Source organism: Bactrocera oleae, chromosome 2 (assembly GCF_042242935.1).
Source record: "Bactrocera oleae isolate idBacOlea1 chromosome 2, idBacOlea1, whole genome shotgun sequence".
In the NCBI taxonomy this organism is placed as follows: Eukaryota; Metazoa; Arthropoda; class Insecta; order Diptera; family Tephritidae; genus Bactrocera; species Bactrocera oleae.
Window position 1 is genome coordinate 20,212,304 of NC_091536.1, and position 121,896 is coordinate 20,334,199.

At 33.0% G+C, this 121,896-nt stretch overlaps 3 protein-coding genes across 11 annotated transcripts; 1 reads left to right on the forward strand and 2 right to left on the reverse strand.

Moving 5' to 3' along the window:
- Window positions 1-34,188: 34,188 nt before the first annotated feature.
- Window positions 34,189-50,951, reverse strand: Irk2 (Inwardly rectifying potassium channel 2). 4 transcript variants are annotated; one of them, XM_014234616.3, is made up of 5 exons: window positions 50,516-50,951; window positions 45,581-45,934; window positions 36,671-36,945; window positions 35,820-36,602; window positions 34,189-34,569 (listed from the first exon to the last, which is right to left on the reverse strand). In XM_014234616.3, exons 2-5 carry the CDS (start codon window positions 45,856-45,858, stop codon window positions 34,322-34,324), a joined length of 1,584 nt encoding a protein of 527 aa, XP_014090091.3. In that variant the 5' UTR covers window positions 45,859-45,934; window positions 50,516-50,951; the 3' UTR covers window positions 34,189-34,321. The 4 variants fall into 4 exon arrangements, with proteins under 4 accessions (XP_014090091.3, XP_014090092.3, XP_014090093.2 ...); XM_014234618.3 differs by lacking the exon at window positions 34,189-34,569 and adding an exon at window positions 34,804-35,069 and having other exon boundaries at window positions 50,516-50,948; XM_014234617.3 differs by lacking the exons at window positions 45,581-45,934; window positions 50,516-50,951 and adding an exon at window positions 43,496-43,842.
- Window positions 47,346-49,986, forward strand: LOC118683709 (uncharacterized). The gene has a single exon (XM_036377589.2). The coding sequence runs from the start codon at window positions 47,534-47,536 to the stop codon at window positions 49,367-49,369; it is 1,836 nt and encodes a 611-aa protein (XP_036233482.2). The 5' UTR covers window positions 47,346-47,533; the 3' UTR covers window positions 49,370-49,986.
- A 5,119-nt stretch (window positions 50,952-56,070) lies between the features above and the next one.
- Window positions 56,071-120,854, reverse strand: Irk1 (Inwardly rectifying potassium channel 1). 6 transcript variants are annotated; one of them, XM_014234573.3, is made up of 7 exons: window positions 120,566-120,854; window positions 109,565-110,131; window positions 60,576-60,690; window positions 59,097-59,627; window positions 58,835-59,024; window positions 58,532-58,768; window positions 56,071-58,419 (listed from the first exon to the last, which is right to left on the reverse strand). In XM_014234573.3, the coding sequence occupies exons 2-7, from the start codon at window positions 109,912-109,914 to the stop codon at window positions 57,920-57,922; spliced, it is 1,923 nt and encodes a 640-aa protein (XP_014090048.2). In that variant the 5' UTR covers window positions 109,915-110,131; window positions 120,566-120,854; the 3' UTR covers window positions 56,071-57,919. The 6 variants fall into 6 exon arrangements, with proteins under 6 accessions (XP_014090048.2, XP_014090049.2, XP_069967001.1 ...); XM_014234574.3 differs by lacking the exon at window positions 120,566-120,854 and adding an exon at window positions 111,188-111,526; XM_070110900.1 differs by lacking the exons at window positions 109,565-110,131; window positions 120,566-120,854 and adding exons at window positions 73,146-74,450; window positions 76,387-76,632.
- Window positions 120,855-121,896: the final 1,042 nt, after the last annotated feature.

Here is a 121,896-nt window from a genome sequence, read left to right on the forward strand (position 1 = left end):
ACCACTTTTCGATTACATAATGAATATATATGTATTTCAAGGTCTAATAGGCCTACCTTTTTGGACAAGGAACAGCATTAAATCAGTACAAAAGCTCATATACATTACAATTTCGTTTTCGGGAGTCGTCATCGGTACAGCCTATACAACGCATCTGCAAAGTTTCAGTGTAGAAGCACCCATTGCTGTGAGCACCAGAACTATTGACGATATACTAGAACGTGGTATCAAAATAGCTGTGAGTAAAGAAAATTTACCCTGGGTAATGAACATAACAGATATAAGTCGGAATATTGACGAGATTACTTTGTTCGATAACTTTACGGAATTTCTAATAAAGCGTGATAGCTTAGACACACACTACACATTTAGCGTCACCGATATGTGGACCGTCTACAATGAACAGCAGAAGTATTTCTCTCGTCCGCTTTTTCGCCTGTCCGATATTTGTTTTGGAAAACATTTGCCAATGGTATTGCCTTTTCCTGCGAACTCAGTGTATCGTCACAATTTAAATTCGTTTTTAGAGAGATTGCATGAAATTGGTCTGAAAGACTATTGGTTGCGTCATAGCTTTCAGGAGTTGGTGGAGATGAATTACACATCACTGAAAGACCGCAACCCTATGCATGGCTTTAAGCCGTTGAGAATATATGACTTAAGTTTAATACTTGCCGAAATTGGCGTTTTGTTTAGCATAAGTATTATGTGCTTCATTTTTGAAATAAGCTGGTCAAAAATTAGAAAGCTATGCAAATTGATATAAATATTATGCGAATTGTAATAAATATAAAGATATATCTAAGAGAGTGGCAATTACAAGTATATTATTAACAAGTAAGGAGGAATGATTTCGGGCATAACCGAACATTTGATAATCTTGGAACTTGCCAAGATCAAACCCAGGGAAGTACCTTCAGGAGCATAAGGTTTGTTAAAACAACGAAAATCAATATATATATTATATGGTAGTTTCGGTAATTTGTGAAACAATTTCACATATATTCGGCATTTAACTATAGTATATCCAATATTATACTTCCAGTAAATTCTTCTAAGGTATCTTACTTATTTGCCGATATTATGTAAAGTCAGCCGGTAGCAATCTTTCCATTATGTACATGCACTCTAAAGTAATTACTATATTGTTATCAGAAAAGGATTATCTTCGAATTTCTATAATATATCTCACAGACTGACTAAAATTTTCGATAAAAAAGTTCGCTCTAGGAACAGGGGTCCACATATTATGTATCTGGGGGCTTGAATAGTTTTTGTCCGATTTGAACAATTTTTGATAGTTTCATCCCGATATATTCATTGGTGCTTGATTTACCTACTGGAAAATGAAAGAATCAGATGGAATTGAAAAGTGTATTATATGGGAAGTAAGTTGTAGTCCGATTTCGCCCATTTTCGCACTGAAACATAGGAATTCCAAGATAATATTACGTCGATATCGGTCGACCCAATTTTGACCCCGGCTTTCATAAACTTCTCTTGTATCATCCTTGCTATAAAATTTAATGTCTTTAGCGTTTATATTCATTGAATTATTGCGTTTTTAGTAGATTTTCACAGAAACGTTATATGGATTTGTCTTGAGCGAATTTGGTTGTTTTACGTTAAGTGGTTTAGGCAAAGACACGCTATTTTTAGCCCACAGATGCCTCTTGTAACTGTAATCCCTTACACGAAATTACAGTTTTACATCTTAATTAAATGCTAAATGGAGTTTTGTGGACGTGGCAGTAGTCCGGTTATGCCCATCTTCACCTTTTCTTACTTTTTCGCCAAGGAATACATGTACCAAGTTTCATTAGGATATCTCAAGTTACAGCTTGCGCAGACAGACATCCGGAATTCAAATCGTCACTTCATCCCGATCATTTATATATATAAAGCTCCATATCTGTCTCGATTAGTTTTAGGTGAAACAAACAACCGTTAAGTGAACAGAACTGTTATGCTCTGTAACAACATTTTGCAAGATTATAAAAGGAACATTTTTGACACTTTTTGCTCTCCTTTTTCCGTTAGAGTCACTGAACTTGTGAAACAGATGCTATGCAGACTAAAATAGTGCTGAAATTAAAGTCAGGTTTTAGGGTTACATTTTCCGCTGCAATAATAATTTTTGTATTAGTTTAAGTCTCAAACAGACCACGGGCTTACAGTCAGCGAAAACTTTCTAGTTCACTAAAAGGTGGGCTAATGATAAAAAATGAGAATATCAGAAGTATTCAGTTAACTTTCCATCCATTCATGAAGAGTAGTATGCCTTAGTTTAAATAGACAGGGTTTCGACGAAAACAGAAACATATGAAAGTTCTACTAAAACTATTTGATCTGTATTTAATGAATGTTGCAGTCTCCACGATTCTATTTAATATAAATATTTCACGACAGGATGAGTCTTTACTTCTTGGCTAGAACCAAATATAGCTAGGCTTTATTTGGAAGACAATCAACTATTTCATATCACCCTGCTATCTTCAATGGTATGAACCTATTTGTTCTGACAAAATATCTCTAAGCTCAGAGTGTTTTTAGAAGCATAAGGTTTAAAATAAAATTTTTTAGGTCTGAACTGCTCGTTCAAAGTCATGTTGAAAATTTTAGGTATACGAGTTTCCAAACCAACTGAATTCAAAATTACTCCAAAAACTACTAAAAAAAACTATCTGGAAGACATTTGGACACAATAATTATATTTCCAATACAAACGAAGGCAACAGTAATATGACAAGAGACCTAAAGGGTAATAAAAGGAAGCATAACAATTATATAATTTAAATAATAGCAGCAGTTAAATAATTAACTGTGCTAGATTGTCGTAAGCAAATAGAGACGTTTTTCTCGTCAGAACAGTTAGAACCATTTCCAAAGTCGAACACATAGTCGTATAATATCTCCATATCTTTCAACTTGTGCAATGCAGCTTCTGTACAACCTCACAGCATTGCTTAGCCTTATTGAGCTTTCAACTATAGAACAACGTTTCACCGAAGTTATCAAGGATATCTGTACCGTTATAGCCATCGAACAGCGACTTTACACATTCATTCATGCCAATGCAAAGGCTACACATGAAGCGACTAACGGCCACGCCTATCCAGATGTGACATTTGCTCTGCACACACTCGACACACCAAATTCAACAGCTGTCATCAGTATTGATCGCCTCGCGCCTATTAAGAATTATACGGAGCTCTTTCATCACAGTTTACTTAGTGTAGTGCAACTCTGTCAAGAGAAGCAAGCCGATAGGCAAATACTTCACGAGCTGTGGCAGCGCCTAGAGGGGAACCGAAACACTCGCCTCATGCTGATCTTCGATGACACAGCAAGTGAAGCTTATATAACGGTGATGCTGAAATACTGTGTCGACCAAAACGCTATAAACGTAATTGGTTTGCAAACAGACATGACGGTGAACGAGCACAGTTACTGGACGTTGCAAATATTTCCCAAACAGCGGCCTGTTCGACGCATGTTGTCAATACACTACCGCGAATTGTTTCCCCGCCATATGGAAAATATGCACGGACACCCTTTCCGTATTATAGGGAATGCCTGGTATCCGCTTATTTATAACTTCACCACCAAGCACGAACCTTCAATTCTCAGTGGATTTGGGGGCAGAGCTTTGCGAGAGTATGCTCGGCATCATAACGCGACGATTTCGGTGACGATAGTGTTTGGGAAAAGCGAATTTTGGTTTCTAGAATCGCACGATCTACTGGCTAATAAAAGTGCAGATATTGGCTTACTATCACCGATACAAATCCGAGATCCGCGCTTAAGTTACTCGACTGTGGTGCATTTCAGAGACTGGTGTTTGATGCTACCAGTGGAGAAACCACTGCCGCGTTACACTTTTTACTACAAAATATTGGATTTAAATGTGATTATAGTGTTTTGTGTCAGCACCATTTTGATCTCCTACATCTTGACTGTTATATCTAATTGGAATGGCTGGCAGGAAAATCAGCTTTGCTTTAAAGCTCTTTTCAAACTTTCAGTTCTACAAAGATTACTAGGTGCTTCATTTCAAGCCCAACGACGTATGTCAATTCAGCACAAATTTATCAGCATCATCATTTCGTTGGCCGGTATAATTATCAGCAACAGTTATTTGACTTATCTGCAAACTTACACTGTAACCGCACCCGTAGATGCGTATATGAATACCGTAGATGATGTTGTGAAGAATGGCATACACATTGCGCTTAGTACGATCAGCCTCCACTGGATCAAAAGAGAGAAGCGCCTTCCAGAAATTCTTCGAAATTATACATTTTTCAAAAATGTCACCGACTTGCTAGTATTACGCAACTCATTCGACAGGCGGTACGCATATTCGGTCAACGAAATGTGGTATATCTATAACGAACAGCAAAAATATTTCACCAAACCCATTTTTCGAATTTCGAATCTTTGCTTAGGGAAAAACGCTCCAATGGCATTCATCTTACAGGCGAACTCAATCTATCAACCAACTATAAATGAGTTCATGGTTAGACTGGTTGAGGCCGGGTTAATCAGTTTTTGGTTGCGTCACAGTTTTGTAGAATTAGTTGCAATGGGCGAAATTAAATTGGATGATCTCAATAAGCAGGAGTGGTTTGTACCACTCAAATTAGCGGACATGTATGTTGTGCATTGTTTTATGAGTGTATTAATTGCCTCAAGTATTTTGTGTTTTTTATTGGAGATTTTTTGGATGAGAATTCGAAAGCTTTGGCAAATGTGGTTCGTACTCGTACTTAAAAGAAACTAAAAAGTTACAATTCCGAGTTCGCCGTCCATAAAGTGTTGAATTTTTTTGTAATCAGCTCACCTGTAGACTGAATAAAGTAATATACCGAGAATTTGTATCGGCTATTTGAGAACATTCCATTTAGGAGCCCTTTCGATAATTACCCTTAAACATATGGGATGTTTAGTATCCCTATATTAAATGTGAGCTTAAATGTTACTATAAGAACTAAATATATTAAAACTAAAACTGAAAATGTAAATATAATTTCATTTTGTATTTGCTCTTGCTCTTTTGCTCTCTCTCTGTCACACTTGTTGATATTGAGTCAATCTTTTAAGTGCTTGGCAACATTCGTTTTTGCACCTACCAACCGTGATATCAGAAGAGATACGCATATTAGCATTAAGCATTTCGAGGAGCTAGTAGCAGCTTTTGTTAGTAGATTTAAACTTATTTTTATGTAAGCTCGGTAAGGAAGCAAAATTAGCTTTTTAAGTTACTAACGATAAATCGTAAACAAATTTCAGCTAAACAAATAATGATTAGCTTTAAGCTCTCTAGTTCATGGTATATTATTTATACAATAAATTTGTCAGCATGCTTTTTAAGGGGTTACATGGGCAAAAATGCAGTATTTTGAATAATTTTTTTTTCATATAAAAAATTAAATATATTTTATTCAAACTTTTTATTGTTACGAAAATACATATTTGATAAAGATTTTGTTAAATTTTCAAAGGAAAATATTCAAAACTCGGTCATTACGAGGTAATTTCCGACAGTCCCTCGGAAAAAACTTCTGACAGGATCATCAAAAGTAAAAAGAAAAAAACTCGTATTTGAACTAAGGCCATTGACAAGGTATTGCAAAGACGCAAGATATAGAAAAAAAAATTATAAAACAGAAAACTTGACTAAGATCAGCTGAGTAGTTCGCGAAAATAATTGACAACCGACTTTGAAAACACAGTTTTGAGAAAAACGCGTTTAAAATTTTAAGTGATTATATACCTGACCTCTAGCGCCCAATTTTTGAAAGCTGTATCTCCAAAACTGTTACTCGGCTCAACTTGAGAATTTCGGACAATTTTCTAGAGATGTTACAGAATTAAATCAGACAATAATTTTTTTTTTATTTTTTGAAGCCGTTAAACCCATGTAACACCTTAAGGGACAACGCTATTTCAAATTTCCGAGTGTATTACGGTATTGTAACTATTTTTCATAAAGTTCAATTTCGCTTAAAAGCGTTATACTTTTCTAGCAACAAATGGACAAATGAGGAAAGGTGGTCTACTAAACAATGCCAGCTGTTATTAAATTAACAAAAGTAATTTTTGTATACTAACCAAAAAATTGACTAGTTAAATTAATTTATTGTTTACCAAACACATTATATATATATTTTATTCTAACTAATATCTGCATACCGCACCTGCATCCAGTTCAACCACAATTTTCCACACTGACCAAAAATCGCTAGTCGTTCTTATCTTATTCCACTTAACTCTATTCTTACACATACCGAAGCACATTTTAAAACTGAAAAGTAATTGAACTTTTCATAATTCTCAGGCAAGTCTATATACTTGTATTAAACTGGCTGGCCGAATATTTGTACGGTAAGTGCTGACACACCTTGTGCGCGTTTGTGGTTCAAGCCTTTTGTTTTCACACATTTTACACACTGCGGTCTCACCTAATCACCGCAAAGGTGAGGGTGTTTTGTATACTGATTTATTTTCACAAGTAAACTATTTATATTTGAGTTTAAGTGAGGTCAACACATGAGTATCTCGCTTGTACTACGTGCACATGTTAAAGGGCTAAGTGTTGTAATCGATATTGAGATGTGGCAAGCGGGAGTACATGTACGATTGTGTATTGCAAAGTTGCAAATGTAAAACTATATATATTTATTATATGCGTATATATATTTACGGGCTATGGAATATGACAAATATATATAATATAGTATGTGTCTACTGAAACATTTTGCTTTTCTCAAAACTACCAAAGAAAGTTGTGTGAAGCGTATTTTAAAATGAGTTTTAGCAAACAAAAAAGTCACTTTCAAGTAATTTAGAATGCTTAAGCGAATTAGTCGAAAGCTATTGCTGCATGTAGCACTTACCGCTGAGCGTAGCATGGTCTCTAAACTAACACCACAAATTCATATTCACGTGCAACATATTGTCAGATCGATTTCAATAACACTATGCACTAGCACAACAATCTCGAAACAGGCTTGGTTTATGTGCACGCTCCTTCCTCACCAGCGGCCACACCCACGTGTTATACAATTGTCACTCTCAAGGTGTTAAGTTGTTGGCTTCTAACAACGGTTAAAAGTATTTTGAATCATTTGCGTTCTTGTTCGATCACATATATGTTTATTGTACGTAGTCTTTCGCTTTGTTGTTGTAATTGTTATCTGAAAATTGCAACTCGCCGAATTATTTCTAGCGATTTCAGTGCAATATATTTACAATGAAATTGATTTATTGTTGTCTCGTCGTGCTGCCGACGCTGACAATTTGCACCGCGCAGCATGTGGCACGTGTGTGTATGTGGTATGCACATGTATGTACGTGTCCACTGAGCTATAGTTTTTAATTAATTGGCGCAAAGACAAAAACTCACCGTATTCGCATTGATATTTGTTTGATTTCTGACTGTCTAACGGCGACAGTGCGTTGTCCGTTGACCTCCCTGTTGCACAGTCACAACATAGCTTTGTAAATATATCAAATGTATATACTTATACATATGTACATTTGTTATTTGTTTACAGCCATTTTTTTTTGTGTTTCTTTTTTTCTTTTTTGTGCGTGTCTGTTAACCGTCTATAATTTTTTGGGTCAACACTGTTGTCCGTCAATCAACATTTCTTGCATCTCACCATTAATTGTTGTATTTTTCAATATGCGCGTTATTTCACCGTTTTTACAACTATTTTCACAGTTTTCTTATATCAAAAATTTTTTTGTTTGATTTTTTTTTCTTTTTCGATTTGCATTCGTAACTTTGACTGCATTGAACTGTCATTTGGTGCTCCAAATCAACAGCTGTACAACAAATACGTTTTCCATAAAAGTTGTCCTTCGCCGAAACCCTTTTAAAGTGTTTCTACAAACTTATCGATTGTTTTCGATTTACTGCATTTTTTATTTAGTTAAAAAGTATACAACGAAATATTTTAATGACTTTGTCTGCACATGTGAGCAAAAAAATGAATATGACAAAAACTTATCGAAAAAAATATTCAGAAAAATACATTTTTTACATTTTTAACAAATTGTAAATCGAAACGGCATATAAAAAGTTTTACATGAAAAAAGAAAGCACAATTTTTAACTACACTCATAAATATCGATTATTTTAAGTTTAATACAATACTAAAAAACGAAAGCTACTATATACATATACAAGTACATATACTTGTCCATATGCAATAACTGCGAACTTAAAGAATGATGTTTGTCTGAAGTCGATTAATGTACAAACTATTGACACATTTTTCGGAAGAATACAAAAATTTTCGATAATTAATATAAAAATTTAAAAAATAAATTCGATCATTTCTTAGCACAAAATTATTACAAAAAGTTATAAGTGTACCATAAACTCAGAGTATTTAGTTATCGATAAAAGTAAAATAATCGATTAGATTCTTAGTTTTAATTTCAATAGTAAAACAAGTAAAAACGTTAATTTCGGTTGCAGCTAAGCTATGTAGTATACCATTCACAAGTGAAAAGACTCCATGACCAAGAACTTGATTTTGGTCGGTCAGTTTGTATAGCATTTATATATTACAGTGGCCCGATATAGGCGGTTTTGACAAATGAGCAACTTTTGGGATATAAAAGGACGTGTAGAAAATGTCAGAGCTATATCTCAAAAACTGAGGGACTCGACCTTCTTTGTGTAACAAACTTCGTGGCAAACGTAATATACCCTGTTCAGGGTATAATTATTAAATAAAGACTATTTTAATATCTAAAACTCGAACACTTGAGTTTTAAATTATATTATTAAAACTATTTCCGTGCGACTATAATGAATAGGAAATAATTTTATAATATTAGAAAAATGTTCAGGGTATAGTTATTAAATTATATATAGAAAATTTATTCAATTTTTGGAGTACTTTATATAGAAATACTTATACACTATTTATATAGAAATATAATTCGACATCTAGATGAGAAAACACAAGATTGAGGTTGATATTATCTAAGCATAGTCCCTTTGCTACTCCTTGTTGGCAGTACACTAGAAGGGTATCTTAAAAGATGTCTGAGAAGTCTACTACTATGAGAAATTTTGCAATATTATATATGTGTAGCATGACTAAAAAAATCGCCTGTCATTATGGTAAAAACTTTTTATAACAATTTAAATTAATTGATCATTGGCCATATTTCAAGTGACATAACTATATTAATGTAATATTGTGCTGAAACTATGTACCACTAAAGACACGAGTAGAAAAAATATTAATGTAAATGCCTCTGTGTGACTGACAAATTTGCCGCTGACAGAGCTTTCATTTTGATGGATTGCCATTTTTCTGACACAAGCGCACAATTGGCGGTCAAAAGGGCAGGGCAAACAAATGACAAATGTGTCATGTTAAATATTTTTATTTCCATTTTTAGCGCTGGCATTTGGGTTAGCAATGTAGGCTGTAGGGCGAACACAACAAGCGCAACGAAACCGACAACCGAACGCCTGCGATACATGGATGTTAGCATAATTCGCTTTCAGCACACGTAAACTTTAACAAAATGAGAATAAATAGCAAATCCGTTTGGTGCTGTCATTGCGGAACTGCCGGTTGGACTTAAAAAATAGCATTGCCACTAAAAAGAGTGCAACCAAATCGACTTTGGTGGCGGCGGCGGCAAAAAAAAAAAAAAAAATATAATGCCAGCATTGGCGGCGCATCATATCGCATTGGCAACAATTTGTATGTGTGGTACGTGCGCATGCGCATGCACATTGTCGCGTGGGAGTCAGAAGCGGCACGATTTGTGTCGCTTAACTATTTTTAAATGAAGAAATAAAATAGCGACGAACTTCACTAAGCAGCTGCCATGCGAAAAAGAAATGCCTTGGCGGCAACAACTTGGTCGCGGTACTTGTGTTACGGCAACTTTTGTTGTAGTAGTTGCTATCTCGCCACAAACACACACACACACACACAAACGCCAACTAATGCTGCATGTCGCGCTTCTTGCCACAAAAAAATTGGAGCACACGCGCACCCGCCAGCGGCACTTTATGGGTGGCCGCATGCCGTTCGCCTTGTCAAATGTGACCGCTTGTGTGCAAACGAACCCCAAACACAGCGCAAGCAACAACCGCAGAAAGAAAGAAAAATCAAAGGAAAACAAAGCTACACTGGCCACATGTATATATATATAAATGTGGAACATTAGGAAAGCGAAAAAATGTTGCACGTCCGCTGCATGTTGTAAGCCGGCGCACGCAGACGCGACCTTGCCATACAATGCATGCCACACGAGATCTGCGGTCGATGCCACGCCGGCACATTTAATTGATTGACAGCCATCAAGCAGACAAGCAGCAATAGTGCGCTATTAAAGGCCATAAAATAGGAGGAAAAAAGTGAAAAATCTGAAAAAGTGGTTAAAATGTAAATCAGCGCAAGCGACAAAAGCGGCGCACAACGGAAGTCGTCGATGTGGCAGCGGCAAAAATAGAAAACGCCAAATGGCAGAAAAAACATCGCACGAGTTGCGCGCACGCGGCATGCAACCACCCACGCATGCGCATTCAACACGCCACACCACACCACACCAGCCGGCAAACAAATCAAGCGCTCTCAACATGCAGCACAGACAAACCGACAAAATGCATGCCACAAGCCAACAACGCAGATCTGCCAGTTAAAAATACATATACACAAAGCGAAAAGTATTTGGAAAACTAAGCAAAGTCGAAAACATATTAACTGCAAAATAAAACGAAGTAGGTAATGCTAAATATGCATGAAATCACGCGATTTTCGAAAATACTCTTTTATTTATTTTTTTTTTTTTGTCTATATGGAAGCGTGCTTGAATGACAGAAGCGCTGATCTCCAGCGGCGCTTTTAAAACTAGTGAGTACATATGGTAATATTTAAGAGCAGTATTGTAGTTGAGCGCTTAGTGATGCTTATGACAGTAACATAATAGTAACGGCATCCACAAGCAATTGCAATAAATCACTCATTTACTTGCACAACTATAATATGATATATGAGTAGGTAAAAGCTGCTTGACTTCAATGAAGTCTAGCTGAAGGTCTTAATTGGTACAAACATGAAGCTAAGGGATTTTTAAAGTAACTAAGTGGCGTGTATATGAATTTTAGTAGTGATAACAGAAATAATTGAAATAATAAATCTAATAAGCCAGCTGAGAGACCAAGATCTTGAGTTTGATCTTTGTTTATCGAGAGGGGACTTTTCTTTTCAATTGACTACTTAGTCACTACTACTTAGACTACTTAGCAGCATAGAGGGAGCTGCTTTTCATACTGGCGGCTTTAAAATCGACGAAAAGGTGTCGATCATCTTTTTTTAACACGACTTTTCTAAGATTTGGCGCATGGTGAATATCTAGTCAAAAAGAGAAGCCATATAAACACGACGTTTAATAGGACCTTATATGTCATGTTAAAGAGGCATATCCCACGGTAATTGGCGCAGATTGTGGGGTCCGAGCAGGGCACACTTAAGTTGCAATCCTCTAGCATGCTTTCATCCGATCATAACCTGCAAAAAAGCTGATGCATGCACCATGTCAATTATTCGCCGCCGTATTTGAATAGCACGGCCGGCAATCCATCGAGCCCTCCCCCTTTGTTGTTCTTCAGACAGGTAATAGCTATTCGAATATCTTCATAGTCTTCATGGTCGGGCAATGGAACATCTATTTCATCGTCATCGATTGTGGAGTCAGTTTCCCAATCTCCCGATGTTACACTTTCACTGCCGTTCAGCAGGCTGGAGAAATGTTCCATAAATTCAGTATACTCTGGGCATCAGGCACTAGATCTCCTCTTTGGGTCTTACAAGAGTATACCGCGGTCTTGAAACCTTCCGTTAGTTACCGCATCTTTTGGAGAACTTTCAAGTATTACCCATGTCGGCCAGCTTCTCAAACTCTTTGTATTTAAGCATTTCAGTCCCTTTAGCTGCACATGCGTCTCAGCACCCATTCAACTATCGGTATCTATCCCACCCCGCTCGTGTTGTGTTTGATCGCAACATTGCGATTTAGGCAGTCCACTTTCTCTTCACTGTGTGCTAAATAATATTTTAGCTCACTTAGGTTAACATTATAAATATACATACAGCACCTTTATAAGTAGTTCACCTGCTCCTATCCGAGCGAATTCATAGAGTCTTCAGAAATTTTACACAGAAGACTTTATTGTACTCTAACTCGCCCCTAGTTGTTGAGATATTTATGTGAGCTATTATTATGATGCTAGGCATATATTTTGCTGTCATATAAACTCATCGATCAAAATCAAGTTTTTGTGTGAAAAACTTTTATGTTTGACAAGATATCTTCACCAAAATTGGCATAGATGATTTGGCGAGGCAACAGCACAATCTTTGCAAAATTGTTCAGATCTGACCACTATAGGCTTAAGTTGACATACAAATGGAATCAAAATTAAAATAAAAATCTTTTTATACCCTTTTAAGCTATGAAAAATATGTATACAAAGGGTACTATATCTTTAGTATAGCCGAAATAAGAGTTTTTCTTGTTTTTCTTAACATCATAGTATGTAATCTTTCTTGAACAGTGTAATTAAAATGTACAATATTAATTTGAAACTTAAAACATAATTCTGAAATTAACTAATTATACAAACCTTATAATATGCAACATAAACAAATACATAAAGTAAATTCTTATTTATATGTAGCAAAACATTGTCAGAAAGGAAATGTTTGACAAGCAAAAACACGACAAGGAATTTTGGGCATTGCCTCTATCAAATTAAGATATTAATCATGGCAACGCCTACTTATTAACTAGTTTTTTCGACGCATACAAATGAGCTTATTAAGGAAACACGTATATTCTTATGATACATAAATATGGTATATATATATATATATATATATACAAATATATGTATCAATTTAAAACTTAAAATTATTTTTTGAGTCGGCAATAATCAATTTAATTGGACGCTGTCGGTGCAGTTTAATCGGAAGGAGCGAGTACCGAGGCAGATTTTTTTATTACAATGGATGTTTTTGTTGTTGTTGCCAGTGTTGCACTTGAACCTTGTGCTGCTGTCAAATTATACACCTCTGACGCTGAACGGGCACATAAAATACGAATCGCTCGTGTGTAAATACAAGGACATTGTGTTAATGCCACAACAACTGCACCGCGCACGGTCATTAAATGTAAATTGCTGCGAGTGCAGTGAGTTATAAGCTGAATATACAATAGTTGTTGCTATTGCTCTGATTTCAGTCGTAAATTTTGTTTGGGAAGCGCTTTTATAGCAGGTTCAGCAGCATATACTAAGTAAGATAATTATCAGCGATATATTTTGAATAACGAAATGAGCAGCTTTTTCAATGTTTGTACGCCAATCCGAACGCTCATTTGTCTATTAGGAGCGTCAATATTTAGATCACATGTTCCTTGGTACCCGAACCCACATTTTGTACAACGCTTAGTAAACCAGCACATCGATTAAATAAAAAAATTAGCCCCAAACACTCTTTGCTGTCGCAGCATTACAACAAAATTGTTTTCGCCTACCTAAAAGACAATTTACTCATTAATTTTGCTTGAAGTTTGCGCTCACAACGAATTAACGTCACTTTATCAGAGCCTATACAAAAGACTGAAGCAACAAACCTCGTCAACGAACGCAGCATCGAAGTTGGTAGGAGAATTACTTAATAATTTACATCAAAATTTATTAATTTTAATATGATTTATAAAAATTTATGAGCGGCTGTGAGGCATTAAAAATAACAACAACAACAAGTATATGTAAATTTAGTTATCATTATGTTACTGTGCGTGTGTGTGTGAACATGTGCGCTTGCATGTATTTATATTTCAGCACTACCGTTGACATTATAGCCCAAAGGCAAACAAACAGGCCTGCAAGTAGGCTGCAGCAGCAACATCAACCTGCAACATAACCAAAATTAAGGCAAAGAACAGGCACTTCGGTTGTTTGCCAAAAATCGACGAATTTTCAGTGGACTGTTGTTGCTGACGCAAGTTTTACTCCGAAATAATGGCTGCAGGCTAAGAATGTACGCACGTTAGGCATGTAAACGTTAAGCAGTGTAAGTATTAGCATATTTTAATATAAGCAAGGCGGCCAAAATTGGTGGGCACAGTGGTTACAGCTGATAAATCTGAGTAGGATTTAGGAAAAAAATTTAAAATAAATCAAAAAACAAAAAAAAAATGTTTTTAACTAGTTGTTATCGTTGTTGTTTTTAGAATAATCTGCACTTTCCATTGGTATTACAATAAAGCACAAAGACGCATGAGCTTCGAAATTAACTAATAAATACTATGTAATATGAGTATATATTTTTTAAGGACATATTTAAGCAAACCTGCCCACTGTACGCCTTCAAATTAGTACTGGAAAGCAAAAAAAGGCACACAGTTGTGACGCAGCAATTTTACACTTTTATAAGCAACTTAAATCAATTGAGTTGATAAAAATTACAACTACATCAATATAGCAACAACAAAAAATTTACAGCAAAAACTGAATTACAACGAAAGTAAAACTTCACCGCCGCGGCACTAAAGATGAAAACAACATGGAAAAATATCAATAAGTTGGTAAGCAAGCGCGCAAAGTTAAGCAGGAGCAGCGCACGGCAATACAAGAGGAGTCTAAAACGTTGAATAAGGCAGTGCAGTGTCCCAGCGCGTAAGCATATAATTTATGACCAACATAATTGCCATATGCACCTTAATAGCAACGCACAAACCAGCGCTACAGTTCAACTTCCGCACACAAGCATACATACCATAAATATGTAAATATCTATATGATTCACTTAATATGCATGTTGTTGTTATTGGTACATTTCGTTAAGCTGGTTGCTGTGCGCGCAAAATCTGGCATATATAAGTGCGAATGAGTGTGCTGGAGTTGAAATTCGAGAGAGTATATATGTTGTGGCATGAAATTTGTGCCCTCAGCAGGCATGCAGCAAATTTACGCAAAAATGCGTTGTGCGACATTGTAAGCGCTTCTCGTGCAGCGTTGCGTAAAACCAAAGGCATAATTAATCAATTTTCTACTCAACAGCCGAGACAGAAGCGGTAACGCGAAATATATTGGCGAACAAATCAGGCGGCAACAGCTTAAAATGCCAACAACAGCAGCTACAACAACATGCAAGTGAAAATTTAGTCATAAAAAGACAAGCACACAAAGACATGCAACATATGTTGCAATTTGCATGTAAATATGTTTAACTTGTAAGCTAAAGAAATTTACTTGCGCTTGCATATTTGTTGGTGTGTTCAAAGCTTGTCATAGTGCTTCCAGAGTTATGTATCAATGCATCACCTAGCAGTGAAATTCAAATGAAAATTTGTAAGAAATTAAGTTTTAGATAGAGATCTGTATTTATGTCGAGCCAACAACTATTAAATACAAAAAAAAATGTTTATTCACATAAAAAAAAATTTTTTTTTGAGAACCATTTTATTTATTAAACAAACGTGCATAAAAACGTATATTTATAGAATTGAATGTACTTTAATAAACAGTGATTCATTTTGAAAAATGCTGGAGTCACTAAATCCCGTTCTCCAGGAGGACCTTCACCAGGTTTCTGGTGGTGAAGAAGATTTTTCGGCTAAAAATTATCTCAACTCTAAAAACCAAAACCTTTTATTATTATAATAGATGAATACAGGTAATGTTCGAATAAAAAGGTGCTTTTTTGTCAGATAATTTACTCGTCAAAGTTGCTTAAAAATCGAAATTTTAACAAAAATTGTATTTCTTCGCTTATTACCTTAAAAATATATCTAAGAGGCTTGTGGGAATTTTCCCAGCCGACCCTGAAAACCGCGGTTGCAAAAAACGCGTTTAAAGTTTGGAAGCCGATTACACTAAATTAAAAAAATCCAAAAAATGCTCATATAAATTCTCCCAAACTATCAACCGAATCATTTTCAAATTTTCAAAGAATATTTTTAAATATGTATATGTACATTGGTTATATATGCAAACAAAAGTTAAGTGAAATGTCCTACTATTTTATGATATTATATTGTTCGCTGAACTCAATACCTTTCTATTCCATAAGGAGTTTTGTTACCTTTTTAAATGATATCGAGCGGCTCCAAAGCTTTCAAACATGTATTTGCTAGTCATGCAAAACATACTCGAATGGCAAAATTAAATGGGTTTAAGCTGAAACGAAGAATTGATTTGTATTAGGAGTAACACTCTCATGTTTTTTCGTATAATATTTTTGTATGCTTAATTTTTTAGTTAAAATACTCTACACAACAGCCGGCAGTGTCGGTGACTGACACTGTGCATTTTCCCAGGCGGATACTTCACCACGTGGCCTATCACAAATTTTACACGCGGTACACACATACAACGCAGCATACATTTTATTCATACAGAAGGTTCAAGCACATTATTTAAATATTAATCAGACTGCAACACGCTGCAACTTTTGTTGACTTGTTGTTGCTGCATCGGCAGTCAGCCTTCGTCCGAAACAGCGTGTCTATTATGCGCACATAACTTAGCTGTAAATTATTAATTTTGTTGTTTTTTGTCACTACTGCTATCACTTTTATTGTTGCACTCAGTAACTTTCGGCTGTGGTGTCCTTTACACATAAATCACCGCTTCTTGCATTAAGTTATTGGACCCTGAGTGGCGTTTCCTGCGCATGCGGCTTTACGCGTACGTAAGTTTTTATTGGCTTTTTAACGATTTTTTGATGTCAACAACGCTTGATTAGGAATAATAAATGAGGTGGTACTTTAAGGCTTGAAGTTTTGACTGTATTTTGACAACTTTTTCATAAATTTATATTTAATATTATATAAGTTGCTCATTTCAAAAACATACAGCTATAGTAACATTTTACCGTAAATAAATTTAAATTTCAATATAATTCGAAAATATTTAAAGTGAAATTTTTTTGTAGTTATGTAGCAATCCAATATGCCACTTTTCTGTGAATATATTATATATGTAAATTGTTATCCAAAATAAAGATTGTTTTTTAGCACAATTGCATTTCAATCGAAATTCCGCTGCTTTGAATATAATTTTCTCCCAAATTATTTTACTTAATTTCAGTGAATTTTTTTCGCCGTGAAATCTTGAATTTTTGACATTTTTGTTGCACCTTCGTGGGCGAAAAGTTGAAATGATTTTTGACAGTTTTTAATGGGAAACGAGTATTAAAGTGTTACACCTGACAGCTCAGCCTCGGCCATCAGGTGTGTAGCGTGATAGGCAATGGAACTGTCAGTGTGGCATGTTGCTGTGGCACGCCTCAATTACGCCCGAAACGGATTTAATTTAACACACACACGCATGCACGTACGCACAACTTGTTGCTGCTGTTTGTACGTCTTTTATTGCGGCAAAAAAGCAATTAAATTGCTATAAAAACTGGACTTGTACGTACATGCCGTTATAAACGAACTGTAATGAAGAATGAATATTCTCAAGTAGTCGCATTTCAAAATTAGTGAGAGCTGAATTTGAAGTAATGCCTTATGCTTACTTTATAGCAAAAATGAATATCTAATCGAATAAATTCCAAAAAAAATTTGACAAAAAATATTTCAAATTAACTCGAGCTCTGTCATGCTATAAGAGGACTGTGACTGCGAATTTCTTGAAAAAAGTATCCATTATGATTTTCTTTAAAACTCTACAGTTTTTTTTAACTCTACAGTTATTAAATCACTATTTCTGCTATTTATTGGTTTTCAAGTTTAAAAAGTATGTATAAGCTGGATGACGACCATTGTCAAAATAGTTAGATCCACGCTTCGGAATTTCATCCAATTATGCACTTTGATCAAAAGGTGCTTTATATATAGCAACAAAAGCAACAACTTGCAGCGTCTAAAACCAAATCGACTTTTCAAAAGTTCCTAAAGTCAGAAGTAACATCAATTTCTTGGCTGTATCAAGCCTTAACTATAAAATACTGCTAATAAATTAGTCTTTACTGGGCACGAAACCGCTTGTGTAATAAGCTGAATGCAACAGAATGCACCAACTTACTTCTTCATGAATACTAAGTATAAGTAACCACAAACATACGCCTAAGACGCCAAGCTTCTTTCTTTTATATCAACAATGAGCTTGCGAAAATCACAACCTTCATATTAATACTTGGCAAATTTTGGGTAATTTCCATTGCATTGCGTCCAATAAATTTCCCTACGCATGCGGAATTAAGTTATCAACGGTAAAAATATGCAACATAAAATTTAGCGATTAATGCAATCAGGAGAAAGTAATTAAAATTAATGCACTCCGAAAATGAGGCACTCAAAACGCATGACAAACGACTGTGTTGATAGTAAAAGCAGCAACAAAAACGATGCTATTGCAGCAACACGCATGCGCGACTGCTGCCTCTTAGCTGTGTGCCAGTTGCTGATAGCGTAATCGCTTGGCCGCGAAATAAACGCAATCAATCATGCGAAAATCAGCGACGCCACATAATGTGGCAACGCCTCAGTAACTTAAAAAATAAATAAAAAGCAACAAAAACAACAGCAAAAAGGCAACAATATTAAGCCAAGAGCACTGCAAAGGTGCGCAGTTTTTCAAAATTTTGGAAAGAGCAGCAAGAAAGATGCGTGCGAAATCGGCTGCAAAAAAGTAAAGAAGCGAAATTATTCCCTCCAAGTTACAATCAACACTTTGGCATTGGCGGTGATGAGCCGCCTTGCAGGCCTGGCATAATGGACGCTGCACTCTTGCTTGTTTTAGTTGACGTGAGCGCCAATGGCGACAACGCAAACTGACCGTTATTAACTATGTTGTAAGCAAAGTGCGTGATGGCTTTTGCCTATATGTATATGCGTGTGCTGGTGTTAGTGTAATTTGTCACAGTTGGCGGAATTTCGCATTTCTTAAAAATATGTTGTGCGCTTTTTGGTGCTAAGCAAAGTGCAGGCAGTTATAAATTTATGTTACTTTGTGCAATGAAATTGATATTTATAGTTGTTTTTTCCAGACTAATTCTTTCATAGCAGTGAATTTATCGAAAGAAATCCAAAAATAAAATGAAATTTGGATTTACAGGAACTGTATTCAGAACATGGTAATGCGTTTATAAATACGCTAAAGCCCAAAAAACACTTAAAACTTATAAATCCTTACAATATGAAACACTTGCAAAAATGGGAGGAAATTTTAAATTTTTGTTGATTTCTCAAAAGCCGACATTCTAAAATAGGTTAAATTATGCTTTTCCAGAGAGTCAATATCTCAGTGTTCCATTGCACGTTGGTGATTTCGAAGTTTAAATTGCATGAGTTGCACAAAAATATACTTGTAGAAAACCACAACTCAACTAAGAATATCTTAAGAGTATTTCTAGTCGATTGAATCCTACCGTCAGCGCTGTGTGAGCTTTGTAAAGTAATATGAGAGAGATGAGAAGACATGAAATAAAATGATATGGTATGTGATGAGAAGAGAATCAGTTAAATATGTTTCCACACCGTTGTGGACAAAGGCTATTAATTGGTAGCTAAAGATCTACTGCCGCAGGATGTATTTATGTTTATCCTGGTACAGGAATTGTTTAACAAAACCGAACGAAAGTTGAGCTTGGATAGTTTAGAGCTACCTAAAAACACGATTATGGCATTGATGGTTGTTACGATCATTTTTAATAATACTTTTGTAGAGTGTGATATTCTAAGAAAGCAAACAAAATGCTGAATCGTAGAGGTTTAATCAGTGGAAAATAATGTATAATGATAGAGAATATATTTATTTATATAGTATGTTGAAATTTCAAGTTTTTGTGTTACAAGCTCATCTGTCAAATGTGAGCTCCAGAATAAGAAGAATAATTAAAATCGATATTCTGGCTTTAGGCAATAAGTCGGAAAAAAATAACCCAAAATATTAAATTAATATTGTAAGATAGCTAACATATCTTTAAGCCCTCACTTTCGTTAAAATATTTATGAAACTTCATTAACCCTAGATATAGATAAAGCATAAGGAATATGCTCTAGGCGTCTTTCTTAACATAAGCGTAGCATTTCATTATGCATCCAATGGTACAGTCGTTAATAGTCTGAAAGCAAGAAAAATAATGCAGAATAGAACGAAGTCAGTTTGCTTAGATTTGCACGAACAGGAACTCCTCAGGAGGGCGTAGTGTTGCCGCTCCTGTGGTCAATTGTAGCAAATGAGCTTTTGGGAAATTTTAAGAAAGAGCACCCAAACTGATAGCCAATGCAGACGTCATAGCAATACTAGTGACGCGGAAGTTTCCAGACATAGTTAGTAGCGCAATGTATAGCGATCTAAAAGTCATACTCCAATAGGCATTACCGGCTCATCTAGAGGTAAACGGTGGTATGACGGATATAGTACTCTTTACAAGGAGGTATAAGAGGCCGTCATGGAAACTCCCAAGGCTCAACGGGATAAAGTTAACTACAATACTTAGAATTACCTAGCAAGCACCTGGAAGTACCGGACGCGAAAACTCAATATGGAAGAGATGGTCAATAAGGCCAGTGGGGCTATCTACGCATGTAAGAAGATGCTAGGGACAACATCGCATTGGTGTTACACGGCGGTAGTCAAGCCAATCTTAGTTTATGGTGCTTTGGTGTGATGGACCGCTTCTAGCAAAATATCATACAGGAAACCGTTGGAACGAATACAGCGGCTCTTTGCTCTCTACATACAGGAGCACTATTATTATTATTCAACCTGCCACCAATTGACATTGCAGTGAAAAACAGGGCAGCGAAATCAGCTGCTCTCTCCGGGAGCTCCTCTCAAAAAAGACGTTTTACGGTGACCACGATACCTCTGAACTGAATCATCATAAATTAAAAAACAAAACAGATTTCGTTAAAGTAATGTTAAATCTAGTAATTATTCGAAGGAATAAACAAACTAAAATTATTTGACCAAATGGCGGTTTCTCAAAAAAAAAATCATTTTTTCACCGAAGTTTCGGCCTTAAATGGTTTATAAAATTATATATTAATTACTAAAAAATATATTTAAAAAGCTCGTGTTAAAATTTGAGACTAATCGGCTTAGTCGTTTTCGAGTAAAGTTTGTCACCGACTTTGAAAACACCATTCTGAGAAAAACGCGTTTAAAGTTTGGAAATATTCACCGGAACGATATGAAATTTTCTGTGCGTATTCTTAAATATATGTACATTAAGAAAATAATATAATAAAAAATCGATTTTCTTTAAATCTAACTGTATGTAACCCCATAAGAGAGATGCTGCAACGCCTCCTATTTTTACTACAGGAGTAAGCTAATTGCACACAAAAGTAAAAACAGGACGTTACAATCGGGTAGAACTTGATGAGCTTACACATATTTGTCTAAAAACAAGTAACTAACGGGAATATATACTAATTGGCTACCTTAGCGCTACAAAGTATTTGCAAAGTACATACATAGTTAAACACAATTTTATTGAAATTATTCACGCTTGCAATATGAGTTCCTTCAGCGTATTTGTATTACAATAAAAAATACAACAACAAAAACACTGACTTATCAAACAACTTGTCAAGTGAAATAAAATTTTCCATTAACACATCGTAAAACCTCTTTTTGCACTCATCATAATAAAAAACAGCGTTATTACAATGCGCAAAGCCATCAGAAAAATATGTAAAAGCCTTAAACACATAAAAACATGTGCCGAAATTAAGAAATGAAAATGAAACAGTAGTAAGCCACAGAACAACAGCAGTTACAAAAACACAAACAAACAACGGCTACAGAATATATGAATAAAGACGGTTACAAGCAACAAACAAGCATAAGAAGGAGCATATCATAAGAGGCAACTAAAAATCAACAAACAAAACTTTTATAACCTCAAAAAACAGATATTGTCAAAAGTGAAACTGGTAATTAAGTACTGCGAACGCCACACGCAACTTGACACACAACCAGCGTGCTGCCTCAGTACACTGTATGGTATTTGTATGCGTTTATATGTGCCCTTAGTAGGTTTTTTGTATTGTTGTTGCTTGCCAGCACCCGCTAGCGAGTATCAAGTATCCTGTAGCAGCCGCAAATGATCACAGCAATAACAACAAATCGTAAATCTTCAGGCTGTCATTATTTGCCTTTAATATATCCAGTTTCAGTTGCAGCATTCGCCGCATAACAGCAAAAAGTTGCCGAAAACACACAAAAACAAACAAGAGACGGCCAACGAAAGACTTAGGCAACGAACTCGCTTGCTGCCATTGTCATTGCCACTGCCAGGTCTGAGTGCGTCAATTCTGACAACAGCGAGGTGCTTACAACTCCCTCTTACTCTCTTATTGGTCACTGTCTCTGCCGGGCAAAAGTTAATTTCGGCCAATTTCAAGTGAAGTGCATGAAAAAAGCGGACAGCTCCTTGAATGCTTCACTTTTTTGATGCAAGTTGTTGTTGTTAGTTATTTATTTTTATTTTTTCATCTTTTTGCAGCAACCACTTATTAGCGCTAAGAATTTTGCTTTTTGGCCGCCGCTAACAGGTGTTGCAAGTGCTGCGAAGTGATGCCACTGTATTGCGAATTGTCCGTTCGGCTGACTTACTGACCGAACAGACCGCCTATTGTTGCCGCCGCTTATTTTGGTGGCCTTTGTTTATTTATGGCAAATATCTCCTGTGATTCGCAGAAAAATGTACAACAACAGCAACAATAACAACGCGCTGTGCAGCACAAAAAGAATTTCTGCGGGCAAACTGGCATTTCTCAAGCAAGTTGCTCTTGTTGTAGTGCAAGTGTGAGAGTTAAAACATTTAAATGAATTGCAAAAGGTATAATTTTTTTTCTTGCATATCCGATTTATTTTTCATACAACTTAAGCTGTTCTCTTTGTGTCACATATTATATAATGGCAACAAATTTTTTATACTCATGAACTTTTGCAGTATTTCTCATCTTAACTAGGGCTACTATTACAAAATACATGTCCTAGACAACCTCTTTTTATACCCTCAACAGGAAATATTAAGTTTGCCACGAAATTTGTAACACCCAGAAAAAAAAGGTCAGAGACCCTATAAAATAGATACATAATTGATCAGCATGATGAGTTGAGTTGATTTAGCCATGTACGCCTGCCTGTCCATCCGTCTGTATATACGCGAACTAGTCCCACAGTTTTTAAGCTATCGATCTGAAGTTTTGCACCTGTCCTTTTATCACTAAGAAGCTGCTCCGATATCGGACCACTATAGCATATAGCTGCCATACAAACTGAACAAACGAAATTAAGTGCTTGTATGGAAGACTTTTTTATTTGACGAAGTATCTTCACGAAATTGGATCGCAATTAAGTTATTGTAAGGAACCTTTGTATCTGTGAAGGGTATTTCAGTTTCGGTGCAACCGAAGTTAACGTTTTTTCTTGTTAAATTTATGCCCGGCCATAAAAAGCCTCAAAACTAAGGTATATAGCTTTGCAGTTTCTAGCGCATAATCATGAATCGAGCACAAATAATATATACACACATAGAAAAATACACAGTTTGATACTAAGTTATAATTCGGTAAGTTAACTAAATAATAAATAATATTTCATAATATAGAACTCTGTAGATCCATAACTTGCTTCTTCACAACTGCACCAATCTGCATAATAAAACGAACAGCTTTCCGAACTTCATTTCTTTTAAGTGCCTATAAAGTTCCCGTTTTCTGATAATTGTCTTAGCCGAAAGGAAAACTAGCACGGTTTCATTCAGACCGCATCAAGTTAGCCATATTTCTTTTCCTCGTCCGCGGCTTATCTGCGACTTTTCGATCAGCGCGTCAACATAATTTGTCATTTAGGCTGGTCGCAATGGCTGAAATACACAAACACACATATACACATACATCTACCTATAGCCAAAGGCAACACTAAACTGTTAAGCACGAAGATTGTGCCGCCACGCTGTAGTGACGATGGCGTCATAGCGATGGTGTGGCGGTGATTATTCTCGTGGCGCTGCGGCGCGATAAAATTGATAAAAATTTACTTTTAATTTGATTTGGACAGAGTGTCCGATTTTGTATGTGCCTGTGTTGGTGATGAGAAATCTACATGCACAACGCGCGCCGTTGGCATAAATGGTATTTACTAGCGCCTTGTGCTCAATCAAATGATACTTATCAGCGCGCTGCGATAGTGCAACCAGAGAAAAATGGTGCAAACGCATTGCAAGCTAGCAAAAAAAAATTCGACACTTTTTTTAGTAGAAAATTAATGGTTAATATATGAATTATTTTCTTGTTTTTAGTTTATTTTTATTTTTTATTTTTTTGTACGAATTATTTTTTGTAGGAAGACAAGCGCTTAATTTGCTTGTACATATTTATTTGAAAACTGTTTTTGACAATTTTTTTTGGTACTCAAATTAATCTTTATAAAATATTTTTGTTCACTATGCGCATGTCATTTTTAAACTACCTCGCATAATCCTGACTACTCTGCCATCAGCCAAAGATATTAATCTACATCGGAACGCTGCAGCAATTGCAACTAACTTGAACAAAACAAAAAACAAGAGTAATATCATTGATTATGCAATCGCTACTGAATACTTACAATATAGACAATCAACAGATATCAATGTTAAAATATAAATACATATATCCACAATTTGTCATCTCAAACGTATTTCGAAACCTATGGCTTGTTAACGTAACAACGATCAATAAGTTATCCAGACACTTAAAATTTTGTTTGCAGACTTTATTAAGTGTAATTGAAATTCATTATTTACTGCTGTCTATGCATAGGTAATGTTAGGTAAGCTAAATAGGCTGACTAACGCTTGTTGTGATGCCCAGAACTACTAGGTAGGTATCAAAAGGACCTTCGCATATGAACAAAACGTCTGGAACCTGGCACAAATTTATTGAGGCGGTTAACAGTTCAATGAACTTTTCACGTTGCACTCTAGACCAGAAGTCTTTCGCAACAAGTAAAGTGCTGGTTGCTGACCAACTCTTGCTGAACTCGCTCAAAGCCTATTGATCCAGCGCCTTAAGCACGAAGACAAAGGACCTCTGCTCGTCCCCATACTAATGGAATTTAGGTATGGGTACCTTTTCTTGCAAGCTCATCGGTTTTACAATTTCCGGAGATTTAGCTGTGGCCCGACACTCAGGCAAGTTTAATATGAAAGTAGGTTGATGCTACTGCTAGTGAGTTCATACATTCCTTGACTAGCTTTGAGCTCACTATCAAGGCCTGTATAGCAGCTCTGCTATCGGAATGGATGCATACCTCCCTAAAAGAAGCGACACTTAGGAGAAGTACATTGATGGCTGCCGCTTATGAAAAGCCAAAGCACAACTTTTGGTGGGAGACCTCACCGTTTTCCAAAAGCTGCTTTACAGCAATATAAAGCAAACAATGCCTTCCTTACCCTCTCCTCAACATTGAACTTCAATGATAGCTTTCTACCAATGATGAGGCTCAAGTACTTCATCTTTTCGATAGGATGAAGTCAAGAGCCACGCAATAAGGAAAGGGGTGCCTCCGGGATTTTAAACCTCCTGCTAAATAAAACTAATTCAGTTTTATTCGGATTATCAGCTAAGCTAACTCTCTCCGTCCAGCTAGCTACCACATTGAGGTACCCTTGTGTTAACTCATAGACGATAACCATTAATTTTCTTTTAACTAAGAGAGCAACATCATCTGCATAGGCCCGACAGCCTCGTCACTCGAGTTCTTTCAATATGTCATTTACCACTAAGATCCAGTATCTATAGATAGTAAGGCTATACATATTAATGAGATATACCTGAGTTTTTTTGGGCAACTTTACAAATAAAATTCAAGAAATCGGCTATTCGAACGAAAATGTTATTTTTTTGTTAAATAGTGTAATCCAAACCATAATTTTTTAATTATATTTAGTTAGTTATTTAAAAAATAATGCAGCCTTTACGTATTCTGAAATTATGTACTATTAACTAAACCGACTTGTTTTCAATAAAGCGCCAAAATGTAGGCAACGATTGTGATTACAAGTATATTTTCTCTTTTAGAAGTAAGTTTTTGTTATGCGGAAAAATCGTCAAATAAAAAAATTTTCCTGAAAACCAATTTCAACTTTAAATAATCATAAAATTGGTAAAAGCAGAAAAATGTTTTCGATAAATGTTACAGAATTTCATTCCATATTTTTTGCGCGTTATTTCATACAAAAAAGTATCTTTGCATTTATCACTTTCAAAGTTTTCTAAAATACAGTATGTATAAAAAACGCGCATGCATGATTTGATTATAGGCGTCATAATAGCAGCAATTAAACGAATTTCAGACTATAACTCACCATTCGCCTACTAGCAGACTAAGCCCTGCAGGAATTTGGAGCAAATAGCTAAATTAGCGTACATAAACAAAACTCGTACGTTAAATAAACAAACTAAAAGCAGTCTGTTGTACAAATATTTGTTTTCAGCAGCCGCTTTTCTATATAAACGCAAAAAAGTGGTATGAATTCATAACATTTTCCAATTGGGCGTATAACTATATGCCCACATAACTGTGCAAATTTTGCAAACACACGCGTAAATGCCAATTTTATTGATGATATTTGTGCGAATTTATGATATGCAACGTTTATCTGCGGCATTAATGTGCCACTGTCTTTGTGTGTTACTTGGCACTTGGCAGGACTCGGATTTATTAGATATGCTGCCGCGCGCAGTTTTGCTAAGCTTACATATATTTCAGTAGTACTCGTATTTGTTGTATTTGTAGTAGTTAAGGTTTATGAGTGTTTGGTCTTGTCGACATAAAATATTTACAGTGAGTTGAACACGATTTCCAAATGCTGGTCGTAAAATTCATTAGAGCAACCATTTAATGCGCGTAGAGTCGGCATACAAATTGGCATTTCGACTTCGCGTTGCAAGCATTCCAAATGCAAATGCAAATGTGATTAAAATTTGGTTTAGCAGATTGCTATCGCACATCAAGATTATGCGCCGATTTTTCATGTTACTCCATTTTTCGCACAGCGACAATTTTTCACAACCAAACACTTTTGACGGCGTCTTTTCGTAGTTTTCTTTTACGATCGACTAAATGCATGTTGAGTAATTAGCGAATTTATTTAATATTTTTTCATTTAATAACAATTTTGTGGTAGCCGCACTTTTGGTCAATTAGTTTTGCTCAAATTTAAATGGTTATCAAGGCACTAATTGAACATAAGCTGTCAATAAATTTAACAATTTGAAATTTGCAAAAATAAAAAAATATTTAATTTAGTGCTAAGCACGGAAAAATATATAAATGTTTAAGTTTTTTTAGCAAAACTTGAAAAAAATTTTGGTGCACTTCAAATGTTAATATTTCTACAATAAATAGGATGTTAACGTGAAACGAACTTTTAAAAATGTAGATGTCGTTCTGAAGCTCCTTCATTTCGTTACGTACGTAAATCTATTATTATTTCCATTCATTTTCAAATGTAATTTTTAAGATTAAGCTATGATCATAAACACATGTTGATTCAAGCTCGAGCTTATAAAATGGTGCCCTTCCACGCGTATAGATGTTAAATATTTTTACTTTACCACAATTTTAAATTCATATGATTCTTTCACTTTCCAGCACACAAATCAGGAAGCAATGAATATAAAGGAATGGAACTTTGTACAAATAGTGCCTTTGAAGTGTACCATCTCGTAACCAAAACTAGCCCAAATCAAACCAAAACTATTCAAACCCCTAGGTACCGAATATGTGAACCCCAGTTCCTATTGCGAACTTTTTATCGAAAATATCGGTTTAGCTCTGAGATATATTATAGAAACTCGGAGAGAATCCTTTCCCGATAATAGTATGCAAGTATGCCGAAAATTGAATAAATCGGATCAATAGACAAATTTTCGAGTTTTAAGCTGACTTTTTACCGCAAATATTGGTCAATATGTAAGTTATCAAATTGAATAAAAAATTTTGTTTCTCTAATAATATTGTATCTTTGTGCTTAAAATGTATAAAATTGGGTGAAAACTTGCCCTAGCCCTCACATAACTAATATTAAAATTTTCAGACATCTAGTCGACTTTACTCCTTAAAAGTTGGTAATTGTATGTGAGGTACCTTAATGTATGTAAATTAATAAGATACAAATTTGATTGTAATCCATACACAATATCGTCGAATAATGAATGTTGAATTCTTTCGCAACATTTAATATAGCCCTTCCTTACTTTAAGCTTTAAATCGCATATATTCGAAAAATTTAACATTACTATTGAAGCAATAAAAAGTGGTTTATAATTTAATAGTACTGTTTCAGCCACTGTTATCGTAGGCATACCGCCCACATAAAATATTATAAAGATCAGCTATGTTAAATGTAAGCTCTGTTAAACTATTAAATTATGTTAATGTTTTCAAAGATCGCGTATGTTAACGTTATCTGCTAGTATTAAATATACATTTTTGGTTCAGTTAACATAATAAACTACAGAACGTGTTAATGTCTACTAACATTCTTTGCTCCTTACTCGAGGGTTACACAAATTTTTAAAAATTATTTAAAGCAAATAAAATGCAATTTATTTTCTCTAAATTAATTGAACAGTTTATAGCTAATATTTAAAATTACATAAATATGTATGTCTGACTGCAACATTTTCAAACTTAATCATGCACACGCGCAGCAAACACCTGTCTTATAGCCGTAAACCGTTTACTGTTCATTTAATTGCTGGTACATACACTCAAACACCAACCCGCACCCACGAAAATAAAAATTATTAAATACAATGTACTAACCAGCGAAATTGAGTAATATATACAAAACAATTAAAAGTGTAAAAAACATTTATATGAGCATAATAGTAACTATTGCTAGACACATACGAGTATACACATATATATATACAAGTACATATTTGGGCTCCAAAATCATGCCGGCAATCAGCCAATCAAGCAGACAAATGGGCGGCAATCAACTCGAATTACCAACCCATGCAGGGTATGCCGCGGAGTGTCACACACACACCCACCAAGCGTTCAAATGGTCGAAGCATAAAATCTTTTATTATTTGGCATTAAAAATTAAAGTTTCTTGCTTAAGTCTTTTGTTGCGGCAGCGATTAATTACAATGTGTAGCAAGTGTCCGTTACAATGCAATATAATATTTAATATCAACGTCTATTTTTTTAAGTAATACTTATATTTTTTGTTGTTTTTACCTAGCAGCTATTTTAGTGTGTAATATGAGCTGATTGTAAAATGTATGTATGCTGTTTTTGTTTTATGAAAAAAGCGATATATTTTAGCGTTTTTAGTGATTTAGCAGTTTTCTAGGCAAAACGTAGAGAGTTTTGTGTATTTTGAAAACCTTAGTGATAACAAAGAAATAGAGAGGCTTTACACCGAAAAGAACTGTAGTAGATCGTACTGTGTATTATTTCAAATATTTTAGTAGCACAGTAGAGTAGCAATCGATGTACATCTAACCAAGTATAACCAACTAAACTAATTTGCACATACCTCTATCTGATAAACACGACTTTAAATATCTGCGTTAGGTGCTTGGTCATCGCTGATCCATTTACTATCGCTTTGGATAACTTTTTAAACTGTTTCAATAATAAGAGTTTCAAGCTGAATTATATTCGAGCCTTTGACTTAAATATGCTAATTGTTTCTTTTTATAAAAAAATATGTTCTCTAAAGTCCGAATTCCGCAAAGGACATATTTTGGATACTCATAAATATTCGCGAAGTTAAAGCTGCTTATTTGATTGCCAAAAATATTGTCACAGAAACAAAAGTAAAAATGTTACGTATTACTTCTTAAAAACGACAAGGTTGCCATACTTAAATTTCTTTCTGTTTTTAAACAGAGTTTTATAGATTTGACTATATATAACAGAGGTTCAATCTATCAGATGCATTCTCTCATCAAGACTATGGACATATGCAAAACTATTGTTTAAGTTTTTTCTAAAATAGTCTCTTGCCCAGCTGATCATGTTTAAACTCTTAAATATCAGCTGAGTGGCGCGATTAATGACTCCACAATTTTACACTAACTCTTAGAGAGTTAAATTATGCTCCAAAAAGTTATAACACCTTAGTGCCAGCAAAACTGTTCAGTATAAAAATATACAATTGACAATCAAATTTAATATACTGTATACCTGTACAACAACAAGTGCAGTCAACAACTTTACAATAATATTTCATGCGGCAGTAAAATACAGATTTGCGTACGAGCTAACTCCGCTGCCTGAAATGACTAATTTAGTTTTACATATACAATACAATATGCTAAACTATAAATTTGGTTAAAAAATAATAATAAGATCAATGCAAAGTTGCCACACATGCACTTTGACGCAACAATAGATCACTTAAAAATCGAACAATAAACGTTGCAAGAATGGTGTCGTAGAAATATTAGCTGCAAACTCACAGCATGACCATGCAGTTACACAGCACAGTTAGAATAATAAGCGCCGACAATAACAATAAACAATAAAAAAGTAAAATACCCTAACAACTCACGCCAAAAGCACCGCAAAAGCGTTCAAGCGGCAGCGCATAATGCTTGCATGTGGCATAAGTGCCCACTTGTGGCAAGGCGGTGGCCACAGCAGTTGCAGTAAACGTCATCACCCACCCACCAATTTTTAATGCACACACACATGCATACAAATAACCTTACATAAATTTTTGCTTCAGTTTTTTACATTTCTACCACAACACAGATGTCTTTTTTCTACTATTTTTCGCAAAGCAAAATCAGTATGCGAAAATCATGGCAGAAATTAATAGCTGAAATTTAAGCCACTTTAACAACAACAATAGTTTGTGTAAAAATAATAACTCAAAAATTTAGTAGGCAGCCTTAACTAGTAATCAAACAAATGTTTATATGTATGTGCACACATATTTATGCAAAGCACATACATACATACATGTGTAGCAGAAACAACAAATAAAATAACAGTGAATGAAGTAAAAATCGTGCTTGCCACAAATCGGCGCAAAACGCCTTATTTTGTTTTTTTTTCTTTCAGCAACTGCATACAACCCACGAACTTGATTTCTGCCACAATTTTGATTCCGAGTTTATTGAATTTTTACATTTTTTATTTTTAAGTATTAAACATGTGGTCGCGGAAGGTGTGCAACAAAGTACTTCAACTTCCAAATAAGCATGAAATAGTAAATACAGTTATAAAACATATTTCTGCGCTGAGTAATTAAACAAAAACGAGTAATATGGTAGCATTGAAATCAAGTTTGCATGGTGCCGCAAAACAGAATAATATTTCAATATTCATAACACATTTGTACGAAACAGTTACATGCCAATATATAAGTAAATATATACATGCATCTAATTTTTAACATATTTCTTCAATTTGCTTGAATTTTTTTCCAGTTCTTTTTTCAAGTAAACTTCTAAATAGTGAAGGCGTTGAATAATGATCGCTAAAGACCGATCGCTGACTGGAGCAATGTAGTGATGACAAATGCTTGAACAAAATTTCATTGAATATTATACGCTGATTTAAAAACCGTGCTATATACGCAGCCTTGCGCAGGCTCAGTTCAAACCCACGATCGAGAGCTGGAAACAGAAGCTGTGTTAATTTTGTAAACAAATGAATTATTTTATGCAGCTAAGCGCTGGTACTCACCTCTTCCACCACACTTTTTCATCACTTTTTCATAGTTTTTTCAGTCACACTTTCAAACATTTTGCCTATGGCCAATTCCATTCTGATGAACTGCGCGTTAATAAAATAAATATTTTTAACAACCAATTAAGCTAATGTAAACCAAATAGCCGACAACAAAAACAAAAAGAAATTGCAGTCAAATGAATTGAGTGGCCAAAAATTTACAACGACAGTGTTGCTTTGCGGCTACCACATATTTATTTAGTTTGCCACATGATTTATGCTTAATGACTTTATATTGTTGTAATTTAGCTTTACGCGTATGCGCAGGCACAGCGAGCCAAGCCACATACAATATATGACTATGTGTGTTTGTAATATGTACACTGCTTTTGACAATGGCTGACAGTGGCAGTTGCTTGTCGATATTCAGTTACAACGATCAACAGAGGCCTATATATGTGGTTGCAAAGACGCACTTTCACGCTCACATGCACCCTGCAAACTAGGTACTCAAATATGAGTGAGTTGTTGAGGTGGGTGTAACAGCGCTCGAACCGCGGGACAGCAGTGGGTGAAGGACAACACAAATAGCGAAATGTTAAAACAATTTACATTGAAAATACTTCGAATTACAATATCTATTGCACGAAGTGATTTCTTGCTTACATTTGGTTATCGTTTTTTACGAATATTCGGCAGTTACAACATATTATCATACATATATGGTTTATGGGGGTTTGGTTGCTATGAATGTTGTAAGAACATTCTATGCAATCCGATTAAGAGGTTGGGCCAGGATTTTCAAAAAGTTGTTTTGTGTTTTTATGGTTTAAAATACCCTATAGAGTCCTAACAAAATAGTTTAAAAATTCCGAGTAACTTCGTCAACCGTTTAAAAAATATACTAAAAACCTCAATCAATAAATAAGGAAGGACTACGTACAGTTGTAACCGAACATTTTATACTCTCGCAACTCGCACGGCTCAAAGCCGGGGAAATACCTTTTAATGTTAGCGAAATTTTATATTGATCTATTGTAAGTATTGCCCTGATTTCATCCATTTTACGCAAGAGAATAATACACTGTTCTTAGAAAAAGATTATCTCTTCATTTAATCAATATTCCTTACATATTGGCCGATTGATGCGATATAAAGTCAACTGGAAGTTCGAAAATATTTATATAAGGCATATGGGGGCTAAAGGAAGTACTGTCCCGAGTTTAACCATTTTTGGCGCAAAGACATGCTGTCCTCAAAAAAATAATCGCCCCGAATTTTAACGCTCGGCCTCACAGATTGCCCAATATTTACCGTAAACAATCAGCTAAGTATGTGCACTGAGGTCCACATATTTGCTGTCTGGATCCTTGAAAAGTTATATTCCGATTTCAACAATTTTGGGCGTGAGATGAAATAGCTTGAGAGCCCTATTTGTGCAAAGTTTTATTCTGTTGACTTCATTCATGTTGGATTTTTATACAGTAAAGTGAAAGAATCAGATGGAATTTGAAAATTTATTACACAAACACCAAATTTAGTTAGAATTGGTTAAATAGTTCCAGAAATATAGGATTTCACCTAAAAGTGGGCGGTGTCACGCCCTTTCTCCTCTCTCTAAAGCCCTTCCGTAGCATCTTGGTTGTGAAATTTAATGGTTGTGGCGCATTTATTCAGTGAGTTATCGCACATTTAGTAGTGTTCAGCAAAACCGTTATATGGGGAGTGGGCATGGTTATTATCTGATTTTACTGTTTGTAGAATTATTTTTTTTAACCCCATAATTTGTACTAAATTTTTTTTAATTTCATATTTGGGATTACAAAATACATAGCATAATTTAATTCAATTGTTAATTCTGTTATTTTTAAGGCATTATTTGCAACTCTAATTGACGTTTATAAACTCGAGTTTATTTGTTGTTTTAGTGCCTATTCATCTTTGCACAAAAAATACACTTTTAAAAAAGTTTAATTCTATATTGCAATAAGATTAGGATTGCAAAATATGTCTAAACTCAGAGTTTATTTAATATGTGTTCATTAATATAAGAGTTTAAACTCAAGTTTAAAGTGGCCGATTAAACCAAATTAGAAACAGTTATGGCATGAGCGATTTATCAAAATTGTTTTCAAATCTTATTGATACACTTCGTGTAAGTTCTTCAAATTCTATGACTTAATTGAAAAGAGGGTTTATAGGATTTGGACAAAGCAAATTATATATATTTTCATTTGCTTCTGGATTACCTTTAATTTATGCAATGTAAAACAGGACCAATTTATTTTACATTACCAGAGATGAAAATTTTTTTCACGTATTATTCGTCCGTAGAGAAGAAAATGTTCCTATTCAACAGAAAACAAACAGTATTAGTTCATATTTTCACCAACATCTGTTGTTACAAAATTTTCTTTCATATAACAATAATTTTTCGAAACCCCCTCCGACCCCCCTTTCCGAAATCCCAGATTTGCCACTGCTTTAATATAAATATTTTATTAAATTGTGCATCGTTTGATAATTAAAATATATGCTCACTACTTGATTAAAGAGTTGTGTTTACATAAAATGTTTGTAGTTATTTATATCACTGGAGTATTTCGCATACACTCAGCACCTTCGCTCGTCCGCCGAACCAATGGAAGAGAAGCCAGAACTGCGGTCGCTCACTGGTGACGCGGGCAATGACGTTGGTGCAACGCCTGATTTATTGTAGATATTTCTTGTTGTCGGCTTCGCCCTTCTTCTTGGCAACGTGAAGGATAAGTGCTTGACGAGCGTCGTATCGCCAGATAATGCGCTCAAACGATTGGAATGCGGCTCATAAGAAGCGCAACGAAGCAGTGGATTGCGTTGTACTGAAAAGTAGATCGGTTTAGTGAAAAATAGAAGCAAAGAAAATACAATAAAATGTTTAAAGTTATTTTTAATAATAATCTGCAATTAAGACTTCAATAACTTACAGCACTTGGACAACACAACGGCAGGAGTTTGATTAATGTAATGATGTAGTTGGCCGCTAATTACATGTATGAACATTGATATGTAAGGAAGTATGTGGTAGTAATTAGTAAAAGTAAACAAATTAACCGTTAACATTAAGGAACAATTTTATTCGAAGTAACTTTTCATAATACATATAGATGATAGAACTATGCAAATTTTTACTAAAATACATTGATAGCTAGACAACAACAATAAGTGCCTTTGCTTAGGCTGGTGCGTTTTGTAGGTATTCTGATGATGTTGTGAAGTGCATACATTTATAAAAGTTGATAAATATTTGTTTAGGATTTTTGGCATGTTTCTCAATTGTCGGAGTGGTTGATGGACAATTGACGCGCGGTGAATGTGGTTTCTGTATGAAAAGGTGGAGATAAATTAATATAATTAATGTTTGTAGTAAATGTAGGATTATAAATTTAATATGTCTGTGCACCTATGTGTTTATAAATACAATCTAATATAATAATAAATATTACTAAAAATATAACATACAAGTTTTCTCTACACCAAATCATATGCTCTTCCAGAACCAGGTTTTTTGGCATCCACGCAAGAAAAAATGGTTTTTGTATCCTTTTTCACTACTTTCTTCACTAATTATATTTAACGCGCTCCAACCAGAGCTACACTGTCTACACAACTCACAATTTTCTTTGTTCTATCTCTCTCTCTCTCTTTGTCTATCTCTCTCCCTCTCTTTGTCTATCTCTCTCCCTCTCTCTCTCCCTCTCATTCTCTCCTTCATTCTAGTGCGGTTTGTAGTGAATCTCTATATATTAGTCCAGCAAGCGCTATTATCAGCTCCTATGCAACCTTTTACATGGATGTCAATGAACGATTAACTCAATGAGTTCAGTCTCAAAGAAAACAATGTTTTTGTTAAAACCTTGAAACCGTAGTCAAATAATGCTCCCAGAAAATAGTAAGGAAAACAAAGAATGCCGAAATGAGCGTTAGAATGCCAAAGAATGTACCTGTGTTGTTTCCTGAGATTCTGCAAGCACTGCTCACTCACTCTCAACACTAAATTACTTCATTAATCAGTAACCGCTATTTCTAACTAAATATGTATACTCTGCTTAATTGTTTCATCGCAACTCACCTGGCGTTCTAAAGCCATCTTGAATCTTATAAATCTCATTCAACTCTCGTGCACTGCATAACGGCGTATCCACTTGTGTTGTCTCATTGAAACGCCCATAATCGATCTCATAAGCCTGTCGTTCTTTATTATATAAAACCACGGGATCAAATCGATGACCCCACAATATCTCAGTGTTAACATAGCTCGAACGAGCCTGTGTTGATTGGCCCGTCGATTCGACCGTGCCCTCCAAAACTACAACCAATTCGAACTTATCCTGCAGAATGTCGGTGGCAGACATATTATAAAACGGTGAGTTCTCATCAATTTTATGTTCGATAACCATTGGCCATATGAAAAACAATTCCGAGCCACATTCATCGGCGCTTATTTCCAATTCGGTGAAATGCTGAGTCATAACTTCACCCTCTTTAGTAGTGCGCGTGCGTATTAGCTGAGCGCGCACGCCGGCACCAATGATATGTGACTTACGCATATCACCGACACGGAACATCAGCGAGAGACCACCATCACGTTGACAAATGACGGCATATTTGGAGAAGAGCAGGGTTTGGGCGCGCTGCTTGGCACGTGTCATCTTGGCGAACACGATGCCGCCCATAAATGCCGAGGTCATTACACCAAATATCGATTGGAAACACATCATGAATATAGCTTCCGGACATTCCTCGGAGGTGGTACGTACACCATAGCCGATAGTATGTTGTGTCTCAATTGAGAAGAGGAAACACGAGGTGAAGCCGTGTATGGCGGAAACGCAAGGCGTCCAACCAGATTCCTCTAGGGAGGCAACAAAAAAGTATTTATTTAAAAAATAACCACTATTCTTGTTTAGCAAACTTGTGTACCTTGATGTTCTGGCAAATGCAACTCCTCCAAGTCGCCGTGTGTATACATAATGAGCCACCAGAGCAATGCAAAGAAGAGCCAGGAAAGTATGAACGAAAGTGCGAATACCAGTAGCGTCCAGCGCCATTGTGAGTCCACAAGCGTTGTATAGAGATCCTGCATGAAGCGCAAACGGCGACGCATCAGATTCTTTTGCATAACATTACAATCGCCATTCTTGAAGACTGCGCGACGGCGCACTTTACGCATGCTGCCCGGACGGAAATTACGCGATCTAAAATCAGGAAGAACAAAACCAGTATGAAAAATTGTATATTAACAATTTTCTTTTTTAACTATTAACTTTTAATTTTGTATAATTGTTAATATTATAACTAACATACTCTGTGGATGTCCTCCTGCCTAAAATCATCCAAGAGCGTTGAGCTTTAGAACTTGGTTCTTAGGAAAAACAGTGTTCTTATGTGTGTGCTTGGGTAAATTTTTTTATATCCACCAAAATAAACAAAAAATACAGAGTTGAAGCTCGGTTAACCAAACTCTGATTTTGTCGAGAGTTTCAAAAAGTTAATAACAGAAATGCCAATAAGCTCGTGTTTGCGTGTCAATGGTAACTAAGAGGATAAAGTTCATTTAATCACTATCCGACCACAGTATCACTATCGTCTCTACTCTACAGTAGAAAATTAAAATGTATTATGAGATTAAATAAAATCTGACCTATACTTTATATTTAACTGAAGTTTTCTGGCCAAGTCGTGAGAAATTAATCAGTACAGCCTATAACACTAACACTTAAATCTATGACTGATCGAGGGTCGCCCTTAGTAACATTATTTTTTATTCTAGACCTATATTTTTCATACATAAACTTGAGTCTCTATTTTCATTGTAATCGATAATTTACTTTAAGAAAAAAAAACATGTCCAAAAACAAATAGCCGCTGAAATATATTAATTACATAAAGTTTATAAAGCATTTGTGTTGCCCTGTGTGCATTACACAACCGCCTATAAGTATATTATGAAGACCATAAGCGTTTACAGCAGCAGAGATACCCAATAGGTACTTACCAGAGAACGTAAAAATAAATGTACTTACTATACCCTGAACTGGGTATATAAAATTTGCCACGAAGTTTGTAACACCTAGAAAGTAACATCGGAGACCCTATTAAATACAATATATATATAAAAGCTCAGTATAACGAGCTGAGTCAATTTGAATCTGTCTGTGCGTCTGTGTGTCTATCCATCGCAGGTTTTGATATATTATAGCATACAAGTATATATCGATCAAAATCAAGTTCTTATATAGAAAACTTTTTTAATTAACAAGATATTTTCACGAAATTTGACAGAGATTATTATTCAAAGCAACGCTAAAAGCTCCAAAAATGGTGGTACTATAGTATATGCTGCTATCTTTTTATACATTTTCATGCTAAACGAAATGAACATATGTTTTAATAATATTTAGCTTGTAAAATGGAGGCGCCAGTCGCTACGAGCTGCAATTTAGGGTCTTATTGTATATCACTTGTCTATTCCAGAGTATATTTTAGCCGTGTATTTTCACAGATTATTCTCATCTGCAAAAATACATGCGCAAATACATGTATGTACATCTTGAAAGGTGAGTGCTTATAAAAAAAGCAGCTGCAACAGAATTTAGTGCTAACAAATATTGTCATAGATCAACTACAATCATAATACGTACAATCACTTTGCCCACGTGCGAACATGCATTCACACACACACCTTCTAAGATTGCAGTAATCATCAAACCAGTGAAAACATATTACATATGCAATCATATTAATTAGCTAATATTTCTTAGTGTAGAAGATTTTCTTTATAATACTTACAACACACAACAAACTTGACAGCCTTAAATTATTTGAACTGTAATATTATAATTTATTGCTATAAATACACTATAAAATATAACGGTCTTGTGTTTGGATTTTTTTGAATTGTATAAAAATACATTTTTCTATTTCTTAATAGAATAAATGATACGAATTTATTTACAAAATATATTATTACTATTTTGCATAGTTGCAGTGGATCCGAGAAAAATTACGCATACGCCCTGACAATCACTTTTAACTTTTAATAAAAATAATCCTACTGAAAATGGTATAAGATTACGAATTTCATTGAAATATTTTACAAATTATAAGGAATTAGAAAAAAAAAACTTAAAATAATGTGTACAATAAAATGCAAATATATATATAAATAAATAAAAAATGCCTTATGATAATATACATAATTGAATAATACTATAATATTAACAGCTGGAGGCATATAGCTACATGAAATCACCACACAAATTTTCTTTCAGTGTATCAACAAAACATTGTAGGCCGAATAAAATTTCGCTAATTATCACTATAACAGCGTCTATAACTTACTTCCACCCAACTTGGCTGGGCTAAATTTGCATATGATACTTATATGAGAAATATATGCAAGTATTATCTATCAAATTAGTAGCTTAGTATTGTTGTTGTGCTTACTGAGAAATATGCGAAGTGTCTGATGATGCAACCGCAACGTAATGGAATGTTTTTTCTTACACAATTGCTTATAGAGACGCATATTTATAAATGCAAATCAATATAAGTATGTATGTAAGGCATTTAAAAGGGCTCAGCTGTCAATGAGGTATATTTACATACATATATACTAATACATAATAAGTGGCAACGCATATACAAAACAGTTGCGATTTAGAATCTATCTTTGAATTTTCCCCATAAGACGAAGATGTTGTGTTATTTACGGTAAATGGAAATCAAATGTTATCAAATTGATTGAATTGGCGATGTAACTGAATATTGGCAGAAAAAGCGGAAATAAACAATTGATTACTCAAATGCAATTTACGCTTAGATAAGCACTTTCACTCTACAGTTCTGGAGCACAGAAAAACAGAGTGTTGTAGCAATTGTCTCTTGCTTGTTTGCTAAAAATATTGATTGTCACCCTGTATTTGTAATTATTTACTTGATAGAACAGATACAACTGTTTTAAACTGGAAGCAGAGCTGCAAGTAATACGGCAATTGTCATTTTTGTTGTTGTAATAATTTTCTGTTGAATGTAGCAAGATTATAATTAACACTAAAATATTTATAAATTATTTTATAATTATCTAACACAACCGTCTCATATGATGATCGGAAAATCGAAGAAGAAGAAGAAGAATTGAGAAAATCCGGTTCTCAAAGCAAAAATTTTGAAATTTAATTAAGGGAAAAATATGCTAACCACTATATCGGTTAACAATGGGTACCAAAATTTGCGTGGGCGTGGCGGATCTTAGCATTTTGCTGTTAAATATTTCAAAAATAAACCAAATTTTTAGTTTCAAGAACTGTCTCGTTGATACTAATAGGTTACCTCAACACTATTATACAATCATTTCGCTGGACTTGGCAAAATAACTGGTATTATAGATACATGAAATAAAGCCAGAAAACGTTATAAAACCGTATTAGCGGTCAGCGCTACTCAGAATACCTATAACCAAGTCACTCATATGAATGTCTACAAGTATTTATGTATATATAATATATATTCCACCATACGAACCACCTCGTATTGTATTGACTTATTTAAACTAAACTTATAGTTCCACTTCAAATTAAATTATTTATAACTGAGACAAAATATTCACGCGACCAATTAATATCATCGCTCTTGTTGAGCCGACTTTACTTTTTTTCAGTCAGCGGCTCATTCGCCCCAGTTATGTTTGATTTTAATTGTTACTACTGCTCTATTTCTATGAGTTGCGGCTTCCATTAATTAAAATTTTTAAAACTAAGCAAATAATAATCATATCAGCTTGAAGCTTGGGTCCCACACACACACACACACACGTATAATTTTTCTGAATATATTTATTATTCGCCGACAGTTATTTAATGGCGATATGTAGATATATATTTACAAACACAACTGCATGAGATGCCATGAGCTAAACGAGAAAGCAGAAAAAAACTATTGAGGGCAGTTCAAAGAGTTTAGAATTGTTTTGATTCACAATTAAGCGCTTAAGCTAATTTATGTTGACAGCATTGGCAGCTGATTATTTGTTTAGGTGTCAATTAGTGGCGAACTTAGACCGGTATGTAAGCGCAATGATGATAGATTTGTATGTTAAAGAATTGTTTAATCATAAAATATTTAACGAGGCTCGTATATTAGAAATAAAATGCATATATTTTTGATATAATTTTTAACATTCTAATAGAAAGACACCAAAGAAAAAATATTATATAACTGTTAAAAATAAGTTATTGACTTCTATATTGTGCATGATACCAGGGTTAGTGATTTTGTAGATGTGCTGAATATTTTTATAATCTTATAGTGAATTTAAATAGCAGAGTTGGTGTAAAAGTTGAGGGCAGCATAGAAGAATGCTGTAGGGGTGACCCCACCTTAATATGCCTTCAGCAAGCAATATTAAATGTAGGCATTTCGCATATAAAACAAAGCATAAGCCTCAAGTCCATAGTGATGCTCAAAGCACTAAAAATCCAAACTGCACGGAAGACTTGCATGTACTGAGATATGTGTTGAGAAATTTGTATGCAAATACCGCAGACACTATCGGGCAACTAGCGCTGATTGCAGCTAAACTAAAACTATGTAAACTGTCAAACGCTTCCGTGAAATTAGCAATTATTTGATAACGACCACAATGCCAACATGTATGTATGTATGCTTTGCTTGTAATTGTCACTTTGTGCTGAGCCTGTGGCCTGCGGTCATAACCACAGCTTTAGTTATTGGATCTGCAGCATATAATTATGCGTACTTGTCACTTTTAGCTGAACTTGCGGTTGCTACGGTTGCTATTCTTGTCGACGTGAATTGCACTAAAACAACAACAAGACACAGTATTCAACATGCCATGAAACTGCCACTAATCGCTGCGTTCAATTGGCAAGCAGACAATAGTAGGAGTAGTGCGCGGTGGGAAGCGCAAACAAATAAAGTGTGTATGTTAAGTCTGCATACATACACATACAAATATATGAGCCCGTTTGACAGCGGCAATTGTTGCTTGCATCCCTCTGCAGTCTGAAGTCGACTAATAGGCAATGTCGGTTTATCGTGGGTGGAGAATTCAGTGCAATAGATTGTTCGCAACAACAGCTGCACAATACAACTACATGTATATGTGTGTAAACAGATATTAGCAAAGCTGGTAATTATGGTATATAATTCGCACGAGATCAAGTTGAAGGTCAAATGCTTTGATGATTACTGCTAGGTTATAAGGTTTAAATTATGACTCAAACAAGAAAGTTAAAGATAAATTTTTAAATTTAAATGCCTATAGCCGATTGACATCATTTTAGTAAAACCTTAACTAATATTAAATTTTACAGATTACTAGCATGCAGATGAGTTGCTGGTAAAGTCAAACTGCTCCTCTACCTAAAGTGCATCCACTCCAAACCTTTTTATGTCACCATCTCTGCATTTATTACTCTTACGTTGATAAAAAAAAAAACTTGTTGTTTAATTAATTACTTCATCGTAAGTGGCTGTGTGTGAGTTGTTGTGCATGTAGATCAAGTTCAAGTCATCTGTAGATAAGACTTGAGATAACTCATTCTATATCACTCAGCAAGATAACGCATTACAACAATTCACTTATACATTTGCAACAGCAACCTTTTGTATGTGGTACACAGCTGCGAATGGCAATTAGTTCTACGAATATAATTTTGCTTTTGTTCTTAGTATTCCATGTTGAGCTGGTTGAGCGCAACACTGCACATGCATTTTTAAATCTTATGAAAATTGAAAGTTTAAATGGTGACGAAATAGTTATTTATTTATTTAATAGTTATTAGCCACATAAAAAAAGCACCTCGATGCTTAGAGTCTGTACAGGTTTTTTGAAAATAATAAAAAGTAAAAACCTTAACTTCGATTGCACCGAAGCTATAATACCCTTCACAAATACAAAAGATTTCTTACAAGAACTTGATTCCATTCGGTCAGTTTGTATGGCAGCTATATGCTATAGTAGTCTGATCTAAACAATTTGTTCAGAGATTGCATTACTGTTTTTGGTAATAATTTATGCCAAATTTCGTGACGATATCTCGTCAAATGAAAAAGTTTTCCATGCAAGTACATGATTCCCGTTGTTCAGTTTGTATGGTAGTTATACGCTATAGTGGTCCGATCTAAACAATTTCTTCGGCTATTGCATTACTGCCTTCGGTAATAATTCGTGCAAAATTTCGTGAAGATATTTTGTCAAATGAAAAAGTTTTCCATGCAAGCGCTTAATTCATATGGTCCGATATCGACGACTCCGACTAATGATCAGCTTCTTAGCGCGAAAAGAACGTGTGCAAAATTTTAGATCGTCATCTCGAAAACTAAATCAGACAGACATATGGACATGGTTAAATTCACTCAGCTCGTCATGCTGATCATTTATGTACCTGTATGTACATTTTATAAAGTCTCTCGATTTTTCCCAAATTCCCAAAGTTCCTAAATAAGGATCCAAATACCCACATCCAACGTCGCAGTGCTTCGAGGCGAACAAAACCGGAGTACCGACTCGGTCCCAAACCAAACCAGTCGAATAACAAAGGAAAGTTATTGATAAAGTTACTCCTTGACTAGTCTTGAGCGCACAGTCAGCGAGCTCAAGACCTGGCTAGCTTTAATACCAAAGCAAAAAACACTAATTTGGACTAACATTTCACTACATCAAAGAAATTAAGTAGGTACTTTTTAAAAGTGTTAAAAAAAACATACTGTCTCCCTACATACCCTCGCGCCAGTGAGGCACTCGATCCTTTCAATGCCTCATAGTAGACGCCGGCTTGTGACGGTGTGGCAGATATACCGCGCATATACTGACGTTTCCATTGAAAGGACAATGGATTTGGTTCCTCTTTCTCGGCAACCGCCTCCTCAGCGCCATTTAGCATCGTCACATCACTACGTGGATTTTGCATTTTCGCCTATATTCTAACACAAAACTATACCTGAAGGACAAATGAATAACTTCAAAAAATTGTGAAACACACTTGCAGCGCTTTCAAATAAAGCGCGACTTCACTATCGGCACATATGTATGTATTAAGTAATTATTACAGCAATTCAGTCGCGCACGCGTACCACCGGCCAAAGCGATCACGATCACTCTACTGACTTTCAGCACGCAAAGCGCTCAAAATGAAGCATAGAAAAGATGAAAACCCATATTGTAATAACGTTTTAGTGCGTCAGGCAGATGTACTTGCTAAAAGCCCATTTAACCGTGTTTTTCTTCGATTTATGCATATTTGCTCAATTTATTATTTCGTTGCTAAAACGAATGAAAGGCGAATTTTAATCGGTTATTTATTGGTGTGCTGTTCATGGCAAGCTTTTAGCGGCAGTAACAAATGTACGCGTATTTTTCAGGCAAACTGTTGCAGTGTTGACTAAAACGTTTAGTGCTTTGCTTTGATTTTCACGCTTCAGTGTAACGTGTGCGAAGGCGTATTGTTGGGGGTGTGTATATAAGCTTATAGTGGCTTGAAATTTTAGCACACGAGTTCATATGTCTGTTGGTCTAAGATATATGTACACACATGTTCGCCATATGTTATTATTTCTTTGAGATTGCATTGTCTTTTAGCAATATTACTTCTACACGATTGAAATATCAATCTAAAGCTTTGCACCCGTCATTTGCTCACCAATAAGCTGCTCATTTATTAGAACGGCCGATATCGGACCACTATAGCATATATTCTTATATGAAAAACTTGTACATTTGCGGAGATATCTTTACGAAACTCAACTATTGCCTAAGACAATGATTCAATCACCGAAGAAATTATACACATCGAGGCACTATAGCATATAGCTACCTTACAAACTGACCGGTTAAAGTTCTTGTAAGGAATCTTGGGTATTTGTGAAGGGTATTATAGCTTCGATGCAACATTTTTTCTAGTTTTTCATTTCTTTAATTGAGAGGTTCAGTTGGGCCAAACCCACTATAAACTCTTAATTAAATATTGAGATATTAATTTTTTTTTTTAATTATCTGCAGGTAAGTCAGGTTTCAGTATTAAGGTACCTCAGATTTTTTAAATCCAAATAAATTTTAGAAACCAATGAGCTCAACTGAATGTATTGAGTTGACTCCGTTAGTTTGTATTGACCATGCAAACCTTTGTCTTATCACTTTGGTTTTATTGACCTGACATAAAACGCACTTAATCGATTATATTCAAATGTTCGGTACTTAAATTAATGCACAAACTCGAGTTCATTGGCAATTTCGAAGTTTAACAGTAAAGCTTGAACACAATTTGCAGATTTATAGAGATAGTAAATAAAGATGTTTTATAAATTTCAGTTTGACACAGTTGAAAAATTTGAATTTTAATTGCTTTTACAGTTAAGCATTGTTTACTGTTAAACATGAAAAATATCCAGTTAAATTTAAGGCAACTTATAGCACACAAAGAGAACACTTGATACTTGTTTCAAACACACAAAATATTACTTTCGAGTTTGTAGCACAAGTTGATCACTCTATTTGAGCAAGAAGAAGTGTTTTGAATACATATAGGCTAACAAACTAGTAATTATCTTTGAACTGAATAATATTAGAAGAATCTTTTTAATAAATTAATTCTATTTACTTCCTTTAACAACTATAAAACAACATTTGCAAATATTTAACGACAAATATAATTAATTTTTTTAATTATTTTTTGGGCGATAAAGTTTGAATGGACACTTTTATTATTCCTATGCCTTATAACAATCAAGAAAAAGCACACATGCAACAAATCATACGGCCATTGATGTTTCTTCACTTTAATTAATAAAACCAAGAGAGTTATTGCTCACCTGGTACTCGCTTGTCGTTGGAAAACGCCACCGCCAGTTTTCGCATAGCCATAAAAACTCGCTGGACGATTTGGTACGATTGTAATCGGAAATGACCCTGGATTACTGATTACGCTGTTCAGTGAATCCGGTTCCGGTTCTATAGTGACTTGACGTTGAATGCGCGGCGGTGGCGATGATCTCTGCAAAGGTGTTGTAACTGTGGAATAAACCGAACCAGCAGAAGATACTTTTTCACTCAGTGGCGGTTGTAAGCTGTTCATTAAGTTGATGCGCATTTTCAATGGAAATCTGATAAATGCAAAGTGGCAAATTTATAACTGTTACTAATGCAGAAATGGCACTTAAGAAAAGCTGGAAAGGAGAAGAAAATTAGTTTCGTTAAAAACCGGTTATTTCCAAAGCATTAGTATGACTATTATAGATTAAACTCTGGAAAAATTTCTAGCAATAATTTATCGATTATAAAAGTTATGCTATGTTTTACGGTAAATAATAGTTATTAATAGTAGACTAATCACATGCTAGTAAATGAAAAAAATTATTTTTGCTTATTAACTGACATGTAAGTGCAAAATTTTCGCTAACTGTTTTGCTACGGTAGTTTCACGTTTGCATAGTCTACTGCAGCTGTCATATAGATATAACGTTTTATATGTGTCGGTGTTTGTACATATGTGTTAAATCGCATTCAAGTGCACAAATATTTAGACAGTTTGCAATTGTTTTTACAAAAAGCAACAACAACAACAAGTGTAAAAGTAAACAAAAACCAGCGAATGTAATGAAATTAGTAGCTTCTTCTGCCGCCCACTTTCTGTCGCGTTATACTGCCATCGAAGTGTGAAAGACGTCAAAATTGGCATAAATCACGAATATTACATAAATATTCATTTATATTTATTGCGAACGTGTTGGTAGCTATTTTATTTGTACGCATTTTGTTGTTGTTGTGTACGAATCTTTAGTTTTGCTTTTAATTGATACGCTTGTTAATTATAAAAATACACAAATATTGATGTCAGCGCAAAATTATATACATTATCTACTAAACACATCTATATGCAAGTAACTGCTGTGCGGAAAATCTAATCTCTTTGACAGTAAACAAACCGTTATTACAATTTATAACTGTCAAATTAACGGTCTATAAACAAATGCATTCTTAGAAAATAACGCTATGGTGCAGAATTTTCCCCTGGAAACACCACTTAAGTCCAATTTAAGCGAAGCAGAATATACACATCAGTTGTTGTACGAACCTTCCGTTGACCTTTCAATAACCAGGGTCTGGATCAGAGAAAACAGAGTTAAAAAAAAATTCTTAGCTGAGTGATCTGTTATCATTAATTTTTGTAACCTTTCAGCAACTGAGGCGTTGTGGTAATTAGTGAATGATATGTATTGTAAAGACACTCCAACGCGATCATTTTTTGGTAGTTATACACAACTTTGCCACCTTTTGCATAGACCAAGCAAAACTAAATATTTCGAAAAAAAGTTATCTTCAATTAACTTGGTAACCTTATGCGAATTTTTATATAAATGGAACAAAATGACGATGCAATGAACACCTTTATCAAACATTTATATGATTAGTGTGATTTAAATAAATAAAAATATGTTATCCCTATAAATAAATATATTATCCATAATAATTCCGGCAATTATAATCAATTACACCATTACACAAAGCTGTTAGAAGCAGCTCAATAGCAGTATACTTTGTAAACTTAGTTGACAGACAATTGTAGCAGGCAATTAAACCGAAGGCGAAATTTACATTATCTTAAATCAGTACACAACTTAACTAATAACGGTACATTAATCCTTGTGACAACAAAAGTTTGTATATAAACCAAACGATGGCATTCGAATTTCCAGTCCACGCGATACACTAAGTAAAGAAAGTAGGGAAGTCGTAAGTGCCAGTATATCCTAATATCAAGTAATATGCAGAGCTTCAGCAATCTCACAGCGATACTTAATTTAATTGGTATTACGACAGTGGGACAAGAATTCATGCAAATACTGACAGATATTGTGATTACCTCTTCGAAGGAGCGGCGTGTGAATACAATTATATACACTAGCCATGAAGAGGACAATATTACTGCTCTAGATTCTATGAAGATACTACGCACATTGAGTCAAAACACGCAAGGTACGGTGGCATTTCTTAATATTGGCACGACATCACCCGTCGAACGTTATATTAACAAATTCAATGCGGAACTGCTGTGCATCGCAAAACTCCAGCACAATCACAAGTTGGACGAAAGTCTCTTGCGGAAGCTCTGGCAACGGCTTTGGCGCATTAGACAAACTCGGCTTATTCTACTACTTGACGACTTAGCAAGCACGCGTTATGTAAGTAAAATACTAAGGCTGTGTTTGGAAAATCAAGCTTTAAATGTCATTGCGTTGCAACCGCACAAAGTTGTGGTAGAAGGTAGCTACTGGACGGTACGCATATATCCCACGCAAAAGGCAGTTAAAAGCAGCTTTACACCACCACATTACCGAGCAATGTTTCCAAAACATTTGTCGAATATGTATGGGCATCCATTGCGCATTTTTACGAAAGCTTGGTATCCGCAAATTTATACGTACACGCCTAAAAAAGGTAACGCCACGCTTGGTGGTTTCTTAGGGCGAGCTTTGGCCGAATATGCAAATTTTCACAATGCAACAATTGAGCATCCCATGACCATGGATCGTACATATTTAACTTATATGGAATTGTGTAATTTCTTCAAGAACAAAACAATTGACATGGGCTCACTACAACCGATCGAGTTCAGTGAACGTAATATCAGCTATTCGGTTGTGTTTCAAAGTATCGATTGGTGTCTGATGGTGCCACTGGAGCAACCACTACCGAAATCGTCATTCTACTACAGTATCATTCAAAGTAACGTTATAATTCTATTCAGCTGCAGCTATATGCTGATCTGCTGTTTTTGGAACTGCATAGCGCGTTGGCAAGCTCAGCAATCGCTGAAAGTGGTCGAGCACTTCATTAATATTCCACTGTTGCCCGGTTTATTGGGTATGGCATTTCATATTGACAAACGCATTTCAAACATACATAAGCTGCTGTGTTTTACCATCTCGCTGGCGGGTGTAATAGTCGGTACAGCATACGGCACTTACCTGCAGAGCTTTATTGTGAATGCACCGATCGGTACTAAGGTCCAAACAATTACCGAATTATTGCGCCGAGGCATTCAAGTGGCTGTTGGCAGTGAAGAGCTTGAGTTAATTAGTAATAATATGGAATATCGCAAATATCTAAAAAACTTTACCGTTTTTGATAACTTCACTGAGCTCTTATTACTACGTGACACTCTGGATACCGGATATGCTTTTCCGGTGTCCGATATGTGGGCCATCTACAATGAGCTACAAAAATACTTTTCTCGCCCGCTGTTTCGCTTATCCAACATTTGTTTTAGCCGAAACCAGCCAATGGTTATTCCATTGCAGGAGAACTCTATACATCGTCAACCGTTGAATGAATTTCTGGCACGCCTACATGAAGCCGGTTTAATAGATCACTGGCAGCGTCACAGTTTCTTGGAATTATTAGAAATGAACTGGTTAACTTTGGATGCTAAGGGCAGCCATTATGATTTCAAGCCCATGAAAATGGAGGATTTACATGAAATACTCGCAGCCATGTCTGTTTTATTCTGTTTGAGCCTCTTTTGTTTTGTGTTTGAGTTTTTGAAGTCACAATTTTCAAATTTTATACTTCGGTACGGCGCAAAATGCTCAAAAAATTAAAAACGAGAAAATAAATTGTTGTTTAAAGATTTTCATATCTGAAATTCAACGGTTTTATTTTGGTAGGTAGCAAAGTAGTGGAAAGTTTTAGTACAGGCTCCGCGGAGTTGTTTCCACGAGCAAGTACTGCTCGGCAAAGATGAGTACTTGAACTATTGACCTTTGGAATTCACGTCAACAATTGGTATAACAAGAGTTGTACGGATCGCGGTAAAGGATAATTTAGATGACCACCGTTCTCGTTTGAGCTCTAACCCGGTTCCCCGTTGTAGTAATGTGGCTTAACTATTGCTACGAAACATCACTACGAATGCTGTATAAAGGACGTTAGAGCGATTCATCTCATTACAACTTGCTTGGTTACAAAGGCATCATATTAATTATGGAGGTGTTTTAGCAAATGAATCATCCTTATCTGACAAATCCAAATGTTTTGTGGATTTTACAAAATTTGCAGCAGAAGACCAATTAATACCGACCATTGAGAGACAACTCGCTTTCGAAAAAGTAATATAGGCATAAAACTGTAGTAGGGCCTAATTTCTAGAGAGCTGCTTTCAAGTTAATACAACGTTTAAATTGATTTTCCATGAATTGGTTGAAATGACTTTGTTTGGAGTTTGAGGAATATGTAAAAATCCAAAGAGCTTACTTTACATTTCAATTTACGCTAATAGCTAGAATGCGCTATAAAATTGAGACATTAAAACACTTTCGCAACATTTTCAATCATTTTGTGGCGATAATTTCATTGAAGTACATATGAGGAAACAGTATATTTTTCGTTTATCCTGTATAATTCTATTCGTTTATTACAAGCTTTCCATTACATTTTCTCTATAAGATGCAAAGTTAAGGAAACCGTCAAATACTTCTACAATGACAACGCAACAACATTTTTGTAGATTTTGTATAATTTGCTGATAGCATTTCAAATTGTTACCTTCTTCTTATAAATTAGAATCTTGATGTGAAAATTTTGTATACATTTCATAAATTTATCGAATTTGCGAGTTTATGAGAATGGCTTGTCTTTTGCATAGGTTATTTGAAAAGAACTCTTTATTATTAAACTACCATGATATTCACCAATACCTTTAAGGCAGCTGAATTATTATTGAGAAAACACTAAGTACTTATACTTACATTAATAATTTGCAATCACCATAAGCTGCGAGTATTAAGTAAATGAGAAATAAAACACTTTTTTAATCGATAGCCGCAGATACTTGAAAAATTAGTACAAGCACTTCAAAAACGCATTTAAGTTAATGCCACAACGATTGGCTGACATTGAAAACATTGCACTTCAAAGCACACGAAGCATTATTTCCGAAAGTACAAAGCAATTTTAAATTAATTACAGATTTCGATCATTTTTTGGTATTATCAGCACTTGTTAGCCTTTAAAACTGCACCAGAGTATCCTTCTTGTATGAAAGCTGCTAATGAACAACAGTGAACTTTTACAAGTGAGCTTTATACACTTTAACGGTAATTTTGCTTGCAAAGCGGTTGTCCAAGCGGCTCGTTCACTGCCACACAATAAACTGGACAAACTCACACGAGTGTCTGAGCGAGTGGCCGAGTGACTGTGTCGAATTGTTGAGAATATCATCATTAACAGCAATAACAAAAACAATAACAATTGTAGCAGTACGAGTAAATAGTTGTAAACGGCAGCAACAGTGACAAACACTTGACAGTCGCAAAATTTCAAATAAACGTTTTGTGTAGACATGTCAGTTACACATGAGTATTTGTAGGCAGAGCGCAAAAACACACACCCACACATCTACAAATGTTTGTTGTTGTTGTTAGACAGATAGTTGAGGATGTAAGAAGAACAAATGCCTAGCTTCTGAGCGCGGGAAAAGTGTGCATCGAGACGATAAAAGTAAATCTGCTCGACAAATGCATATGCATATGTATAAATGTACGCGTGTGTCACCTGAGTGCCCTGTAGGCATTTAGCTTAATCATCGAGAGGCAATTTGTGACCATTGATAAATATTCTCACACACTTCATATAAGTAATGAAGATTCAGTATTTTGAAATAAATCATCAATTGTAAATAGTTTTACAATTATATAATACGTTAACAAGCATCGAAAAATTTTCAGGGTATTTTTTTTCACAATTGTTGCGACCTATCTCGACATTTGTGTTTTGAGTTTGAGCGAGATTTTAATATTTAAACCTAGTTTAATTTCGTTACCATGGAAAAGTGAATGTTTTGCGAGCAAATAATATCTGGCTTGAAATTGTATTTTTTTTATAAACGAATAATTTGGTTATCAATATTTGAATATACTATAGTTTTATACATTTATGCATATTTAACCCCCCCCCCCCTCTTTTTTTTGGGGAAAGTAGAAAGATGTCTAAATTATTTTAATTACAACGCGCCAATAAACAAATTTTTCTCGTTGGTTTGCTTTTGTTTTATGTTATAATATTTATATTTCTTATAACTTATTGCATGGCAGCTATTTGCTTAATAAATTCAACCGCAGTCGACAATCGCATCAAAGCTTTAGCTTTCTGTAAATAATACTTCTATATATACATACACACATATCATTTCAATGCAGCCACAAATATTTTATAAGCGCTGCTTGTCGAAGCGAAGACCATAAATCTACCGCGCATAGGGCTACTATACCTATACAAGTATATTGTTGTTTTTGTTGTAATATTCAAATTACACAAAAATAAATCGCTCGAGCAAACAAGTAGGAAGCTATAATTCTAATCAGAAAAGTTTCATTGTGCCCAATATAATCGACATACATACTACATAGTAATATCATTAGAAAAGAAATTTTAAATGTTTGGACATAATATTTGGTTTCCGTTCTGTACTCTAAAATTTCAACACTCATTATCGTAAGCATACAGTCAATAGCAATAAATATGTATGCGATTTCCTTTCGTGCACCACCTGAGATCTATCTCGTCATTGAAGAAGGGCTCCTACCGACCTAAGTACTTACATACATTTATACTATATGTGCACATTATAGCAACACCAACTAATTGTGTGGACAGCATAATCAAAAATTTCGCTTAAATGACAACAACAACACGCTGAGCGCCTATTGTACTTTCTAGCTGTCATAATTGAATAAAAAGTTAATCAGTGTCACAGCATTAACCGCAGGGGATGCTAAAAACTGTGTGGCACTTTTCATACAATAGAAATGCGACTGGGTGCTAATATGATTTTATGATGGCAACAACAAAATCCAGGCATTTGTACATAGGGGTATGAGCTCTATCGTACGAATACGGAAGCCGACATGTCACTGGCACGAACTCTACACTAAAATGATTACACGATATGGATAACATATGAATGATAGAAATATTTTTATTCAGTTGTTGGGGTGTGCGATAAGTTTTGAAATTTTTTATAAGAAGAACAAAAAAACATACTTTATACTTCCTGGATTTTAATTTAATTGGTATAAAAACACCCATCAAGTGTTTGACTTAAGCTACAATAACAGTTTTCCATTAAATAATTAATTGCTCTGGCATACTAACTATTGTATAGTTAAATCTAAAGTCTATATGACTATATTAGTTAGATATTGCTAATTGTAAGAATGTCATTAAATCAAATTCTGCAAATTTATTATTTAAATAAAGAAATATGTCTAGATTTTCACATCCAGTTTTTAATTAAATAATTATATTTACAGAATTAGTTGTCCATAACGCGCTCCTTGACAATACTTTTTGCCCGGCTCAACAAATATTATTTAGGTGCATTTAAACACATTAGCTGAAAAGCGCAAAAAACTAAAGCAGCGCTATAAGAATCTTTTTCGGAATTAAGATAATTAATTCGCAAAATTCAGTTACGCTGTTATACCCGTTATAGTTAAGAATTGTATCGATTTTAGCGCAACTGACGACCTTTGGAGAGATTATTATTATTTAAGGTTACATAATATTTTTTAAGCAGTTAATATTTTTGTTTATATGGTTGCTATTGTTAGCGCCATACTTATTGCACATTTATTTTTAATCTAACTAGAGTATTCATTATTAATTAGCGATGGCTTGGGATGAAAAACAAGTCACAAAGTACGTTAAAGATTATATTTATACATGAATATGTATTAAGCAAGCACATGTGTAGAGTTTTTGATACGAAATTATTTGCGAAATAAATTAACAAAATTGTGTATTTTTCACCAGTGTAAACATTTTCAGTAAACTAAGGCAAATAACGAAATCGTGATAAACACTATCGACAAGTTTAAGTAATCAAAATCGATGAAAACTGTAAATAAATATTACTTAAAACAAGTCCTTAAGTAACCAAGAATAAAAAATATTTATAAAAGCAGTGTTCGTTATTTTCCAATCGAAAAAAACTAATATTCCAATATACGTGAAAAACCATTTGTTCAAAAATATGAATGACTACTACGGTTTAACGCCAATAAACTAGGAAAGATATAAATGCTTGCTGTTATGCTATTATCGGAAGAGCAAAATTGTACAAATTATCAAACCTAGAAATAATATCTGAACTAACGTAAACATGCGTTAATTATAAATTATCAATCTGTATCGCTTCATAAAGGCACGAAGAGCTGAAGTCTAAGCTTCCACAATAATATTCTGGATTCAATAATGCAAGCACATAACTCAGCAAAAACCACTTTTCTCATGGCCAAACCTCGTCAATAAAGCGACAACAAATCCGTGTCTATTACCAGCGCACTGAAAAGAGAAAGCTCTTAGCTCTTAACACATCGGCTGAAAATGAACGGGCCTCACACATAGATGGCGCTAGTTTTATTGAATTAACCTCATTTTCAGGTAGTACTAACCTTCAAAAGACAGCTGGTCAAATTACATGATTTTGTTATTTTAAAAACTTTTGTTGTTTTAAAAACTTTTGTTATTTTAAAAACAATGCATGATAAACAATTTCGTTTTTTAAATTTACACTACTTCTTGATGGAAAAAAATAACGTCCAAGCAAAGCAGGTGTTATGAGGATTCAGCATCATCAGAAACCACAATAAAACGTTGGTTTGCTGACTTCAAACGTGGGCGTAGAGACACCAATGATGCAAAACCACCACGCCCCAGAAAACATCAAAAAAATCCACAAAATCGTTCTGAACAATCGAAAAATGAAGTTGCGTGATATAGCTAACAACGTAAGAATTTCAAAAGAACGTGTTGGCTTTATGTTGTATGAACATTTGTCCATGAGAAAGATCTGCTCAAAGTGGGTGCCGCGCTTGCTGACTGTTGACCAACAACACGAACCTGTAAACGTAATAAACCGGAATTTCCACTCGAGTGAAGAGGTCATCACTGAAACTGAGGCCAATTTTGAGGCAAAAGACCAATTGTATTACAAAAGTGGTATTGAAATGTTAGAGCGGCGCTGAAATGATTGGTTTGCTCTTGATGAAGATTATTTGATGAATAAAGCCAATTTTGAACATAACCATGTTTTCTTTGTTCGGCCCAGTTATTTACAGTCCATGTGTTATTACTTTAATGCACCTTCTTTTCATATATGGTAATTTTTAAATTCCAAAGCGAGGTGGCATTCTTACTTTGTATTTATTATTGAAGTAATCACCACTTGCGCCTAAAAGCGCATAACAAATTTTCTGCTACCGTCGACATCAAAAGCAGTAATCGAAAGCCGGTTAAAAGTAGCGCCTAAAATCGTGTAATTTTTTATATTATTAAATACTAACATAGCGAACTGATCGTATAATTGATTCACCGCCACTGTTACAACTGATGTTGCAAAATAACTGTTTATAAAGCGTATAAATAAGTATATAATATTATGTATGAATATATATGTATGTAATATTATAATATAATCAGAAGTTAAATAAATATTCAGAGAGAATTGTTGTGGTTACTTCGTCATGAGCATTTTGAAGTAAATAAAATATCTTCTACACTGAGAACAATACTTGTTCGTTCGTTATATTTGAATGCTGCTGTCTTATTGAAAATTTTAAAAATGAACGCTCGCAACAGCGTTATAATGTTGAATAGAAGGAGGCTTCCTTCATTAAAAATAAAATTAAAATGGGATAACCGGTTGAAAACCAAACTAATTGTTTACGCTTAAGTATTATACCAGTTGTTCTATGATTCAACGACATCTATATTGATCTATATTGCTCTTAAGGAACTTAATTTAATGGCTTCGGCGACTATAAATTTATGTTCGCTGCTGGAGACCACACATAGTTTATTTTTAATAAAAACACAACAATAATTTTTTTTTTCACACAATGTACGTTTTGCTTTTGCTCAAACGTTTTTTATTCAACTTTTCCAAATTGTTTGCAATATGTATCAGCTTTTTTGTTTATTTTTTTGTCTTTGCATACATAAATACATATATAATTTATTATGTGTAAAAGTAATACTTCCGTTTTTTGGCCTTTACTTCAGAAACTTGCTGTAACTGTATAAGTATAGCATGGTCTGTGTAGTAGAATTTTATATAATTTAAAAAAACATATGTATGTATAATTCATAATAGACTTTCGAAAATCTTAGCATATATAATATACACACATCTAAAACTTGTTTGGCAATATGCAATAATTATTTATCCTCAAATACGTTCTTTAAAATTTATGGACAGATTCTAATAGTTATAGTTATTTAATATCTTGCTTTAAAATCAGTGTTTCTGCGTTTTTCTTTCGCTCAAAATTTTTTGTTTATTTGGTAAATCTTGTACATTTATATAAACAGCCAACTTTTATTATCATATCAACATTGTCCAATATACTTTTCAATTAAATATACATGCATATGTACATACATTTGGGAAATATATTTCTTGGACATTTAATTTAAAACAGTGTTTTTAAATAAATCTTTATTTAACACCAGCAATTCCAATAAGCGTTAAAACTGTGTGTCAACAATAGCTGTTTTTCTGTGTACGCATATTTTCGTAGCCGCCTGTAATTGTCTCCATAAACTGTTAAATTCGTTTCGTGATTCTACTGCTCACATTTATTGAGTGTTCATTTTTTCCAATGTAATACATTTGGTTAAAATATTTGATTTTGTTTTTATTTTAATTCTTGCTGCTCATAGTACGTTCACTTTTCGCTACAAACGCGTGTTTAAGCAGAGAATGTATATGAATAATTCATTTACATTCTCTGGTTTAGGACTTTATGTTCATGAAAGCATGTCAAAAGTGCAACAGTAACAGGAGTTTGCAATGATGTACTGTCAAAGAAGCAACATTGTTTGTATTTTCATAAACTCTAACTAAACCTAACAACACAGTGTCTGATAAACTCGAGTTTGTCTCGTAAAGTGAACGTAATTTACTTGCATTCTTGAACATTTGTTTTTTTTCAATTTTCAATTACAGCTGGAGTTGTTTGTATTTTTGTGAATTTTTGAATTAACATATATTCGTTTTTTAAAAGCTCAATTTCAGCCATAGTTGTAAACCAACTTTCCTACTTTTAATATTTAAAAAATTTCTAATTTTCTGCTCTTAGTTATTAAACTTAATTACTAAAATAAATTTAAAATTGCTCTGTAGGCTTAAAGTAGTTTGGGAATAATTTAAAAATAATTTGCAGGAATAGTCTAAAAAAACGCTCACTAGCAGCTTGGAGGATACTAAATAATTATTTATTGCAAAGCATTGATTTTTTACGAGCAATTTTATTTTTGCATTTACTTTTGTTTATGCATGTGTAAATAATTATTTTTAACTGTTTGTGTGTGTTTATAAAGTATGTCTTTAAAAGTTTAAAAATAAAACTTTCAAACATTTGTTGTTTTACTAATAAAACCTATGCATAAACATATCCCGATAATAAATCGAAATAAAATTATAATTATGATAATAGTAAATTCGCGCGTGCAACAACAAAACATATTAATATAACACTGTAAACAAGAATTAATGGTAAATGGACAAAATGACGCATAAACAATTGATTAATTGACGACTTTTTTCGATTAAATAACGGCTTCTCGTATATCACGTCGACCTATTGGCAAACGGGTGAGTCATAAACCAGCGCAAATTTTGCTTTCCTACATTTCAAACCAACTCCTAATTGACATTGAAAGCACTTATATTCATTTGAAACCATAATTAGGCAACTAAAGAGTTATCGCTTATGAAACGATTACACAAATAGCGCTGATATTGGCATTGCTCACATCACTGCAATTTTCTCTCAACTAATATTAACTTATTTTTTTTCTAAATCTACCGCTAATTGCGCTTATGACTTTCCACTACAATTAAAGCTGTATATATGGAAGAAACTATTTTAATTAAATATTAATCAATAACGTTGTAATTTAATTTTAGGCGAAAAAAAATTAAATTATTTGCAATAAAAGCGGCTTGCGCGGCAGACAAATGAATACGATCAGTCAATTCTTTACAAAAAAAAAATTCCTTGCTTTTATACACACACCATTACACCAACAATCATTCCATCACCGATATACGCGTGGTATGTCCATGTGTCATTTTGTCGCCGCCATTATCAACAAATCGAATCGACCGATAACTGATCTTGTTTGATCGATAATCGTCGACCACTTGATGGTGTCTTCTTGATGTTGCCGCCATTACTTCTATCTTGATTGTTATTGTTGTTATTATTATATGTAGTACTCGCCGTTGCTGGTGAGAGTGTATTTGGCGTGGTGGTGGGATTAATGGTGAGATTATTGGTGCTGCTGCTGCTGCTGCTGCCGGAATTGGTTTTCTCATTAATACTATGTAGATTTGTGGAGAGTGCCAACGAGGGTATTTGTATCGCGGAGCCGCCAACTGTAAACGAGGGTGGCACATAGTGATAGTTACCGTTTGTGCTACCGCCACCACAATTCAACGGTTGCATTTCCTCGGCAAGCACCCCATTGGGGATGGAATTGTTGCGTGTTTGCAGACGTGAGTCCAACGACTCGTCGCTGTTTGGATCTAAACGATCCACTGATATGGTGGATGGTATGTGCATAAGACCGGCGGAAAAGGCGCGTTCTGCAAATGTATGTAAAATAAAGAATTAGTTTCGTAAGTGAACTTCAAACACTTTAACTACAAACTGGCATTGCTTGCAAAATAATTTTTGAATTTGCGTTTTTCCACTCACCTAAGCCCAACTTGGAATTTTTAGCATATTCGGCCTTCACATCATCCAGTTGTTTGGCGCTACAAAGTGGTGTATCTACATCATAAGTGTTATTGAATAGGGTGTAGTCCACTTCGTATTCGCCCGTTTCTTTACGAAACGACACCACATTCACAAAACGATGACCCCAGAGTATCTCCGAAGGCAGGTAACTGCTGCGCGCCTGTGTTGTCATGCCAGTGGACTCTATGACGCCCTCTATAACGAATATATTTTATACGATTAAATAGAACTACATAATTTTAAATTGTTAAGCATGCTCACCTAACATACAAACAACCTCAAAGCGTTCCTTTAACATGTCCGACGCGGAAAGCATGTACAACGGACTGTTACGATCGATTTTGTGCACAATCGTTGTGGGCCAAATAAACATTAGCCGGTCTTCGCCACCATCTGCGCCGACTGTCAGCTCTTGCTGATAGAACGGTAATATTTCGCCCTCTTTAGTAATCTGAAAAATACAATTCAAGAAATTTTAATTTGTATACAGTTATTGTAACAGTTTACAAAAGCGAATGCCAACCTTCTTTCTAATGATCTGCGCCCGCACGTGCGCCTCAATAATATGACTCTTTCGCATATCACCCACCCGGAACATCAGACATGGCACCCCATCCCGATGACAAATCACAGCATTTCGCGAGAAGAGCAACGTTTGTGCGCGCTTCTTGGGACGCGACAATTTCGCAAACACAATACCAACCATAAATGCTTGTATGAAAACACCCAAAATACATTGCAGACACATTATGAATATCGCCTCTGGGCACTCCTCCGTCACGAAGCGATTTCCATAGCCTATTGTCGTTTGCGTTTCCACCGAATAGAGAAATGCCGAAACAAAGCTACGCACCTCCGTCACACACATGCGATGCGTTACATTTACATTGCGTTCGGGAAAGAAATCACGATTGTAAATATATTCGAAATCGCCATGCGCATAAGCGATCACCCACCAAACGAACGCAAATAACGCCCACGAGATGAGAAAACTGAGCGCAAATACGAGCATGGTCCAACGCCATTGAGCATCGACCAGGGTGGTGAAGATATCCTGAAAGGAGAGAATATATTGTTTTGTCAAGTGAATTATTAATTGATATACATACATATATAAGTTTGTATATTAAAATGTAGTTATCTAGTTTTATTATTAAAAAATAAAAATAATTTACTAGCTCAGAAACTCAACTTTTTTTCGTAAACTAAATTAACAAAATTTTAAATTTTATAAGTTATTATTACTTGTTATTTACTTTATTATTTTGACTACTAAATTGATATCTATTTATACCTGATGTCATAAAAGAATGCTAGCACCACACTTTGGCCAGACCTATAACCTATATCCATATCCTTAAATCGAGAGTATTTCTCAGCAAGCCTTTAAGATGCCAAAATGATTTTAACAACATGGAACAGCATGTCATCAGTCCCGCGTTTAAAAGGAAACATTAACGGACCACTAAGTATACCGAACTTATCTCTAATGAAGTTCTTATAGCGAATGTTATTTGAATTCTTTTATAGACCTTGAAACCCTTTTCTAACGCGAATAGAATTTTGATAACCTGAGCGGTTTGCGTTTAATTATATAAAACCAAGCTCTTTCCTACAAGATATACAAGGATATCTGCGAACTTGAAACATTTTTAAAATTTAAGTAGTTTTCATTAAATTAGTTTTTCACCATTTTTAAATACAATAAATATCAGTACAGAGTAAAATAATTTAAATGTTCTACTAATATTCCAATTGCCAATATGGCATTTTTGCCAAAAATTGTGTTTTTTTTTTTGAAATTTTTAAAGTTTAGTTCCCAGATTAGAGAACAGAAATGAGTCTGGCATATTTTGGAATTAAATAAATATAAATTACTGAAGTGCATATAAGTAATGAGTAGTTTTTAATAATTTAACTGGGAGTTATATTCAATTTTTGTTGTTGTTTTTTATATAAATTTTTTTCATTCTTCTTTTATGGGATTTTTCCCAGCACTCACCTGCAGATACCTGCGTCGCCGTTTCGCCACATTGCCTTGTACCACATTACACTCGCCATGCTTGAAGATAACACGTTTCCGCACACGCCGTGAACTGAAACGTGTCTGTCGATACCTGCAATGACAGATAAGCAGAGACACAAAAAGTTAAAATCCAAGTTATTTAATGCGTAAGTTAGGAAAAATGCACATAAATCAATGCTTAAGTGTGCACTTAAGTACAACAACAGTACAAGTATAGCAAGGGTATTAGTCGCCAAAAAGCCACCGTAGGCAAGCAGGATTAGTTTAAAAAGGCATCTTTGGTTTGGTTTTTGTTTAACTATCTATGGCAAAGGAAATTTTAAATGAGTTAAAAACAAAAAATTGTAAACAGACGTGTCGGCTTTTGCTTTCAATAACGGCAAATTAGTCGAAAAATATGAATTAAAAAATAAAATGTTTTTCAAATAGAAATACAATAGAAAGAAAACGAGTATTTCTGGGAGATGTAATCTACATTCATTAAAAGCAAAGAAGTTTGCATGGAAACTGCTGATGTCTCACATATGAAGTTTGTGATTAATTTCCTTAATGAATTGGCACTCAAAAGTAATGTTACCGTTAAGCTAGCTTGCATTGAATGCTCATTATTTGCTCTAATTTTAATTTGTATTTTGCATATGCACTTAGGGTACATATACATATATTTATTTAATTCTATAATATACTGGCTGCGATATAAATATTTACACATTTGGCGCCTTTCATACGTTATGCAAGCACTATTTAATCAATAAATATTAATTAGAAAATAAATAAGCAAGCATAACTTGATTACTATTAAGACGAAGGTACATAAATACTTAAAAATTCAAGAGATTATACAAGTAAATAAAATTTTCATAGAGAAAAAAAAACTACATAGATTGCTTTGTAAGCAAAGAGAATATACTGAAGGGTTATCATTTACATACATATATGTATGTACACATATTTTGTGTAGAATGTGGCAATATGAGATATATTCAATCAGTTGCTGTCTTTTGAAATGTAGTGATATTTCGGAATAAATTATTTTATAAACTTTAGAACTTTGAACTGCAAAAATACAGTAAAGAAATATATTTATACTCTAAACAGAAGCTACTCATTTGCGGAAAGACCGATATCAGACTATTGCATATGAAAATGTGTGAAAATGGACTACAAACATGTCTACTTCCCATATAACACATTTTCAAATGCCATATAATTATTTTACTTTACAGTATGTAATCATCAATAAAGTTATCTCAAGTAGTAAATTTAAGGTGTGCCATCTCAAGACTAAAAATTCTCAAAATCAGACCATAGCTTTTCAAGCCACCCTATATGTGTTTAATGACTTTCCAGCTGAAATTGAAGCCGATGTAGTGATTCTCAATTTTTCAGCTAACTTTAAACCGTAAAATGAAAATATTTACATACGCATTATTAAACATAATTAATACAAGTTAAACCAATCAATTTACCACAACAAACTTTGTATCGGCAGACAAATGATTAGCACAATACACAGCAGTAGAAGCAACATTTATGCAAGGAAATTACAAGATTTGCTGGACAAAACCGCAAGTATTTTACATCAAATCAATTTTTTACATTTTTATGCGGCAAAGTGTCTTTAAATTAAGAAAAGCGATAAGTCATCTTTATTTTATTTTCAATATGCTTTTATTTGGGTTATTTTCTTCTTTTCTTTTTTTTATATAGTATTTCCTTCTTTTCATTCACAACTTTTCCACTAAAATTTTTAATTTTTCGTAATTTCAATTGTGTTACTGTTTATTTTTTTGCTTTGTTTTATGAACTATAGAATTTTGTTAAATTTCAATTTTTAATTCATACTCATATTATTTTTATTTATAAATATTTTTCACGTTCACTTCTCACAGTTTGGACCTTTTCCATTCCTTCAAAGTCACACTTCTTTCGATTTCCAAGCTCAAGCTGAGATATATGAACTTTGTTTAGAATAAGCTAACAAAAGAGGATGCGAAAAAAGCATTATGCACAATACAAAGCGCGGTCAAGGACAGTAGAACGTGGACTGTAGAAAATATATTCTAGATTGGATATTATTTTTTTATTTCACAGTAAAAATACGTTTTCATTACTTTTTAATGATATTTTATTTTCTAAATCACTTATTTAGCAAGTAAGAGTAAAAATTTCTAATATTTTCTACAACGGAAACAAAATTTTAATTTTCGTTATTTCACTTAAAATGATTTGTAACGTCAGTCTTTACAAATTTCTTTGTCCGTATGCCTCAAATAGAACTTATTCCAATGAATAAGAATTTTGTGAACGCCGCTGTCAACAACTACAACAACATCTTTGGTTAGCAATTTAACAACTAAACACTTCCAAGTGCGGTTCCATAACTTTTAATGCACACAGTGTAGAGCGAAGAAGACTAACGGGGCATTTCCACAGATAATAATTGTTGCCGTACAATTGTCAAATTTAACGCTAATGTCGTTTTCAATATTTTTGTTGGCAAAATTTAAATTTTCGAAAGTTCGACGGGCAGACATATTCAAGAGAACCGTTTAAAAATTAGATGATTATGAAGCGAACAGAAAAACTAGAAAATGTATTTATTATATATATTTTTTGAAATATTTAGGACTTCAACAATTTTATCGGAACAGCCATATATGTGTTCGATAGCTGAACTAAAATGTTTCAATCCTCTATATTTTGTTGAAATTTGTTTTTTAGTTTTCTTTTTAAATTCCACTTTGCTAAATTGCATGCACATCAGCCACACATCAGTCACTTATCAGGGCAATTGTTTGAATAACTTATGGTTAAGCAATATTAGCAATAAAAATATTTAGACAGCACTCATTGCCTGTCGAAATACCCGTTTATATAAATCAAAATAATAATAACAACCACAGCCACGATAGCAACAGAGCTCGACTTATACCCGGGTTGTGTTTGTGTTTTGAGCCGTTCCGTCTTCACCTTCTATGATTTTCAATATGTCATGTGTGTAAATAGTGATAACAAATGTATTATTGTTAATATTATTGTTGTAACATTGTGGTTTGTGCTGTTTCATTACTTTGAAAAATACGACTGATTCCCTGAGACGTGCATTCACTCATTAGTATGAATGCTTATTATCTGCAACTCCTCTGTTGGGCGACTCGAGTAGGTCAATTTGTTGTATTACTTTTCTTTTCATTTTCTCTAGTTCTTGTACGTTTCATTTACGCGGTACACACAAATATTTTTCACAGGCTAAGTTTTATCCTTATTCAACATTTCTGAAATATATCTGTTATATTTACATATTCACATACTACATACAAAGCATAACATAGATGATAAAATTCAAATTCGAAATGAAAATAAATCGAAAACCAAATTACAATACATAGCAGTGGACTGCTACAAAGCAAAGCGTATGGTCACCCCTTCCCTACAAACTATGAGAGGCGGCAACAAAAGTCTTCCTGTGTGAACCGGCAGTTAGCCAATTATTTACTCCGCTCATGGCTCACATTTTATGTTTTAACGCTTATCAGCAGCGTCCAGCTGCTTAGGCTGAGTATTTGTAATCTTGCTACATGCTATGCTATCTCTTAAGCTGTTAAGCCTACAAACTTTAAAAATAGTAGGATTTAGTTAAATAAGCTATATGTATGCTCATGTTAATTATTACTAGTACTTCTGGAATATTTGGGCTACACAGTTGCTTTTGCTTTGTTCTTCTCTGAAGGATTCAACATGTTTCATACGTAACCCTGAGGTAAATTTATAACCACGTAATTAAAATGAACATTGCATTATCGTTTTAACATTTATGGTAAATTGTTTTTTTAAAACCAACCAGCCGTGCTATATAACATTTTTCAAATTTAACGGTAAAGCGACGCATTTGCAAATCCACCACCTCTTATGACCTAACCAGAAAAAAAGTAAACTTCGGTTGCACGGAAGCTACAATTTAATTGACTGATATATGATATACTTGTAATGATCTGATCTGAACGATTTCTTTGGAGAATACATTGTTGCTTTAAACAATAACTAGTGCCAAATTTCGGGAAGATACCTCGCCAAATGAAAGAGTTTCCATGCAAGCACATTATTCCGAACGTTCAGGTTGTATGGCAGCTATATGCTATAGTGGTCCAATATCGGCCGTTCCGACAAATGTACAGCTTCTTAGTGATAAAAGGAAATTTCAGATCGATATCTCAAAAACTGAGAGACTAGTTTGTATTATACATTATACAAACAGACGGACGGGCATGGCTAAATCAACTCAGCTCATTATGCTGATCATTTTTTATATATAAATTTGATAGGTCTCCGACGTTTCCTTCTGGGTGTTACAAACTTCGTGGCAAACTTAAAATACCCTGTTCAGGGTATAAAAAGTTGAGTAAAATTTTCATGCCTTAAATCAAAGGCTTAAGATATACAGGTATGCATGTTGATATATGGGCTTATTATAAGCATATATATCGGCAGGGATATGCAGTCATTACAAAAAAATAGAAAACTGTGCGTCATTTAAAGATAAAAATGCTAGTTTAGCAAACTAAATCTCACAGTCGAGCACTAGATCTATTACTACACAGCTGTAAATATGAAGTTTTTATTGCTTGAGACATAAAATTAGAGTCGCAGTTCTGCGAAAAAATATAAATAGATAAATAAATAGTACCATGTTATAGGTTTTTTTTTATATTTTTATTATTATAATTTTTTTGCTCGACTTTGCCTTTTCGCCAGAAAAACCTAAGCCAATAGCAAACAAATAAATAAAAATATTGTTAAATTTAATAAGAAAGAACAGCGTGACAATAACAAAGACAAGTTTTGCTTGTTAGTTTTTTTTTCTACCAAAGCTTTGTTCGTTTATATATGAATTATAGCTTTTGTCTGCCGGCAAATTAGTTTATTAGCACGTAGCAGTGTGAAAGGTATTATAAGCACGCCACATATATCTACACTTTCATTCAAACAAAAGTACGAGTACATATCGACTACCAAGTTATTTGTTGCTAAATGCTACCCGGTGAATTAGTGGAACGTGACTCACACATGCTTCGTCATTAACGAGACCATCGCTTGTTTACATTTTATTGTGGCATTTTTTTTTTCTGCCGGTTCATTTTTTACTCAGCAAATACTTGGTGTCATTTCGAATGCTCCTAATTCGGTGCTAACAACACGTTTGTTGCTAATTTTGGTAACGGCGGTGCTTAAAAATAGCATCAAATACATGTGGACTAATTTGGCTATGACTGTAGATGCGAAGTTAAGTAGTACCAGAGAGTAACCATATGTATTTGTTGTTTATAAACAAAGTAAGGGGTTTATTTCAAATAAAAAAAATACAAGTTTAAAATTAAATTTTTTTCATAATAACAAAATATAATAATAATTATATATTAGCAATATTATTTTGAAATAAGTAAGTATCCGTTAAATATAACTAATTGAACCGTTCCAGTTGCTCCGCTGGAATTGCTGCATTTAGTAAGCATACTCGTACTTATTCATATATGATCAAATGAATGATACGAATGAAAGAAAAAAAATACTTTTTACATAAATAATCGGTATAATAGACTGTTCTTCCAGTGCCTTAAACTCGAGTTTATGGTTTTTTGGGTTTAATTATAATTTTATAGATATATTTTATAGAACATTCCTTTTGCGCTTTAAACTCGAGTAAGCATTAAGAAAGCATGTTTCCAATTTGACATTTTGTCAGTTTTTGATAATAAATTCTCACTTTAGTCAGATAAGCATTCATACTCCCAAATTTAGAAGCAAAACAACTTCATACACACCACACAATTGGGTTTAGGTCTCAGACAAATATGTTAAAGTCCATTATTGTAAGCAGGGTTAAATGTTAAACACCGAAATGAAAATTAAACTAGATTTTTTACTGCAACGGGATTTTATGTACCTTCAACTTCTCAAATAAGGAAAAATCAAACAAATAAGTAAGTATCAGTATAAAAAATTTAAAATATCTTTATACTTGTATACAATCTTATTCATAACATTCTAACAAACCTCGAAAATCATCGAAAATCGAAAACTTTATGACTTACGCCGTGATAAAAGCGAAGAATTACAAAAACGCTAAAAATAAATAATTACTAATTAATAATGAAAATACATTCATACACAGCTTTCTATAAACACCTTAAATTTACCGCTAAGCCTATCTACTCACTGATAAGACGTAGCGACGTTTTCTACATGTTTACAAAACACTGAAGGCTTTACGATCTTTATGATTCACAAAGCTAATAAAACGATAAATAAAGCTAAATACAACAACAATAAATGTATTAATTAGAGCAACGGCAACTGAATTATGCTAATTAGTTTAAAAAATGATAATATATCAGACTAACGTCGCAAGGTAGCGCGGTCGGTAACTAAGAAACTGCTGAGAACATAGAGATTGAAAGAAAACAAAAAAAAATATGAATAAATAAATAATACAGTACATTTTTCCAAAAAATTAAAATAAAAAAAATGCTGTAGTTGAGGTTCTAGGCTAATTTCACTAATTAAAAACGTTTTGAGGTGTTTGTGTTGAAATAATACATCTGCGATCTTCATTGCATAATACTAAAACATATGGAAGACAGGTAAATTTTGAGCACATGTCCATTTACATAATTTTGTATATTTAATATTTAAAAGTTTTTGAAATTTCACCAACAAGGCAAAAAAATCATCACCTCATCAGCGAACGACAGATATCAAACAAAATGACATATCTATTACTATTTTATATAGCACACTACTGCATATACATACAGTAGTACATAAATTAGTTGATACCTATTTATTAGTATGAACTTTTGTAAGCTTTAGAAATCAGTTCAAAGCTATGAGGTAAAAAAAGAATTATGCGCATTTAGGGTGAAACACGCCAACAAAACGTGCTGCTACCGAATCATACCCGACTGCTGAACCGCCTGCTATGATAGCTAGGCAAAGAAAAAGAAGAGCAAAATACACCAAAACGCTATTTATAAATTAAACAGACAAGAAATATTATTGTACAAGTATAATAAGTATGTGTAACAAAACAAAAATATGTTATTATAAATGCTGACAGACAACCAAAGCATACGGAAAAGACATGCCCACAGCTGTGTTATGTACATGAAAGGGAGAAAAAGGTTAAAACAATAAAAAAATTTAACCCTGTATACCCAAAGGGTTGTTGTACCGTATTTAATATGTTGGTAAATTCATACATACATACAGTCATACAAGGTCAGAGAGGTAGCGTATCCTTGAAACAATATAAAATGTTATTGCCTTCTTTAGAGAATTTATTAAATGTACTATATATGATTTTCAAGAGTTAAATTTTAAACTTAAATACATTTTGTTTAAATTTGTGTATTGTTTAGCTAGTTCTTGCGTTTAGTAACGAGTTTTATGAGAAGTTAAGCCTAAATGTAGGCAACGACTTTTTGATAACCTTCAAATACAAAATGTTGACTAGAATTGGGCGCATAACTACCTTAATTAAGTCCATTACTAAACTTAAATGTATCAATCAAAAGTATTCACTTTCAAGCGTACTTCTACTTGAAAAAAAATGTGTAAAACAGATATTAACCAATGAGAATGAAAAAGTTTTAGCGTTGACTTGCATCAGACTCACTTTGTATAACAAATATGCTCTATAACTAGTGCTAAACTATTAATATTGACAATATAACTCTCTCTATTCTCTATTATGTAAGTGTATTGACTTTTCTCACTTTATTAAGTTGCAAACAAAATAAACAAAAAACCGGTAATTAATTATTGCTAACAAAGTGGATTAAAATAAATCCATATAAACGGTTAGTAGGCAAAATTGGTATGGAATGTAATGAATGTTGAATGTAAATAGAGTTGTATAATTATATGTACATGTTTGTTAGCTTGTACTGGAAAATATACGCGCACTTCATCTCCAATACATATTTGGTGTGGCTTAAACGGCGATGTTGGTAACTCACTAATATATTTATACCCTGAACAGGGTATATAAAGTTTGCCATGAAGTTTGTAACACCCAGAAGGAAACATCGGAGACCCTATTAAATATGTATATGACTGACCAGCATGACGAGCTGAGTTGATTTAGCCATGTCCGTCTGTCTGTATATATACGATCTAGTCCCTCAGTTCTAAAGATATCGATCTGAAAGTTTTCACACGTGTTTTTCTTTCGAAGAAGCTGCACATTTGTCGCAACCGCCGACCTTACGGACCACTACAGCATATATCTGCCGTGCAAACGCAAAGATCAAAATTATTTTATATCTTCACGAAATTTTGCACGGATTATTGTATAAGTCAACGCTATAATCTCCGAATAATCGAATCACTATAGCATATACGTAGCTGCCAAGTAAAACTAAACGATCAAAATCAAGTTCTTGTATGGAATGTTTTGTATATGTGAAGGGTTTTATAGCTTCTGTGCCGCCGAAGTTAACTTTTTTTTCTGTTTTTTATTTCTATTTACAATTTGCCAATAGTTAAAGCGAATAATAAAATTCCTTACTGAAGTAATTGTTTACAAATAAATTACATGTAAGTAATGGCCTATAGTAGTCCTTTATTTTGGTATCGATTACATGCATAAATCAGTCAATTTTGCTGCAATATCTTCCAATTACCAATGAAATTAACAATATATTATTAAAACTTTTTTTTTAATTTTATATTTTTTATCCGACAGAAAAAAATGTATCTTATTTTAATGAAAAAGATTTATGTAATATTAAAAAAATATGTATTTAAACCTGTTATAAATACTCGACTCGATATGCATTATGTGAATGATCTTATAACCAATTTGATTGACTTTGTGGCTGCAATCTCGCATGCTATATATTTGGATATTTATTGCTACATACATATACATATGTATATGAATTGAAATAAATGTTTATGCAGCGCTTTTTAACATATGTGATGGAAATAAGCCGTTTTATTTACGAATATATAAATACCGGTCATTTAAGAGTATGTGTGCTGCATACATACATACTTATTATGCACTAATACCGCAGAGTATTTACAGAAACTTTTAGAAATACATTTGTTACCGTTGTTGTCAACCCAGTTGACGTTCAAATACATTGAAGCTAATCTGTGTATGCGAGTGTGCATTAATAGGTGATACATAGCTAAATGCACTTATATATATGTACATACAAGTATGTACAATGTAGAATCTAGGCCTGCATCCGCGTATATGTTGGCTATTTGCAGCCGTTGACGTCAATCGCTCTCAGTTTTAGCTATGATATCGTAAATATATACACGCGCGCTACTAAATATACATACATAGAATATTATATATATAATGTTTTTAAGTCTGCTAAATTCGTTATTTGCAACTGGTAAATTAGTGATTAATGCACGTCATAGATCTTTTGCTAGCGTCAATGTGGCACGTCATCACTGAATAAGCCCAGATTTAGAAATACATACGAATGTTCGATGCGACATTTCTCTGCGGTTGAGCTTAATGCTGGAGTTTTTATAAATGCCAATACTATATATCAATACAAAATATATTAATACAACACATAACTTATACAAGTATATCTTATAAATTTATTTTATAGCCTTCTTGATTCATACCACTAGTTCGTTCGACTCGCCGCTTTCGAAATTTTTATCACCGCTAAAGGATCACGGTGTGAAAAAAAACTGTTTTAATTATAAAGTGGTATCTGTTCAATTAAGCCTGAAACAAATGAACACCTGAAAGTATTTATCACTCTTAATACACGTTGTATCATAAACAATTAACAAGTGACTATTTTCAAACCATCTTAAATAACTTTACAAATTTTCTTAAAACAATCGAATGGAATATTCTAACCTGTTCACTTTATATAAGTTTTTAATATATAAGTGCATGTATTAATAAAGAATAATAACATCGTTTATTTTTTCATGTCCCATTATCTATTGTATAAGCATTTTCCTCTTTTATAAAAACATTATATTCAATTTTTTTTTTATTCATTAAATCGCATTTGATTAGCGTCATAAATTTGAATGTCATTTAATCATATATTCGTGAGTAATTCATGATAATTATTTAATTCAAAGCGCACAATCATTCATAAATGCAAATAGTTGTTGTAATAAAGGCAAACTTAAATTATAATTTCTGGTAAAAATTGGAAAAAAAAAATCAAATACACAGCACATCATTTACATATGTATGTGTTGGTTACAGTTAATCAACAATTAAAATAATTAGATGCGCCTTACAAAACACTGTACTTCCACACAGTACAATTAACAACTATTTGCCGCATGTGTAATTAAATATGACGACTTCATCGAAAAGCAGTTTTCAGCAACTGTCGTCAAGTGACACTTACTGGTCTTTTAGTGAGAATTTCAAAACAATAGAATATTTTATACATTCTATATAACTGTATGTGAGAAGTAATGCTCTTAATAAAATTTAATGTTATATTTTCGTCATATTTGCCTATATACAAGTAGTACATAAGCCATATAATATTTAAATATTTTGCTATCTTTCACAATCTGCCGAGAAAACTGACGGTAGGCAAAAAAAAATATTTTTTTCCACGCATTCATTTAGCGCAACGCAGGAAAGAAAAGCAGGTATGTATTTATACTGCTCATACGCATATATGGTACATATACATATGTACTTGTATGTATGTACACATAGCATATGCGAGCATATAAAAATCTGTGCCAAAGCTGGGCAAACTTTTGATTATAGTTGTACAGCTTAATGACTTAATGACAATACAGCTAATTGGAAAAATGCTCAAAAATAAAAATTCAATTATAAAATTAGAGATAGGAGTATAAACGAGCTTTAAAAGATAGCAGACAATTTGTAAATACAAGCGGCTGACATTTATAACACCCAGAAGCAAATGTTAGAGACCTTATAAAGTATATGATCTATTTACACGTCTGTACGCTATACGAGTATATGCGAACTTATGCGTCAGTCTTTGAGATATATATCCGAAATTTTACAATTACAGTACTAGAAGCTTTTTTAAGGATAATTGTCAGCTCTGCAAATTCCAATTCAGCTTTATTGTTAACAAAATGCCGCCACATGAATATCCAATTATTGGGATTCGAAAGGACTTACAACGGAATTTTGCAGGGCGCTGCAACACTTTTAAATTGGTTCAATCAATAAAATTGTTAAGATTAATCAATATGGACCATCAAATTATAGAGATATAAGAAGGCTTATATGTTTATGTACATGTATGTTGGCTTGTACTAGAAAATACCCATATGCGTACTTCATCTCCAATGTATATTTGGAATGGCTGAGTCCGTCTATATATATACGATCTAGTCTCTCAGTTTTAGAGACATCGTTCTGAAATTTCGCACCTGTCTTTTTCTTGCCAATAAGCCGTTATCGGATCACTATAGCATACAGCTGTCATACAAACTGAATAATCGAAATCAAGTGCTTGTATGGAAAACTATTTTATTTGACGAGATATCTTCACGAAATTTGGCATGGAATATGCCAAATATGCTTAATCAAGACAATAATGTAATCTTCGAAGAGATTTTTTAGATCGGAACCTTTTGTATTTGTGAAGGGTATTATAATTTCAGTGCAATCGAAGTTAACATTTTTTCTTGTTTTTAATTTTTTTTTTAATTCGCTCTTTTGATTTTCATTATATTTTACTCTTAATCGTTATATATTTTCATTAATATTTGTTTCCACTTTCTTTGTTTGCATTTTATTAAAACGTTCGCTGCAAGGCTAAAGGCGTATGACTTAGCTCAGCTGTTTTAAAGCGATCAGAAAATAAAAATTTGATAAATAAATATACACATGAATGCTATATAAATATTTATATAATTTCAAAGTCGCTATATACTGAGCATATTATGAATAATTATATATGTATGCACGAAAAAACAACAGAGTTTCTTTAACTTTCAGAAAAGCAAAAATATTTTTAATAAACGGATTTTTTAAAATAGATTAATTATGACACGAATGATCATGATTAAATGGTGCAAAAAAAATGTAAACGTAGTATTAGACGTATATAAAACTAGCTGCGGGCGTGAAAAGTCAAGGCTGAAGAACGAAAAGTCCCCCTTTCAACACAAAACTACATTCAGCTCATTCTAATAAACGACAATGCGTAACCAATAGCAACATTTTACATACATAAATTTTATTTAAATTTCATATACGTATACGCACGAAAAAATGTTTTATCAAATTGTGTTGAACATATGTACGTATGTACATATATAAACGTGCCAAGTGCTTACGCATGATCGACGAAAACCGCAGTTGGTATGCAGAATTGCGAACGCATTAAATTTGAGTATATCAGGCACATACAAGCTAATATAGCTATAATTAAATATTATAACTAATTGCTCATTTTTAAGCGCATAAAATATTTAATTGAAAACAAAAATTGTATCAATTACATAATAGATGTGTAAATGTGTGTGTGTGTATGTATGTACCTTAGTAGCTCCGCACGCCAGCCAGGCTCACTGGAATGCGTCGGCCGAAACATCAGCATTGAGAGGCGACTCAGATTGCGTTTAATCTCCGGCATTTTGTATGCAAATGTTGTGCCGAAGAAACACATAAAAATATTTATCTTATGTGTATATAATTAGTTGTGTATATATGTATAGATGCAGAAACGCTTTTTGGTTTTTGATCAAAGAAATGCACTGAAACGCATGCACAAATACCCACGCGTACGTTATTGCGGACGCTTTGGAATACTGACTATTTCTCGTTGTTGGCATATACTCCTTTCGTACACGTTCCGCTCGCCTTTGGGTTAATAATGCTGTTTTCTTTGCTATTGCTGCCAAATGCGCGGTTTAGCTGTTTCTAGGTGAATGTAGCTATTGACGTGAATGTTATGTATACAAAGTGTACACTTATGTATAAATATAACACATATATGTGTATATATATAGTAGCTTATATAATCGTTGCTCGCACCACCAAATTCACTTATATTCATATATCATATATATTTTGTATATACCACACATGTTTGCTTGCATTATGATTTTTTGTTTTGCATATTTGCTACTTTGCACTATGACGTTGTTGATATAATTTTTGTTTTTGTAATTATTTGAATTTCAAAAAAAATTGTTTCCAAAACTATTTTATTATTTTTTCATAATTTTCATTTAAATTTTGCGTTTGCATGGATTATGTTATTTATTTCAAATACGCACACACGTATATACACAAGTAGACATGCGATTTATATATACACAATTTGTTGTTGTTTATACACTGCAACACGCCTGCCTTCCATCGTTCAAAGCATTACATTGGTCGCCTGTGAAGGCCAAATCATTGCCACAACTGTTATGTTGATACGTGTTGTTATTGTTGGAATTCACTTTGCAGCCGCAGCTTATGCTCCAGCTCGTGTTTATGTTGTCGTTGTTATTTTTTTGAACAACAATGTTGCACTGACATTTGTTATTGTAGTTGTTGCTGCTGTTGATTTTATGGAATTTGTTGCTATTTTCACAATTGATTTCACTTATTTGTTTGCCTCTGTTATTGTTGTTCGTCTTATGCAACTTTTCGACAGCAACAAGCTTTGGCACACGGTGTTTTATGTAAATAGCATTGTTGTTATGTTTATAGCCTTTGGTTGTTGTAGCGCACATTTTCAGGCCAAACATTTTACCATCATTGCACTAACTAATTGTGATTGTCAGTTTGTTTTTGTATTGACGCATTGACTGTATATTTTTTTTGTTGCAATTTTCGCTTTAAAATTTACACTACAAGATTTAAGAGAGATCTGTTAGAAACATATATTTTACTTCGATGTACGCGATGCTATCTAAAACTTATCGATTTTTTTCATACATATTATGGTTTAATAAATATTATGGTAGAATGAACAAAAATATTAATATCTTTTTTTTTTATTATTTATTAAAGGTCAAAACGAGCGATTTAATCAGCATGTAATTATTTTAGTTTGTTTTATTTCGTTTTTTTTTTGTATTTCATTTTTACGTTTTACTCAATACACCCTTAACAGGCTTGTAACTCCCAGTAGGAAACGTCGGAGATCTTATAAAATGTATATATGAATGATCAGCGAGACGAGCTGAGTGCATTTAGCCATGTCCGTCTATCCGTCTGTATAAACACGAGCAAGTCTCTCGGTTTTTTAGTTATCGATCTGAAATTTTACACCCGTCCTTTTCACACCATAAAGCTGCTCATTACTCACAATAGAAACTGATGGATCAAAATTCATTTATCCACTACATTCCTGTTATTTTATTTTATTTTATTTTATTTTAATTAATTTTATTTTATTTATTTTCGTTTTACTTGTTAACTTTTCAATTTTCCACTACATTCCTTTTATTTTATTACAATTTCTTTTATTTTATTTCAATTTAATTTAATTTATTTTGTTTTATTTCATTTTATTTCTTTTTATTATTGTTGTTTTTAAGTTACTTTTATTTATTTTCTTTTCTTTGTTTACTTTTCATTTTTCCACTACTTTCCTTTTATCTTGTTGTATTTTATTATATTTTGTTTTATTTTATTTAATTTTACTATATTTTATTTTAATTATTTAATTTAATTTTTTTTTACTTTACTTTATTTTGTTTAATTTTATATAAAAAACTTTTTATAATATCTTTATCAATTGTTTTTAGCAGTTATTATGGAACTAGTTCTCCCCTACATCTTTTTGTTATTTTTACATTTTCACAATTTTGCGATAATATATATTATAATTGTTTAAAATTTTATATGAACTCATTCCGCTAATTTATTTTCTATCTTTTAATTTTTATTTACTCTTTATTTTCTATTTTATTATTTAATTTTTTTTTGGAACTTTTTATAATAATTTTTGTTTTATTTTTGTTTGGTTTTGTTTTTGTTAGCGCATTCCGTAAACAAATTGCCACAAATATCGGCACAAAAACGCATACTGTATTAACTATTCTTTGCATCATGTTTTCACCTTACTTGCAGTCGGTTATCAATCCCAAGCAAATGTTGCGGCATTTACTCAAATGTTGCTGACATCAATCGCGACAATATGCATAATTTGCTGCTACGCAAACATACAAAAAACCATCCACACCTACACGTATGCGCCGATGCACGCACATGTGCATAAGTATGGGTGCGGGTGGAGACGAATTTTCATATTCAATGGCGTGCGCCATTCACTTGGCTACTTTCTGCGTAATTTGCCACAACATCCCAACTATACACGCTGTCACTAACCGATTGCATATGAGTGAGGGGAAAAAAAACCAGTGCAAAAATTAAATAGGAAAAACGTCAAAACAAACAAATTGAAATTGTTTATTGACCGCAATGCTACAAACGAATGCTAATTTTTGTGTTGTTGTTGTGATATCTGGCATTTGCATATACTAGTAGTATTGTATGTACCATATGTGAGAGTTTTGTGAGACTACGAAACGTAAAGCGCGTACTACAAAATTGATTTTCGTTTTGCTTTGACCGATTTTCCGCCAACAAATTAATTTCGGTTGCTTTGTATTGAATTTTCACCATTTCGCAATTTGTGTGCTCTTTTTGATATTTGTGGCTTATAACACAGATATTCATTCGCACATTTTACATATTTTGCGTACTATTGCAGGTTTTTATTGGAAAATAATATTTTTCAAATCACAAAACTCTTCTTCTTCGACTCTTGAACATTACGTTTGTACGTTGTCACTATTTTTTTTAAACTTTCCGTTGCATCACATTTACTAGCGCGTCGACCGCACGTCCAACTGAAAATTCCAAATCTACTGCCATAGCAAACACTAAAAGCAACGCGCTACCGTACCGGAACGTTGGTCAAAGTCAACCCCCAAACTTCGTAGAATCGAAAAGTCCGAACCAACTACGCCAAACCGTTATGCCTAAGTACTTTGTATCTCAGGCTACTCAGCGCTACTGCGGGCCCACCGAACAGATACTCGACGATTTATACTGAACGCTAAATGTCTTTGCTGATGTTGACTGATGTTTCTGCTGCTGTTGCTGTTGAGCTGTTGCGTCTAGCGCGGCTGTCCGGCTCCTGTTTTGGTTGCGGTGTTGAGAGCGCGAGTAAATGCACAGCTCACAGTCCACATTACGCGCTGCTATTTGACTTGTTGTTGTTGCTTTTATTTTCGTATAAAAAAATTCTCGTTTTTTATTTGCTTTTGCTTATTATTTAAAATATATGCCGCTCACACATTATTTACATTAGCTACGCTGTATATAAATCATACACATTGTTGTTGCTGCTTATATCAATTACACACACGCATATACATAAATTTTTATAGAAATAAAATGGCAGGACAAGCGCCAGAAAAGAGTTTTGCCGTTCCTTGAGTGGTCTGAAACCAGCCCGGCTTGTCTATCCAAGCGAACGATCGACCAGTGAATCAACCATCCGTCAAATGTCACACAAGCGTGCCAGCTGTGCTGGGTGGTTGTTCTACATATTGCTGTTGTTGTTACAGTTGTTGTTGGCAGTATCACATTGGCGCAGCGTGTTGCTGAACGGAAGCATTATTGTCTGTTAAATGCCAGCTGATATGCTCAGAGCTCAAATTGACGGTCAATTTGACGGCATAATGTGTGCAACAATAGTAATAAAGAAAACAGTGAATACAGTGTTCCTTCGATAGATATGTGAATTATATATAATAATTTAATATATGAATTTTAAAGCAATTTATGGACTATTCGACAATACTGTTCATAAACAATTCTTTCGACAAAAATTTTCGGAAGTATAACTTTTTCGGTTATATTTTATACATGTAACGGATCTCATCGAAATTTCGGGTTCCAAAATATAAAAGTTGTAAACGAACGAACGTGTACGGCTTACGAGCCCTTTGGATCAAGTTAAGAGACCAATTATAGTTTTTACTGTATAAAAAGTGAAAAGTTGAGCCGCGAACTGTACGAGAGAGTTTGATGGTTTTGCTCTTGAAAACCCCATCATTATTCTGAAGAAGGTTATAATTATATAAATGCAGAATTATTAAATTTTTCTTAAATTTTGAGAAAACAGAAAAACAGGTGTATATGTACCAGGTTTACCTACGAGTATAAAAATGCTATACTGTTTTGACAAATAACCAAATATACAAATACTCCTATCTGTGAGTAGTATTTATGCGAGTGTACTGTACCAAAGCACAAAAGCGCGCTGCCACCGTGTACTATCTGTCGGCGTACGCAAATTTGCTTTATGACAGCTACTTATCAAAAGCGTCAGTCGTTTCACTCATCAGGGTTGACGCTTTTTTTCCTTATCTCGAACAAATAATTGAGGCCATTTTTAACTTTCTGCTTTACTCTATTAATTTTATGATAAAGTGGTATTTTATTTATTTACCCTTTATGACTTGAAGAGGTAAAGAATATTATTATTTCTTAGAATATTTTGGTCTATGATAAAATACGTATTTTTGTTTTTTCTTTTATACAATAAATATGGGTATTATTATACCCTGAACAGCATATATTTAGTTTTGTACTAACACCCAGAAGGAAACTTTGAGCACTCTATAAAATATAAAAACAGGGTAAATTAACGCAAAATATAAATATGCCGTAAAGTGTAGTGTTGATAACTCTAAAAAAACAAATAACGACAGCTGACAGTTTAGGCGCGTTACACAATAGAACGTGTCTTCATCATTGAACAATATTTCCAAAATTATTAAAGAGCATTAGATTTCTCTATAGGGTTATTTAAAAACATAGGTCTGTTGCAACAAGCTCAGAACCATGCGCTCTTTATGGAAAACCGTGGAGGCCATTTGTCAGACGTGTTATTCCATAAACAACCCTATCTTAAGTACCTAATGATTCAACAAAAAAATTAAAATCGAAATACTAAAAGCTGTGTATTCTATTTCATTCCAATCTGGCGTTAATTTTGGGACATCCTTTATAAATGATACGCAGTACGATATAGAAAACTTCATTTGATGAAATATCTTCAGCAAGTTTGACAAGTCTCCGAAAAAATTGTCCAGATCAACTCACTATAGGGTATATCAAGGTATCTTCATCAAATTTGGCATGTGTTATTGTCTTAATCAACAGTGAAATCACCGAAGAAATCGGATCACATGTGAAAGGTATTTTAACTTCGCTGCAACCGAAGTTAACATTTGTTGTTTGCATTCATCTGGAATAATATATTGTTTCTTAAATACATATGATGCTATGGTTAGGTACATGCTGAACCGGCAGACAAAGCATGGATTTAGACAAAAGCAAATATTTATGAAGTCTATCAAAATTCTTGTCGTCCGAACATATTTAACAAGCACTTAGGGAATAGTCAGCTGGTTTTGAATTTTTTTTTGCAATTGTTGTTCTATAATAATGTTCTAATAAAGTGCGAGGGTCGTTATTGAACTGAAATAATTTGCAAAATGAGTTTCAAGGAGCCTTGCAAGTATTTTTTTTTTTCATTAAGAATTCGCACTAAGAAATTGTTATATTATTAACCTTTAGTAATTCAAAATTTTTATAATTTACACAATATTATTATATAGTAAATTGCATATAATATACTTAAAGAAATACCTTACGTAATCTTATAATTTCCATGAGCGTACTTTGAACTTAAAATTCATCCTCCATTACACAAGTTATGTACTCACACATAAATTCAATTTCCGCGCACTTCTTTCATGCATCTATTTGTATACCTATACTATATGTATGTGATACATCTGCTGCATATCCATCAGCAATGCTTCAAGTTTATTTTATTTCAAAGATAATAATAATCAAGACGGCATACACGTGTGATTCGCATTGCCAAACATTTAAATATATTATACATTTTTATATAAATTCAAGTGCACGAAACAATAATAAGCACTTCTATTTGACCATTTTAAGTTTAGACCAATTTTCGTTTGTCTCTTCTAGAAAAGACACGCCTTACCTATTGTAATTCTATTTTTTCTTTACTATATACATATGTACACACATATATACATATATTATCCGCCTGCAGAAGCACACCCAAAAATGCTGTATTTGTCAGAATTTCGCAAATTCACAAATAAGTGCAAATTTTTCGCTTTGCATAAGAAACTTGCAAAAAGCTAACAAAAGATAAAAAAAAAGCAAAGATAGTGTCAATTGTTGCCAAAAAGTTTGCAATATTGGGTCACATGTCGTGTCGCAAACTCTTATCGCATTTAACAAATACAATATAATAATAAGTGTTTTCGATGCGCCAAGCGTTGGAGAGTAATAAATCGAACAAGCTATACTAGTTTTACTAACAAATTAACAGTACTTGCTTCTTTGGTATAGAAGCGCTTATTGCCACAACAAAAACTAATTATTGTAGCAACACATTAGTTTCGAGCCTTAAGACTTATTTAATAGAACAACAATGATTTTTTTCTAGTCTTAAGTTTTCAAAAACTATACCAAAAAGTGGTTTTAATTTCCTTTTTATTCGTAGCTTGTCATTTAAGCCATTCACAACGGTAAAATTGTGCGGTTTTAGCGGTTATACCATTTCAATGAGTCATCGGCATACTCTCTTCTACAAATTCAACTCGATAACTTGTGAAAAAAAAATGAATGCAAAAAGTCTAGAAAACTGACTTAGAACCATTGTCAATTTTCAAAACATAAATTTTGTATTGTAGTGTAATTCTTGTACATGCCGCATGCTTGTTAGGTGCACTTGGTGCTACCAACTGCCAGATGGCTTTTAAGGTCCAAGGTTATACTATTAAATGTCAGAGATCGGATCAAAAATTTAAAGTTTTAATATATCTATATAAGATTTTTATGCATGAAAAACGATGAAAAACAAGCACGAAAATTTTCCAATGCTTTATTTTTTGGAAAGTAGATGTATCTACATATTCTGCATCCAAAAATGTACATCTATCAATGAATGTATTTTTGAAAGCAATAACAAGGTTAACACATTGAATTCTAATTGAGAGAGTATGAGCATAACTCGTTAAAGTAGTAAACTGTTTTCTTCATTGCTACCGTATTTTTTATAATGTGTTCGATTTGCTACTCTCTAATTCTCGGCAATACGAAGGCAGCTGCAGTAAGCGAAGTACATCGTGAAGATTAAGGTGTGTCTAACACTCCCACAAACTCTTGAACTTTACTCAACTCAATTACTCTCCGCACCCATGGAACTATAACAAGCGCGTGAAAGGCCAGTCACGTTCTTAAACTCCACGACCAATATATTATAACACATAACTCTTATTAACATCTACTAATTTTAAATTTTATATTCATACATTATGTAAATATTGATTTGTGTGTACCCAATTCGAACAGCGTACAAATTCGAAATGTAAAATTGAAACACTTGTGCCTCGGGTCTACAATATTTGAATTTATTTCCTCCAAGCATTGTTGAAAGCACAAAGCTTGCGTCAGTCAAAAGGTTAATATTTGCACAGGCGGTGCGAAAAAGAAGTCATTTTTATACACACAATAATACCTGGTATGTAAGATATATGGTATAACACAAAATAAATACGTACAAATGAAGCAATGAACAAAGATTCGACATGAACGCAGCTTGCAGACACCGCGACCCGCAAGTATTTACTTTAAAGCTTAACTTAAAAATATATGATAAATTTATTAAAATTGATCGGAGCGATTGGCAAATAATTTGAGAGCAAACATGGCATTTGGAAAATTTAGAAGTGATGGTGATATTATAAAATTATATAAGGAAAAGAACGAATAACACACAGATATTGATCACATCAGATGAGCATTAGGCGATTTTCAAAAACACAGTTTGGATTGGATAGTAATTCAATTGAGTCAAGTGCTAGAAAAACAGCTCGAATGCAGACTGACTGACTGACTAACGATTACAAGAGATGAGATCAAACATAAATTTAACGGTTGGAGGAATAATGGGAAAGATTATGGAGATCGTTAGTGTATTTTGGCAAACCACGGAGATCGAAGGGAGGCATATATTTATATTTCCAAGCGGATCGTCGATAGTAACACATTCTCCTAATATATTTTGGAAATATTTTCTGCAGTTACTTAGTAAAAATTACTATTTCCTAACCAATAGTGTTTCAGCTGATAAAAATATATCAGCAGCATTTCTTTTAAAAGAACTTCAAAAAGTTTACCAAATACGCATGCACTCAAAATATCTAAACAAAAAAATAAAAATAAATAAATCTTCACATGATGAAGGTAAATCAGTATAATCTCAGCAGAATTAATAACTACACTGCCTGTCGCTGCCTTTAAGCTACATTATATCTGCTTATATATTGCAACCTCTTGTCTAAGGCATAAATTATGTAGTAGCTTACTTGTAGAAATGCTTGCTCAACATTTGTCTAGCTCATAGAAGCGCGTGAGCTAGTTAATGACTATATAGAATTTTATATACAAATATAGCTATATATGTATATCCATATGTACTTAAGCTATTATTAACTTGCTGAGCTTTTTATGGCATTGATAATACGAAAATAAAATATCTATGCTGTAGCACGTTTAAAATTTATAGGCGCAAGCTAAAAATAATAATAACAATAATAAACATTCACATAGTGAGAACTTTTTTTTATTTTTATATGTTGTTGAAGTTCTCATGCCCTTACATGACATTCTCTGAGATTCGCTGATTTTTTGATTGACATTCAATTAGCTTAATTGAGTCAACTAGCATATAAACATTTTCTGCTTCCAAAACTTTCAAGACCTCATTGATTTCATCACTTATCTCTCACATTCCGCTGCTTGCAATAACCTTTTAAATATCGCGTGGGTTTACAAATATCAGAACAACAAAATAGCTCAATTAAAAGCCGGAAAAATAAACGTGTTCAGTACATAAAGCATTTTCTTAACAAAAAAGACATCAATCAGGCACAGACCACAAGTCTACATAGCAGTTGTTGCTTGCCAAATTGGGCAGCCAGTGTTTCCCTTGGGTTTAAAATATGCAAAAAAGGTAAAGAGAGATCACATAAAACACAGAGGGTACACAAAAAGCGAAACATCAATCAAAATTAATAGAAGGAAATAAAAGGAAAACGAATGCAATACGATAAGCCACTCACTTCAACAATGTAAAGAAATTTTTAAAGGCAAAAATAACAATTTCGTAAACAAATACAGAGTCTTACAATTGATGAGATTACATAGCTTTGGTTAAATACTATTTACTCGCGTGTAAATTATTATATCGAAGTAAATTTGTAGACATATTGTAAATGCCGGTTATTATTTTTTCACTTATTCAGATACTTTTTAGAGTCTATTTAATGATAGGAAGAAAACTGCTTATACTGTATAAAATATAAATGTCTATTAGATCTACCGTAAATCTATTGTCAATCACATATTCATCACCACCCAAAACTTGAAAAACATGCATAGTGACGAATCGATAGATTAAAGCAGCTGTAACATAAAGAGGCTATCCTTAGGTGACCATGTTTCTTCCTACAGAATCAGAGTTTTTTTATCGATTTTTAGTCATTGATTTTTTCCATATTATAATTCACTGAAAATCGCGACATATAATAGCTGAGAGAGCAACACATTTTTATTCAAAAAGAATGGAAATGATAAAGGAGAAAGCAAAATATTATCAAAAATTATTAAAAGATTCAAGGACTGTCTGGTTCGATCGTTTGTATATCAGTTGATGAAGTGGACGGTGTTTCCGGAATTGTTGAAGACGTCTTCGGTTTGACGTATTTCTCTTACTGACTGATTTTTCAAAGAAGCTCGGGTTGCGACTTTAAGTGAGTGAAAAACTCCAAACAAAAACATTTAAAATTATTCTTTACAAATAAAATCGATTTCACGGTGCTGACTTGTAGGCGAGTTTTCCATATTCTGTTAATGGTGGAAAATATGCGTTCCACTGGTGCCGATGTTGCTGGTAGTATCAGAGCATATTCAACGATCTCTGAAAGCTCAACGAATGGTATGTTTTGCTTCAACTGAAAAGTAAAACATTGAACTCAACGTTTGTCAACGGTTGTCTGTTCTTTGCTCCTTTTATCAATTCGTTTGTCACCTATATACTGAGAAATATAAGTGAATTGTTTGAACAGCTTATGTGATGTAGTGTACGATGCTTTCAAAATATGATTTTCGGAAAATAAACGTTTTCTCAATTTTTTTCCAGTCGAGTTTATCAGTAAGTAGAACCCAACCAAACATTTGAGTCCATGCCTCAAGAAATTCGTAGCAATCACTTGATTGACATATTGAAGGCAATTAAAAATGAGAAAACGAAAATTGAGGTGTAAAATTAAATATTTACTTCGAAATTGTTTCGATTCTACTTCAAATTTCTTCAAGTCATAGTTTTTTTCGCTTTTACTTGCAACGGAAAGTATCTACCAAAATATATCTCAAAATACAGTCGAGACTGGTTACAACAGAATTAAGCATTAAAATTAGCAGAATGCTACCTGTGGTGAAGCAGAACAAGTCATAAAATGTCGTTTTATCGAACAAATAATAAATCCATAAACTTCCTGTGTTAAATTATTGGCTTTTAATAAAGAATTTGCAAAATATTCTACATTACTATACTATCATTTGGACCGAATAAGTAATTTGATTGATCAACTGTCTACTTCTCGATAGGATACATGCGGGGAATCAAAGAAATGTCCAACAAATGAAAAAAGTTCTAGACAGCCTAGCTGAATTGCCGCCTAGCATGGCAGTTAGTCTTTCAAACTTTTGTATTGACAACGCATTTATTACTATGTTGCCGTCATTTCAGTTGATAAAAATATTTTATATACTCTGTTATTCACCATGGCGCTTCAAATGAAATATTACCTAAAATTCTTTGTTTCCAACTGCTTTTTATTTCACACAAAACAAACAAGTTAGCGTCTATCAATTGCATAAGCTACACCGTTGTTTTGATAATTGCCTAATCAAAGCTGATGAGGATACCTAATCACGAACTATGCGCCATAATGATAAGTAGTCCATCGGGATTGGAGCGTATTACGATATCACGAATTTTAGTTTCCGTCAAACAAATACGAATCGAAAATTGTTGCGAACTTAACACTGCTTAGAAGCACTCAGACAGGTATTAATCAATAGTATTGAAATATATATAAACAATTTCACTGTGCAACTTAATAAGAAGTCTGACAAAAGCCTATTGATAAGAACTTTTTAATGCAGTGGGAATATACCGGCGTTATTTATGTTTATTATACCAATCACAGATAAACCAACTCATATTGATAACATTTTTACGACGTCACTACTAAGTCTAATTCGAACATGTGTCAGCGGTGTGGGGTAATTAAAATTTTGCCAACAACAAAATGTATATAGTAATGTCTTTTACCGCATTTACGTCATTAAATATACTATGCTTGGTTATGGATTAACGGACTCAGCGATAAAAGGTTAGGTGCGTTAGGTGCTTTTCTTAAAAATTAAGAAATATGAAATATGTAAAGAGGAAAACACTCGCATATTTGTGTAAAAAATGTCCATAAATACAATTATCATTTGATTTTATTTAAGCAAGACTGATTTCAGTATAACCGTTAAACATTCAAAACAATCGTAAACAAAGGCATTCCCTGCATTCACTCATGGCGTCACCATGTATTATATTTTGCTGTCAAACACACTGCCGACTATATAACGAAATGAAACTGTCACAATCGCTATATCTAAAATGTTCAGTAAAATATTCACTCTTTGGAACTGCGCAATGAACACCAAAACTTATGGTAAATACCGGCCCAAAACTGTCAGTGTTGTATGCGTCACAACTTTAGTGCCGCTTTTTAGCATTTTTAGCAATAAGTTTAGTGCCGCTTTACTACATAATGCTATTGTGACGAATTTTTATTTGCGATGAATAATTTACTATGCCTTATTTACGCTATGATTTAAGTAGGCTTTGTTTCTAATACATATGTACATTTGTCTATAGTTTAAAGTATTATTTAGCAAAACTGACTATTGTTGCTATTTTTAAAAGAGACTCAAATTACACACAGAAGCGAAAATAAAACTTCAATAGTTGCAAAATTCTGTACGAGTAGATATGAATATATGGTGTATGTATGTGATAATTTATGCTGATTATTATTAAATTTTTATTTCAATATTATCGCTAATTTTTTTTAACTCGTGATTGTAAATTTTCATTGACGCTTAAATCTCTTATTCGGTCTCAATTTTACGAGTTTATTACCGCAATAAAATAAGTGTTTACTTGAGATTGAAGCCGCAGGCGCCCTTCACATTTGACATTATCTCCGAAATATCATAAATAGGTACTCGTGAATAGAAATCACACGAAATATAATATATACTTATGTAGGAGTATATATTAATGCGTATATGTATGTATGAAAGAGTACCAGATGTGTCATCACGAAGAAATTACACGGCTGCGTCTCATGCTTCAAAATTTAATCGAGTTGTGGGTATATAGCACAAACATAAATATATATATTGTAGAAATATATATACAATAAATGCATTTATATAACTAAATAGATAGACAACAAAAAATTGTGTTCAGAGGTACTTGTTTTAAAAAAAAAAAAATTTCTTATATTTTCTGTGAAATCATTATCTTATCTAAGATTAAGTATTGAGCTGCGCATGCACTGGACTGCAAAGTCCTTATGACCGTTAAAATAATGGAAACTTCAACTTCCAGTAGCTCTAAAACCGTGATTTCAAGCAAAAAACAGACGACGAATAAATTTTGTTTATGGAAAAAAGTTAAAATTATTGATTGAAATAAATAAGAATCACAGAAACTAGTAATATTCTTAAAAAGAAACTAGTAATATCGTTAAAATTTTAACTATTCGAATACTGATAAGCCCGAGAATGTCACGTAATTTTACTGAGACTACACTAATTACGCCACAATTTAGAATGAAATATATACAGAATGAAATATATACATATTAGGGTGGAGCGAAAAAAATTTTGTTTTTGGTTTAAACTCTTCACATTTATATAAAAATTACCGAATTTGACGGTTTTTGACTCAAAATTTATTTTAACGCTTAAGGATAACTTTTTAATGGCCAGAAAGAGGTGTGGATAGTCCGCGTCTAGTAGACGTATCAAAAATTTTTACAAAATAAAAATTTTAACTCGAAATTTACTTTAAAAGTGAGTGGACCCGGCCGCCTCTAGACATTAAAAACAAAAAAAAAATTTCAAAAATTTTCTTTTATTTTATAATCTACAAAATTTACCCTAATACATATGTCTTTATTGCGCTATTATGTTGTTATGTTATGCCAAACCAACCTTATTTTTTTTTAAATATAATCATCATTTTCGAAATTAATTAGCTAGGCGGCGAAATGGACTAAACTTTTGTTAACTTAGTTCAAGCGTAGCGTAAAAAAAACTGAACTTTTTTCTTTACCATTTGATTTCTAATTTCTAACGCAGTAAGGGAAGTCATATTAACTAACATCACCTATATAGACAAAATGTTAATGCTGTAAGAGCACTGAAACTTCTAAAATATTTATTAAATATATAAAACGAGAGAATTACAATAACGAAAATACTTAAATAAGATTAATAGTCTGGTTGTCATGGTAGAACATTTCTCGAACAAAGATTGAAAAAGTTGTATGCCTCTGAAGCAGTGCAAAGTCTATATTAATCTAAATTTTCTAAATAAATGAACTAATGTTCTATTTAGCATTAGTTAAATGAACGATATATATGTATTTAATCTATGAACTCATATTGGCATATTTCTTTATCTATATATTTGCAGCAAGAGTCTTGTTCTAATTTCATTTCAAACCAGCTTTATCACTTCTTTTCTGGTTTTTTATGCATTTTTATATTTTTAGTATATAATTTGTTTTTAATTGTTCTAGTTGTCGCCAGTTAACATGATAAGTAGGTAAATGCATATATACTTCATTACATATTTATTTATGTTTACTTAAAATGGCAACAGCATACCTGTACATTATGAGTACAATGCTTTCAAAGCTAAGCGTTGAGAAAACTCAAACATATTGTACACAGCGAGTTGTCCGGACTGTAGTGAACTATTGGCAAACCGCAAAATTTCCTTAAGGAATATATTTATATGACAGCAAGAAATAAAAATTACATACAACGCTGAACTCCGTTCTTACTCAACCAACAATAATTTAAGTTGTTCGGCTGTCTATTGCCACGCAAGCAACTGTCACCGTAGTTGGCGAATGTGCAATGTTAATTAACATTCCCTACTAAGGTATTAAAAGGCCAAAGCATCCTTTAAGTAACAAGTTTTATATAATTTATTTAATTTCCCATTTTCATAATAGAATTTCCCATTCTTTAAATTCTCAAATTCAATAATACCGCTTACAAAAATATGTATTACAAGCTAAATAACATTGGAGTTGAGCTAATTTATTTAAATGACAGAGTGAATGACAGCTTACTGTCAACATAAATGACGCTCACGCAAATCAAATGCAGTTAAAACAGATGTGTGCACGCGCGTATGTGCTTAATTAAAAAATGAGGTAATTGCAAATGTTTTCATACAGTTCACTTATTGATTTTTGATCGATTGCACATATTACTTTATGTTCATTTAATTGAAAGAAATGCGAAAAATGTCAACAATAAATATAGAAATCGAATGTTTACTTGTTTGGCGCACAACAAAAGCGTTCATTCATACACTGACTCTGAAAACTGCACAAGTATTCCCGCCAAATATTATTCGTTTATGTTATTACGTGCTTTAATTGTTTAACTATTAGTTTTAAGTGGTTTTTTACCCAACATATTTGTGTGGAAGCGTTTGCTTTACCTTAGTTTTAAATAAACATTTCGTGACGTTTCGTTAAAAATACGCGAGCGGTAGCAAAATTGGCCTAAAAACTACCATATATACTTATATATACAAATAACTTATATACAAATAAATGTATATACTTTTATAGCCATATGTTTGTATAAGTTATTCACCGCGCTTCAGCTTATTGTCTTATTATTCTTTTTTACCTTTCTACTTTTTATACATATGTTAATACTTCACCATTCTTTGTTAACGTGAGAATTATATTTATTATAGCAACGTCGCTCATTATGAAATATTCATAATAATTTCATTGATATTACAAAAAGTCAACAGGAAGCGGCCGCTTTGGGCTCCAGCTAGCAAAACGCGCGCACCTTTCGCTATATGTTAATATTTTTATCTCTTTAAATGTATTCAAGTAATGTTTTAAAAAGATTTTGTGCCTCGTTGAAAACTTGTCAGTACTTACTTCAATATCTCTTCGAAAATTCATAACGATTTTATATGCGAATGTTCTCGAAGTTCAGAACTAGTTTTCTAAGCACTCAATAGCCTGAAAACAAAAGCATCCCATTCATTCATAGATCGCAGTTTTGAAAAATCGGAAAAAAACTGAAATCTACAAACAAAGCGTTCTCTCGCTATTCTTATCTGCAGAATTAAGCTTAAACCAAAACTATATCTATGGAAACCAGAAATAAAAGCGTTGTTCTTAATATTAAGGTTAATGTAAAGAACTGTATTGCAGTTAAGATCAATCCTCGAATAAAAATTTGTTTGGTAGTGTTGCAACAATAAAATTGAGATTTACAGAATTTTACAACAGCCACATTAAATTCTGTCACTATCCATGAAACTGCGTGGAATATTGCGTATACTAGCTTTGTCTACATTATATGCTCAATTGCTCTTTTTAAGTGCCATATTTGTTATCGTAATGTTATCTGCTGCAATTACGAAAATCCATAAAAATAGTTTCCAATTTTTACAGCATTTTTAATTTTATAGACACAAATTACGTATTTCCTGCATTTACGTTTACAGTAAGGCCTGGCTGTGTGACTCACATGAAATAAAACTTATGCTTTACGTATTTAATTTTCAAATTATATTTTTAGTTATAAGTTATTGTAAAGTGTGCTTGTTTTTTTTTTGGCGCTTTTATACAATGGATGAATAACATTACTTTATGCAAATCTTTAAAAAACAATTGGTAGGTTTTTCACTTTATACTTAACAACATATGTTATTTTTTTAGACTTCTACGCTGTTGTAAATCTTATATAAATTATTTACACTTCGGTATTTTTCTGATGAATATTTTCTTTACCAAATGATAAATTATACAGTTATTTGTTATTATAAGCTGCTAAATGAAATCTAATTCTTCGGAATGATAAAAATATATGCGTTGGTTTGTGTCAATTTTATTCAGTGAAAACCGGTAGTGGTCTCCATTAATAATCTATATGATATAACATATATGCAGAATTACCACTTCCAGTTCCACTGAAGTGAGCGATGATTGAATGATGACGACCACTTGAGTCGGGAAAGCACCTAACGAAGTACCACTGTAATGTATTGGCTTTTAGTTTACGCATAAAAAAATCCCAATAAGCACATTTGCACACATAACTACATATGTACATACATATGTATGTATATGTAAAATATGTATATGTACATACATACAAATAGTGAATTGTTTTGCCTGCCAGCAAAGCCATCAAACTGACCTTTCTCCGTTGCCAATTATATTTGCTATTTTACAAACATTTTCTTGTATTGTAATTATTTAATTTTTATTGATTTGCCAATTTATCACTTGTACAACATGTTCAGTTGATCTTCGCAAGCAGACACTGTAAAGTGAAACACAACTACCAAAACATCACAAACAAATTGTTTTCGCTACTTTTATTTGTCGTCCGTTGCTTTCCACCATTTCAATTCCCCTTCAAGCAAATTTCTATGGATTTCGCATGAAACGTTTTTAATTAAATATGCAAAACGTGTGGCTTCGACACATTAGCCTGCTGTCATATAAAGCAACACGAAGCCTCACCATTGCTGCAAATAAAAAACCAAAAAATAACAACTAAACGACGTCCGCTTGATGGTCCAAGGTGCAAACAATATTGAGTCATTCAACTGTGGCATCTAACAGTATACCTACATACATACACGTATTAGTGTACTTAAAAACAGCAAACTGATAACTTCTCAAGAAAAATCATAAAAATGCTAAATAGTTTTAGATATAGCAAAATGTATAAATAAGCATACATAAGCATGTATATGGTACAAATTTGCATAGAAGCCTCAAATTTGCATAAATATGCACAGTACGAGTATGTATAAAAAAATGCTCGCCTTAAAGCCGCTTTCAACCGTCGCATAGAATAATTAATTTTAATGTTATGCGAAAATAAAATATTTTCTCACTTACTCATCGCTTTTGAAATAAAAATAAATAGCAGTGCAAAAAACTTTGAAGCGGTTAAAAAAAAATTGCGTCGATTTTTCCTTGTATTTCAAATTAATGTTAAATAACATATCAATATACTCGCACATATGTAGACATAATGTTAGCATCCATAACAGTATTCTGCTACGTTAAACCATATTAGCGCTCACGTTTTTTAAATAAAGGATAGTGGAGCATTCTGAATTTTGATATATTCGCTGAAATCACATATCTTCGAGCGAAGATATTGTTTAGCGAGCGAGTGAGTGAATGACAAAGCAGTGCAAATACCATATGGTCAGTAGGAAAAAGTAACATGGTCAGTGGCCTTTGGGGTTTTTTTTGTTTTACGAGAAATAATATTCATATACTGAATTTTTATAAAGATTAATAATTGTTCTTTGAACTTGTATATTTCATACGCTTACCTCTTTACTCAGATATTTGCATCTTTTTTAACCGAAAGTATACATTTTTGCATTCATTCATTATCATTCTTATTAAAGTTAAAACCTTTCAAGTGATTCTATTTGGATCACAAAACACGCAAGATCGTCCAATTCCAAATTACCTTAAACTTTCTTTTACTGATATTTGAGATTAACCGAGATCAACACGAAATATTTATATCTATATGTCAAATAAGAAATACAAGCCCTGTTCTCACTTATCCGACATATCTTTTGTAAATAATTTCGGACACCTCAGAAGCAATACCAACATGAAAGGTATCGAATTTTCTTGAAATCTAGCTAGAGCAACCATTTTCAATTTATCTCTGGCGATACACAAGGTTAACATGAAATTAATATTCCGCTGAGAAAATCAAAAGAGTTTTAGGAGCGAGAGCAGCGCTAAGAATATGAAATATATCGAACTTATGCTGGAAACAGTCACCGACGCAAAACCCTAGACCGAATCAGCTGATACGACCTACAACAACAATCTATCTTATGAGAGCACAATGTAAATGAACACTCACCACCTTTCTACCATCCGCTCAGACCATACGATAGGATATCCGCGAAAATTGTATTTTTGCCGTAGAAACGAGTGAGCTGATTGCTCTCTTGCAACGCAGGCTTGCCAGTCAAGATATATTTTATTGTAAATAAAAAACAAACTTGAATATATTTGAAATATTCTTAACTAACTCAAAATCACAGTCGAATATATTTATTTATAAATAGGTAGACTATTTTTAATATTTGGATTTTAGTTTTGAGCTTTAACATTATGAGAAATTATAACTAAAAAACTAAATGTGAGCAAAATCGTGTATACAAATAGAACAATGGCAACATTGGTGAAATAAAAACAAAAGAGAATAGCTGATTTCTACGTTGCCACTACGTGTATACCTTTTGACAAATTTGGTTTGATACGGGTGGTAAGTACGTATGGGCGGAATATCGATGACTGTTTCCAGGCTTCTTCATATTTCTTGCAGTGATATTTAAAGAAAACTCTTAAAGCACTGATACATGAAAGCTTCCACACGTACCTCTCACAAAATAAGATTTTTAAGACACTTTGCGGTAGTAAATGAGGTTGCTGATAAGTTATTATGTAGATAATAACGATTTATGTGATTGCCTAGATTGTTCAAAATTCTTACAAAAAAAAACCAAAATGTGATAGTTTGAAGACAAATTGTTATACAAATTATTATTTTTTATAGAAAGAAATATGCTTAAATCTTTTTCAAATATTATATGAATATCCAAAAAAAAAACTAAATTAAATTCTAAGAACGCTTACCCATACATCGCATCGACCAGATCGCGTTCCCACGTCATTAGTCGCTTCATTTTGGCAGCTACTGTCTCTGAGCGCGTTAACGTCGCCGTTGTGGCAATTTTGTTGCCGGTGGGGGGCACTGTGAATTGTACCGTGTTTGCGGTGAAGATTCGACGGTTTTCGAAAAGTACAAACTAATGTGTACTTTTATTTAAACGAAGCGTAAATTCGCGCTGTTACAGTTGTAGCTGTATTTTCTAAAACAGTACCTTTTCGATACTGTAAAGTCACTTTGTTGTTTAATGTTCTATGCTGCGCTTAAATTAAGCGCGTCGAAACTCAAAGCTTTTTTTGTAAAAGTGTTGTTCGTTTTGAGATTTTTACAGTTTGCTCAAATCTAGTTTGCGTACGAAATGTTGTAGCTAGAATATTTTGGCAGTGTGTGTGTTGTTGTATTTTACATAAGTTGCTGTATTTTTACTAAATTTTTAGTTGTTTAATTGCGTCGTTTTGTATAGACTTATTTGATATTTAATTTTCAATGCAAACTCTTGTTGTTGTTTACCTTAATTACCACTTCTGACCCTTTTTTTGCTGCCACAACACATACATGCATATGTATGTCATATGCTACTTGGCTTTGTGCTAAATTTGTTGCTTGTTCTAGTTCTCATTTTGTTTGTTATTGTTTTTGTTTTGTTTGTAAACTTGCAGCTGCCTTGGCTCAGACACGTGTACTCAAACACTCTTTAGCTATGTGTGTATGTGTGTATTATGTTTTGGCAACAATTACCAAGGATTCTATAATGGTTGCTGGGGTTAATAAAATTCTTATTGAATTTTCTTGTGAAATTTTATTTGAATTTTCAAGTGTGTCTTTGCTTTTATTGCTTTTCGGCGCTTGAATGACTCATATGCAAAGTTGACTTGGTAATTGTTGTTTTTATTTTTATTGTAGTCGCTTAGGTGCGATTTTAAGTATCTTTAGAATCACTGTATATGTGCAATAACAGCTTGTAGTATTACTATAAATATATATATTTATATATAGGTATATTTGTAACTGCTTAGTTAAGCTTATACAGTTTTTGTTGTTATAAAGATTTGCATACAACACTGTTAATAAAATTTTTTTGTACAATTTATCGTTTTTTCTTACTATTGAGCAGTTTCAACTGTTATAAAAATGTTGTATTTGTTCACGTTTGTGATTATCGCTGCTTGTATGTTTGTTTATGTTGTTGGTTTTCTCATTTTTTTATTTTTATTTTACTTCACTTTCCGTTGAATGCACTTTATATACTTACATAGCAACATATATATACGTATTAATTTTTCATATAATATCGCCACTTCATTAATATTATATAAAATTTATTTTAAACATGATTTCTATTCACTTTACAACAGCGAGAATTGTCTTGCCTTGCACTTTTCATTTGCCAGTGTCCACACTTACGCACAACACACTTTTCCTTTCACCTGGTAAATTTACAAATAACTTTTGGCATCCACTATCACTAACCGCGTACCAATTAACAATTTTTCAGATACAATTTTTCAACACGAAAATACAAAAAAAAATAAAATAAATCTGTTTCGTGTCAAGAGGGTAAAACGCGAACTTCGACGACAAGCGAATGCGTACTAGTGCAAATGCCACAACAAATGTGCGAGCGCGTTTTATTAAAAGAAAAAAACATAAAAATAATACAACAAATAAATAACAACAATAAAAAATGCGAACGTCGCCGGTGCGGATCTTTTCACAAATTCAATCCTCAAACACAAAACACTGCGATATTTATACAACAATACAGAAATATATGTGTATTTATATATGTATGTACATATATTAAATGTATTTTACGCCAACTGAGCGCCGGCGAGCAACGAGTGTCCAATTGTTGTGGTGGTTCGCAATCATTTTGTGTAAAATATTTTTGTTTTGCTTTTTATTCACTTTGCTTTCTAACCCAGCACTCTTGCGACAGTTCGCAACTTCTGCTGCCAAATAAATAAACACACGCACAACTACAATAAAAGCAACAAAACGGCAGCTTTTTATGCGCTCAGAGCGATAGTAGCGAATGCGGCATAAATTTAGTCTCGTCCGTTGGTTTATGGAGCGGGGTATGCGGGTGGAGCGGCTGCAGCAGCCGGTGCTAAAAAGCACGAGTACTCTGCAGTTGCGAAGTTGCTCACAATACTGCAGAGATTTTTTGTTGCCAGCTGCTTTTGTTGTGTACGTTTGCGGGCAATCGTTTGCTGTTATTGTTTTTGCTTTCGTCGCCGTATGCCATTTTGGAATGAATGGGGTGGGGGGTTGATTGTGTGGTATGCTACTCGCATGCTCAGCGCTCTCCACACACTCGCGCCGCTTATTATCGCACTCTATTTCTCAGCAATCACAGCAACATTTTGCTCACAGTGATCGTGTTGTTTTGATTGTTGTTGTTAATTTTGTTGCACTGCAGTAGTGCTGTTTATTTTTGTTTATATATTTTTATCAGCATTGTATTTTTCTTTCTATAGCTTCCATGTATTGAATTTTTGTATTTCGACTTCGTGAAATTTTCTTTTGCCAACTTTGCAACTTCAAGTTTAAAAGAGCTATGCTTTTTCTATCACATTTGCTAGCTTTAATCCAAGCTTCTTCTTCCTATTATATCATGTGTGTGGCTGTTATCAAACAATTTATTGCCAGTTCTCAACATACACACACAAATCAAGATCTTATCAGATTCTTTTTAATGCAAATATTTGCGAAGCTTTATTGTAATGCGTGGGGTTCAACCTATTATATTATTCTCTGGTTGACAGAACACAGCCGAAAACACTCATGGTATTCTCTCTACTCTTGCTTCAACTCAAGATGCAGATTAAAAGTGTTGCAGCACTTGTATCTGTTCGAGCTGCAACAGTTGCCTACTAAATCATTTCCTACAGGGTATACACTTACAGGCACTAACCTTCAGTGTTGCAAAGACCTCAATGTAAGTTGTTTTTTTTTTTTTTTGCAAACTAAATGTCTCGCCTTGAATTTGTTTGTTGTGATGCTACTACTGTCATACAGGCGTAGGCCTATACATCAAACGTGTCTACATATGTATGTACATAGCATGCATTTTTACTCTATCTAAATATGTGCGTACATTGCTAATGGTGTGACGTGTGTTAGCAAGCACAGCTTAACACAAAATTCGAAAACACTTCTGAAGATGATTATATTTTTGAGTTTTATTTATTATTAGCTCTCTTGCGCTCACATTGCTCAGCTTTCGCTCTGTGCATACTAAATTTGTAGTGCATTGTTGCTGTAGTTTTTTATTTTTCGAATTAATTTAAGTCAGCCGCTTAACTTTTTGAGTTTGCTCTTCCGGTTTTATTATCTAGTTGTTGTTTTTGCAGCGACGCAGCTAACCCAGCAGTAAATTTTAAAACACTCCAAAAATTATTACGAAACTATTTTTCAACTTTTCTCGTGCGCATATGATTGTCAGTGCGCTCGTTATATTTTCTGGCATTGTGAAAAAACTGTAATTTGAAATTATTACAAAAATCTATACAGTAAGTCGCTTAATTTCCAAACGGAAGTGTACAATCATTGCTTCGGCGTCTGTATTGTTACACAAATTTTCTCAACTTTTTTATTTCTCATCCACAACATAGTTATTGTTGTTGTTGTCGCTATTGTAATTGCTTGCCTTTTGTTGCTGTTATTGTCGACAGTGTCGTTGCCAGTGTCAATGGCGACACCTTCACCGCTTGGTTGTTGCCGTTAGCTAAGTTGGCAGGTGTTACGCTTTGTTTGAGATGCACAATGCGAAAATTGTTAGTACAAGTATTGTTGTAAATAGTACTAATGATATTGCTAGTTGGAATAGTTTGTTTTTAATGTTATCTATTTGGCAGTAATTTTCATTACTACTCTAAAACTAATTTCGTTCGCTTGCTCATTAAGCGCTTTTGGCTAGAAATTTTTCCTGTATGTACTTTTTTGTTTCTGCTACTTGTTTTGTCATTTGAAAATTGCTACTTTGTTTGTACAAATGGAATTACAGTTAACTTATATTCATTTAGTGTTCTTGTTTATTCGGGTATATCGCTAATATTTCAAATAGTTCAGGGTTAACTCGAATATCGAAATTAATACGGAAACCTCGAATCGAAAATCGAATTTATATCATGCAATTTGAATCAAAATTAAATAATCATTTTCTACAATAAAATTAAAAACAAGAAAAAAAGTTAACTATGCTTCACATGTGCATTTACTATGGCATAAAATGGTATAAACAGATCTTTATGTTGATCTTTATCGTTCAGTTTATATTGCAGCTATATGTTATAGTTTTCCGATCTAAACAATATATTCGGTGATTGTAGGACTGTTTTGGATTATAATGTTTACCGAATTTCGTTAAGATTTTTTGTCAAATAAAAAAGTTTTCCATACCAGAACTTGTTTCTGATCGGTCAGATAACAACTAAGCAGCTTTTTGTAGAGAAAAGAAGTGTGCCAAATATTAGATCTACATCTTTTAAACTGAGGAACTAGTTCGCTTATATACAAACAGACGAAAGCATAGACAGACGTACATTTCTAAATCGACTCAGCTCGTCACGCTGATCCTTCATATATTGTATATATATATATATATATATTTTATAGCGTATCCGACGTTTTCTTTTGGCTGTTACAAACTTCATGGCAAACTTAATATACCCTGTTCAAGGTAGAGTAATTTAATTTCATAATAAATTGTCAATACACTTTTGAAACCAACATGCATACGTATGTATGTACAACGCCTTCATTGAACTTTTAATCACAATTTGATATTATAACATTTTCTTTTCAAAATTATTTATACTGATTTTTTAGTAGATCATCGGTTGGTTATTCGAAGTCCAAAACTAACAACAAACAGCCTTTAAGGTTTATAGTATAACAATTATAAATGCTCCTGTAGCAGTGCTCTCCACTTTAGAGCGCAAGCGCAAACAAAAACAACAAAAATTACGCACAGTGTAGCGCCGCATTCGCACTTTTAAAGCAACTTCATTAATATTTATTGAAAAATTCAACAGCTGACACACTTCATTTGCACAAGAAAAAACTCAATGTTCACTTTCCATAAATACCGTCTTCACCTACCAAGCATTTGCGCTATCAAAATGCGCCTGCGTCACTCAATACTTTGAACGCCTCACTTCGTGTGACTAAACAGTACTCACGAAAAAATAAAGAGAAGAAAAGAATTTAAAGTTCAATAATTCTAACGATTATAGAAACGCTTCGTTGTTTTGGTTTACAAAGCGACACGAATTTGCGCGGTAAACACGCCACAATACTTCGCACACAACTCGGTAAGTCGACGTTTCGTGCCAAACTGAAAATTGACAGCGCCGGTTGGGTTTCTTTTATTGTTACACTTCTTCCAGCTCAGCAACCTCGTGCTGTCCTCCGCCGCATTCACCGCAAAGTATTGCTGGTTGCTTACTTGTTTGGTTAGTGAGTTAGCTGATTGGCTTGTTGTTGTTTGTGTTGTTTCGTTGTAGTGTCAATGCGCCGCGCTTCACTCTCCTTCGGCGTCAGCTGTTTGGCTGTCAAGCGGAGTTGCTTCTGGTAGGTAGGTAAGACTTGTAGTATCTGGTCGCATACCACATAGCTGAAGCGGTCAGTCTCAGGGAAACAACAACACAAAGAATAAAAATAAATCAAAAAACCCGAAAAATCGTATAAAAAACGCTACTTGATATACTCGTAAGCGTCTAAGTAGGGGCTTACGAAACAAGATACGACAAACAAAGCACATACCACATCGGCTATGCCCAAGTAGAAATTTATTTGAAGCTGATATACCTATATTACTTAGATCGAACTTGAGATTTTGCTTGCGGATTTTTGCAATCGCTCTAATTGAAAAGAAAGAATTTCAAATAAAGAAATTATTAAGTGAGGTCGAGAGATAGTAGAAAATTTTCCGCCAGCTCTGTTCACATCGCAAAAATATAAAAATTGTCCAAACAATAAACATATTAGAGAGATAACAGCGGCTCTCAAAACTCTCCCGTGCATCGGTATAAAACATTTTGCTTAAACTATAAAAAGAGAAGCACGTAATCGCGACACTCAACCAAAAGTGCCAAATTCTCTGCAAATAGAATGTCAAAAGAGGGCGCAAAAACCAATTCCAATTCACAAACGATACGGTAAGCCTCTAAGTTTAAGTGTCGAGAATATCTTGTTGAATGAAACAAAATTCGTTAAAGTATTTGAGAAACCAACTGTGTATTAAAATCGCTACTCGAAAGATTATAAACCAAACATTTGAGAAAAAGAGATAGATACCTTACATAAAATTGGTAAAACCACTAGAATCACACACACAGCACAAACTCTCTTTACTTTCAACTGCTTGCTTGTTCGATTCACCAGTCTTGAATGTTATATTTGACAAATTGCAGCAAGATAGTGGGGGCATCATTTAATAACAGGTCATTCAAGTGCCTACAGGGCTTGCAGCCAGGCAACTGATACCAGCTTTAAAAAATTCAGCAACAACAACAAAAGCAATTAAAACATAATCACACAAAAGCGTTTTGTACTGACAGTAAAAAGTTTGTTTGTACCATACAGTTTGTGAACAGCGGAGAGCTTATCACACGAGGTGAGTAAGCTGCACTAATTTTTAAATGACACAAAGAAATTTAAATTAGCTATGACTGAAAATTAAACGCACACAAATGCTAAAAAATTTCTTAATCATATAAATAAGAAAATTGCTGTTTAGATTTCTTGGAATAACAGAAGGTTGGGTAAAGAGGTTTTAACAGCTTAGAAAGCTTCGGTGTAATTATAGGTCAGTTTTTGTTTATAGAAATTTATTTTAGTAGAAATGTGTATATATTGTATATTAGGCTGGGTCAAAACAAAATTGAATTTTTTTCGCTTAGCATTCTGAAAAATAGGTTTTTAGACACCTCTAAGAAAGGCTCTCCAAGTAAAAGCTTTTAATTGTAACGGTAAGATTTTCGGGCTTACGGTTTTCAATTTTTGCTTATTATCAGATAGAAAAATTCATATCTCGCTTCCAGCTACTTGAAAGAATACTTGCTTTTTTAGAAATTTAATGCTCCAGAAAATGGTTACGATTTTTTCATAGATCTAACCGTTTAAAAAATATTAATAGTTAAAGTTTGGTTATTATAAGCTAAAAAAAACTACAAAGCGAAAAAAATATTTGTTTTATTTTAACCCAACCTAATATACTCGTATGTTCATACATACTTGAATAATAATTTTATTTTTTTATATTTATAATTCGTTTAAATTATATAAAAATTCTTAACATATATATTATTTCAGAAATTTTATTTTATTTTATTATATAACATTATAATAATTTCATGATATTTTAATTTTTGCTTTATTAGTTTTGAATGAAAAAAAAATTTTTTTTTATAGACTATTTCTTTTATATTTTTGTATTTATATAATTTTCTTCAAGATTTAACTAAATTTTTTTTCTACATTTTTTAGTTTTACAATATATAATTTAATCATTTATTTCATTGTAGCTTCTCACACAGTCTTTTTAATATAAACTTGCTTAAAGTTGCTAACTTGCTGTATGTTAATTGAAAACGAGCAACTTTTTTTACTAACTGCAATTCTTATACAATATTTATTCGCTCTAAAAGTTCTTTGTTAATTTCATACTATATAAATATAAATGGCTACTTAAGCAGTTTATTCTTTCATTTGTTTGTAAAACAGAGGAATTTTTCCGATTTAAGCCAATGTCATAATCAAAAATTAAATTGTGCAAATTTGCTTGCATATTTTCGATTCCAATTAACATATATACTCGTACAACATTGAATTTTCAACAACCGATCCGAAGAAGCCAAGAATTATAGCGAAATTCTTTTTCATTGAAATTTTTAATTTTTTCGTTGCTGGGCATTCACTGCAGTCAAGCGTCTGCCAAGTATAACCCAATTCCATTTTTTACCTTCACATACACACACGCACATAAGCACGGTGAGCGCATTTCGAATGTTGCGTATACGCCATGTTGTACCGAACGTACAAACAAGCCTGCTTAATTAAATCTTTTCACTTAATGAGTACGACTTAACTTTTGGAATTTTCAATTTTATCGACATACGTGTGTGTGTGTGTGTGTGTGGGCGGCGAGTTGTGTAAGAGATCAAAATGTTACAACTGCTACGTATTTCACTTACGCTTGCGCAGCCACTTAACGACGAAATTAAAAATTGTATTGTATAAATAAGTAAGGAAGGGCTAGTTCAGCTGTAACCGAACATTTTAAGCACTCGCAATTTGCAAGGATCAAAGCCGGGGAAAATACTTTTAGTATTTCAATAATATATATGACAGGTTGACCGATATTTTCGGTAAAAAGTTCGCAATAGGAACTGACGTCCGCATATTCGGTATCTGGGGAATTGAATAGTTTTGATATGACTTGAACAATTTTTGGTCATAAGGTGACTTGTATCTTATTGTAGAGCTTAGTTATGGTAATGTTATATAAATCCATATTCATCTCGATTAGTCATAGGTGACACAAACAACCGTTAGATGAACAAAACTATTAACATATACTCTGTAGCAACATGTTGCAAGAGTACAAATATATTTAATAAATAAAAGAGACGGCGGAAATATTTTAATAAAATGATGTAAATGCCTTGTGACATTTATGTGCTCTTAATGATTTCACGTTGCTGCACATTCAAGCGACAACAATAACAACATGCAGCGCGAATGAAAATCGCTGACACAGTTAACGCAAATGCTCGTAATGCGGCAACAACAGAACAAAAACAAAAATCAATAGCACAACGTGCGCAATTTATTAATAAAAACAGTATAATGGGAATTGTAAATAATGATATTTAAAAAAAAAATATCATAAATATAATAATAATAATCGCCTTACATTAGCCGCACTCGTGCTTTGATTTGCGACAGCTGATCGGCGCTTGGAGTTGTTGTTGCTTTTCTGTTTGCCTACGCTTTTCACATTTCGCATGTCCATTCTAATTAAATGTTAATCACTGTTTTATAAATGAATTGCTTTTAAATGCGATTAGTGACAATGAACTGGAAAAAACAGAAATAGAGTTCGTGTGTAAGCAAGGCGAGTCACAAGATTGGTAAATACAGGTACGAAGAAATTTATGGCAGCTCTATTATGATTAATAAATTATGTTAATCATTAAGCTACAATTGATTTATTGACTTTGCAAACAAAACTTAAGCCATTTGACAAAAAAATAGATAGCAACACATGTATGCAATATTAGAACTGCATTTGCATGGTAATCAATAATTCAAACTAAAAAAATAAACAAATTTATAATCACTTGAAATAAGCATAAACCTGAAGTCACATGTAAAACGTTTAGAAATTCCTTAATATTCAATAAGTTTTTGTAAAAAAATGTGTACACTTTACATTTGAAGAACTCAACTGGTCACCCAAGACTAGTCAATTCAGAATTATACGGCAGCCCATGCACTTAGCAACATAGAAAAATATCTAAATATATTTGCAGCAATACACACCCTAACAGATACATTTCTTAAATAAGCATTAACAGCATTTTACATTTCTTAGAATTCAAATGATAGAAGAAAACAAACAGCACAAACACGGAAAGCACAAGCATAGTAAGAGACAAACAAAGAGGTGCGAAAGTTGAATAAAGAAAAAAGTCTCCATCAAAAGTCAAAGCAATTAATGTGATTTACAACTCGCTGTGGGTGATTTGCAGAAATAAGAAATGCTGCTAATATCTGTTAGAACAAAGCAGTGGAAAATTAGCTATGACAAAATGTACAGTGGGTTAAAATAATTGACTGATATAAATAAAATTGAAAAAACCTCAAGAAAAATTATTTTAAAATTTCTTTTTAATATATTATAAACAATTTGTTAAGAAAATAATTATAAAAAAACTTAACACAAAAATTTTGAACAAACTTTTTATTTAACAAATATTTTATTGTAAAATGTATGTTGAAAAAAAATATATATTTCCAAAAAGCTTAGGACGGAAATTTAATAACACAAAAAATATAAAAAAATTATTTTAAAAAATGTTTTTTAATATTATAAAAAATGTATTAATAAAAAACTATAAAACAAAAATGTATTAAAATGAAAAGTATTTAAACGATTTTAAAATACTTTGCATTTTCATAACATTATTCAAAAATAATTTAGTTTAATTATTTATTTAAAATCACATATGTATGTTAAAATATAATATAACAGAAATTCTATAATATTCTAAAAACACACTATAAAAAATGTTTTGTTTATAACAATAATTTAACGTTTTTAAATTATTTCACATTTTTATAACTCTTTCATTAGAATATGCAATGTTATCAGAACACAATTCCTCTTACACCTTTCAATAGGAATACTAATTTACTACCAAAATATTTTTTCAGAAATATTTCAGTTAAGAAAATTCCGAATCTTAAAATAAAATATATAATTCCCTCCTCGCTATTAAAAACATAAAAACTTGTTTATCTAGTTATTAAAAAATGTATATTTAATTAATCTTCATAGCAAGCGTATGTATCATATATTTTAGCACGCATTGTAAGAGAACTATAAATAATAACATGTTACAAAAACAATTGCAGCGGCAAATCACAATGCAATTATTCAATGTTGGCACACTGCCAACTAGCCAACACAAGTAAAGAGTAAAATAGTTGCTGTGCCGGCGAAAGGGAACGGAGGTGTGTGGTCAATGAAAACGAGGGTTAATGCAAAACCGAATTGCATACGCCACATTGAATGCGTCACGCATATAAATGACTCTTATTTTTTATGTAAATTAAAACAAAAAAAAACTTAACTTCTTTGTCTTAATAGGAAAATGACAAATGACATTTTTATGTAGCGCTGTTGCATGAATATACATACGTATGTTAAAAAGTAAGTTAACAATAATTTTAGCATACACAAAATTAATTTTCATACACTTTTCGTATATAAACGCATATTTATTTATATCGCTACATATATATTAATTGTTTAAATAAAGGTGTTAACCGAATTGCTGCGAACATGCTTCTTTGCGACAAAAAAAATATAATTTTTTTTTTAAATACCAGAATAACAAACAAAAGATAATAAAAATAAAAGACGACTACAAAAACAAAACAAAAATCGACATTATTAAAATGAGTTCCAAGAAATTTTTAAAACGAAATAAATAAGTCAATAAGTAGCCGGTTGGGGTTTCCTCATAATTTTGCGTTACTTTTAACAAAAAATTGTAATAATAACACAACAAGTTTCATTCATACATTGGAAATAAGTTCACGTGCACTTGCATGCACACACGATGCACACACAATTATATACATAAATGAATATACATACCTATTTAACAGGCATGATGCATAGCGTCACTTACGCCATTTATTAAGCTTATTAAGTCGTGTTTACTTCCAGGCATCACGTCATTCCCACATTATGACGCACAATGACTAAGATAGTTAAAATAGCTTACTTTGAGATATACATTTACTGTTCAAAACGGCTCTTTTGAACACCGTCTGTATCAAGTGGAGTTATGATATATTCATATGACGTTTATGATAACACAATTTACAATAAAATAAGGGTTTACATTAATTCAAACGAAACTTTGTATAACAGATTTTTCAATTGCCAAATACTCATTCACTTCAAAACTGCCACATAAGAACCATATATAACTACAAAGAAGTATTTTTTACTTAGATTCTAGTTGAAGTAGCGATTCCACCTAACTATACAGAGAATGAGGTCAGGTGTAAGGTAAGCAGTAAATTTCGCGAAAGAAAATTTTTTTGGTACAAAATAAAAGAAAAATTACGAAACACTTGGCTATTCAAATTGTTCACATAAATTTTGAGGTTATGTGAAAACGGTGTTAATACTAAAGTTATATTCGCAGTTTTGCCTGAAATCGAGATAAACAATTTCTAATTCTCAAAAATTCAATCACGACCCACGATTTCTCTTGCAGGCCACAGCTCGCCCGTAAATATTTTTTTTTTGTTTGTCATTTTATCTTTCGTTTCCAATGAGTTTCAACCTACTATGAGTTTCTTTCACTTTTTACCATTTTCAAAGGCTTCTGCACTGTGCTATAAATCAAATAAATCTAAGCATTGCCATTGACCAGGTATATTTGATTATTTGTAAATTATTCCAAAGCAAACTGAGCTTAAATTTTCTAATATTTCACTACTTCAAGAAAATAAGTGTTAAATAACTTTGATAACTAAAATAGACTTTCACTGTTGCATAATAAGCGCAAACTAGCTATTAAGGTCATTAGGGCAGTTTAAAATAAGAAAGTATTTTTTATGCTATCAACACATTTCTCTATATCATCAAAAATAATCAACGATTCTGCGTTCTTTTGCATTATGACGCCATAAGGGGATTCACGCTTCCCATTCAGGCATTCAGCTTTTCTCAAACTAACCTTCAGATGTCACAATTTGATTTCTTAACACAGCAACGTTCCCTTATTAATCACTAACTCACTTTACATAACGTGTCGTAATTTTTAAGTGAAACATGATTTTTTTTCTCCAACATTGACTTATAGCCAAAGCACTATTTTTATAATAAATTGTAGTTGTAGATATGTATTCGTAAATTATCGGCATATCAACACACTAATTTTCATTCATCTCACACGTTTTGTCTTTTATTTCAAACTAGACAATATTTAGTCACTTATTTACTCACTGCCTATCTATATACTATATGTATATAAGCATATGGAAACATAAATAAATATGTACTCACATATGTTCTTGCCCACTTATGTTGTGTCAATTTATCATGACATATGATTTACCATATATCTACATATTAAAAAAATTTTCTAGTAAATGACAAATCCCACAACGGTATGCTTTAAGTGTGTATGTATGGCTTGAATGCTTTGAAACATTATAGCGTTGTAACAGGTATTGGATTAGGAGAAACAGATGTACCTATGACGAGGCAAAATGAGTTGTCTGTTTGTACAAGAGTTTTAATATAACTGGTATATTTTATGCAAATTATTTTATTTAAATAAATATTTCAGCGATTAGTTGAATAAAAACAAGTATGTAACAAGTAAGTGGAACTGTGATCGTTAAATTTGGAGCTTCATCTAAAGAACTTTTAAAGAGTATCCGTGGTTCCACATACCGGTGGGTTTAAAATACATACCACGCAAACTGATTTAACTATCCTAGCCCATTTCGCTGACGATTTTCGACAACAACGCCCACTTCTAACATATAGAGTTGTTACAAAACACAAATAGTTAAGGTAACGGTATATTTGATAAATCATATAAATTAGTAATCGGTATATTTGATAAATTAAACTAACATCGTATCACTGGCCACAATTCCATAAAAAATCGTAGGTTTTACTGGCCGACTGTCACACCTACTGGTCCTTAGTAATGTAAACAAAAGCAAGTAAGGAACGGTTAAGTTCGGGTGTAACCGAACATTTCATACGCTTGCAACTTGCCAGGATCAAGGCCGGGGCAATAACTTCAGGTGTTAGCAAAGCTTTACTTTAAAAATATTGTGAAAGAATTCAACATTGATTCTTCGACGAAATCGTGAATGGATTACAATCAAATATGTATCTTATCAAGTTATCTTATTAATAAATTAGTTTTAAAAGTAAAGTCAGCCGGAAATTAAAAAACTCTTTTTATAAGGATGGGGGCTAACGGAATTATTGATCCGATTCAACACATATTTGACATAATATTCTCAGAAAAGGATTATCTTCGATTTTCTATAATATATCTCACAGATTCGATAAAAAGTTCGAAATAGGAACTGGGGTACATATATTAGCTATCTGGGGACTTGAATAGTTTTGATACGGCTTGAACAATTTTTGGTCATAAGGTGGCACACATCAAAGGCATTATTCATTCAAAGTTTTATCCGGATACATGGATTGGTTTTTGATTACTACACTGGAAAGTGAAAGAATCAGATGAAATTTAAATTGATGTTAAATGGAAAGTAGGCGTGGTTCTTGTCTGATTTTGCAACGTAATGTAGGAATGTCCGCTAAATATTACCTACCGAATTTGGTTGAAATCGGTCGAGTAGGTATCGAGATAGTAGTTATTTCATCCGTTATTTGGGGAGTGAGCGGGGTTATAATCCAAATTCGAGTAATGGCATTTTGTGGACGTGGAAATGGTCCGATTTCGTACATTATCGCTTGCACTGACGGAAGGTCTCGCCATCCTGATCATTTATATAATATATATAGATACAATATATATAACTCCATATCCATCTCGTCTACTGTTAGGTGACACAAGCAACCGTTAGGCTATCAAAACAATTATACTCAGTAGCAAGATGTTGCAAGAATATAAAAAAAAAATTTTAAAAATCGTAGTTCATTTTAAAAAACACTTTTACAACTTCCTGTGGGTAAAATTTTAAATTGAGTAAACAACAACACGGTTAAACAATCTTCAATTCAGTAAGAGCCACTAAGCTGCCACCTTCGTATAAAACAGCAATATTTTAAAAGTGAGAGAAATTCTCATATTGTCAAAATTTTCATAGTCCGTTCTCTTAAGACGCCTATCTAAATGTGCACTTCAGCTTATTGCATACTTTTATAAATACATACACGACAACCACAATTAATGTTACTTTGCTGAAAATCATAAAAGCCGGCCGCTCTTTAAGTACAACACTTACGACTTCCGCTGTTGTAAACTTCAATTACTAAAGTAAGCTTTATAAATGATAACAGCACAACGAAAAATTTACAAAATCCAGCAAGCGAGAAATATACTTTTTTCCACGCGCATTATTAATTGTGAGCTCATTCATTCACAATCTACCGACGCGGTGTGAATTATGTGTATATATGCATATATGTAGTTAAAGAAATAGTTTATTACATTTCAAAAAAAAAATTGTATGTGTTGAAATCAGAAGCATGGCTTTAAAAAGCTTAATTCGCTTTAAACTGCCCATCTCACCGCCGCATTTTCTCACTACGCCCCCTCTCACTTACTGCCCACGCAAGCTTGTGGATTTTAATCTGCGCTCTAATTGCTTGTGATTGTTATGAGTATTATTGTTATTATTGCCACTTTTGTGTCAGCTTGCCTCCATTTTATTTAGTTTTGTTTTGTTGTTTGTTATTCTGTTGCTGTTATGGCTGTGGCGTGTGTTAGCGACAGTATCGCTTTAAATGACTATACAACAACAATCGTTATTGTTGAGCTTTTGTGAACAACTTGACGAACAAATAGCAGTAATAACATCTTAATTCTCTAGTACTTAGTACAAGTATTTATACATGTATGTATGTATGTTTGTATTGTACTATATAAATCACACACTCAAAAGGCCTCGCATTCAAATCATCTCAGCTCGCTGTGGGTAATAAATTAATTTAAATGTTCTTTAATTCAATTATTTATATCGGAATGTTTTGTATTTTGCCTATATTATTTCTATAAGTTGGTGCGGAAATTCGGCTTCGCACTGGTAGACAAACCTAGAGCAATTCATTTACCTATATACACGTAAATACTTCAATTAATTGGCCGCTAAGCAAATCTAAGAAGGTACATTTTAATAATACGATTGAGGTTAGGGGTGGTAGTCTGCTTTTTATAACAAATTTATAACAGGCTTATTTTGTAAATATATAAGTGTGTTTTTCATCTGATTAGGCGGTTCGACACTTTTCTTTGATGTTGACTGAAATGTTAGATTCCTTACAACTTAAAGAAGTCTTACGTGTATTTCCTTTTTTTGAAGACTATTAAATGAAAAGTTCCAAGTAGAGATTTTGTCTGGAATCTGAGGGTTGTTTGATTCATCACTGGAGGCACAACTCCACCTTCAAAGTCTTTGGAAATGCAAATTTGATTAAGGAACCTTTTGAGCCAAATTTATGCGAAAATTATAGAATATAAATAATTTCGTATATGTGAAAGAAAATCTGGAATGAGCAAATGATTCTTATATATATTACATAGATCTCAATTGGGTTCATTTAATTGCGCCAATGCCTTTGATTTATGACAGTTACACGTATTTATTCGATTTGCCACGTTCCTAGATTTGATGAATGGAACACTACTTACGTGTTTCACACTTTATTTTTTATTTTTAGTTCATATCATATTTTGTAACCAGGTGGAATACTTAGCAGATAATGATACGTGTAAAACTCACTAATATATAACCCCTTGTAATTTGTTGGGAAATTATGTAGAAATATAAAATAATAAATTCTTTTAATTTTTTATATAAGTTATAAACTCAGAAATACTCACTACTTTCTTTTTAAATCATAACGCTGTTTCTCTACTTCTAATTCTTCGTACATGAGTTGCATGAGACTTTACGCTACACCAATAAAATTTTTTCCAAGAATAACAGCAATTCTATGTTAGTATTACAAACAACGTCAGCGCTATTAAAATAGTGTTACGTGAATTGGAGGAAAATAAACGTGAATGTATATTAGCCTGTGGCTATGAATAGATAATTAAGCCGTAAAAACATTTACTTGTGGAAGATATTATAGATATAGCCGTTAGTTTTAATCAGAAACAATTTATGGAATGTACCTAGTATTCAAAATACCGCAATCCAATTTGAATTGGGAAAGAATATTCCCCAAACAAATTCTTTGAACAACCTTATTTTACGTAAACTAGTTGTTATAACTCACACTTACCGCGTAATCGGGCCAGGCGATTCGCTAACTGCCTTCAGGGACCGTCTCAAATGTTTATGGAATGAACCGAGTAGGGAGCCTTTACGGGTTAATTGCGATTTCGTTTCGGCAACGATGCCATCGGTACTAGTAATGCCGGCAGCACCCTCGCCACTGCTCAGATTGCTGCAATTGCCCTTCAAGCGTTCGAGTGGCAACGGATTGGCTTCGCTTGTGGTGCATTTTCCAAAATCATCCTCCGATATGCGTGTGGACTTCACAATCACAGCATTTTTACTTGTGCTATCCTTATCGTCGAGTAATTTCGTCCAGGCATGTTCGCCAATATTATCCGCGGAGTCACCAATCATTTTTTATGTTTTTGGTTTTCTGCGTTTATTTGATAACACTTCTTTAAAGGTATCTACTTGAAATATGTTTTGAAACTAACTTTATTTAAACTTATAACTAATTGAGGTTATACGTGTACACTTTTTTGCTTAACAATTGTAATTAACTCTTTGGCTTTTACACATAGTTGGACTATGCTGCTTGAGATATGGCTTGACGACATTGGTTTTTGGAGAACTGTAATGAAAAAAAAACAAATTTTTGAATTCCGTTTATATACAATAGCATAAGTAAAAAAAATACATGTTCATTTATAAAGGTCTATAAATGTAACTTAACAGGTATTAGAATGTCAATATTGTAACTCGAGTTTAAGACATTGTATTTAAGAACAACTCCAATAATTTGCATTGGAGTATTTAAGAGACCCTGATTCTAATTTGATATTTCCTTAAAGTTTTTTGTTAACTTTATTAAGTCTAAAATCAAATACTTTATTATTGAAGAATAATTTGTATTCAAAACAGTGCTGTAATTCTATAAACAGGAAAATATGCGGTTTAGGTAAGCTGAATTTTGTTTAGTGTAGTAGCCCTACCGCAGCTTCTCCGTAAACCGAATCAGCTAATACGACCTATCTTATGAAAGCGCAATGTAAATGAACACTCACCACCGCTTCTACCGTCCTCTTCTACAGACCGTACGGTAGGATATCCGCCAAAATTGGATTTTTCCCGTAGAAAGGAGTTGATTGTTCTCTTGCAATGCAGGGTTGCCAGTCGCGATATTTTGTAGTAATTAAAAAGATTAACTTGAATATATTTGAAATATTTTCAAAATAACTCATAATAACAGTCGAATAAATTAATTTATAAATAGGTAGACTATTTTTAATAGTTGGATTTTAGTTTGGAGCTTTTACATTATGAAAAATTATAACTAAAATGGCAACATTGATCAAATGAAAAGAAAAGAGAACAACTGATTTCTACGTTGCCACTATGGGCAAAACTTTTGGCAAATTTGGTTTGATACGGGCGGTAAGTACGGATGGGCGGAATGTCGGTGACTGTTTCCAGCATAAAGCTAGATATTATGAGGGAATATAGACGAGACGATAAGAGAGCTGCATTTGCTTTCACTTGTTAGGTGAAAGATAATATTATATGTCGCAGGAAGCGAATTGGTATATAGAAACACAAACCTTTTATATTATACTCGGTTAAATATTATATATATACATACTTGTATATATACAGGTATATATTCATATATAGGTTTAAATTTACTCACATTTTCTCACAAACTATTATCAAATTTTATTTTGTACATTTTTGATGACTTTCATTACATGTGCACATATACTCACATATATATGTTATATGTAAGTATATCAGCTATTATTATTTACTTTCGTCATTATTCGTGCTATTAAATATTATAGCTATATTTTTGTTGTCTTTGTGGTTGTTAAACGGGCTGCCAAGTTGTTTATTTTCCATAGATAAACACTGCAATAAATTGCCCATTTCGCTGGCGCGCTTCGCATTCATTAGAACTTTATTTTAATTTTGCAGATTTTCAAGGCTAAACAAGTTAATAACATTTATATTCTATAAGGATTTTTCGTACATTAACGAATCTATAAAATCTTTATGAAGGAAAAGATGTTGAAGAAAGTTTAAATAAATTGTTCACAAAATGTAATAAAATACAAAAGTGTTATTTTCTAATTTTTCTTGCAAAATTTTAACTTTTTGTATTTTTATTTTTTTATTTTTTCTTATTTTTTTTTGTTAATTTTTTATTTTTTTGCCAACGACGTTTACTTTCCATACACACACACCGTTGCCATCAGAATAGTTTTTCAAACTAGTTTTTAATATTTTTTAATTATGGCAAGTACTCGTAAATTTGCGTAAAATATATTATTTTTTCCAACAATTCAAGTTTATAGTTGATATTATTCAAATTTCTTTGTGCTACTAGAAAATGTTACGTCAAAAGTTTTACATCTTTTCTATTCCCTTGTTGCTTATTTTCTAAAACCATTACTTTTAGTTTCTAAAAATAAGATCGCACTCATAAATTTTATATTCATAGTATTTCACATCTTTAGAATTTTTAAATTGCCTTCATTGACTTTATAATATTCAATGTTTACTACCACCGATTCCGTTCAATTTTACTGCGCATGTAAATACTAAAACAAAATAACCGTTTATTTTTCTAGCATTTATGCCAAATTTAGTATACGCTCGAATATGACAGCAGCTATAAAATGCGGAAAGAACTAAATGTTCAAAAATGACACAGTACATACACCTACATTTGCATCTAATATGCATGGTAAAATACTGTATGTAACCTTGCAAGAAAATTTTTCAATGCATATTTGGTTACTGTCCATTTTTTCATTTCATAATTACTAAAAATCTTTATTTTAACAGCATACATTTCTGTTTTTTTTTTTTTTGTTTTCTTTAATTTCAACAAAAATTTCACAATGTACTGAATTTTTGCTGCATAAATGTTTTTTTTTTACTTTTACACAAAACTTTTATCATTTTTTCTCTGTTTGATTTTTTTTTATAAATCACCCCCGCTACAACACTAATGACTTATTTGCATTGCCAAAATTGTGACCAATCAAATCCCTAACCGTCAGAATAACGCCACACTCAAATGACTAACGGCCGTTCCGTTGGTCTGCCACGTTACAACCGTTTCCAAATCGCATGCGCGTCGCTACTTTACGTTATTCTTCGTTAGACCATAGCACCGTAATACTGCCCGATGTGACCGTAACGAGCAACAATCACTTATTAACTTGACATTCGAGCGCGTCGCGTTTATTTTATTTTCCAAACATTCTGTCATTTAGTCAATCAGCCGCACAAACGCTCAACAGAGCCAACCACGCGGCTAGCTGAAGTACTAGCAGCCAACGGCAGCAGCACCAGCCAGTGGTGGCAATAGCTGTGGTCGCTACGAGTACCTACAACGGCAACAACAGCAAAAACCGGTACACACAATTCTTGTTGTTGTTAATGGTAAGGGTGGCAGTGACTGCGACAACACCTCAGCAACGTAGTTTGCATATGTATGCATGTATATATGTGTGTATGTATAGAGGAAGTAGATGAATGAATAATGAGAAGAAGTAAAAACAAACCGTTGCGATTCTGTAATTTGGTTATGTGTTTGTGTACAGCAAAAAATTATTGTGCACGTTTTGTTTACACTCGCGTATGTACATATATGACTATTTGTATATGAACACTTGCATACATACATACGTACTTCAAAATGAGCGCGATCGCGCCGGCTAATGAATGTAAACACAAAATCCAACCTGAATACATAGGCAATTCCACGCCACTTTAAACCAGCTGATCCATTGTTATTGTTTTCATATTGTTGTTTTTAATATTTTTGTGATTTTTATCTAGCTATCTCAGTTACTCACACATCTAATAAATATTCCATATTAGCCATGACAATGCTAGAAAGTGCTCAATAAACCTCAATTTGCCACTTCACTCATTTGACGCCATAACACCCCTAGTAACTGTAATAATATGAACAAACAATGAATTGAGTCTTTTCTCTTCGAGTCGATGCTTAATCTGAGCGTTCTTGGTTCAGTAAAATTTTTCTTTAAGGGCAACGTCTGCTGGTGTGGATGCTCTCATTTATAATTCACAAATCACAAATTAATTTTCATTAATCTGTCGGTCCATTGTTGAGAGGCTGTCATAATATTTCATTAGTAATAGATTTTTATTATTAAAATATAATTTTAAAATGTGATTTGAAAAGAGTTAACTGTAATTTTTATCTAATAAATCTAAAATGCTCGTTGGAAACATGGTTACAACATATGATATAAAAAAAGTAAAATCTTTATTCCAAGTCCACAATTAATACGCAATTCCATAAATAAGAATGTGCTTTGCTAGCAGAAAGTTTTTTTTTATTTATTTTTTAGTCATTTATAAACCTCACTTCCTTTTCCTTTTTCTTCTATTCTTCTATTTTAACTAGTCCTATACAAACTCTATATAATAGCTATCACTAAAATTATGCGAGATATTCACAGTTTTCCTTCTATCTGAAGAATATTTAAGTTGCACTGAAGAACTATCAACTTATATCCAAAACATATCTATCAAATTTAACATACAATTTTTTTGGAAAATTAATTTGTTGGAGATGCGGGGCATCGATCCCGGTACCTCCCAAATGCGTAGCGAGCGCTTTACCATCTGAGCTACATCCCTGTTATATTTTGTTTAACTCAAAATATTATCACTTGTGCGAGTACACACACAGTTTTCGAATTTGAAGCGAAAGCAACGGTCATGTAACGGAAATTGAAAAGCAATACAAGAAGTTATACAAAGCACTGACAAGCATATTAATCTACTCCATTCATGTGAACAAAGGCGATTAATTAGAGCTTAAAAACAAAAACAAACGTTAACATCGGCTGCACCGAAGCCATAATACACAAATAAAAAAGCTTACATACAAGAACTTGACAGCTATATGCTATAGTGGTCCGATATCAGCAGTTCCAACAAATTAGCAGCTTCTTGCGGAGAAAAGAACGTGTGCAAAATATCAGATTGATATCTCAAAAACTAAGGGACTAATTAGCTTATATACAGACAGGCAGACAAACAGACGGATATGGCTAAATCAACTCAGCTTGTCGATTATTTTCCTTCCGAGTGTTACAAATTTGGTGACAAACTTAATATAACTTGTTCAGGGTATAATTACTGAATAGATTGTGTCTATCAAAGTAGGTGCCTGCAGATATATATATATAGGTGAGTATATGTATTTATATGATCTGCAACATTATTTTATTGATTGTGTTGGTAACTTTTGATGATATGGAATTTGCTTTAAAATATAGCATTTTATTTTGGCTACTGAATTCATGGTCTGGCGTTTGTTTCGAACTATACATTCGGACATTACTTGCATATTGCTTACAAGTACAGTGAAACCAGCTAACAAGTCGATGAACAAAAAGCGGCTTTTCTAAATTTTAGTAATAGGAAGGGTTTTAAATATGAAAAATGTCTCTAAATTTTCAAATCTATAAAAAAAAATATAGCAAATATTTTATATTCACACTCACTGATTATATAATTTGACTTACATTTTCATTTTTTCCATTTTCAAACTTAATCTTGTTGGTTAACGTATTAACGGACACTACTGTGAATAATATTTGTTGCCAATTGTGTTGCATATGCTTTTTGAAGTGCCTTTTGTTTTTTGGAAACAGTTATATCGCCGTTATGCTTATTTTGAATCAATATAAGTATATTGAAATAAATAGTTCAATGTAATTATCATTACGGGGATGTAGCTCAGAAGGTAGCGCGCTCGCTTAGCATGTAAGAGGTACGGGGATCGATGCCTCGCATCTCCAGGATGCATTTTGATTTCCGAAAAATGCCCTTTTAATTATACAATTAACATTAATTGCAGAGGCAACTCGCTTATATATAAGCGACTATGAAACGAGTGCACAACGCAGAAATAATTATCAAAAAGGTGTGCGAGTACCTAACAGCACAGATAACATTTTGGCTAACAAACATATTTGTTTTTTTATTCTCTTGATGTTTTGACAATTTTTTGCTCCAGTCACTACATGTAAAATCGTGTTCGCCGAATACTAAAATTACCCAGTTTGTGTTGTTGCTTTACGAGTATTATTTTGCCGACTTATTATGAGAGTCGACGCGAGTATTAAAACAAAAAACTTAAGCAACAAACTTTTAAACTATGCTTAATTTTATGGATTTTCAACAGTAAAAGTTAATAAGGATGCGATGACTCTTTTTCTTGGGAGTGGCGAAACGAACAACCAACTAGGATATATGTATCAAAATTATCAATCAGTCAGCTGGAAGACAGAAGTAGGCTATATCACAAGCTAATAAGTACCAATACTCTAGAATAGCATTTAAAAAAAATTTAAAAGGTCGGATTTGGTGATATACAACACGAGCTTAACGCATATTTAAACAGTTGAAAATTAGTAGAGAATTTAAAACTGAATTTAATGTTTATGAATTTTTCTGAAATATTAGAGAGTAATATCAAAATATTTGCATTATTTATAACCAGTTATATAACTTTATTAAGAACCTTCAGTAACGCAAATATGTAGTAAGTTTGTATCAGTATCTATAAGCAACAGTACCTACAAGTTTTAAAAGAAGCTTGCTCAAGTATTTGCCGTAAACAAACACACTTCTCTTAATAAATATTGCGTTCATTTTCTACGACTATTAAATATTATTTGTACTTCGCCCTAGCCACTAAATTATCACGTTTTTAGTGTATTGAGTTTCACTTTAACAAGTTTAATGCAACTCAACTTTTCCTTTGCATTTACAAAGACGATTCGGAGATTTTTTTCTAGTAAAACAAATATGTTACGTATTTAGTAAATGCTTATTAGCTGAGCCGAACTCTGCAGCGAAAATAAAACGAAGAGCAAAAATAAAATTATGTTATGGTATTAAGTATTATAATTGTCCTAAAAAAATCTTAAAAATTGTGAAAAGCACATCAATAATTTAAAAATAAATAAATAAAACAAAAATAGAAAATGTACAAAAACTACGTTTAAAACAGACGCAGCAAGTAATTTCAGCGATTGTCAATCATAGACAGTTGTAACTGTAATTGCTTTCATTTTTAGTGATATTTAGCAAAGGCATGTACCAAAAATAAAAAACATAGACAGAAACCTGCTTTTTTCAAAAATACCATTTATATTATTTAGTAAATTACAGTAAGCACCGTTAATTTTAGCAATTGTATTCAATTATAACTGTTTTAATTTCACCGTTAATTTTCATTAAGCACCGTTAATTTTAGCAATTGTATTCAATTATAACTGTTTTAATTTCATATCTCCAACAGTTTGTATTTAATTGCTTTTTATTCGCTGAGAAATTGCAATTTCATCAATTTATACATTAATTTCAAATTCGCTATGGAAAATTCGATTGACGTCAAAGCGGCGTATTATTTCACTTTTTTTTTGACTGTCTGCAGTTTTCAAAAACTCTTTATTCGTCACGAAAATGCAATTTTCTCGGTATTTATTTCAAATGTGCAATTATAAACAAATGCTTACAATGTGTGTGCGCGTGTGCCATGGGAGATCTCGACTGGTGTTGCTAAATATAATGCAGTATTATTATTCAACAAGGATTCAGAGTAATGAAATTGTGTCAGTCATTTAGTATTATCATTTCTTTTTCCTGCTATTTTTTCCCAGTTTCATTTATATTCTCTTCAAGGCAGGGCAAATATATCCCTTTAGTACAATATCAAATGCTTTATACGATATTATTCAAAAGCATCACACCGAAAAATACGAAATAAATTTAATTTAATACTTATGACATCAAAAGTAGCTCCACATCTATTAGATTTAGTTGAATAGCGCAGTCACGTTGCTTGAGCAGCCAACGCGTTTGTTATCACGCGGCTTTTGTTAGCAATTATGCACGAGTGAATAGAGTTGTTCGCTTGCCCTGCAGCACAGTGTGGCAAGTAGATGTATAAACCTTTATAAAATGGAAAACAATATCGTAGAACATTTCAACATTATGCCAGAGAAATGTAATTCTTATAAATTAATAACTTCAATTTATCGATCTATTGAAGGATGTGTAGAGGCACAGAAAGATTTGGCGAAGGGTTTTTATCGCGAAACCGAAGGTTATATATTGTCTGCTTCATGTCAATGCTATGCAATCACAAAGATAATACAAAAGGTTTTAATAGTAGCCAGAGAAAATTAAAAATCGGTTCAGAGTTTAATTTTTTAAACTGAAAGTCGGTATAAAAACTTGACAAAATATTTTTAGCTTAAAAATTAAAATAAGAAATTTAAAATAATAAAATGTTCAAACCAACAAGCTGGAGTGAAACGAGATAAATAGCAAATATTTACATATTTCTAACGGAAGAAGCTTAAAAATAATTAAATGTAAATATAAATAAAACCAAAGGCAGGTGCTGAGCTATAATGAAATTTTATCAAACATAAGATTTAGTTTTACAAAGATAAAAAGATTTAATACATATTAACAAAATAAATTTAAGCGATTTTTTTCAGTATTCCTTGTTCAAAATGCTGGTAATTCAATTTATTATATTTTGCGAATTATATTATATATTGTCGAACTATGAAAGAGGCAGAAGATGATAATGATAAATTATTGTGTTTTAAAGATAACTTTTTTTTAATTTACAGTCGGAGTTTTTCAAATATTTAGATATTAATTTTCTATCCGGTATTTAGAACTGAGAATTTATTTTGTTATTTGGGATTAGAAATTTGAACATTATTTTTAATAAAGATTTTTCTGAAAAAATAATAAGGAAAATATATCCTTTATGATGATCTTTAGCATGATTTTGATTAGGCAAATTGCTTTGCTGCTATATGCTATAGTTATTCGATCTGAACAATTCTTTTAAATATTGTAGTATTGTATTGAGCAACAATCCATGATTAATTTTGTGAAGATATCTTGTCAAATAAAAAATTTCTCCATACCAGGACTTGATTTTGATCGGTTAGTTTGTAAGGTTGTAGTGGTTCGGTATCAGCAGCTTCGACAAATGAGCAGCTTCTTGGGGTGAAAATAACGTGTGCATAATTTCAGATCGATATCTATCAAAAAATAAGCGACTAATTCGCATATACGAGTATAGAGAGAGACATGGCTAAATCGACCCTGTTCAGGATATATTGTAATTAATTTAAATGTTAATTAAATTATTTTTAATGCATTACTTGAAACTTTTTTAATAGCAATATAATAAGTAGTATAATACATTTATATTCCCCGTTTAAAAGTAACCTCCAATCGAGTGTGCATTTTTGAAGTCCACTGTTCGTCACTGTGATAAACAGCATATTTTATTTTTAACACAATGGATAAATAAATAATCAAAGGTACCACGCGGCGTATGATCAACAAAATGGTGTGTTTTAAAAATCTTTTCATTTCCTAGCAGACAATAAAGTTGTGTTTTAATTATAGTGATAAATTCAAAACGCATTTAAAATGCCATTAAAATGCCTAACAGGTGGTTGCTATAAGTTGCTATGAAAGAATAAGTTAGTATTTATTACTTTACCTAACTCATAAAAAAATTAAAACATAAATGATTTTTTTGCCGAGTGCACTAGTTGTTAAAAAAAATGCTTCAAAGCTTTTAGTAATATATTTTGATACTTAATTTCGCTTTAACAATGAAGTCACACAATTTAAACTCAAAACTGTGGTCGCTTCTAAAAAGCAGATTTGGAAGAAAAAACTCACTGTTGACATATTTTGTATGTATATTTGTCTAACTACTATGAAAAAATATTTGTTGTATTAGCGTAAAGATGCAATTAATTATTTTTCAATTTAACAACGCTTAACAAATGGTTAATTAAATGGTTATAATACATACTTGGAAGATTGAATTTATGAGTGTTTACTAATTTATTGAGTATTGGGGTAGCTGGGAAATCATAAACATGAAAACAACAACATACCAAAACAGTTATGAACTGCACAATTTGATAAAAATAAATTAGCAGAGATTAATTTTCCATATTAAAAGTGTGAAACTAGCCCATGAACTTTACATAGATATGTATCTATACAGCAGTATAAACTCTATAGAGTTTGTATACGAATTTGCAATTATCTATAAGTACAAAGAACCCACACTTGCGCGCTAAAAAATGAAAAAGAAAATGTCAGCGAACTGCTCAAAAGTTATGCAAATAAATATGTTCTCACACAAAGTTATATTATTTGAATGCCATACCCAAATACAACTTTTCTTGCAACAAGTAGTCAACGACCGCTTAAATGGTTTATTTACCATAAATATGAGAAAGCGTCAAATAAAACTCAATTTGTTTTGGTTGACACAAACACAAAATAATGCATTTATTTTGAATTGATTACTTAGGCTAGCTTACTGGGAAGCACTCGCTTTAAAAGTTTATAAACTTATATAATTTAAAAAATGAATACAGTATAAATTTCATTTTTCGCAGCAGTATTAAAATGAAAAAAAAATTATGTCAAACTTTCGAAATGAACACATGGTAGTTTTAGCACATTTTAAGCTGCGAGGTATACGTTTTAACATTTCATAATGTCGAAATTTTTAAGTAATCTCGCCATCACATTTCTGGGTGACATAGCGTATGAGTAATATATAAGTCGACTTGGAAGTTGCGGTTAAAGCGATTATAATTATGTTTAGGGCAGGAGAAAAGCATATTACATATAAAAAAATTTTTAAATTAAAAAAAAAAATTTTAATTAAAAAGTAATTACAAAATAAATTTTGGAAAAATTAAAAATGTATGTATTTAAAAAATAATAATTGTGAATATAAATATTTGTTATAAGCTTTTCAGTGTAAGATATAATAATATAGCATAAATAGCACATTTCTGCTTCCAACATTTTAACAAATTTATAATAAAAAAAATAAATTAACACAATATTGCTAAACACCGCAGCTTAATTGATTTTACTTTTATATATTAAAACTTTTTTGTTATGTTGTTTATAATTTTTAAAACACATCAATTTTACTCACTTGAAAAATCATAAAATTTTCCACACGATGCCGCCTTAAAATAAACAAGCTTTAATTACTTTTTAGCCAACCCGTTTCGTTATTCTCACGCATTTCTTTTGCACAAACAAATCCGTAAATACTCGCAACACTTCGACTTTCCGCGTCAGTCAACGCACCCAAAGGTTGACGAACGTTGAAAATAGTGAAAAGCATTTTAAAGTTTATATGGCTTTTTATCTATCGGAAAATATACCTAATAGCGTTGACAGTAACTAGTGAAGGCTGCACTGATAGTCGTCGCAAGAACTGATCTGACGGCAAATATGTCAAAAGCACGACACTGCATGTTGCACTGAACGCAAACAGAAAATAATTAGCAAAAAGAAAAATTTTCAATGTAGGTAATGTACCTTAAATTGCATAGTTGCAAATTTGTACAATATTTACAAAGCAAAGCTAATTTAGTTTTCTTACAAATATGCGCGGGAGCACTGTAGATTTGAAGCAGTCAAATGAGCTGTCAAGATAAGTCAATTACACGAGTACACACATGTGACATTTAATGTGAGCAGTTTACTGGCCCGAAAATATATGGCATACATATATAGTATATGTTATGCATTAATGTATAAACTATATATGTGTAGATATACATTTAGACTAACGCTATGTTTAGCTTAAGCTAATATCAGCGTGCCTGCCTAAGCACACTTTAACTAGATAAACACTTTCAACCACTGAGTACATTTTACAATAATATTTGTAGAAAACCAAAAAGAAGCTTGTTTCGATTATTCGTTATTTCGTTATATATAGCTCTGATGCATTGATTTTCACTTCCAAACAAAAGGTATACCGAAGCGTTGTCACCTTATCAAGGACTCACGCCAATTGGGCAATTGAATAATATCTTATAGTAACGTATAGTAAGTGGTTTTCCGGTTTCTTTCCAGTCGAAAACCAAGAAAATGAGACTAAATAATCCTCATGATGTCAAGATTTTGTCTTAGTCTGAATATTTGACCTTCTTCCTCTAACAAAAGTCATGGTATGGCTTTTCGAAGTCTTTACAGCTAAAGGACATTTCTCTCTAAATTGTGAACGTAAATTACCGTGTTTGTGTCCCATATTCAGTATTCGACATGATAATGAATAATACTCTTATAATTTATATTTTACAGTTAATTCAAAAGAAGTGGTAGCTGGCAGGGCTTATAGCTCAAAACAGTTGAAAACAAATAACTGTAAATAGTTATATGCATATATCCGTTGTCACGACAACAACAATATATGTATGTAAATATATATATATTTCAGGTAAATTTCTTATCTCGAAATAAAACTTTTTT

Excerpts from the sequence above, each read along its gene's own strand:
- Irk2 (XM_014234616.3), bottom strand. The coding sequence starts at position 45,858 with ATGCGCATCAACTTAATGAACAGCTTACAACCGCCACTGAGTGAAAAA. Across the intron at positions 36,946-45,580 it reads CAACGACAAGCGAGTACCAG|ATCGCGTAATTTCCGTCCGG; the intron begins GTGAGCAATAAC and ends TCCTGATTTTAG. Across the intron at positions 36,603-36,670 it reads GCATTTGCCAGAACATCAAG|AGGAATCTGGTTGGACGCCT; the intron begins GTACACAAGTTT and ends TTGCCTCCCTAG.
- LOC118683709 (XM_036377589.2), top strand. The coding sequence starts at position 47,534 with ATGCAGAGCTTCAGCAATCTCACAGCGATACTTAATTTAATTGGTATT.
- Irk1 (XM_014234573.3), bottom strand. The coding sequence starts at position 109,914 with ATGATTGGTGACTCCGCGGATAATATTGGCGAACATGCCTGGACGAAA. Across the intron at positions 59,025-59,096 it reads CGCAGATCATTAGAAAGAAG|ATTACTAAAGAGGGCGAAAT; the intron begins GTTGGCATTCGC and ends TGTATTTTTCAG. Across the intron at positions 58,769-58,834 it reads TGAGGTTGTTTGTATGTTAG|AGGGCGTCATAGAGTCCACT; the intron begins GTGAGCATGCTT and ends TATTCGTTATAG.